This window comes from Podarcis raffonei, chromosome 4 (genome assembly GCF_027172205.1).
Source record: "Podarcis raffonei isolate rPodRaf1 chromosome 4, rPodRaf1.pri, whole genome shotgun sequence".
NCBI lineage: Eukaryota > Metazoa > Chordata > Lepidosauria > Squamata > Lacertidae > Podarcis > Podarcis raffonei.
The window spans coordinates 69,495,494-69,619,869 of NC_070605.1; the positions used below are offsets into that span (position 1 = coordinate 69,495,494).

General features: G+C 40.7%; 2 protein-coding genes across 7 annotated transcripts; both read right to left on the bottom strand.

Moving 5' to 3' along the window:
* Positions 1-6,977: 6,977 nt before the first annotated feature.
* Positions 6,978-39,442, bottom strand: CLCN4 (chloride voltage-gated channel 4). The gene is made up of 13 exons (XM_053387248.1): positions 39,319-39,442; positions 33,153-33,304; positions 32,006-32,105; positions 29,916-30,103; positions 24,920-25,042; positions 24,421-24,627; positions 24,239-24,319; positions 22,443-22,988; positions 18,222-18,408; positions 17,439-17,837; positions 15,012-15,228; positions 8,698-11,834; positions 6,978-8,481 (listed from the first exon to the last, which is right to left on the bottom strand). The coding sequence occupies exons 2-12, from the start codon at positions 33,294-33,296 to the stop codon at positions 11,744-11,746; spliced, it is 2,283 nt and encodes a 760-aa protein (XP_053243223.1). The 5' UTR covers positions 33,297-33,304; positions 39,319-39,442; the 3' UTR covers positions 6,978-8,481; positions 8,698-11,743.
* A 3,074-nt stretch (positions 39,443-42,516) lies between these two features.
* On the bottom strand, positions 42,517-104,928 carry WWC3 (WWC family member 3). 6 transcript variants are annotated; one of them, XM_053387250.1, is made up of 24 exons: positions 104,202-104,928; positions 86,014-86,123; positions 85,180-85,383; positions 80,293-80,369; positions 77,357-77,436; positions 76,864-76,993; positions 74,694-74,843; positions 74,182-74,205; positions 73,427-73,497; positions 70,785-71,027; positions 69,955-70,044; positions 68,361-68,935; positions 61,129-61,249; positions 59,690-59,764; positions 58,528-58,614; positions 57,249-57,441; positions 55,641-55,808; positions 54,370-54,521; positions 50,419-50,579; positions 49,675-49,820; positions 49,165-49,257; positions 48,001-48,231; positions 47,118-47,245; positions 42,517-45,667 (listed from the first exon to the last, which is right to left on the bottom strand). In XM_053387250.1, exons 1-24 carry the CDS (start codon positions 104,456-104,458, stop codon positions 45,601-45,603), a joined length of 3,633 nt encoding a protein of 1,210 aa, XP_053243225.1. In that variant the 5' UTR covers positions 104,459-104,928; the 3' UTR covers positions 42,517-45,600. The 6 variants fall into 6 exon arrangements, with proteins under 6 accessions (XP_053243225.1, XP_053243227.1, XP_053243224.1 ...); XM_053387252.1 differs by having other exon boundaries at positions 49,675-49,824; positions 50,423-50,579; positions 61,201-61,249; positions 104,202-104,927; XM_053387249.1 differs by having other exon boundaries at positions 49,675-49,824; positions 50,423-50,579; positions 104,202-104,926.
* Positions 104,929-124,376: the final 19,448 nt, after the last annotated feature.

The following is a 124,376-nucleotide window of genomic DNA, read 5'->3' on the forward strand; positions in this document are numbered from 1 at the left end:
TCACATACCTCCTCCCTGAGCTAACAAGACCCACCTGGGCTGTGGGCCCTTGCCTGACTCGGCCTGTTGTTTCTTCAGCTTGTAAACCGCCTTGTGTGTATAGAAAGGCAGCATACAAATTAAAAGTGAAATGAAATAAAGTGGCTTTATACGTCAGTGAGATAACCACATAGGTAGTCCTCACCAGTGACTGATTGCCACAACCTGAATGGGTACTCCTGTTCCAGGAAAGTCTTGTCCTAAACACAAGTTTTGCACATATTACAACATCAAATCAAAGCTTCTCCACAGCTTTTCTGGGCAATCTAGAAACACTCAAAAAGTTTTGATGAGAATGCATCCATTGCACATTAAAAGCTACAGAAACAATTAGGTAGCCACTTTCATGTTGTTCTAGGATTTTGGTTCTCTCTGTATCTCTCTCTGCTGTATTTTCCAGACAGGATATGTAGTATAGAAGGCCAGGCCCATTTGTGCTTCTCCTTATTCCTCAAAAGAACCAAAGCACTTTATCCAGCCATCCCATTTCCTCTGTCATGCTCACAGTAAAATGAAGAGACATCATACCCAAAAGTAATTTGTAATTACAACTTCATACTTCAAATGGTTGATAAATGTCATCTACTGTGACAATGTCATCTGCTACAAAATTAATAGTGTGTGCATAATTTGCTAGCATTCTAGGACTGTTATACTGAGTATTTGAATGCCATCTAGTGGTCTCAAATGATGATAGTCTTCTGGTTAGTGGACATCCATGCACATGCTGCAGTTCTCAGTAATGTGCAATATGAATTTTCCATATAAATTAAATGTTCCACCGAGTGTTGCTTTAATTACATATCATCTCAGATAGCGTGTTTTCACTGAGCGTGTTTTATTGCATCTGCATATAAACAGAGTACTAAATTACAAATAGCTGGTCTACCATCTGAAAGTGCCATATTTTCAGCATTATTCAAGCATGAAACTGCTGATTTAGAAGCAATTCTATTCATTTGGAGATTAATAAGGGATGTGGTTTCCTATTGGTGTTAATCAGCTCAACAATGCTGACACCACTGTGGCCATCATCAAATTCTGTTGTTGTGGTTAGTATGCTTATTTTGCGTGCATTTAAACTTCAATTGAATTGTCACACACAATGTTTTTCCTCTTCAGGACATCCATTTACTTACTTACTTATTTATTTCAGAGCTCTTATACCCTGGCAACGCTTAGACTAATCTCAAAACAGCATCAACACTCTCAGGTTTCAAAGGTCTGAACAGATGTAAATATCTTTTCACCTGTTGCATAAATATAGATAATGTTAAGTAGAGCGGGCGTGGGGAGGATTTGGCCCTTAAGATGTTGTTGAATTACAACTCCCATCAACCCCAGCAAACATGATTGATGCCAAAAAATGACAGGAGTTGTAAAGGAGCAGCATCAAGAAGGTCAAGAACTCTTTTGTGATTTTTCATTGGTCCTAGACAACGCATTGGATTATTGCAGCTGAGTTTAACAAAGGTTTGTTTTAATTTGTCCGCAGGGCCAACAGCACTTGGTTAGCTGCAACAACATGTTTGGGCTCCATTGTTGTGGTTTAAAGGTGGCTTGTAGAGGGAAATAAATGGACAACTGTTCCTGGCACAGCTGTGTTTGTATGTAGAGCAACACACTGTGAGTCACTTGTCTTGCTGCTCTCCCACAGGAATGCCATTGTTAGCAGAGAAGGAAGCTGAGTCACCAAAGAAACACTTAAAAGGTTGTTCTGATGGGACTAAATTATGGCACACAGAAGTACTGCCGTTCCCTTGTATTTATTATTGTTCCTATTGAATACAAACAGGAATTAGCAAACCATCCTAAAGCCTGGCCCCCTTCAAAATGGATTTGTATTCGAAACACAATGACCATCGCGTTCCTACTTTCCTGCCACGCTCAAAAATGGAAACTGGGCTTGACTTTGTCTTTGAACTTTACTCACAGAATTAGGCCCTGAGAATTAGGCAACTTTCACTCTGACAGTCACAAAGGGAGATGTTGCATCGCCATGTGCTTCTTTTCTTACGACTCCCTCAGGAGGTTGTGGACTCTCCTTCATTGGAAGTTTTTAGGCAGAGGTTGTATGGTCATCTGTCATGGATGCTTTAGCTGAGATTCCTGGGTTGCAAGGGGTTGGGCTAGATGACCCTCAGGGTCCCTTCCAACTCTATAATACCCTTTGAAAACAGGGAGGGAATCTGAGGAAACACAGAATGCACACCAGCTTTCTTCTTGATGTCCCATTGTTCAGGGGATTTTTTTTCTTTATTTTTTTTTTGCATTGCATGAAGTTTAACCTCTGAAAACAAGTATGGAGGGCAAGCAAGCATTCATACTTGAAAAAGGAGGTATCAGAATAAAAGTCAGTTGCATGTTCGATATAATCTGTGCTTTTAGGGATGGTGCTGCTGCATTGTGCTGTGTTTTCATTTTATTTATCCATCTGAAGATGGGTACAATCGTCCCTTCAACATGTAAACCAAATTTTATTCTTAGATTTTGGTGTTATTGCATCCAACAAACAGATCATTTAAACCAAGGTCCTCAATTTCCTTGGCCATTGATAAACTTGTGCCATGAAAATAAAAGGGCTACAGCAGTGATGGGGAACCTGTGGAGCTTCAGGTGTTGCTGAACTACAATTCCCATCAACCTTAGCCGGCATAGCTAATGGCCAGGGATGATGGGAGATGTAGTTCAGCAATATCTGGAGGGCCACAGGTGAGTCATCATTGGACTATAACCAGAAGGCCACCAAAAGGGCTCTTTCATTGATTTTTTAAGAAGAGTTTGGATTTGATATCCCGCTTTATCACTACCCAAAGGAGCCTCAAAGCGGCTAACATTCTCCTTTCCCTTCCTCCCCCACAACAAACACTCTGTGAGGTGAGTGGGGCTGAGAGACTTCAGAGAAGTGTGACTAGCCCAAGGTCACCCAGCAGCTGCATGTGGAGGAGTGGGGAATCGAACCCGGTTCACCAGATTACGAGTCCACCACTCTTAACCACTACATTTCAAAGCAATAGTCTATACTTTTGAGGCCTAGAACTAGGTTGCTATTTTCTACATAGATAAAGATAAACGGAAAGAAGTAATACAAACGTCCAAACTGTTTCCTTGGTTTCTGGAAGGAAATGGAAGGAAGATGAGAGCTTCTGGGTTGCTGGCAGCAATAAGTGTCACTATACGTTCCAGCTTCTTTAAGTTTGCTGCACATTATTAACCAAAGTCAGGAAAAGAAATCAGAGTAAAAGGGGGAAAAAACAATCATGATTGTGTCATGCCAGCTGCCTGGAGTTTGCTTTATGGAAACGGTAAACTTCAGGTTAGGAAGACACGCAAGTATTCTGGTTGCTTGGTTACACAGACAGGCTGTTGTTTGTTTTGAATGCTCAGACTACCTATCCTACATGCTTTTTCAGGGAAAAACAATTAAGAATGAGGAACTGTCAAAGGAAAGGCTCGCCAATTAAAAAATCTTCATCTAGTCACTATACTGTGTCAATTTTGCCTGTGGAGGTGGCTTGGGTAAAACCAAGCTCCATGTGAAAAACTCAAGTTACCTTGTCAGAGAAAATGCTAGCTGAAGAATTTTGTGTGGTATGGTAAGTTTCCCACATGCAAAAGCATATTGGTTTTGAATATTATAATGGTGCCTGCCTGCCCACCCAGTCCCATAAGACTCCTGCAAAGAATTTTGCTGGCTACAGTTCTACTCATTGTATGCAATCCTGCCCACACTTACCTTGGAGTAAGTCCCATTGACTATAGTGGAATTTACTTCTGAGAAATGAGACATGGAATTGTGCTGACAGAATTAGAGTTCTCAGGAGAGAAATGCCATTTTAGTCATGGGACATACTGAAAACGATCAGCCATTTTGTTATCTTGCATGGACCTAAGCCTCAGAAAGGCCTTCTCCCTTCATTTTTTTTAAAAAACTAGCTTTTTGAACAATATAAATAAAAAGGTCATCTCCCCTTCCTCTGGCTTTCTTTTGTAAACCACATGGATTTGTCACCTAAGTGAAAGAGCCTGGGAGAGGGGAACACCCTTTTCCTGTGGCTGAGCTCAGAATTATGAAATACCAACATGTTCAACCCAAACCCCTCACTAACTTAAATTATTTGAACTCGCTGCATTCCATGGCAGTTTGTTCCACCCACTAATTCTCACCGCCTTGTCCCTGAATGCATTACTTAAGTACTCAGAAATCACTTCAAGTGATGTCACAACCTCAGAATTCGGGTATCATGGCCTTCCCAATTAGCACGCTGACCCATATTGGCAAGTCTTTGTGGAATGATATATTCATAACAGGAACACTGCGAAGCATCAAACAGCCAAGAAAACATGAATTATTTCTCTGGTCATATTGCATTCCCACCCACTCTTCTCCCCAGATATCTCACCCTGCTGTAAGAATTTAATATCCCCATTTTGATGCACTATGGGGGACACATTCCTCATAATGGAACTCACCAGCAAACAATGTAAATATGAAAACCGGTGGGGGGGAGGAGGTGTTGCTTGATGGTGGGTGATGGCAATACATATTTGACAGAAGCAAGTGATTCCCGGCACTTAGAAGAATTGATTGTAACCTATTTAGCAGTCTGGAGAAAGAGTACTTAGCTGCTTCTCTCTCACTTTTTCTCTCTCTCCTGAGCTTTCAGCCAACTCTGCTTGGATTAAGACAGGCTACTTAATCTTTAAAATATGTGTTTCCATAACAAAGGACAGATCATGCATAAATTCTTCATATGGCCGTGCAAGCCAGAGATGGAGAGCAGGGCCTATTAGAAACACACACACCCAGGGTGCTGTGTGTGCTAACATTGTTTTGTTCTTTCTGAAAAGCAGCCTGTTGACAGGGCTGCCACAAAAAGCTGCCCCATTAACCACTTCTGGCCTGGGAAGAACTAACAGCAGTGTTATTTCTCTCTCCTTCCTTCCTTCCTTCCTTCCTTCCTTCCTTCCTTCCGCCTTTAGTCATGGCTAGGAAGCAGTAGTAGTGCTGGGTGGTGCAGGGGAGAATGAGTAGGGAAGGAAGAAAGAGTGGGCTAAAAATAAAAATGAAAAGGGTATTTTGCCTTCTATTTAGAGTTGTTCTAATCTCTGTTTGCTAACGCCATCCAAAATGCAGATCTAGTGATTGTATGCTTCTGAGGGATAGTCTAACCATAGGAAGCAAATGATTTATGTTAATAATTCTGCGCCATCAGAGGTTACACTTTGAACTGGATTAGTCCCCTGGCTGAATGATTAACCACTTCCTGTTCTGAAGAGAAATAAATGAGGCTGTGCTAGAATTTAGATGAGAATCCTCATTGCTCTACTTTCAGAGTGGAAAGAGGCAACAGAGTCGTACATGAAAGGGATAGAAAGGTGAGAAGTATGGGGGGGAGGACAGAAGAGTCATAGAATTGTAGAGTTGGAAGGGACCACCAGGGTCATCTAGTCCAACTGCCTGCAAGGCAGGAAGCTTTCACCCAATATGAGGCTTGAACCCACAACTCTCACATTAAGAGTCTCATGCTCTACCAAGCTGAGCTGAAGAGCACTTTGTTCCAGAGTAAATGGGTAAGGATACGGCAGCTTTTTGTCTCTTTTACTGCTCTAGAACCGGGCTTGACTGGATACCCCGAGTGGCCATAGTATATTGAAAGGAACTAACAACGCAATTTAGATCTAGGTTTTTCTCCTAGTGGAATTTTAGAAGCTATTGCTCATGGGCTCAGAGGCACTGTTCAGTCCAGGAGCCTCAGGTTCAGGTAGGAAAGGCATTCATCTTTTCACCTGCCAATGACATGTGGCATCTTTTGCTCATAGTGAACTTTTGAAGCAGGACAATGTGATGAAATGTCTCATCCAGCACAGACCGTAAGACTCGTTGTTATTAATCCTTAACTATTTTAAATTGTTTTTGGCATGCCAGGCCAAAATTCTTACATTCTAAGGAACTTAGTACTTACATTCTAAGGAAACGTCTCGGATAAATTTTACTTTGCTTTCCTCTCATTATAAAGAACTCTCAAGTGCAGGCAGCAAAACTAAGAAATGAGGCCACACCCTAATGATTTCCCCCCACACACACACTCATATTGTTTTGCTGGAAAATGACAGTCTTATTTAAAACATTTTTAATTATTATTTTTGCTTACAAATGGTGTGATGCTTAATATCTCTTGGGGTACATTTCACCACAAAGCCAGATTGAGGCAGGATTTTTTTCCATGCTGATTTTCACAATTTCTTCTATTAAAAATATTACTTTTATTATGCTGTTATTCTAATAAATAAGTTAGAGTAATACATTATTTATTCCTATGTTTTTTGTCACTTCATAGGAAAGTAAAATCTTATGCTTTATCAGTTAGGTACATCCAAAACATGCATAGCACAAAACTGCGTACCAACCATTCATCAATCATTATCAAATGTTTATTCACCCGTTTGATCTGACATAATCTCATTTCCATGTATTAAAAATCATGTAATGTACTGCATTGGCATAAATTAAATACACTTTTCCTGATCAATCTCAAAATTAAGTCAACCGTGCTCAGTGACAACACAATTTTTGATCTTCAGAATCAATTAAATAACAAGGGAGTTGGATCAATATATTATTGAGTCCTTCCAGTAATTATTGAACTCTGCTGTGCAATAATATACAGACAGAAAAATAACACTAGCTGATAATTGTGGAAATATTTGCTTAGCCAGCAAATATTCATTGACCAACATGGCTAATGTTGACAACCTTTAAATCACTTTTATCTGCATGCAAAAATAAGGGCAGTGAGAGCACAGGCCAGAGTCACATGTTATTGCAGACTTCCATTCTTTGCCTGTGACCAGGTGGGGAAATTCCCCAAATACTGTAATAAGTCCTTTGACACACAAGGCTCTGGATTGTTAAGGGGCTGGATATTTTTTTTAAAAAGGCTTTCATCTGTCTCTGGGTAATTTGATTAGACACATATTATCAACTGATAGATTAATTTCAACTGGATTTTTCTCCACATAACTCTCCACTGTGAATTTTTCCCCCCAAATGAAATTCGTGGGCAGAAAACTTCATAGTGGCGCTATGTCAAGCAAACATGTTTGATTTCTGTATCCGATGACAAAATTAGCAATTGATGCGCACAGATACCAAGGATCTTAATGTACTGTTATCTGACCATGTGATAATATAGCACTGTGGTTTTCAGATTCTCGGAACGTTTTCTACCTTGTACTGTCTGACAAAAAAAGCATTGCATATTTGCCACACAACTTTGATACATTACAAAAGCTTCTAGGCCAGATTTGGGGGATTCAGGAGTTCATCAGCCCCCAACAATCCTTTGTAGTGTGCAATTTGTAAAAGATGAGCAGTGGTTGGCCAGCTACCTACCAGGAGAGCCTGTCTGTTATTATTGATCTTCAGTTTCCCCTTATTCCCTTCCTTACCTGCGAAACAGGATTGAAAACTACTTGATGGCTGCAATCATATTTAACATTTGACAGCCTTTGAATGCAGCGGCATTTTTAATCTTACAGGGTTAACTATGAGATAATGTTCAATGGTAATTTGTATTTAACAATTGTCCATTTACAAATCATATTTGACATTTCTCAGTGTCAAAAAAGCCAAAAAATCTCTGGTATTTATATTCAACTTCTGAAGATAAGAAAATTCAGACATGAAAATGTCATACTATTATGAATGGCATAAGTGAAAGGAAAAAAGGCAAATTTAAAATACTTACAAATATTAATTTCACTTGGTGGATGCAGATTTTTTAAATAAGGTCTCAGCATCTGCAAAAAAGGGACGATCTTTGTGCTTAAAGATGGAAAATGTTATTTGCTTCTAGATACAATTTATTTTCTTACTCCCTAACGTATAAAGTAGATTACACGTACATCCCGAATTAAAATTTACTTTCCTCCCTATATTTCAAGGACAGGAAACCTGTAAAGAGGATAAATAGTTTTCAATAGCCAGAACACAAATTACAGATAAAGTCACAGAGGAAGTAGATCATTTGCCTCTCTATTCAAAATTTAGTTGCTGAGTAGTAAAAATACAAGAATTCCAAAATAAAGTGGCATTAATTTGTGTTCCCTTTTTAAGATGCTGCATTTTATTGCTATTAGTAATTTTGTGCAAGCCACTTTATTATTTTATTTTTAAAAGAGCAACCCATAAATGAAATGAAATAATATTTATGCACACCTGGTATAACATGAGGCAATTTCAACAGTTAATATATATTAACCAAGAGACATAAAATGTATCTACATAAAAATGTACACCTTTTTGTTAATAAGCACGTACCAAATTCCTCTGTGTGGACCTCTTGCGAGTACATGCAAGTTTTACCTGCACATGTAAACTAGCAAATAGACATTTCAGTGAGTCCTTTTCTCCTGTGTTTGGAATTCAGAAATGCAAAACTATGTTCCGAGAATGGGCATTTCATTGAGTTGGGCTCCCTAAAGTCCAGAGCTGCCCTGTTGATTTGGATGCCCCACAAAAAGCTGCATTTGTAAAACAACCGCTGTATTTTATTTTATGTGGAATCAAACTGACTAGGGAAACGTTTTGAGCTTGAATGGGGAGTGGGTGACAGAAGGTACCTTCTAGGATTTAATCACAGTGAATTATCAAACTGAATGACAAAGAGCTGCTCTGAAACAGGTCAAGATGCCTCGCAAAGTTACAGAGAAAAACTGAATCTTGTGGCCCGTGCACACCCTTAATACTCAAATAAATAGTGTTACGGTGCTTGTAGTAATTTAATTGTGAGCTAGAAAACTGAGATTTTTCAAGCGACCCACATCATCACCACTGCCTTGACTATTATATCATACCTCACTCTTGAAAGCTACTTTGAAACAATGTGCTTATCAGATCGCCCTGAGCATCAGATTTCCTCTTCCTATACTTAATGTCTGGGGCTGTTCCACAATATGATATTATTTAATTATCCGTATTTGGTTCCATGCGCTGTTGAGAATGATCGGTTTGGCTTTTGGAAAACTTAACTTTGAGTGTGTGTGTTTTTATACAATTTATGGCCCATGGCTAACTTGGCTACCTAATAAAGGCTTGGACTTCAGTTTTAAAATGGTTGCATTGTGGCTTGCCCAGCCAGTCGCATTAAAATATGAAGATAGCTAGGTCACATTCCCTCAACCCACATTTGCAGGCCCATTTGTCTGTTGTGGAAAGGCATAATTTTCAGAGGAGTTAGGCATTCCCACCCCCACCCCCCATAATAGTGTGTCACACTTGAGAAATTTATTACTATCTTTGGGTGCCATTTTTGTTCCACCCCACTCCCAAGCTGATGAAAAACTATGGACTGACCACTTTGGCCCAAGTCTTGTTTCATACTTCTAGAGCATGGTTCTTGTGACTGCCATGCACTGATGTTTCTTAAATGCCACCTCCATGCTGTTATAAGCAATTTAATCTCCAGGTCATGAACGTTGCAGTAAGGTAATTGTTAGGCATAGCCCACAGCATACCCACAAATGCAGTAGATGCCGTATAAATGCATTGTTCAACCATCCACAAACAATTGAAACCAAAGTACTCATTTATGTTGATGAAATTACAGGCCAAGGAGTCCACATTTACCAATTTGCAAAGCTATCCTGTAGTGTCACTACTTCCCCAAGTTTGTGGAGTTCTGAAAGACATTTTTTGTGTCTCACATTCTTCTAGTACAAGGCTATCCAACATGGTGATCTCCTGGTGTCATAGACTACAACTCCCATCATCCCTTACCACTGGCTGTGCTGGCTGGAGCTGATAGGAGTCGTAATCCTGCAACATCTGAAAGGCACCATTTTGCTACCTCTGTTCCAGTAGTAAACAATATCAGCCAAAGAAGCCATAATAAAACGAGAACTGAATATCACGAAACATGTTTCTACCTTTCTTTAAAGAGATAAAACTTTCCCTATGACTCTTGTGCCCAAGAAGATGCGGAGATTATCTCTGCTGTAACAAATATCCCAGGTGTCAGAACCTTTAAGTCTGCGCAAAGAACTCCCAACTGGAGGAAGAAGAAATTAGCTAGAACTGGTACAGCAGTGCATTCATTATACAGAAAACATGGTTTACAAAGTATTTTACACTGCAAAAAATTACTGTGGCATAAACCCAAAAATGATGCAATATTTGCATAGAGAAGTAATAAATATTAACAACTTTGCTGTGCATTAGGAAGGATTAAAAAAATCCTATTGATAAAAATACTGAAGCTCATTTCCAATTATCTTTCATGACTGAGTGATGTGGCTATGGTTCAACTTTTACATGTCATGAGCCTGAAAAAACTGTGATTAAAATCTCCAGGATGTAGTCAATTGCAGATTTTACCACTGTGGAAACAGTGGCCCAGTTTGCATGGTTTAGCATTACATAAATAAACTCATGCACTCTCCTCCCTTCCTCCTGCATAGCCAAGATGAGGGCTTGGGCAGTGTTTAGTTCTGCTTACATAAAAGTCCTTGCTTGCAGTTGCATATGAATCAGAGGTCATGGTTTGTTTTCTTCAAAAGCAACTTCTGGTTAATGTAAAAGCCATGTTGCTTTAAAACTGACCAAAGTTACTTGCAAATCATGATCTCTGGTTCATGCAAACTGGGATTCTGTAAGAGAAGGAGAAACATGACCCAAGTCGTATTCTTCCTCATTCCAGCCTGCGCATGCAGTGTTAAACCAAAGTTTAGCATTACATGCAAATGCAGCCAATGAGAAGAAATATTCACCATGTAAAAATGACAGTCAGAAGTCACATCATGGCAATTTCATCACCTCAAAAATGAACGTGAGAATTTAAGTTGGATAAAACTTAGTAAACGAAGCCAGTTTTACAATGCTGAAAGTCAACTGAAGCACAGCTTTAAATCTACTTTGTCTATCTACAAAAATAGGCAAAAGCAATACATTTCTTCATAAAATTATACATTTCCTGAAAATACTTTAGCATAATCCATTAACAAATAAGTGCTAAACTTAGGAGAGAAAAACATGTCTAGCACACAGCTGTTTTGAACACAACGTTTTTGCATTTGTCTTAATACTGTATTTCTAAATATGCTTGCTATTTTTCTACATCACCCTATCGAGTTGGTGGCATTCCTCCATGCTTCCCATTCCTTGTCAACACAAACCATTTCACACCTATGCATGCACCAACCAAGCAGTTATAAGTACCTTGGTTGCTACTTATATGTAATTCTGTAGGATCAAACCTCTTGGTGACTTCCTCCCCACCCTCCCCTCCCACAAACTATATCACAGCACTCACATTTTGACTCAAGGCTGATCACGTAGTAGAGTTTCTCTCCCCCCTATCAGAGTTTACGTGCAAAGGGGATAGGGAAAACAACTAGGTGATGATGGCTCCTGAGGAAACTACCATGGAAGGGAAGAATTGGAAACTCACCATGGGAGTAAACGTTCCCATGACAAGAGTAGCGTTTAGCCCAAGCCCATCTGCAGGTGCATAGCATTTCCAAACTCTAACGTTGCATTCGCTCCCCCCGTCAGCATTTTCCTTTGGTTCTGCCCTGGATATGATTCCATCTTATTTAAATCTCATTTTAACAAAACGAAACAAACCAAAAATGAAGTACTGTACAAAATCCACATCTATTAGTCCAGTAAAGTTCCATTGAAAGCCTGTCCTCTGGGATCAGCCTAGTTAAACATGATGGATTCAGGGTCCTGATTAGCCATTTGAGCCATATGCCTTAACACGTCCTTTTTTGTTATGATGCCCAGAAGCCTCCTAGAGAAGAGAAGGAAAGAAACAGAAAAGGTCATTAATCATGAGTCTGTCTCATCTGCTTCTCACATTCTGCTGAAGGCAGAACTTCACTACAAAGAAACAGAGCAATTTTTTAAAAACCAGAAAATTGGAATATTAAAAGTTTTTGATTCCCGCTAATGAATACACAGGTTGCTGAAGAAAACTCACAATACAATACAAGACAAGACAATACAAGACACATAACCATGCTTTTACTCTGGGTTTTTCCCACCACATTTGGCAAAATGATAAATCTGCCGTAGTTCCTCTAGCTGCATTCCTGAATGTATGCTAGGTAAGGCTGATCCTTGGGCAAGTAAGAACTTATGCCACTTGACATCATCTCTCAAACCTCTTTCTGGAATAGTTTCTGGCCTGTAGGCCATGGCAAGCTGAGCTCAGCCTAAGCCAGACCACAAGGAGATGGATGCATACAAGAATCTCAAATGACTTGCAGTCTGAGGCCTTTGAACTGTGACCTGAACCAACTATCGATGGGCATCTTAAATGAAAGATTTCTTGAAGGCAACTGGATTTTATCCCCCACAACCCCCTGAAAAAAAACTGATGCAATCTCTCAAGGATTATTCCATTTCACTGTTCGTACACAACCACATACGAGTGTATTCATGTTTCAGCTGTAGGCTGCCATGTCAGTTGCAGAAATGTAAACAGCACAATAGCTTGTAGGCAATAACAAAACAGCAGAATCATTCCATAGAGTCATTCAGAAACTTACTCCAACAGGAAAAATATTTTAAATCAATGTTGATTTATAAACAGTTTACTGCTGGAAATAGTATTTCCTTGTAGGTTAACTGCCAAATTTCGAACGTAGATCAAATTGTCAATTTTTAGACAACCTACCAATAATCAACAAAGGAAAGTTAAAGATTTCTAACTTTCTATTCAAGAAGACAGGGGGAAATGTATTAAGAAATATCTCCCACCAATACTGCGACTTGGATACAACGGTCAGCTTTCATACACAGTATCTGGGAAATGGCTCTCAAAAAAATCACAGTGCCTTGTTTAACAGGATACGGCAATAATAGCTCTCTGAATTTACTGACACATTTGGTCATATGTGCACCATATATTTAAAGCACATTTATAGCAATTTAGCACAGGGAATTTTCCCCAAAGGATCCTGGGAACTGCAGTTTTTTGGGGTGGGTGGGTGCGTTTTAAATTTTGAGAGTATTTGACTTCTCCACCTGTCTGGAAAGCAGACAAGAGTTTGGTTCTTGATAAGTTGACACAATGGCAGTTTTAAGGCAAAAATCCAGTGAACTCCTCAAGAAGCAGAGAGTTTCCATTGTATCAGAAAAGTATGAGCTGTTGGGTTTAGAAGTCACTCTTCAATACCACCTTGCCTTCTACTTCAACTGTGAAATGAGCACTCAAAGCACCCAACCTTGAAAATGTTCTTTATAGCCAGGTACATCAGTTGTTCCACCACTGGAGCTTGGCCTGCGTCGTGACTTCAGACTGTTTAGAATCCAATTTGAGCTTCTGAGGGACATACTCTGCATTCCTCGCAAGGTCACGGTTTCACTCGAGTTAGCTTCTGTCTCTTATTTTTAATTCCTCACCTTCCTGTAGGCTCCTAAGTCATGTGCACTTTCCCTTCGTGGAAAAACAAACCTCCGCTGCTTAATTCCCTTCATTTGTCATTCAGTTCAGGATTTTCATAAGCACTTTAGGCGCAGTTAAATCTAGCTAGAAGCTCAACACACAAGCAAAACATTTGCTAACAATGACATTCTGCTGGCACTCCTCCCCAGCAGCAAAATATTTGGCAGTCATGCTGTCTATAGCCACAGTTTAATTACATGCATTATGAATGCTGCTCTCGTCAGGAGAGAGAGGGGTGCACGACTATGAGCTTAAAGGAAAAATATTTTCAAAGGGAACTAGTGATAAAGAATCTTTGGTAACCTGTCAGGCCCAAATTTTTACATTACCAGCACCTGCCCTTGCCTGTTCTCCCTTCCAAGAACATGCAAGTGGAAACCTCCATGCTAATACCTGTTCACATAGGAGGCCCCACTTAAAATGTTTTATCTCACTCAAATAAAGAAAAATGGAAGTTGCAATGGCACAGGAGTCCCAGTTCACATGTTATCAGAAGTCTGTGGTGCAGAAGCTGGGCTGTCCACCCATTTCTCTATCTCACAAGGGCTGCCGATGCTGAAAATATTACAGACTGGAAGGTCTCTTGCACTCTGAATCTGGTTCTAACACCACTGGCTCCCAATATGTTTCTGAGCACAATTCAAAGTGTTGGTGCTGACCTTTAAAGCCCTAAATGGCCTCAGCCCAGTATACTGTACCTGAAGGAGTGTCTCCACCCCCATCATTCAGCCCAGACACTGAGGTCCAGCTTCGAAGGCCTTCTGGCAGTTCCCTCCCTGCGAGAAGTGAGGTTACAGGGAACCAGGCAGAGGGCCTTCTCGGTAGTGGCGCCTGCCCTGTGGAATGCCCTCCCAGCAGATGTCAAGGCAATAAACAACTATCTGACTTTAAGAAGACATCTGAGGGCAGACCTGTTTAGGGTGTTTTTTAATGTTTGATGTTTTATTGTGTTTTTAATATTCTGTTGGGATTCATCCAGAGGCCCAGCCAGATGGGGAGGCCCAGCCAGATGGGCAGGGTATAAGTAATTTATCATCATCATTATTATGTTCACCTTCCATATGGATTAATTAACTGTTCCATAATTATTATTTTTTAGAAAGTATCATTGTATTACAATTATAGCAGGTCACAGGTTGTTCTTGTTTTCATTCCCAAATAAATGTATTCACCTCTGCATCCCTCCATATCCCCAACCTTTGTTTCTAGAAGTAGGTTCGGAAACAAGTGACATTTGTTTCAGACAGTTGCTCCTAATTTTCCTTCAGCTTCTTAGCCTGAAGACTCACCCAGGCCATCCATTATTTTTCAGAAACAAACAATAATTTTCTAGTCATAAATAGCAATGATCAAGCAAGGTTGTCTAAAGTAGTTCTCTACTACATTATATTTATGTGGACAGCTTACAAAAATCTAACGTATCCAATGAGCAGGGCAAAATAGCTCCGACTTATTATGCCAGCATCTTAGCTACAGACCCTGTTTTGCCTGCTCAGTTACATATATCCAGCCACTTACCCACTGCGTGTGACAAGACACTGCCTGAGTCCAAGCTTCCGGAAAATGTCTACCACTGTTTCCATGGGCGTGTGGTCTGTGACAGTAAAGGGGCTCAGATTGAGAATACGCCGGAGCTTCAGGGGGTGAGGGCTGTTTGCCGGGACTTCTGGAGGCTCTTCAGTGAAATAGATAATGGAATTGCTGACTACACCATCCTGCCGCTGCCTTGCATTTTCTGCGTAACAGATAGATAAGGAAAAATACACTTAAAATGAATGCAACATCCATTCTCACTTCCTGGTTTGGGCAAACCATTGTTTGCCATGATGTTCAAACTGAGCAAATGGTAGTTCAAAAACCGAACTGAAAACCCATTTCAAACTATGGCTTCCTATTCTAGTTTAGAGTCAAACTATATCCCCCAATTTAGGTAAAACAGCAATCTAAAGTTTACCTGAACAAGGAAGTAAGGCGATGGGGAGGAATCAGAATGCATGGAGGTTGGGTCTATTTAAATCATGACTCTTTAATAACGATTTTTTAAAAGTGTACAGGACCTAAAGTGATTACTTAGGTGTGCCTGAGTTAGTTTAATGCCTACGTTGTGGCAACAGTCCATATTTGACTTTCAAAAATAGTTCTCTTAAACCAGGCATGTCCAAAGTCTGACTTGGGGCCTAATCCCGCCTGCCAGTCGTTTTAATCTGGGGTAAAATCATAAAACAAACTCAACAACCTCAATCCTAAAAAAAGGTTAACAACTTTGGTCGGCCCTTCATCAAATGAAGCCCTCTTTGAAAAAAGTTTGGACACCACAGTCTTAAACAAATGGCATCCCTAAGTACCTATATTGCAGTATATATTATATACTATATATTCTAATAATGGCTACTACTGTTTCCTTCCCACTCTAATGTTTGCATAGAAATCCTCTGAACAATTATTGCGGAAGGATGCACTGAGAGAGGCTAATGCCCTTTACCCTCTCTCTCTCCTTTCCCTTCTATTTCCTGTGTGCATGCTAAAAGCTCAAGGACACGGAAAGCCATCTAAAAATATCCTGTGTTCAAACAGAAATCCTAACTAGAGCCAACAATTTTTCCTCTTGATTGATTTGAGTTGCGGCTGATCTTAAGAAGGGGCCTTTATTACAAGTGTGTGTTTGTATCTATACACACTTCTTTTCCATCAATCATGGAGCACAAATGTGACTCTAACTTTTAAACTCCAGAAACTCAGGTTTTCCATTGCAATTCAGTTGCATTCTGTTAAAGGACCCCTGGACAGTTAAATACAGTCCAAGGCGACTATGGGGTACAGCGCTCATCACTTTCAGGCCAAGTGAGCCGGGGTTTGTTCACAGACAGCTTTCCAGGTCAAGTGGCAGCAGGACTAAGCCATTTCTGGTGCACAGAAACGCCGTTTGCCTCCTGTAGCATCAATGGGCTTAAAACTGCCAAATCTAAAGCTTTATCACCTTCCAATTTATTGCAGTTCAGATAAACATTAACTTTTGTACTGTCTTTGTATGATACCCTTTATTGAAATTGCAATGTGCTTCCTGTCACCTACACCAATTCCCCGCCCCCCCGCACATACATTTCCCAAAGCTCAAATATAATCTTGTCAAAACCAGTTTATCAGACTTAAAACTTGGATAAGGTATGGGCCTGAAGATGGAAAGAGAGGTAGAGAGAAATGAAGCATATGTAAACTCTCTTCAAACAGTATATTCCCGTAATGCAGCTTTTGCCAATCTTTTCTGATGGGAGTTGCAGTTCAAAACATTGGAAGGACACCAGACTGGCAAAGTACAGAAGTAATAACAGAGGGAAAACTATGCTATGTTGCTAACCCTGAAGGAATCGATAGACATCCTCTGTCCACTAGCACAATGACTCTTGTGCTAGCCGATGGATGAGTTGCGGAATGAGAAATCCAACACAACAGTTGTCCTAGCAGAAACTCATAGTGAAAGAGATTACGCAATTTACTGTGCAATGGCATTAAAAGCAACTTGATTATGCATTCTCCTGCAGAACACATTTGCCACTGCATTGGATACAACCCCAACTATACTCTTTAAAGCAGAGCTTCAAAAGGCAACATAGGTCCTACTCAGTCATTCAACCCATACATGATTCCAACGGCATGACAGTGGAGCAGGAATGCACTCACTTAGCTCTGTTGCCTCCATCACTTTCCACACATTGGTGAGGAGCCTGCTCTGCAAGGGGTGAAGGCAGCAGGGCCAGGCAACAGCGGCCTCCATGCTCTCCCTACCTAGTAAATCACTGAGATGACATGCCAAGCTTAGGTCTTTTAAGACCTGATCCCTCATCCCTACACAACTCTCTTACTCCTCTCCTCTGTTCTTCTTCTATGTCATCTATAACCATCTATAACAGTAAGAATATCTCTAGACGATACAGACTCGTTACTTACTTATGGCGAGAATCAACTCCCGCCTCTGTGCAAAGCCTATAAGGCGTTCAGAGTCTTTAGAAACCACCACTGGAAAGCCATTGTAGTCCGTCTCCTTGATTAACGTCTCCACATCTTCCACCGTCATGCTGTCTTGGGTCAGGACGGAGAGAGGCGGCTCTCCGCGCCTAGGCCTCATGACATCAGTGGCCAGTGTTCTGTGGGTGAACTCATCCTTCACATCCAGAAACGGATAGCCGTTCAAATGTATGTGTGCCTCGTAGATCCCTTCTTTGCCAAAGGCATCAGCTACCCATTTGCTAGTGACAGCTGCAGCCATCAAGGGTACTATGTACTCCAATCCTCCTGTTAACTCAAACATGATCACGACAAGAGAGACTGTCATTCTGGTGACTCCGCCTGTTGAGAGAGAGAGGACCTTTGGTAATGGAAACAATTTGCAACATACATGGGTACCTTTAGCAGTATATCAGTATAACCTACGAATCCTAAATCAGAAGCACCATTTTTTTTTTAATATAAAGTTTATTTAAAAAAAACCAGGCATGATAGAGGTTAAAACTATTTTCTATAAAGTAGCATTTCATCAGTAAATAAATCCATGGATGTATTTCTTAAAACTTAAAAAAAGGTCCCAGCAATGAATCTCCGTTGTGGGGATTCGAACCACCAACTTTCTGATCGGCAAGCCCAAGAAGCTTGGCGGTTTAGACCACAGTGCCATCCGCGTCCCTATTTAAATACCACATTACATACAACCAAGAGAAAAGTCACATATTGTACCTAAACAAGCTGCAGCTCCCACCATGGCGTAAAGTCCTGGGGTGACACAGTCAGCTCCTGGCCTGCACCAGTTCCGGAAGATGATCCAGTCATGGTGATGATAGGCCAACTGCTCCACTCCGATGCCAACTATTCTTCCAGCGATAGCTCCCACAGCCATACTAGGTATGAAGAGTCCTGAAGGGATCTCAAATAACATAAGCAGAAGTGAAAAGTCAGATTCTCAAAAGGTCAGCTTGACTACATATAATGAAGACGATTTTAAAGTAATACATAACTTGCGAACACATCTCATGCCAAATTTTAATCCACAATCTTTCTGTGGATTAAACCTGTTAAGTTTGTTATATACCACACTTAAAAAAGGATATCTAAGCAGGTGGGTTGCAATGTAAGCTTTCAAAACTAGAGTCTCCTTCTTCACATGTGGCAAAATATAAATCTAGCCACAAGGTAGGGTCACATCGACAAGGCAATGTTACCAGAATGACAAGGGAAATCAGCCATACTTTACCAGCTCCCTCTGACATAAATGATACATACAGATCTTAATTTTGTCAGAGCTCAACAGCACTGAGAGGGCCACAGGTAGAGGCGACTTCCTTGTGGAACGCCCTCCCTTCAGATGTCAAGGAGATAAAGAATTATACAACTTTTAGAAGACATCTGAAGGCAGCCCTGTATCGGGAGGTTTTTAATGCTTTATGTTTTTATTATGTTTTTAGATATGCTGTAATCCACCCAGAGTGGCTGGGGAAACCCAGGCAGATGGGCAGGGTATAAATAATAAAAATTATTATTATCACAGCCCTTGGGTTTTAAATTTTTTCTTTCTTACTCTTTTATGATACCCATATATGACTGGATTTATCCAACTTCAAGAGTAGTGCCTAAGATTGTCGTAAAAGCATTTCAGCTTTGCCTAATTTCATTTATGAATTTATTCCAAGTTTAGATATTTTACATTTTCTTTTCTTTTTTTTCATACAGCTCAAAACATGCATGCCTTTCCCTCCTCTTCCTCCTCTTCCGTCAGAATCTGATAACGATTCAAGCATGGTGAGCAAGAAAAGAATTATATCTGTTTAAAACATCTGAAAATGAGCCCCTGTCATTTTGGCATACTTTACAACTTTATTACCGCCCTTTTCTGTATAATTTAGATTGGATTTGAATTACATGTCAAACACAGCATAAAAATGTTTAACAAGGAGCCTGCCTTTTCACAGGTGAAATCAGGCGGTTCATTCCTGCATCCCTGCTTGTCAAGAGCTTTGTGAATTACGCCTTTCCGTGCCTGGCGTGCAATCAAGTCACCAGTCAGAATAGCAGGCAGAAGGTGAAATGAAAACATCAGTCACTCTACTTGCTCGCTCCATCCTGGCAAGATATACATTGCATATTTCATAATAAAGCTATTTCTCAAGCCAAGGCAAGTGTTTAATGCTAAACAATTTCATTACACACACACACACACACACACACACACACACACACAAAGTCCGAATCCCAGTACCAGGTTATTAAAGTCCAGTTAGTACTACAGAGATGAAGTGAGAGAAGCAAGCCCTGTTGAATTCAACAAGGTTTGCTGCCCTGTAAGCAGGATTTGCAGCCTTAGATGTCTTCAGTGCGTAGGCTGACAATGTTAGTCTTCCTGAAGACACGGTGGGAGAAGAAACAAAATCTGAATCGGATTTCTCCTTTCACATTTTCAGTGAAATGCAATGTACAAAGTGGGAACTAGCACACTTTCCATGAAATAAGATGTCCCTGTACAGTGGTACCTCCAGTTATGAACTTAATTAGTTACGGAGGTCCGTTTGTAACCCGAAACCGTTCTTAACATGAGGCACGCTTTCGCTAATGGCGCACCGGCATGCAACTTCCGCTGGCATCCCGGGGCAAAGTTTGCAACCAGGAGCATCTACTTCCGGGTTAGTGGAGTTCGTAACCTAAAGCATTCATAAGGAAGACGGTACATAACATGAGGTTCCACTGTAATTGGAGCAAGCACAGATCATGAACTCAGATTTTGTGCGAGTCTATTCTCCATGCCAGAATTACAAAATTAGGGGATTATTTAATAAATTACTTTATTTCTACTTCGCTTCCCTCTGTTTCCTTGTAATATGTGAAACCATTTTAATTAGCAGTAGTAAAGGACTAAGTTATGAGGCACCTTAGTAACTAACAAGGGCTGAGCAGCTGGATCTCTTTCCTATAAGGAATATACTGCAACATTTTGTTGCAGTGCCCACCTCGTATACAATAACAACCTTACCATTGTTAATAAACGTGACTAACAACAAATTAACAGAGCATTTATTTATTATTATTATTATTATTATTATTATATAACCCACCCTTTAACACATAGGTTCTGAGGTTGGTATACAACATTACATTAAGATACCACATAGCAGTATAAAACCATAAAATATCTAAACTGAGAAGCCATTGTGTGTCTCTTGATGCTGAATGCTAAGTTCAGCATACAAGTATACGGCATGCAAGTTTTTGCTGACATAGATATAGCTAGCTCACTCTAAGTTATGTTCCCAAAGCTAATTTAACCTTTTCATGCTACATGACATGCATATCTTTTCCAACAGTTAAGCTCATATTGAATTCCCAATCTTTTGTGTGTGGAAGTTTTCATCTGTAAAAATTCCTCACCACACCTAGCCAGAAAAACAGGAGGTCTTAATTCAGTATTAATATAAAGGTGATTTTTACAAATAAAGAAAACAATAAAAGACGAGCAGAGGAGAACATATAGCAGGTTTTCGTTTAATAAGGTCCATTTCCAGTTCATGGCCATGGAATGAATTTTTTGAAATTATACCAGAAAAGTATAGAATGGAAAAATCACTTCAGAAAAAGATTCTCCCCCATGTAGTGTTTTTGAGGGTGAAGAGAGGATCTGGGGTGCTGACATTCTTACTTTGGGTCTGGGTCTGGTGGGCCAGAACAAAAACAGAGAGAGGCAACTATGCTGAGCCAAACAACCATACTACGCAACTGGTTTTTGTGTGTTCTTCAAGTTATGTCTAATAATTGCCCTGCAAACCTATCCAAGCTAATATGTGAGTTTTGTTTGAAAGCAAGCTTGTGGGATGCACACAAAACGAACTCTTAACAACACACACACAAAAACTGGAAGGTCTTGGCACAAGAATCCACAATCGGTCAAATCAAAAAGTTGCCACAATCAGATCATAAAGGGACCTCATGTGCTGTCAGCAGTTTAGGCATTCGGAACAACTCTGTCCAATTGCACATTCTCCCCAGCCTTTGGACACCGTCCAAAACAAAATTAAAATACTTCCAGTGTAGTTTTTGCCAATGGCATGACAAGTTGATTAGGCTGCCATTTAACATTGGTCAGCTAATGCAACAACTTTACTTCCTGTCAGCAGCCCATAAGTTCTTATTTCAATCCAGGGATTTCAGAAAAGCTTAAGGAGTCTAGAGAAGGGGGAAGCTGAGCCTTGCCAGAATGCTGCCATGTCAAAAATTCCTTCAACACAATAAATGGGGAGGTGCCAAGTTGCTCATGTTACACTATTTGTGAATTGGGCTTATACAGTTTATCCCCTTGCATCAGTTAAGGGATGCACAAAAGAGGATGGGGGGAAGGGGAATGTATGTCTCGATGTGCCTCCAGAGGGAAGTACGTCTCACACTTGACATCCAATTGATTTGACTACCCAGAATGCAATGGTTTCTAAGCTCTATTCTCTGAACTAAAATGAACTGTGCAAAAGAAAACAATGGTTTCAAAGTGAACATGCAGCATCTTAGTGCACACTGCCAAAACAGTGGGGGCTTCGCTCCTGCACTGCTGGGAGTTAAGCCATGGTCTGTCTTAGCATTACAGTCATACCTCGGGTTAAATATGCTTTGAGTTGAGCGCATTCGAGTTGCGCTCCTCAGCAACCCGGAAGTAACGGAGCACGTTACTTCCGGGTTTCGCCACTTACGCATGCGCAGACGCTAAAAATGACGTCACGCGCATGCGCAGAAGCGGTGAAAAGCGATGCGCGCGTGCGCAGACGCGCCATCGCTAGTTACATTTACCTCTAGATGCGAACGAGGCTCCGGAACGGATCCCATTCATATCTAGAGGTACCACTGTACATCTAAACCACTTTAAAAAATAAAAATAAAAATTGGAAACCATATTGCCACAAAATTGACACAGACACTGCAACTTACCTTCATACCAAAGGTAAATATTGTGATGATGATTTTAAAAACCAGAGCCAGGGCGAGTTGCCACATAGCCATGTACACTCCAATCCCAGCCGGTCTGTCAGGAATATCGTCCACAGGCCTCGTCATATTGGGGTCATTTATGTAGTCGCAGAGCTGCGAGGACTCCAGAGCGCCGCAGTCATTGAACAGTTCTGAGATGAGCTCGCTGGTGCTCCTGCGAGTGTACGGATTGGGGAAAGCAATGATGGCAGTGATGGCAGTCACCACGATGACCTCTAAGACCGGGTACTTTCCAAGCTTGGTGGTTTTGCGCCTCCTGCACCAGGCAATGTTGCATCGGATGAAAAGCGTCCCCCACAAACCTCCAAAAACTCCCAGCAGAATGAAGGGGAAAAGTTCGGCCATGTACCAAGGCGTGTGATACTCCACATAAAACAGAACCAGGCGGCTGTTTCCGAATGGATTGATGGATCTCAAGGTAAAAGCAGCAACGAGGGCAGCAAAAAAGGATCTCCAGAGAGTCTTCAGTGGAAAATAATAACTCACCTGAGAGAAAATAGAATCAATCAATAACAACCAGAGTGTTTCCCATTGGAAATCAGCATTAAGTTACACAGTGCATTTTAAAACATGCCCATATCCATTGCTTTCAAAGGTACAGTCGTACCTTGGAAGTCGAACGGAATCCATTCCAGAAGTCCGTTCAACTTCCAAAACCAAAACACGACTTCTGATTGGCTGCAGAAAGCTCCTGCAGCCAATTGGAAGCCACAGAAGCCCTGTCAGATGCTCAGCTTCCAAAAATAGTTTGTAAACCAGAACAGTCACTTCTGGGTTTGTGATGTTCGGGAGCCAAAATGTTTGGGAACTAAACTGTTCAACTTCCAAGGTATAACCGTATTCGCCTGAGATTTGTGAGGGAAAGGGTGCACTGTCTCTCACACAAAGCTGTAAAAAGATCCCACCCACCCCCACCCAGACTCTGGGAGAGGACAACAGAAAAACTGTGCTGTATTAATTTTGCGATATCCATGTATATTTATGCAAATACATTGCAGAGGGGAATCAGCTCTTTCCCAGACTTTGGGATGGTGCTGGGGAAAAGAAAGGGAACCAGCAGTGGCAGCTGCACCAGAGTAGCAGTGGCAGCCTAGGTAAAGGGACCCCTGACCATTAGGTCCAGTCGTGGACAACTCTGGGGTTGTGGCGCTCATTTCACTTTACTGGCCGAGGGAGCCGGCGTACAGCTTCCGGGTCATGTGGCCAGCATGACTAAGCCACTTCTGGCAAACCAGAGCAGCGCACGGAAACACCGTTTACCTTCCCGCTGGAGCGGTACCTATTTATCTACTTGCACTTTGACGTGCTTTCAAACTGCTAGGTTGGCAGGAGCAGGGACCGAGCAACGGCAGCTCACCCCATCACGGGGATTCGAACCACTGACCTTCTGATCGGCAAGCCCTAGGCTCTGTGGTTTAGACCACAGCACCTACCCATCTGCTAAATAGGAAACTGGGAGGGTCACTACTCACAAGTTTCTGAGAGTTTTTTAGCAGACCGCTAGTCCCCTCACAGAGCTATTAATTCCCTGAGCACTTCAACAACCAACCAATCTCCCTTCCTAGGAAATTATAAGAACTGTAGCTCTGTGCAAGGAATAAGGTCCTCCTTACAACTCAGTGCATCCTTAACAAGCCACAGTTCCCAGGCCCCTGGTACAGATGTGGCCTGAGTGTGGCCTGCATAGAATCTTCAGGAAACCTGTGGGTTTCTGCATAGCCCAAGTTGCTTCTTACCTCTTCTAGGCTAAAAAGGACACCACCGATTGGTGCTCCAAAGGCAACAGAGACACCGGCAGCAGCGGCGGCTGAAAGCACCTAAGCACGGAAATAATGACACACACGCAAGTTAAAGAGTCTGTGGAAAATACACATAAGTTTACGAGGTGAGGCGAGGAAACTGCAAAGCCCGACGTTACCTCTCGTCTCTTTCCCTCGTTCTTGCTGTACTTGGAGAAGAGGCTGCTGAAAAAGTTGCCACAGCAACAAGCCACGTGCACCAGCGGCCCTTCTTTGCCAAGGCTGAGTCCGGAAGACACCACCAGAACCAGAGTTACTGTTTTGATTAAGAGGGTCCACTTGCCCAGGTAGCCCCTTATAATGAAACCACTCAAGATGGTCTTTATCTGGAAGGCAGGAAGAACAAAAGTGGTTGGCAGCTCTAGATTTTGCGAAGCCGATGCAAATTTTGAAGAGGTGTTGTTGTTTTTAAGACTTGTGAAAGCTAAGTCTCTAAAAATACAAATCAGATGCTACTTTAACGCCAAAAGGTTTCTTCATTTTCACTCCCGATTCCATCTCCTTTAGCAGATCCCCCCACGTCTTTTTCAAACCTTCACTCTAAACCACCCTCAAATTATTCCCACCCCCCGTTTTGAAATGCCTGTCAATCCAGAATGAAAGCAAAAAAAAACTTACCTCTGGAATTCCAGAGCCGCAGGCGTAGGGAGCAAAAACCCGGACAAGGGAGACAGCCAGGAAAGCAAATAATAGAGCCCACAAAATGTAAAGAAAATAATTTAGAATGTAAGCGCTTGCACCCTAGAGGGAGGAAAGAGAGAGAGAAAGAAACCAAGAACAAACAACTGTTAAACCAATCCAACAAGTACTATGTTTCTGCTAGTTGCTATATAAATAAGAGACGCTTTGGGGCTAGGTTTCTTCCCTGAATTTAATGACAGGGCTATTGCAGCAAAGAAAGCCCACCACTTATGCAAGGTTACATTCTGGGGATCACGCCTGAAGCCAAAATCACATATAGTCAAAACACACTAGGTGCAATGGCAGGTGGGATTGCCAAAGGATGCACGCCTCCTTTTTATTTTATTTTTTATTTTTTTGCCAAGCACGTAAAACTGAATGTATGCAAGCTAAATGCACATAAGTTGAGGGCTTACTGTATTTATTACATTGTCACCGATCTCCTCCAAAGGCAGCAGCCAACGGCTGGCCAGAAAGCAAGGCTCTGCCGTCCTGGAGGGGCCATGAATTGGCTCACTTGAAAAACCCTTTTGGGTGGGAAAACCGGCCCCAAGATCCCTCCGGTTGAGGGGAATGCTCTTTGAGGGGCAAGCAAACATGCGTACCCAGGCTAGTGTGAATGGCGGTCAAGAGCGAGGGGCCACAACCATCACCCACTGGGAAAGCGCTCAGCGGCCATTATTACATAGTCACTGAGTTCCTCCAAATAACCCGTTTATTCAGCCACCACCCCAATTTGCTTGCACATAGCTTAGGCAGTCTGTACTAATCATTCCTTCTGATTTGTTTATGGGGTGGTTGTATGACAATGAGCATTCATTCCGATTTGCTTGTGGGGTGTTTATACATCTCCCTATTGATAATTCGTGCACCCCACACTTTTCAATGCAATTTCCCATCACTTTCCTAGCTGCAAAAAGTCTGTTTGGTTTTTTCTGTGCTGGAGTGACACCTCAATTTGCAGTTGCACTTGTATCCCTCCAGCCACATAGCGACAGGCTGGAGACGCCCAGTGTTTCTCCAACAGTACAAATATCTGCTTCTTGACTGCAGTTCTGCACACACTTAAGCAGGAGCCAGCACTGTAGAACTCAGGGAGATCTACATCGGGGTTAAGTTGTCACAGAATTGGGCTACGTGTTATCTGTGCGGCACCCACAGTAAAGCAATTCATACAGAAAATGCAGCTGGGGGTAGGAAACACTAAACTCTTTATAAATACAGTACAGTGCATGGCAGCCACAACTATACTGCAAACCATATTTAAACAGATGCTAAACCACTGTGGGAGCTGGCGCGACATTTGGAAAATATTCATTAACTGCCCAAGAGAAAAATTGCTCAACACATGTAGAAAAGGGTCTGCCCCATAATCCCTAAAAAGGAAGGGTTATGCAGGACAAATGAACACAGATACAGGCTGTCAGGAGGGAAACTTGAATTGTCACCCATTCCCTCCCCACACAGTCAGTAGTGTTTTCCTTTTTTAAGATAATGTATAGATGGAAGTATATGTAAGTCTTACTGGCAAGAAGCGAAGGTTATGCTAAGAGCCACAGTTTAGTGGGAGAGCATTTGCCTTGAGGGCAGAAGCTCTCTGGTTCAATCGCTGCCCATACGGACTGGGAAAGACTCCGACCTGAAATCCCATACACCGGCTGCCCTTCAGTGTAGTACTTAGCAAAATGGACCGACCAACTGGGTAGCTCAACTGGTTAGAGCATGGTGGTGATAATGCCAAGGTTGCAGATTTGATCCCCACATTGGACAGCTGCATATTCCTAAATTGCAATTCTGTCATGCTATTCTATGAATGTTCCCAGCTCAGGATATGGCAGTTTCCTGTGGTCCGTACACCGGATAAGGGAGGATTCAGCTAACAGCTAATCTAATAGCTGGGTCCTTAACCCCTTGTTAAATCACATGTAATCAATGTGAAGATCCTTGTACATGACTAAGAATGGCATTTCACCATAGGATGGCTCCAAATGCTTTACTGCTGCAAAAGCTAAAAAGGGATTACCACTCAGCAGGCGTGGGTCCGCCACACCTCCCACTAGTCCCTTTGTCTTACCTATTTGCACAGAACAATTATTAATTGGGTGGCTCTTCTCACCAATTTTGACAGCTGGATTTGCTTATCCCCAGCTAAAGAAAATATTAATGGCATCTCTGTTTTGACACTTACTGAAGCAGTGAGTAATCCTTATTGCCACAGCTGAAGAGCATTTGTTTAAATTTCCCCATGAACGTCTTCCCATAGAGCTTTAAACAAGTGCCAGCTATGGCAATAATCATTATTCCTTTACAGGATGGGGTTTGTTTGCAAATCAAGGTCCATACCAGTGTGAATAGCCTTGGAGTTAAGAGAGGCTGCTCTTGAAAATTTGGTTCTCAAAATACTTGGAAGAGAACCTCTTTGTCCTCTCGATGTAGCTAAACTGTTGCTGGGCTTGGTTCCTACCACTCCCACCCTTTAAATCACAGATATAAAAACTGAAAAGATATATTTTAGAGAAGGATAGGAAGGCTGCCTGTTTTCGACAAACCTAAATCTGGTGGAACTGGTTTGAGAATATGCATTCTCTGCTCTGGAAATGAATGTTTTGTGGTATGGAGACTGTGTGTACCCAGATCTCTCATGCTCAAAATGTTACATATGTCTTCAGCCTAAGTCCCACGGAGATAAAAGACCTATGTTTCCAACCATGCTTTGAGACTCAGCTTTTCCCATAAGTATTTGAATGCCCCTAAAGTACTTTCATTTCCCTTCATGTCAAAATCAAACCATGGGTGTTACTAGGTTCAACCTTCCTCCAAGGAACTTACAGCAGAATTTTGGCCTCAACCCCGTGAGGTGTATGTTGAGAGGCAATGGCTTGACTTGGCCAAAAAGAAAACCATGCTTTAGGGTTACATCATGCATTAGCTTTAGGGCTGTGTATTCCCAACCCCCTTCTCTGGTATGGCAGCGAGAAGACCTCAAGCTTCTACTTCCATTTTTAATTAACTGAATTTTTGTGTCCGTACCCTAAGTTTTGGTTAGCCTGTGGTTTACTGAAACAAGCAAAGACCGCTCACAGTTTTGGGGGGGAAAGCACTCAATTTCAATTAGTAAAGAACAAAAGCAAAAGTTTACAGTCTTTTCACAGCCAGTCCAGGTAAGGGAGAGGGGGTACACAAACCATTGTTTACTGTTGTCCTAACACAGCCGGTTTAGTTGCCCAATGGCTGAGCCCAATACTATACCGTCTCTCGTATTTAGTAACTACAGGACAAATCTGTGACATAATAGTAATGGGGCAGTTGATTTACAGGTGACGTAGCTTCTGGCACCCATTCACCTCCCAAGGACAGTTTTGATACCGAAACTGGCACAAAATTGGTCTTGGACTATCAAAGCAGCAGGCTGCACTGGACCAATGTTGCAAGCAAGAGTGGGGAACCTGTGTTTCTGGTCTGCATCTCCGAGTATGACCACTGGCAGTTCAGACTTGGGCTGAAAGGAGAGTCTGACAACTTTTGGAGAGTCACATGTTTCCCATCCCTGCCTTAGTGTTTTGTGGGCTTACATGGGCATAGCCAGGGTTTTTGTTAGGCGGCAGAACTGACCTGATTGGTCAGTTAATTAAGTATTTCTATTGTTTTACCTGATGGGGGGGCAACTGATCCCCTGCCCCCTCCTTGGCTACATCCATGTGGGCTTAGTGAGTACCTTTATGCAGAAGGAAAAACAGAAGGAACACAGGATACAGTGGCTGTCTGATTTGCTTCAATATTTTTATACACCAGGCATCTGCTATAGAGGTTCTCTCTCTCTCTCTCTCTCTCTCTCTCTCTCTCTCTCTCACACACACACACACACACACACACACACACACACACTAATTAAGACAATTCTGACAGGTGTCAGAATTCATAACTGCAGTGTGACAAACAGCTCTGAAGCCACGAAAAGGCACAAAACCTCAGGGTAAAATGGTGTTGCAAACATATCCATCTATATCCATGTCTTCAATCTGTCAAATTCCATTAGCTATGACAAGCAGAATTCATCAGGCGCAGATAAGGAAGAGTCTGAAAATATTACATCCGAGACACTGCCCTTTAAGGATTGCCTACATAAAGCTAATAATTTTCCATTCTTAGTGCAAACGTTTCATAAAAGTGACAGGAGGATATAAAGTTTGTACAACAGCAATTAGAAAGGGAGGCGGCCATATTTCAGTGGTGGAGAGCACACATGCTCTTCATGCAAAGGGTTCCAAGGTCAATCCCTGGTGCTTTCAGGTAGGCTGGGAAAGGCTGCCATTCAAATCCCCGGAGAGTCTCTTTTGGTCAGCACAGGACATGCTAAGCTAAATGGACTAATAGACAAAGGCAGCTTTCTATGTTCCTGTGATTCCGCCAAGCATTAGACATGTACATATATGAACGAGGAGAGTGATTCCAATAATGCTCTTAAGCACCCTGTAACTCCATTCTCATGAGAACCAGCATCGTGCCATAGCTATAGTGCTGGAATCCTGTATTAGGTAATTGAATTAGTTGAATTACAACTTTAATCTATGTGGAATATGATTATTATTTTGGTTGCAGATGAAAGATGGCATCGTTTCAGCTGCTGTGCTTAGGAGCAAAACTTTGCACACGTTCAAGTCATAGAAGCAGGTGCAGTGAGTGGCACACTCCCTCTCCAGTGAATTTCAGGTAATTTGCAGGCTCCATATTGTTTTGAACTAACTTGCCTTGGTCCTAATTAGATAAGACTTCAATGACAAAGCACACCTTCTTTCTCCTTCCTTCAGCAAACCAATAATCTCTCCAGGGCTCCTTTCAAGTTTAGCAGAACACATTTTAATGAGAGTTCCTTGCTAAAATATTAACTGCGCAGGGAAGAACAGTGAAAATTATATGAAAGGTGTAGACATACCTCGGACTGGTTAACTAGAAGTTCAGACCACTTTTGCCACTGCGGACATTTGTCCCGGTCCTCAAAAGAAGTTTCGTTAAATGTCCAGCAACACTGCTCATGGCTGTACCAGAATGCGGATAAACAGACACCTTCTTTCAGATCTGTCATCCAGTCCACCGCCAAATCGATAACTCCAGCTAATGTGCCTGGCAAGGGGGGGGCGGGGGGAACAGACATTAATACACGAAGTATATGTCTAAGGAAAAAACCCAGACATCTGAATGTACGAGAAATGAATGTGGTTCTCACAGAAAACCCATAAATATGAATCAATCCATAAACAGGTGGCATTCACAGTCAACTCTATGTTGAATCACCACCCTGCGGTGACCAAAATAAGAGTTTATCTCACTCTCTGACTGTATATGTAATTTATGACTCCCTATCCACAAAGTTGTCTCAGGGCTGCGGGGCCATTTCAAGAACACGTGTCCTTAAAACGCACATTAGGGGGTTGAGAGAGACCTGGGAAAACAGAAGATAAAGGGAAGTTCTCTTTTACCTTCCTGTAGAGTTTACTGTGCAATGTTTCCTTTTAAGTGCCATCTGCTTTTCTTGGCTCGGCACAGAGAATTTCTAAACAACAGGCTCCCCTAATCGCACACAAGCAAGCTCGTTCGGCCAGACAAGAGTGTGTTTGCAGCACAAGTAAATATGTTCTTGTCTAGACTGCTCCATGTGCCAATAAAATCAATGGGGTCGAAACCGAGGTCAAAACTGGTGGTGGGGCTACTGTGCAGGTCTCATGCCAGGATCAGGCCACCAGATGAACAAGCAAGCATCTTGTGTGCTTATTAGTCTCAATACCGTCACTTAAAATAGGAAAATATTTTTTAAAAAAGATTTAAGGGACGTCACTTACATTGTGAAGACCAGGAGGTATAATTTACCTACACTATACAACTAAAATGGACAATGGCTTTTTTATTTTATTTTTGCACACATCTTATCATAGCTTTTTCAAATTATATAGCACAACAGCGACATCCAGTGGTAGCTAAAGAATCATGCAGTACTGGGACTGTGTTGCAATAGCTTTATACAGACCAATCCAAAAATTACAAAGCAGCAATTTGCCAAATATGTTCTCCAACACTTGAGTTCAGTTTGCTGGTGCATACAAAGAGATCCAAAACTGTATAGGCTTTTCCGTTCACCATAACACTGAAAACAGTTAAAGTTATGCACTCTTGGATCTGTATGGACACTGGTAATGAAGAGTAAACTTGTTCCATATGTACACCAAAGTTCTGTTCACATGCAAAAGCCCCTCCTGGGCAAACTATTTTAATTCAGGGATTTATTAATTTTTTTATTTTCTTTATATTTTTTCAGTCATCACAGTACTATGAAGATACTGTATACAGCCTATTAACTGATAGTGAGCCAAAACACCAGTTAGTAACAGAGTTGCTAGTAAACTGGCAAATGCCTGAAAATAAAACAGCTATAAAATCACCTGGCTCAGGCGATTTTAAAAAAATAATAATACTTCTAATTCCTCCTAACCATTTATGGCTTCACCTAAAATGTTCCCAGCAATTAAGCCCGGTGATAGTTGAAATCTGTTTGTAAAATCTTATTTGGTCTACATTTGGAACAGAAATCTAAATATTTGGCATTTGAAAAATAAAAGCATAGATAAAGAGGATGCATATAATTCATTCAGGGAGCTACAAGTTTGATTCCACATTTCCAGTGATACAACTTTCCTTTTATTAATGCTATTTTTGTAGCATAAATTTAGTCAAGGCCAAGAAATGGGCATATTAGTGTCAACAAAACACGAGCTTATTAAAGCATTTACATTCACAGGAATATTTTCACAGAGAGCGCCTATTTCTGGTTAATAAAAAAAAAATCTAGGTCAATGTTCAGCATGCGATTTTACACACATATCCCAAAGCATGAAGCATAGCTACATCTTCCCTTCGGCATGCTGAAATGTTAGGGATCGCACGCATAAACTCAATTTATGCAGATGCCCTCATAGAGAAGCTGAGAATGTCTACAATGGTCAACATAGCGTAAGACTTTCTTGAAAATACCTGCCAGCAGTCCTATAAGAAGCATCACAACCCATCCTGACCAGGCATCTAGTAAACTTTTGATGAACTCCCATATTGACTCCTTGCTTTTGTTTGTAATCTGGAAGGGAAAAAATAGTGTTTAGTTGAAAGACATGCAATTTTTATATTGTACAGTTCTGTATAGCCAAGCAGCCCAACAGAAAAACAACAACATGTGTATGCTTTGATCGCATAATATTTGCATTTGTTTACACTGCAAATGTGTATACAGGATTTGCATGGAATACAGTTAAAGCAGAGTTTTGGTTCACATAAATGCATTAACAAGTTAGGATTCCTTGATGAAATTTGGAAACGGATATTTGATAGTCTGTCTTGCTGTAAGGCAAAAGATGCTTATTTTCTTCTAGGTCTTTCCCTTAACAGACAACCACATAATGCAGTACAGTGGTACCTCTGGATGCGAACGGGATCTGTTCCAGAGCCCCGTTTGCATCCTGAGAAGAATGCAACCCGATTCGCTGCTTCTGCACATGCACGTGATGTCATTTTGAGCGTCTGCACATGCACGAGCGGCGAAACCCGGAAGTAATGCATTCCGTTACTTCCAGGTCGCCGCGGAGCATAACCTGAAAACACTCAACTTGAAGTGACTTTAACCCGAGGTATGACTGTATACATTATTTTGGAAGAATAATTTAAGCATTGAGAAAGACAGGGATTGCCAACATGGTACCTCCAGATGTTGCTGAACTCCAACCTCCATCAGTCCCAGCCAACATGGCTAATACTCAGGGATGATGGCTAATATTCAGGGTATAAATAATGAAAATATCACCATCATCAGAGTTGTAGACCAGAAACATTCAGAGAGCACCATGTTGACAATCCCTGCATTAGTCTAAAGATTCATATTCCTCCAGAAGTGGATTTTGAAATGTGACTTGTCTCTGATGGCAAGTTCCTTCAACCTTTTCTCAAAGTATTACTTCAGTCATTTTGATTCCTTTATTTCATAACATTTTATACACGTGATTGTAATAAAATCTCAAAGAGGTTTATGAAAAGGTCAGACCTATCAATTTGGGTGTGTAGGGGTTAATAATCTACCACTTTAGCTATCTGAAATGCTCCCTGCTTTTGAAATATTTCCCCCCCCCCTTACCTTTCTATGCCTGTCTGTGTCACGTGACTTCTCCCTCAACCAATCAATGGTATGAAAGTCTTCATATGTCCCAACATCGGGGAAAGGTTCATCCAAAAAATCCATCAAATTTCCAGACCCATTCATGTTTCCAGCATTAACCATATTAGTACCTGTAAGGAAAATAGAGGGACAAGTTCCATGGCTCAAAATTCAGAAATTTACTCCTCAGGTACCTCTCCTTGCCATTCCCCCCAACCCAGGCAAACAGAGAACATTATAGAATTGAAGAATAGGATTGATCAATACTAGAAAAATAACTTAAAATCTATTTCCTTTGTTACTCCTGGCAATGGCCAAGTCAATGATCCCAGGTGAATCACTGACACACAGTTGGTCTGATCCCAGTTTCTTGTCCAGAGCACAATTTGAAACTCCACCTTGAAGGATCACTCTCCCACTGTACAATAGATTTCAGTTTGTTAAAGACCTAATGAAAGGTGGGTACTGAGCAGACATACCCAACATAATATGAAGGATCCAAAGAATTATGCAACTAGTTCCACATGCTCAGGGGAGACCTGGAATTGTGTTTCTCGCAGAGCAGTTTCCTGTGGCACACAACAAAACCTCTTTTGTAATTGAGGGGGGAAATAGACATTTGTAGCATCACATACAGATGTGAAAAAGTGGGGTGGGGAATCTACTGAGCATGCCTAAAATAGCCCTCTGTATTCTGGCCTTAGCAATATCTTCTTTATAAGCATGTCTCTGCCCTTTGACAACTGATTATTCTGCAGTCCATAGTATCTTCAATCAGTTTCTCACTCCTACAAGTAACTTTGCACACAAGCATTTTACTCACATTAGCAGAAGATTTGTGCACGTGCTCCCCCTTCTCTTCTGCACTCTCTAAAATCACAAGTTGCAAATTTCCATTTCATGGAAGGCAAACGGCAATCTCAATTGAATCTGTTGATTTGATCTTATACTACTTATCCAAGGAGAAAACCATGTGATCAATTGCTTGGCAAACTAGGCCATATATTGATTATTGGAACCGACTTACTGACTAGCATGGGAGACGTGTTTCGCTCACTGGCAAAAAAAAAAAAAAAAAAAGAGCCCACAAGGGTGAATTCCAACAATGTCAATCTGTTCCAGAGGGTTGAAGGATCTACAAGGGCAGGAATGGGGCTGAAAGGAGACTTTTAAAGTATTTTATGTGTTTCATAGTATATTGGGCCAATCTGTAATGAGCATGTTCAAAAAGATGTTTTTATTATTATTCTTAAACAGCTCAGGACCTCAATATCTCAATGACGGCCTCTGCCCATATGAACCAACCCAGACCCTGCAATCATCATCTGAGGCCCTTCTTTGTGTTCCAGAAGTCCAGAGGGGAGCAAAATGGGGACATGCCTTTTCTGAGGTGGCTCCCCAATTGTGGAACGCTCTCCCCAGAGAGGTCCGCCTGACACCTTCATTGCATATCTTTAGGCATCAGGCAAAAACATTCCTCTTCTCCCATGCCTTAATTGTTTAATTAAGGCATGGGAGAAGAGGAATGTTTTTGCCTGGTGCCTAAAGATCTATGGTCTTTTAAACTGGGGGGGGGGGTATTGTTTTTGTTTGTTACTATGTTATATTTTTGTGTTGTAAACCACCCTGTGATCCTTGGGAAGTAGAGAAATTTAATTTTTTAAAAAAAATTCTTAGGGATTATTCAGATTTCACCTTTTTGTGAACAATGACAATGGCCATACCTAGAAGTGATTGTAAGGACTGCTGTTGGTGCTGGTGGGCTCTTGATACCCTCATGCAACCCAATTATTAATAATAATAATTTATTATTTATACCCCATCTGGCTGGGTTTCTACAACATCTAAAAATCTATTTCTAAAATCGTTATTTGGTTGTTGTTTGGTTGACACTGAAATTGAGTACACCCCCAGGCACCTTCTAGCACCTTCTAGCACCTTCTGCGTGGCTAGACTGGACACTTCGTTTCATTTGAGCTCATTATTGCCACTGTTTTCAAAACTAAAGAACCTGTTCATCAGTCTTTACCCGATAAGAAGAATTTGGCTGAAAGAATGAATGTATTTTAGGATTTGGTGCCCTGCAGATGCATTCAACTATACCTCACAGCAGGCCCAGCCACCATAGCTATGCAGGCTGGGGATGATGGGATGGGAGCTGTGGTCTAAAATATATGGAGGGCACCAGTTCTACAAAAGGCTGTGCTAGAGTTTCGAAGAAATCCTGCATATCCAGTCTGGCTGAGCTAGTAGCAACCTGAAAAGTTGGTAAGGTTTCAAAGCTATCAGCTTATAAGCTTCCTGCAAAGTGACGGCCTAGGAACTCAACACCATGCTCACACCCAACTTTCTCAAACTGCAGCTGCAGACACATTCCACACACCCTGGTCAGGAAACCCAAAGATTTCCATTAGCCCGATACCCAATTGTGTTGTAGAACAGGCTTAGAATGAGTTTGAAGTTGTTCTTTACTACTAGCTATCCAAGGATGCCATTTTGGATCAGCTGGAAAAGGGGAGCAAGATCCAGCAAATCCAGTAATTCAGAAGGAAATATCGAAAGGTAAAAATAATACATTCTAAGAACATCTTTAAGCCCTAAGATGTCCACCCAGTTGTGAAAAAAGGCAGCTGTGAAAAAAGGCAAACTGAACGGAACGGAAATAAAACTACCGGTATCATAGCAATATTATACAAATGGACAGTAAGACTACATTTGGAATACAGCGGACAGTTGTGGCCACCTCACTTCAAAAAGGATATTGTAGAGCTGGGCAAGTTTCAGAAAATAACAACCAAAGTTATCAAAAAGCTGGAGCAAATCCACTTTGAAGATAGGTTAAAGCATTCAAGGCTTTTTAGTTTAGAAAAAAAGTAGAGTGAGGGAGGACACAATAGAGGTTGATAAAACTATGTCTGCTGTAGAGAAAGTGGACAGGGATATCTTTTTTTCAGTCTCTCATAATACTAGAACCTGGGGACATCCAAGGTGACAGTGAATGTTAGAAGGCTCCGGCCTGCCAACAGGATTTATTTGCACAGCACATAGTTAAAACCATGGAGTTTTCTCCCACAAAATGTAGTGATGGCCTCTAGCTTGGATGGTTTTAAAAGACGATTAGACAAATTCATGGAGGATATAGCTACTAATCATGATATCTATGTTCTACCTCCACAGTTGAAGGCAACATGCCAGTCAGTGCGGAAGATCTCCTGCTGCACTGAGAATCTGCTTGTGGAGTCCCCACAGGTATCTGGTTAGCCTATCAGAACAGGGTTAGGTACCGGTAAGTCTTTGGTGTGATCCAGCCAGGCTCTTCTTATGTTGGGAAAAAATGGCATTCTAGGAAGATAGGAAATTGCCTTATATCAGACCATCTCCATTTTGTACACACTGTCAGTTGCCTCCAGAATTTCCCTACATGCATATGCTGGGGATTGAACCGAAGCCTTCTGCATGCAAGGATTGTATTCTACCCTTTCTCATACTTCTCCTTTCTTCTAGCGCTTCTGAAGAAGCCCGACCTTCAAAAATATAGAGAGAACTGTTTTCTTATCAAACTTGGTTATGTTTTACAGAACGATCCTATGTGGGATCGTGGCGGAGCAGAGGAGCAGATCCATTGCCACATCCTAGAGCGGTCATGTGGTTGTCCAAGGACACCCTTCTATTCGAGAATCCTCCAGTCCATTTTAGTTCAGACCCCACACCTTTTACACCCGAGGAGCCCAACCCATAAATACAAGTTAAAATCAAAAACACTAAAAGCACAGAAAAAGGGTGTGAGGGTCACCTCAGGAGGCCAAAGGCATGTCTAAAAAACGAAGGCCTGCAGAAACATGAAGGTGCTCTAATATTAAGAGTAGCAGAGGGGGCTTTCTTGATACTTCTATCATCCTCATAAGTGCAAGGAATGACACCCTGAGAGAGGGCTTCTCCTATGGAACGCCAACCCCAGAGAGGTGCATCTAACACCATCATTCATTTTCTGTCATATGCTGAAGATGCATCTGGTTATCCTGGCCTTTGACAGTTAAGAGGTAGTTTTATGGGATGCACATCATCTGGTTTGTTACTTTTACCTATTATGTGCTGCTTCTGTTTGGAATTCTTTTACTTGATTAAAAAATAATAATTATATAAACAGTTTCCCCTGTTGTTTTTAATTGTGTGGTTTTATTGTTGCAACCCACACTTATTCTCACACCTTATGGTGAAGGGCAGGAAAGAAATCTTAGAAATAAATAAGAAAAGATATTTGCTTGCCAACAGAGGTCTGATAAATGGCCCTCTCTCAGAACACTGAGAGAATGTCCTTTCTCATGTCCCCACTGAACATGAGAATGTCCTTTCTCATGTCCCAACTGAACTTGCCTCAGATGTTGGCAGGAAAATTAGCATTGTTTCTGTTGTGCTTTACAAGCATTTATTTAAAACACTTCTGCACTTCTTAACATTATTGAATTTCGAAGAAGTGTACAAAGATAAAATCGAAGGCTAACAAAGAAGGATAGAACAATAGAATTCAATTTCTTCCTTCTCCGCAGTGAACTGACCAAATATACAACCCATCATCAGTGATCAAGGAATGCAAGGCGCTTTATTTGCTATGAATGTGGGAAGACAACTAAGCTAGGTAATAATACACGGTTGAAATAATTCCAGGAGTAGACTGGTACAGAGCAGAAGGGCCTGTTGTGTATACACTACCCAAGTGGCAATACTTTTTAACAGAGGATTTGGAAGGAGTATGGAATGGATGTGGTTATAAGAAGGATCTGTTTCTGCTGTCTAGGCCCAGGCCAGTGTAAGATCTCCTTTTCAGTGTTAAGGAACAAGAAGTGGGTTCTCACTTTTCTGTCAGGGCATTCGGGGTCCAGATGACAGCAATTTGGTTACTGGGCAACGAAAATGGATTCTATGCGCCCTAACTGTGGCCAAGAGACAGGTACTGATGAACTGGAAGAATAAAGATTTGGTTCTGTTTAATCAATGGATCAACAACATGACCACAGTTGCAACATATGAATGGATTGCTGATAGACACAGACTTTGTTTGGATAAACATATTGACATTAAGAATGAGTTTTTATAGCATTTAGTGGGTTATTAATAATCATATGTATCAGGACAAAAATAGTACTTAGAATAATTATTAATATTAACAAATGACAGCAATTAGGGTATTTGCTAGTGACACAGTACAACATGTGAGGATATTAAATTCCCAAGAGAAGAATTAGAGTGGAAACTCTTCAGTGATAAAAAGCATGCAACACCAAAGAACTGCTTGCATTTTAACCATGAGTCATCCTTTTTTGTTCAGGCAGAGACATATTTCACCATGTCCTGACAGAAACTGAAAACTGTTCCAGTGTTCCATTCTTATACTGCTCTTTTATATTTGACCCTGTCCAACAACTGCCATCACTCTAGTTAATCCATTTCCAAACATCCCCAAATACCTTACTAATATAAAAGGCATAACTCTCACATAAATGGAAAGTGCAAGCCAATTAATGTAGCTACAGGGGAATTGAAAAGAAAAGAGAAATTATATTTCTATATCTCCCTTTCCAGTGTGACAAGGAAGTCATTCAGCTGTAGCAGATAAGCATACCCACCCACTCCCAAAGCATTTCTGTGCGTGGCTTAATACTGGGTGTTAATTCCCCAGAAACAAAAATAACTAGAATTCACAAACAGAATGAAAATTACGCTAGAAATCTGATGAATAACACTTCCCTTAAAAGCACGGGAAAAATTACACTGTAATGCAAATGCTGACATCAATATGCTGTAAAGGCTGCATAGCTGCGTTGGCAATACAATCGCTCCTCTCCCGCCACCCTAATGAAATTGTACCTTGCTCATTTTTAAAAAATAAAAATCTGTTAAAACACTGACAACGGATTGCCTCATTCAGCTTAAAAAACGCCCCATCTGACAACACAGCTCCTGAACTCTCCAGCCGGAAGATCTGGGGAACAAGCAAAACAGCCTTTTGCTGCACCTGCCAGCACAGACCGTGCCATGTTTTTATTTACAAAAACAGGAAACCTGCTCGACAGAGGTTGATTTCAAAACAAAGCCAGAAGGGCAAAAGCCCAGTAAGTCGTGTTAATGGAGGGTGTTCTCCTCTTACCTGCAATGCAACATCGTTTAGTTCAACCCCCAAATTCCAGACACCATCCTTTCTTTCCTGCTATGGCTGCAAAGGCAGTGATGTCATACGGAGGAAGCCGTAGCAGTCACGTGACTGCGTGCTCTCTCTATTGGAGAGCTGATTGAGAGACAGGCAGCAGCCGGCGTCCAATCCTTCAGGATTAAAATCAGCCTGTTGAGAAATTTGCTTCCACCTTCGCAGCTGACACTGCAATTACTTGTGGATTCTTTTAATTTTTTTATTTTGCAGCTATGCTATTAGATGACTATTTCATGCACAGTCTTGTTATGTTCTTATTTTTTGGGGGGGTGTATATATATGTATGTATATATATATATATATATATATATATATATATATATATATATATATATATATATATATGGGGAATGTCGTTGAATTTTTTTATTCTTTTTGAATTAATATTCTGTTTTCAGTGGACAATCTGATACAATCCTAAATAAATTCCACATTTCAATTAATGCAGTTTCTTTTAGTACTTGTGCGTAATACACACACACACATACACTCTAATGCAGTTTCTTTTAGTACTTGTGTATTATATAATAATACACAAGTACTAAAAGAAACTGCATTAGTTGAAGGATTTCTATATTGTATTGCATTCATTTCCTCCTTTTCCCTCAGTGTGCACACAAACACCACACCAGGCTAATATTTTGGAGGCATAGTCTGGGTATGCCTCCCAAGGCCCCTCCCCTTAAATCGAAATTTCCACTCTGAGGAAAGTCTGAAAGGGATTGCAGGCATGCTTGTTTGCAGGGCCAATGGGGTGGGGGTGGAAGGGGCAGGCAGGAGGGCCACTTGGCCTGGGCATCAAGCTCAAAGGTGTCTCAAATTCAGACGTGCTAATGTTTGGGCACTTGGTCGGTTTGGCAATTTACGTGCTTCAAACCGAAATGTAGCATGCGTGCTCAGAGCTGCAAATTTAAGGAGGAAAGAGCTGTGATTAAGTAAAAGGATCTTTCATTTTGCTTAACAGGTAATGATTTTGTCATATTAAAGAGTCGATGTTCATAAATATTAATGAATGAGGGGCTGCCCCCCAGGCTGGCCCACCTACGTCCCCCACCAACCCCCCACTCCTTTTACACCTTGCCAAACCCTCATCCCCTCTCCCTCATTTCTTTTATGCCTCCCCAACCCCCCCTCCCCTTAACTTTGTCAAACCATACCTTACAGCCCTCTGAAACCTCACACCCTTCCCTCAGGCCTTGCTAAAACCACAGGAGCCAACTCCTAGGGGCCAATAGGTCTTCGGCCCCACCAATAAAATATCTGAGGGGGTCAGCCCCCACCCCAAGTTGATGGGCATTGTCATTCAAATGGTGTGTATGTGCTGCATCACATGGTTATGAGGGGTAAGGCTTACTTGCTCCCCCAGTATTTTATTCAAGTTGGCACCCCTGGCCCAAACTATGCCCCACTCCGCTTATAACTTGCCAAACCCCCTTCCCCTTACAGTTTGCAAACCCTGCTTTGCTTCCACTTACCTGCTTGCCCAAACCCGTAAGCTGATAGAAGTCAGGACAGACCGTTGCACCTTTCCAGCAGCCATCCCGTACTGCTGACATTTCTTTCTTCCTTGGCCTCGTGACACTGCTGAGGCCCAATCAGTGGGGTCTGTGCCAGATGAGCAGTGGCAGCACAGCAGGATGGTTGCTGGGGAGCTGCCCTGGCCTGTCTATTCTTCTGCGGCTCACCTGGGCTGTACCCCATCTGTGCTGGTCTTCTGGGCCACTTTCTCACTCATCTGCCTGCTTTGTTATCATGCTACTTTGCATGGATGCCTAATGGCAGCAAAACATCCTTACAATTTTATTATATAGTTAGAAATGTATCGGTTCTCCTAGCAGATGATTAGACCATGGTGAATATGTCCCCTCAGATCAACAGATTATGCAAACCAACCTCTCATCCTTTATTTTGTGCCTTAGTATGTTTCCATCTTAATTACTCGGAACTATTTGCACCAATGCTTACATATTTATTTCCAAGTTTGGCATTCAATAAATGGAATCAGGGGTGAAAACTCCTAGGGGCTGAAACCTTTTTGGCCCCCTCAATGTTCACCCATGCTGTACGTGATGTTATGATGTTGTATGCAACGCCCAGATACAATGCTGTCACGCATGACATCCAGGCATCATGCAGCCATGTGAGCCAGGAACACAGTGGCTCCTTCTCCTTCCGTGAAGAGGAAGGAGGCGGCAGAGGAGGCACCAGCCATGAAAGCCCAGCTGCCATGCAACGCCCGGGTGATGCATCTGGACATCAGACGTGACGCCTGGATGTGGTATCAGCCCCCCATCTCTTTCCCAGATTGGCGCACCTGAATGGAACAAAGTCTGAGTTAGGATGCAATCTTAGTAAGATAAAATGGGATGCCACTGAATGTATCACTCATTATTCACACATTTAAAGTGTATTCTGTTTGCACAGAGGGAGGTGAGAGAGTAAGAGTTTGCAATGATCTTATTGAAGTTCTACTTCAGTTTGGTTATTACATCCATCATGTTACCATTTATTGTTGTTCTAGGTTGCAGTGAGTGAAGAGGAACAACAGAACTTTCAGAACTAATTTCAGGACAAGTTAAATATAGAGTCAATGTGAGTGCATCAACTTCCACTCTTACAACCATGACATGTAAAACTGAGCAGAGTGTAGTGCAACAAATCTGTGCTGTAGTTTCGTTTCAAGGTTATGTAACACAGAATGGAACTGATGGTAATAGTAGTGTGAGCCATTTGCTTTAAACATGGTAAATTCTTCAGCCGCCATCCATCATAAAACAAAGTCTTCCCAATCTTTCCTGTGTGGTGGTGGGGACAGGAACAAAATGAAGATTCGACAAAATTCTATTCTGGAATTCACTACACTGATTCTAGCATTGTTTCTGCAAAAGTGCCAATGTATATGACATTTAGAGGGTAGCACAAGCAATACTCCAGACTCCCACTTCTCATACGAGAGACTGAACAAGTCATCCTACAGAAGACAATACATATTGAAAACCATGATGGGCCATTGATCTGCAAGGAAAAGTCAGCTGGGTGTCACATGATGGGTAGATGGAGCCAGAGCAGGTTTTTAAATTCTTGTTTTAATGATGGTTTAACAATGACCTGTAAAAAATAGATACACAGAGCACTGTGTTTATGGCAAGTTTTTAAAAAATTTATTTTTCAGAATACTTTTCAAATACAAATGACACAATCCATTCAGAAAGTATGACAAACACAAGAAATGAATACTGGAGAGGATATTATGCTTTAACACACTGTAGCAGTATTCATTTTAACAGTCAGAATCTTATCTTCCCTAAAATCTCTGGGCATACTGCATAGCTACCACCACTACAACCCAGCAATATACCTTATCAGGGAACCTCCAAAACGTTTTCTATTTCACATACAGTGCCTTCCATTTACTCCACATAGGCTTAACGTACGCAAACAAAATACAGTAATTTGTCATAATAGATGGCAACAAATTTACACTGCCTGCTCTTTGTCACAAACAAGGAGTATACATCACAGGTGATAGAACACGGTCTTCGTTTGCAGTGTTTATTTGTCTTCACACTGGGGGTAAAATGGGAACGCCTTCTTTGTCTACTGCATTTTTCAAGTGCATTGGGAGCTGCTGAATTGTAACCCAAATTAATTACATGTCAGTTTGTAATATGATGGAACAACTCAAGACCACCTCCTGGTTAAGTGCTGGGAAATACTTAATTCTTCCTAACGACTGAACTAGAGCCGTGATTTTTCCCCCTTTAGGGCTTCTACCCCGGTTACAAACCATTATTCTTGTTCCTTTGGAATTTTGAGCTCATGTTTTCCAGACAAGAGACCCTTTTCCATCTACCAACATACCAAGCAGAGATTCTACAAAGCAACCCGTAATGGTAATGCCAAGCGTTTCTCATTTCCAACTGAAAAGCTTGAAGCATCCATCAAAATATGATCATACAAAATTAACAGATGGAGGCTGCAATCCTTTGTACACTTACCTGGGAGTCAGTCCCACTGTACTCAATGAGTCTTACATCTGAGTCGACATACACAAGATTACACTGTTAATCTTTAATCCAGATTTAATGATTTGCACTACATATGGTTTAAAATCTCTCTCAAAACACAAGACTATGTAAAACAATTTAATGGTTAGGTTCTCGTGAGATTAACACAATGCTTGAGTTCCAAGCTGACTCGTTTTTAGCTTAACAACTTTCTTTGGTATCAGGCTTCCCTAAGGCAATGTTTGATTTTTAACTAACATCAAAGTTTGACTTGACAGTGTCCCATATAAAAATGGTGTTCATTTCTTGAAGTCCCCAAAATATAGGCTCCCATTTTGTGGGACATAATTCTTTGGGTAACTGAAGTTGAATACAATAGCATAATAAAGTCATTTTCATACATTTGCAAGACACAAGAAGTGGCACTCTCGGGAATTTAAGGTGACAGTCCATTGTTAACAAAAACTACAAGTTCTCCTAAAGCCCAAGTGACCGTCTTCAAAGCTACAGAACACAAATGAAAAAAATAATGTTTAACAGGGCAACAAACTGCTTTAGCAGATCTTACAAATTCAGGAGAACAATCTCAGTTTGATGCAAAAGCTTATGCCACTCAACCACTTTAGCAATGGGATAAGAAAAATGTATTAAACTGTACATGTAATATGAGGTCAGAAGAGATTGCTAGTGCTATGGAGGTTAGGAATGCAACTGAAAATGGTTTTACTCAGCAATTTGAATAATTAAAGTGGGGGAGGGAATAGAAATGAACAAAAACAAAGAAAACAAAGAATTAGCACAGATTTGAAATCACACCACAAAATGTACTATCTGGACAGTAGCTTTTTTTGAGGAATATTTCTAATATAGCAGGACAATGCCACATAGTTGAATTTTGCATAGCAGCTCATGTGGAAACCTGAAGAATCGCTGGTGAAGTCTGCAGCATTCATGGAAAGTGATGGGTGAAAAGAGGTAATGTCTGCTAATAGTTCAGAAACTAAAGAAGTTCCAGGCATGTACACAATTAGGCTTTTTTACTACAAAAGTAGACAAAGCCATGAGTGAACCATAGGCAAAACTCACATCACTGTTATGATGCTTCCGCAAACATAAGCTGGTATTTGATCAGGTAATCCACAGCACCTCCTCTGTATGTGGCATTAAAAGCAGTATGGTGTTAAGTTTTTTTGAGTCACACTTTAAGGTATCGTTATAATTAAAGAAAATAAAGTTGTGAATGTAAGATTTATGAGGAAATATAACAAACTGGTAAGTCCCATGATAGCTGGGATAGTTTCCTAAATGAGGTCCTAACCACTTTCTGGAACAGTCAAATAGTAGAAGTGTCCAAATCCTACACTGCTGATTAATATGGAAAACTCACAAGTGCCTTTCCTAAAACAATAGCTAGAGAGACCTGTCACCTTCTTCCTTCCCTCGTTAAACAGAAAAACTAGTTAAAATTATAAGAGACATACTTGACACAACTGAAATGAGAACAATCTAGTAGTGCACAGTAAGAACATGCAGTTTCACCTAGCAATGTTTAATGGCATTTTAACTGAATCTCTTTTTAAAAAGAAAAAAGAAAACATCGCAGGTGATATTTTGATATCAAAACAGTGCCAGAAAAAAACATGATACATTATAAGATGCAGACAGTAAAGCTGATTAAAAAGTGACAAATTTAGAACATAGTATTTTCATTTCAGCTATCAGAAACAAAACCAGCTCAATGGTTCCATTCTACTGTATGACAAATACTGAGTAACAAAATTTCTGTTTTTTAAAAAATACATATTAAAGTAAATATTTTCCTTCAAGGAAAATGAGTTACTATAAATAAATTACAATACAGTGAATTTGCCTGAACTCACGTTGTTTCTGTCTTCCAGCCTTTTAAGTCAAATAAAACAGCATAAAAACAGTACATAACTCTAACAGGATAGTTGATTTTTTTTTTAATATAAAATAAGTTGTCTTCCGAGATGTCAATTTCACAACAAGGAAAAACCAAGCCTTGCTGCAGTCACTATTATAATATATATAGATGTATATATTTATATATGTTTTTGTTTACTTTATTATTATTTTTTTACAAAATGTGTATATTAATAGTCTTTGCACAACGATTTTAAAAAATAAACTTAACTAGTTTAATAACTTCATTTTAAACAGGCAGATAAATACTTCATGTTTACAAAGCAACATGTTAAACATCATCAGCCGGCAGAGGAGGTATGTTGATCCTTGGCCTTGTGAAGAATGCTATTTTCTCCCTGCAATTGGTAAGGGAAAATATTACACAGATATTTAAGCATCTACTTTTGCTGCTTGTGAGTTCCATATTAGAGCAGATTTAAGCACCACTTTTAAAACTGGGCATTTCAAGAAACTAAAGCAAAGTAGTATAACAAATAACACCCAAGTTCAAATTGTTTAACTGAATACTTCTGAACTACAAATCCTTTTGGCAGTTTACGTTTTGTGCTGCTAAAATGACAACTAAATATTTCCACACTTGTTCATCCTTCCACAGCACCTCCATGAGAGTAATATTTTTAATTTTGATCTACGTTCTCATGTGAAAGGAAACTTTAATATACTTCCATAAATGTAATAAATCAACTGTTTATTTCAGCATGTACATTTTAGTCACCTGTAACATGTTTATTATACATGAATGAAAAGGCAAAGCTACAACTGAAAAATGGCTAAATCTGTAAATGTGACTTCAGTGTTTAAGAGCGGGTGCATCCCAAATGTTCCACGTATTTTTAATTCTTCCAAGTGCTAGCTCTCAGGATCTCTGTATTAAGGGGACCTATCATAAATTGTCTTAGGTCTACTTCTCACTGAGATGGTAAACCTGTGTCTGGGCTAGATCACTTCAGACTGAAAGTCACTACGAAACAAAAATCTCCACATATGAAGCTGGCATGTTAGGAAGAAGACAAGGCTACGCAATAAGTTGTATACTGCCTTTTCAGGGAGCTAACTCATTCTGTCAGTACCAGGATTTACAACTGCACAACGTAACTCCCCCCCCCCCGGCTGTGCCACCCCGCAAATATGCTCTAGAGGGTTGGGGGAACCCCAAGAACAGGTTTAGGGGCACATAGAGTGGGGCAGGAGGGGGTAAAAGTTCCATTGTGTAAGTGTAGATCTTTGTGCTGTCGGAACACATTAGTTGGCTACCACCCTCAATTCTATTGAGTCCACCTGAAGTTGGAAGTTGTACAGCCCAGACACAGGTTGATCACCGTAATGAGAACTAGGCCTTAATCTGGAGATCCTGCCGATTCTCTGCTTTTATTTGTTAAATATTTAGACCTCACTTTTTCATTTAAACCCCCACCCCCTATACATACTTGATCACCTTCTGGAGACACAGTTCCATGATTCAAAAATATTTTTTGAATATTTTGAATGTACAAAATGCTAAAGAAAACATCCACTTTTAAAGTGTCTGGCTCTAACACACTAAAACTACTTCTATATATTACTGTTATTCTATATATTACTGTTATCCAGAATGCAAGGCAGATATTAGATTTAGTAATCCCACTTGAAATCAAACTGTAGAAATGTTCAGGAATAAGCAGTGCATAGAGAAGAAACAAACACATAACAACTTGACTGAACATTTCAAGGAATCTGACATCCAGTACATTGGAATACATTTGAAAGGAGTGGGGTAAAACCATATTTAGTTTACACTTTACTTACCGGAAGGTCTGAACCTGAATAGGCTCCTTCTGGTTTTGACCACGTAGTTGGTAAACTTCTTTGGATGCCTTTTTAAGCAATTTTTCTGCTGCTTGTTGTTGACGATGTTCAAATTTGGTCTGCCTTGTCTAAAGAGGATGTATATGAAATAAAAAATAAGTTGTAAGAGGAACACGGGGCTTAGGATAAAAGCTCAGTCTTTTTCCTTGGACTGAAGGAAACCTCATTTGGATGACATCTCCCACTTTCTTCAAAGGCAGGGCTAACCATGCTACCTTGTAAGTCTTTGTGTTGAGAAACTTCCCTAACTTCTACACCACCTGCGTGTGAGGAGAAAAATCCTTCCTTGTACATAACAGGAATATACATTTTAAAATTGTTGTTGTTGTTGTTACATCTTACCCATTCTTCTTTAAAAAGTCCCAGAGCAGGTTACAATAATACAATATTAAGTTAAAATGATTTTTAAATCAGTAGAGTGGATTCTAAATATATATACCTCAGGTGTCAATGGCCACTGTAGAGAAGTGTGTATTCAGCATATAGCAGAAGCTATACCATTATGAGATGGGGAGGGAATTCCATAATTTAGGAGCTGCTACAGAGAAAGCCATCTCCCAGGCTGATATTCCCTACACTTCTGAGGGTGGCAGAACTACCAAGGCTACCCTTCCATTAGTAGAAGGGCCTCCCATAAAACTACCTGTCCCAGGCAGAGTAAGATAACCAACCATTACAGTCTGCTCTGTAACAATTTCACTAGGGCAAAGATCACAATTTTTAAAATGTTTAAAAATTGTGAAGCTCAGTTCCTTATATTGGAGCTTTCTGCATAACATAATACCCTTGAATGCAATAATCTGCAGGCCCCAATGTGCCATACCTGCCTCTCCGCTTCCTTCAGCAAGTTTCGAAATCGTTCATCCCGAAGCACCCAATGAGGCAGATCAGTCTGACCTCTAAGCTGGGCATCCTCCAGGCGCTGCCGCAACTCTCTCAAGATAGATAATTCGTCGTTCAACTGCCTCTGCCTTGTTCTGGATGCCTGGAGATCCAGCTCCAGGTCTAGTGACGTCCTCTCCATAAGGTCAGCCAAAGATGATCTACAGGATTGCTGACATATTAAAACAAAAATGTAATAATAAGTCTCCAATGCAAGCAAGCCTGGGCCTCTCCTCCAACCACAAGATATTGTGCATTCTCCTGAAATGAACCAAAATATTAGGAAGCAATTTGGACCAGTTTAATTGACACAGACATTGCCCCAAAGGGATGACTTCAAACCATGGTTTGAATTTGTGTGGGCATCCTTTTGAAGGAGAAATTCCATCTTCTCATGGTCCACTTTAATCATATTTTGGAGTTATGTCAGCACTGAGAGGAACACGGCTATAGCTAACCTCCTATCCAATGTTATTTAAAACTATGGTTTGAGCTGTGTTTACAAACTATGTTTTTATGAGATTAATCCTGGTTATCTTCCGCTATAATAGTGTTGAAGCCAAATGTAATACTAAGCCATTGTTAAAGCAAAATATGTGATGGAGAAGGGAATTCACATGAGAGGAAACAGATGGGGAGGAGAATACAAACAAGGCAATGTCTTGGTAAACCATGAGCTGCAAGTTGTCATATTACATCTTCACAGTAGTGAACCATAAGAATTCTAAATTTAGTGCTTTAAAAAGCGGCTGATACTTTCTAAAAAGTTAAGAATTGTATTGATCTATGTATTCTTTGCATGTTGGCTTTCCAGTACAGACTTTGTCTAAGCCCCAAGGAAGCTGAGTACAGATTTTTTTAAATCCTGCTGCCAATATTAATCAAGGCTAAATCAGTAAATTCAACAGGAACATATTTAAAATTGATCTAACACTACCAACTATTTTTATAGCTGTCGCTGCAGTGTATGATCATACATGCAACATACATGCCATATCAAACTATTCTTAATAGTATCCCAATGTAGTAAAAAAAACCCCTCAGCTTCCTTCTGTAAAAATGCCTCAGCAATGCAAAGCCCCAAATTTTACAGTCACAACTATACCTGCTTATAACGCAGCGTACGTCTTTCCAAAGTATTTCGGATAAATGGAGACTTTCTTGGCAGAGTAGAACTGTCACTGTCACTACGATATAGCTGATAGAAAAAAAGATACAAAATGGAAATTGATACTTTAATCTTTATTCCGGCAACACAAGTGAGACTTATCCATGTCAGTTCAGGAGAAAAATAATAATCAGCCAACCAGTCAGACTTAAGTGCTGCCTTTGAGCCCGTCCACTGGGGGCCTTAGGTCTTTTTATTTTCACCACCTCCCCTCACCAAAACCCATAGCAATGTTATCTAAAAGGTGCATTTAAGAAAATACAGACATTAAGACATACATTACCATACTCTCAAACAAAAGAATATGGGAACTGAACCTGACAGCACATAAAAAGCAGTTATTGGTCCAGGTTCAAATGCAAGAGCAAATGCTATAGCATTTACAATAATGTTCAATTTTTAAAGTCACAGTTCCAGACTGCTTGTTTAATAACAATTACTACTCACTCGGCAAACATATTGACTTCGTGCACCAGGTGAGAATGTCTGTGAGCGAACGATGGTACTACTACGAACAAAAGCAGACCCACGGGATCGACGGCCAGTTCTGTTTTTATGAAGCAAAGCTGTTTCTTCTGTGTTGGTCTCCTTATCTACCTAAAATAAGAATCGAAATTTCAAGTGTTGCAAAGGCTTATTTTTTCATTCAGCTTATCATACAAGCATTTCCAGTGCTGTATTATTTTTAACACTCGACTGGAAGCCGCCCAGAGTGGCTGGGGAAACTCAGCCAGATGGGCACAATATAAATTATTATTATTATTATTATTATTATTATTATTATTATTATTATTCCAGAGCACGCTAGAGTATAGCTATTTATGGTCCAGCACCATTATAAAAATGGCTTGAGCGTAATGAGTTCCATTATAACAAGTTGCAAATCTTCAGCCAAAACTAAAATAATAATAATAATAATCTATAAATACAACACAGAATCATAAAATTTTTTAACAGATTATCTGTGGCAGTAACGTGCAGGCCAGAACTACCCCAAGAGATCAGGTTAGTTAAAAGGTCTGAACAAACAGGAATATTTACAGGCTTATAAAGCAGCGTCCCATTGTAAGACAAACAAAAGTACTGAAGGTCAAGGGAGAAGAAAATGAGGATGTATCTTGGAAAGATATCACTGACCTAGCCCAGTTAAGGATTAGCAAAAACTGGAGCAGAAAGTGCAATTATTTCTACTTGCCTTTAGAGGTGGAGGCGAGACTTTTTTAGAAGTACACTGCTCTGTTTGAGGTGCAAGCATATGACTGTGTAATGATTCACTGCAGTAAGACTCTGGGTGAGGACTAGTCTGCATACAATTACTACATCCACTGTCAACTGATTCTGCTTGCCAACTTCTGCAGGGGAAAAAATACATCAAGCAATGAAATTTGGTTCCAGTAATTAATTTCACACTGCCCTTTTGCATGTTTAATACAGTGCAAATACTTCCAGAAAACTAGCCCCACATGGCCACTGCTGCTGCTGTTCTATTTTCTTATGAATCTGTGAACACCAGTCCCCCCCAAAAAATTAATGTGAGACACAAGATCAGCAACAATAATATTTAAAAGCTACTTCGGGATGCTCTAGACGCAGTGTAAGTGATTATGTTATGATTCTAGAAGAAGTGTTACATATTTCGGTACCCATTACTGATCCTATCAAGGTTTTGAATTCTTGTAAATTAAATGCCCCCCTTCATGGATCACTGCCTTGCCGTGGCGAAGGGGCTTGAAGAACTCAGAGAAGCTATGAACTACGCCGAGCAGGGCACACAAGATGAACAGGTCATAGTGGAGAGTTTTGACCAAACGTGATCCACCTGGAGGAGGAACCGGCAAGCCACTCCAGTATCCTTGCCAAGAAAACTCCATGGACAAAGACAACAGGCATATAAAAGTTATGACGCTGGAAGATGAGCCCCTCAGGTCGGAAGGCGTCCAACATGCTACTGGGGAAGAGCGGAGGGCAAGTACAAGTAGATCCAGAGCTGATGAAGCGGCTGGGCCAAAGCCGAAAGGACGCTCAGTTGCGGATATGCCTGGAAGCGAAAGGAAAGTCCAATGCTGTAAAGGAAAATATTGCATAGGAACCTGGAATGTAAGAACCATGAACCTGGGTAAGTTGGAGGTGGTCAAAAATGAGATGGCAAGAATAAATATTGACATCCTGGGCATCAGTGAACTAAAATGGACGGGAATGGGCGAATTCAGTTCGGATGACCATCACATCTACTACTGTGGGCAAGAAACCCGTAAAAGAAATGGAGTGGCCCTCATAGTCAACAAAAGAGTGGCGAAAGCTGTACTGGGATGCAATCTCAAAAATGATAGAATGATCTCGATACGAATCCAAGGCAAACCTTTTAACATCACAGTAATCCAAGTTTATGCACCAACCACTGGTGCTGAAGAAACTGAAATAGACCAGTTCTATGAAGACTTACAAGACCTTATAGAAGTGACACCAAAGAAGGATGTTCTTCTCATTATAGGGGATTGGAATGCTAAAGTAGGGAATCAAGAGATAAAAGGAACAACTGGCAAGTTTGGCCTTGGAGATCAAAACGAAGCAGGGCAAAGGCTAATAGAATTCTGTCAAGAGAACAAGCTGGTCATCACAAACACGCTTTTCCAACAACACAAGAGACGACTCTACACATGGACATCACCAGATGGGCAGTATCGAAATCAGATTGATTATATTCTCTGCAGCCAAAGATGGAGAAGCTCTATACAGTCAGCAAAAACAAGACCTGGAGCTGACTGTGGCTCAGATCATCAGCTTCTTATAGCAAAATTCAAGCTTAAACTGAAGAAAGTAGGAAAAACCACTGGGCCGGTAAGATACAATCTAAGTCAAATCCCTTATGAATACACAGTGGAAGTGACGAACAGGTTTAAGGATTTAGATTTGGTGGACAGAGTGCCTGAAGAACTATGGATGGAGGCTCGTAACATTGTACAGGAGGCAGCAACGAAAACCATCCCAATGAAAAGGAAATGCAAGAAAGCAAAGTGGCTGTCCAACGAGGCCTTACAAATAGCGGAGGAGAGAAGGCAAGCAAAATGCGAGGGAGATAGTGAAAGATACAGGAAATTGAATGCAGATTTCCAAAGAATAGCAAGGAGAGACAAGAAGGCCTTCTTAAACGAGCAATGCAAACAAATAGAGGAAAACAACAGAATAGGAAGAACCAGAGATCTGTTCAAGAAAATTGGAGATATGAAAGGAACATTTCATACAAAGATTACCATAATAAAGGACAAAAGTGGTAGGGACCTAACAGAAGCAGAAGACATCAAGAAGAGGTGGCAAGAATACACAGAGGAATTATACCAGAAAGATATGGATGTCTCGTACACCCCAGGTAGTGTGGTTGCTGACCTTGAGCCAGACATCCTGGAAAGTGAAGTCAAATGGGCCTTAGAAAGCACTGCAAATAACAAGGCCAGTGGAAGTGATGGTATTCCAGCTGAACTATTTAAAATTTTAAAAGATGATGCTGTTAAGGTGCTACACTCAATATGCCAGCAAATTTGGAAAACTCAGCAGTGGCCAGAAGATTGGAGAAGATCAGTCTACATCCCAATCCCAAAGAAGGGCAGTGCCAAAGAATGCTCCAACTACCGCACAATTGCACTCATTTCACACGCTAGCAAGGTTATGCTTAAAATTCTACAAGGAAGGCTCAAACAGTATGTGGATCGAGAACTCCCAGAAGTGCAAGCTGGATTTAGAAGAGGCAGAGGAACCAGAGACCAAATTGCAAACATGCGCTGGATTATGGAGAAAGCTAGAGAGTTCCAGAAAGACATCTACTTCTGCTTCATTGACTATGCAAAAGCCTTTGACTGTGTCGACCACAGCAAACTATGGCAAGTTCTTAAAGAAATGGGAGTGCCTGATCACCTCATCTGTCTCCTGAGAAATCTCTATGTGGGACAAGAAGCTACAGTTAGAACTGGATATGGAACAACTGATTGGTTCAAAATTGGGAAAGGCGTACGACAAGGCTGTATTTTGTCTCCCTGCTTATTTAATTTATACGCAGAATACATCATGCGAAAGGCTGGGCTGGATGAATCCCAAGCTGGAATTAAGATTGCCGGAAGAAATATCAACAACCTCAGATATGCAGATGACACAACCTTGATGGCAGAAAGTGAGGAGGAATTAAAGAACCTTTTAATGAGGGTGAAAGAGGAGAGCGCAAAATATGGTCTGAGGCTCAACATCAAAAAAACGAAGATCATGGCCACTGGTCCCATCACCTCCTGGCAAATAGAAGGGGAAGAAATGGAGGCAGTGAGAGATTTTACTTTCTTGGGCTCCATGATCACTGCAGATGGTGACAGCAGCCACGAAATTAAAAGACGCCTGCTTCTTGGGAGAAGGGCAATGACAGGCCTAGACAGCATCTTGAGAAGTAGAGACGTCACCTTGCCAACAAAGGTCCGTATAGTTAAAGCCATGGTTTTCCCAGTAGTGATGTATGGAAGTGAGAGCTGGACCATAAAGAAGGCTGATCGCCGAAGAATTGATGCTTTTGAATTATGGTGCTGGAGAAGACTCTTGAGAGTCCCATGGACTGCAAGAAGATCAAACGCATCCATTCTTAATGAAATCAGCCCTGAGTGCTCACTGGAAGGACAGATCATGAAGCTGAGGCTCCAGTACTTTGGCCACCTCATGAGAAGAGAAGACTCCCTGGAGAAGACACTGATGCTGGGAAAGATGGAGGGCACAAGGAGAAGGGGGCGACAGAGGATGAGATGGTTGGATAGTGTTCTCGAAGCCACAAACATGAGTCTGACCAAACTGCGGGAGGTAGTGGAGGACAGAGGTGCCTGGCGTGCTCTGGTCCATGGGGTCACGAAGAGTCGGACACGACTAAACGACTAAACAACAACAACAAATTAAATGCCATTAAATGCCAAGTTCTGCATACTCAAATCTGAACTAAGAAATATGAAATTGGGTTATGTATGCTCCAATATCATAAAACAGCTAATGCTTACATCTAATAGCTAACGATTACAGATATATGCTGTATAAGATTCGATACATTTAATATCTCAACAGAATCACACATAAATTATTTTAAAAACTTAAGTTCTGTCTTAACCCTTTTGAAAAAGTTACCTCTCTGACACAGCTTCTAGCTGGTCTTCCTTTTGCTCCATCTCTAGAATTTCCTCTTCTGTGTACTCCAGTTTTACTCTCTCCTCTGCTAATTCTCTCTCCACAGCTTCCAGTTGAGCTGTGGTCCTAGCTAAAAGGGCAGTCACAGCATCCTAGAATGGAAATTGAACTTAGAATCAAATGAGAGTCATTTTCTTAGCAGAAAAACTGAAGTCAGCCTTTCGAAGGAACAACAATAATGACTAAGTTCAAACAAAAGCACAAAGTAGTTTTGGTTGGAAATTTCTCTAAAACCAGAGTAGCATTCTGGCTGAATTCAGAATTTTGACATGCTTTCAACCATTTAAATTAGAACTTAAGTACTGTGGTGTGAAGTAGCTCAAATTTTTCACAATAATCCAAACATGGCTAGATAGTTGAATATGGAAAAACACGAGCATGTTTACACATGTGTGCAGTTGTGGTGTGTAATCTATAGATCAATTAAAATGACATACCGTATTTTTTGCTCTATAAGACTCACTTTTTTTCTCCTAAAAAGTAAAGGGAAATGTGTGTGCGTCTTATGGAGCGAATGCAGGCTGCGCGGCTATCCCAGAAGCCAGAACAGCAAGAGGGATCGCTGCTTTCGCTGCGCGGCAATCCCTCTTGCTGTTCTGGCTTCTAAGATTCAGAATATTTTTTTTCTTCTTTTCCTCCTCCAAAAACTAGGTGCGTCTTGTGGTCTGGTGCGTCTTATAGAGCGAAAAATACGGTAATTCTATTGATGAGAATAAGCTCAAATGCAAGTATCTCTCAGCAGATCCAGGTATATCACTGTTTCTGTTTATTGCTATTGTGGTTTCAACCATCATGGCCATAGCAATCACATCATCAGCATCATCTACACTGCTACAGTATTGAAGAAGCACTGACTAAAATATGCCTTTATATGAAAATATACCAAAATACTACTACCTCTACTATTAATATACTACATACAAAAAGGTTAAAAAAGAATAAGACAAAATATAAATTACAATACAAATGGTTGAGAGACCTAATACATTTAAAAGCATCCATATGAATTTTAAATGGTATCACCCAATTAAATCATTGCAAATTAACCCTATTTAGCCTCAGAAAATTTCTCCTCTGAATTCAGGCATATGCTATATGCATTTTGCTCACCCTTAACTTTCAGTATCAAATGTTATAAGAACATCTTTTGTATCACACACAAGGAAACATACAAGAGAAACATGTTCAGAAAAGCTCAGATACAGCCATACCATTTTCATTGTAGCTTTGTTTTCGAAAATCTGAGAAGCATTTTCTTCACATTTTGGTCTGTCTTTTGTCTGCTCACAGTCTGAACCAGTGAATATCTGGATGGGGTACCAGTGAAGTTGCATCTCATTGGAGCTCTCATAGTCAGCTAGGCTAATCTGAGCAATGCCCTGGGAAGACATTGAAGCAAAATGAGTCAATACTCATACAACTAGAGAAAACATTTGCTGTCTACAAGGCTACGTCTTACTATAATACAAAACACTGAAGAAGCAGCTGTGGACCTTTAGTAGGGCATTCTGCAAAGATGCCTTAATTTTTATTTTTATTTGAATACACAGCCTGGATAACTCAGTTGTTTAGAGTAATAACGCCAAGGTTGCATGTTTGATCCCTGTATGGGATAGCTTCATATTCCTGTACTGCAGAGGGTTGGACTAGATCAGGCATGGCCAAACTTGGCCCTCCAGCTGATTTGGGACTACAATTCCCATTATCCCTGCCCACTGGCCCTGCCAGCTAGGGATGATGGGAGTTGTAGTCCCAAAATAGCTGGAGGGCCAAGTTTGGCCATGCCTGGACTAGATGATCCTCAGGGTCCCTTCCAACTCTACAACTCTATGCATCTATGTCCCTTTGCATACAATATACTCTGATATGTTCTAAGAGAGAACAGGAATGTCCTAAAATGAGGATACTGTGTTCATGACCTGTGAAAGGCTTGGGGCTTCACATATTGAGAGAAGGTTTAAGTAAATATACTTGCTATTGTTTGGTAGGCTGTCTCCCAAGCATGTGGGAGAAAAAAGGAGGGAGAGGGAAATAGTTTCACTAACATCTACTTCTAAACTGAATGTTTCCTGTCAGTAAACCAGCAGGGGGCTCTTTCTTAATGCAAAGTTTAGTGTTAGGCCTAAAAAAGACCAGTGAAGTATTGTAATATTTCAGGGAGGAACACCTTAAAAACCAGAAATGTAACCATGCAATCCTGCAGCCACTAGCTCACTCCAGACTGTAAGCCAAACCACGGTTAAGGCAACTTAAATGTTGTTAGACATGATGTTTGAACTGATAAATATTCATGTATGGGGAAAAAGAGGAGCAATTCTGTATTTCCAACAACAGAGCTGAATCAGTTTAAGAAACAGTAATACAATGTGGAACTTTTATTAGCCAGTGGTATGACTATAAACCAGATTTTGTTTTAACAGGCTGAGTATTGTAAATGAACATCCATCATAGCCTAAACCAATGACATCAACAAAAAGGGAATTATCTTGATGATTAGATTAAATCTGAGACACAGGGATATGAGAAAACTGAAACTACTTTTTTCATTTACAATAGTTCGGTTTTCATGTAAAGCTAAGGCAAACTATGGCTTAGAATGAACAATTAAGTGTTCTGGTGCACATTTAGAAAACTGTGTCCAGTTCACTTCTCCCTCAGTCCTACTGCTGTGAGAATAAACCACAAGCCCAGGTGAAGTTTCCAGCAGCACACTTGCTCATTCAACGAAGCCATAGTTTGTTAGGCTTAGTGTTATGCGGGAACCAGACCAAACTCATAACACCTGATTATTATTTTTTTACAAAAAAGGCACCCCTTACCAACAATTCTTCTTGCTGGTGATGGCCAACTGAACAGATATAAAGCTGTAGTGATTTCAGCTTCAAAATATTTGAATGTACAGGAATCTGGAAGACTTCATTCAACACTAAGGGAGTTTGGAATTCCAAAGCTCTGGAGCAGTAAGTGGTTGATGTGCCCGACTCAAGAGATGCTAAGTATATCCTCACATGTCTGAGAACAGGCAAAATAAAAATAAAAGTCATAGCAGGTAAACAGAAGCAGTAAGATATCATTTTAACTTGCTAAATAAAATTGGACGAAACATAATTTTCATTTTTGCATCCCTGATCGCTATACTATTAGTAGGTTAAATTACAACACACTGAAAAACTCTGTAAACCTGTGCATGTGTTACAGCAAGTATCTCAAATTTGTCGAATATCTACATGTGAATACTAAAATGAATTTTATGAAGGTTCAAAAGCATAGACTTCTTAAGCATTCACAAGGGAATGCTGGTGAATAATCTATAGATATACATCAGCATTTCCCAGTTTCCCTGTGTTTGTGAACATTTATCTGGGACTGTCATTGCTTATCAAATATCCTTAACACTGCAAGGCCTGCACCAGTGAGTGTGCCCTCGGCATGGTGCCACAAATGGGCAACTGCACCATCCTGGCACAATCTCCTGCCTGTGGCCAACGCAGCTGCCCCCACATCAGATTCCCAGTACAGTGTGACTGCTTGCAGCCACCATCAGTCACTAACCTCAGTCTCCCCATCCCCACAAATATTTTATCCAGCGGCAACATTTATTATGAAATCCTAGCTGGTTCTTGTCTCTGTTCTGCAGTGGGTGGGTGCCATTTTAGATTCACCAAGGTGAAACTCTGGCATCCCCTAACAGATGCCTGGCCATGCCAATCCCTGATTCCGCCCCCTCTACCGATTCATTGTGACATAAACATAAACTTGTAATTTGATTAATAATATCAGTGTGTTTTACTTTTTGAGTCTGTATATTTTACTGCTTTGCAGTGTTCCTTATTTCTTTCTTTTTTTCTTTCTTTTTTCTTTTTATCATGTTGTGAGAGCTGCTTTGGCTGCTCCATAATGGGACAAAATGGTAGTTTATAAATGTCTTTAATTAAAAATAAATATATTAACATTATTTTTCGTAAGTTTTCTGGAGTTCATCGTGAAGTAAATGGATCACTTTCTATTTTAAACCCCAAGTAAGACAGATGCGTTGTATTCTGATGCTTGAAGGAATGGAAAGCAAGAAATCAGGCCAATGTAGGTATTTCAGCTTACATTTTACAGCCTTCTTTCACAGCAAAGCCTGTGAAGTTCTTGAGCTGCAACACATGGACCAGAAGACACTCAGTCGCACTGTCATGCCTGAAAAAGAAGTTCTCAATTAATTGGTGACCCAATGTGTGGTCTATAGGATACAAAGACAAAACATGTAGAATCACACATGTAGCACAAATGGCTATTTTTATCTTCCAGAAACCCTGGAAGCTTCTTCTTCTTTTAAATAAAATAAAATACAGAAATGATAATAAAAACATACTATATGACTGTATCATAGTGAATTACTGACAGAACCATACTTAGTAATAAAAACTAAGGAAGGTGACAAAAAACACAACATTCCATTCCGTTATCACATCCCAGAGCACATACAACAAAGACATGAAGATCAAGAAAATATTGCTCACATCTTACCATAAATAAAATTGCACATAGGTCTCTTGAAACTTGAAATTCTAGTCAGTTATGAATAAAACCCAACTCTCAATAAACTTATTAGGTGCATGTCCTTATTGGGATATCTTAAGGACTGCCTGATCCCTTATCTTGTGACCCAAACACTGAGATCTCAGGAGTATTCTGTTGGTGGTTCCCCATGGCTCAGATACACAGTTTGGAAATGCTAGAAGCTGTGGGCCCAAGCCTGTAGAACTCTTTCCCAAATGTGATTACATTGGCACCACCCTAACTGAACTTCAGGCACATAATTAAGGCTTTCTTGTTCCAGAAGGTTGGGGGGGGATTGTTTTGTTTTATTGTTTTCATTTTGTGCGTAGTTTGTTTTTATGTATACCGCTTAGAAATGGCGATGGCCTTCCTTTTCAACATCACAATGTATCACTATGTAGCGGTGTTTAGCTAGTGATACATCGCAATGTTGAAAAGCTGGTATCGCCCAACCCTAGTAGAGAAGAACTGGAATACCACACCTTACCAAACATGATCTGGTAATTTTCTCCTCACTTTTGGAGTATTCTCTCTTTGAAATGATGATCTGCCGCAGCTTAGCTGTGCTCCAAAAGTTCAAAATTATTTAACCATTAAGGACGCTGCACACATGGCATACACTTGAATTTTAACAATGAATATTGACCAGAGAAAAGAAAAGAAAAGAAAAGAAAAGAAAAGAAAAGAAAGGAAAAGAAAAGAAAAGACTTACAGAAATCCAACTTGCATTTTGGGCTCTTCATTGCTGACAGCATCACTGTAAAGTGATTCTTCAATATCCTCATTCCTATGTGATAAGAGAAAAAGCAATTTAAAAACTAGCAGTAGAGCTGTATTTTCATTACCACAAATGGCCTGAGCTATTCTGTATGAACAATGCACACTTTACCTACTGCTTATTAAACTTCGTTATTTAGATTATGAACTTCCATCAAAAGTAAGATTTACATTTCAAATGTATTATCAAACTCTATGGGAACCACTGTATGTTAACAAGAGATGGCTACAAGCATACATCTTGTGGTATATTGCCGAAATATACCATAAAAAATTCACCTTAAAAAATAATGAACTATAATTTTATTCTCAGGCATGCAAACCTGGACAGTTTTTTAACCATCACCAAATTTCTAGCTGCCTGGCATATTTTGAGCCCTTCAGAAAAGGGGCTTTAGTTGAATGGTATAGCCCATGTTTTACATGAAGAATGTACCAGATTCAATTCTTGACAATTCCAAGTAGGGCTGGGAAAGGCCTCCAAGTAAACACAGTCACTCCCTACTCATGAGTAACACGCGAATAGCCAAAGCAGATAAAGGCACCAACATTTACCAGTTATTGAAACAAGTATCATAGACAGATACTACAACTAACAGAGAGGCCTTTGTTTTAAAAGGGTGATTCAAAAACAGGTGGGTGTTTAAAACCTGTTTTAAAATCTGCAGCAAAGAGGCCTTGCACACCTCTGAAGGAGGGTGTTCTGTCCTCTGGGAGCCACCACTGAAAAGGCCCTGCTACTCGTGCCTGACAAATGAACTGCCTTCACAGGCAGGCATACGAGGCATGAATCTATGCCCAAGCAAGTTCATATGAGTACATGTGGTTCTTCAAATAACTGTTTAGTGCTTTAAAGGCTAAAACTGGCACTTTGAATTGGACCTTGAAACACAACAGGAACCAGGGGAACTAGTGAAGAATGGTGCAATATGATGTGATTGTCTTATCCTCCTTCCCATGGAGCAACCTAGCTGAAGCGTTGTGTAATAGTTGAGTATATCATCCATGTTATTCAAATTAAAAAGCATTTATTTATTTATTTGATTTATTCCCCTCACCCCTTCCCTCCCAAACATATCTTAACTAGCTTGGGGGGGGGGAGTTTGCAAGACCCTAAACTGTTATGAAGGAAGGAAGGAAGGAAGGAAGGAAGGAAGGAAGGAAGGAAGGAAGGAAGGAAGGAAAGAGCACAATAGTAATCAAGCAGCCAGAGAACCAGGTAAAAAAATCTACCTAACTAAAATGTTTTAAAGAATTAGCCATTAGTCAGTAGTGTATATATAAATAAGACTTTTTACCAAGTGTTTTTTGTTGCTTTTTAAGGGAAGGATGTTAAGCACAGTTCCAATTTACAACACATTTATACAACCTGACCTTTTGCTTAAAGCTTCAAACACGCCACTGTCACTAGCCAGTGAATAATTGGACAGACATGCTGAGACTCGCCTGGCTCTCCTCTCTGACCTTCTAGCACTATCTTCACGTAGGGTCACAGCTACAACATGGGAAAACAGCAAAGACAAGGTTCATTCATACATGATTATTATTATTATTTTGAAGAAGCAAAACTCAATCCATACAAATGTTTTATATATCACTAAGGCACCGTGGTTTATTCAAGTTTTAAGAAAGTGCCCTTAAGAAACAGAAGGCACTTCTTGGCCTGAACTAACACAAGTTAACACTGGAGTCTCATTCATTTTAGCTGATCATTAAATACATTCTCATTTATGTCTAGATGGTGTCACTTACTTCTTCTGTGACGAGGCAAAGACAATACTGTTCATGCAGTTTATTGAAAAAATGAGCAGACAGTTAAGAGACAATGTTGCGAAAACCAGAAGAATATGTTCCATTTTCACTGGTGTAATTCACTGATATTTACTGTGGCCTTCAAGCCATACCATGACTATGCATGTGCTATAGATCAACTTGCTTCAAACAAGATTCAAGCAATCTAATATTACATGTCTTCCTGTTATCAAGCTAATCATAAATTAAACAGGTTATTTAGATACTTGCATAGTGCAGGGTTTATTTTGAAGGTTCTGTGAATATAAATCATACCGTAATTGCTACATACGTTCATGCTTACTAATGGAACCTATAAACCATGGGTTAGATCCAGATTAAGTAAATTGGATTTAGTTCCTACTGAAATAAGAGAGATTTAAGGCAAGTCGTGACTAATTTATCCCATTGGTTTTCATGAAAGCTAAGTGCAAGTAACTTAAGGTAGTAATTGACCTAGTATATACTTTCAAGTCCAAAATAGACTTTTAAAAATAAATAAAGCGGGGGGAGGGGAATAAGATTGGAGCAAAAGCAAACAAATACACAGTTACACTTCATTTTTACTTGGAATTCAACGTATATGAACAGCAATACCATAACAGCTTTGCAGACATAAAGGACTATCAGCAATTATACGTGCACAACAGGCAGGATACATGAGGAGTTGATTTTTCAAATGGAAACTACGAAAATGTTCACTTGAGACAGGATACATACAAATAGAGACAGTTTATTTTTCTCAAAAGTCAGAAAAGTAGGAAAGCAGCTCAAAAGGTGGGCATTTGTTTTATGCAGTTGTTTAGTACACTTATGCCACGCCTTCCTTCAACTTTGACCCTCAAGGTAGATCTGTAGGGTTGCCAGGTGGTCACCATTTTGGGGATTGACCAAACCTGCTTAGTTTCAGCAAGGTAGTTGCAACATGTGCCCTCAAGACTATGCCCTCAGTAAAAAGTAGAAGCTCCAGTACCATTCTTGAATTTTATATACATGCAAAGGTGTTCCAAATAGTGCCTTGAGATGTATATAACTGACTACACGTAGCTTGGCTTGTATCTGTGCTGATAACTATATTAATATATTCATATAAGATACACATGAGATTTAGACATCAGAGTCCTAGGTGAGATTACTAGTTTATGGGCTGTAAATAAACTACCACTAAGCAACTAGTCTATGAGGCTAGTTGGTATACGTCAGCTATGTGTGGCAAGAGAATATACTATGCATTTAATGTATGTATTTACTCAATTGTGTGCAGCACAAGTATGTGCAATCTTAGTGGACCAAGGGAAACCTGCCCTGCAATATTTCATTTAAAACAGTTGCAAGGAGGAGTAGAATGCAGCACCCAAGGAATCAAGGGGGAAGTATCAACAAATCAAAACAATAAATGTCCTTTGCTGTATCTTTTATTATTTTCCCAGTAAGTGTTACCTTTATGTCCCACCACATGATCCTAGTAGACTAACAAGCCCTAGTAATTTCTCTTATGCTTGCAATACTTTACAATTAATCTACACTATTAAGGTTAGCAGCATTTTTTAACCTGGAAACACAATCCCCCTTTTGATCAGTTTCCTGGTGAACTGCCTTGACAATGGAGAACATTATGTTGCATGGACTCACTCCAACCCACCAGAGGAAAGAACAAATCTGATTTTTCCAATCTTTGCAAAGCTCAAAGGAACTGAGGAGAGCTTCACTACCTGAATTTATCTTTCCTATATGGTAATAAAGTTCTGCAAATTTATATAATTTTTACAGAATTGTAATGAAAATTGAAGAAGTGCCTGTGTAGTCACAAAAAGCTGACAGACTAAAAGACTCTTTCACTGACTACTGTACCTTGGAGATCACCAAAAAGAAAAAAGAAAAAGGTATACTGTGCTATATAACAGTAAAAAAATAATAAAGAATCAAGATGCAATATGAAAATGTTGCAAACATGTTATAAATGTTTCAGTTGAAGTTATTTTGCCTGATGCTTTCAAATGAATTAACAAGACAATGCCACTAAAATTAAAGTAGGTGCCACCTATCAGCATGCCTTTTACTAAGTATTAGCAGAAACACAGCTTGACCAAAAAAAAAAAGGGCACAAGATTTGAAATATCATGCAGCAGGCAGACAAAACCTCTGAAATTTAGCATATTATAAAAAGGTAAAGGTAAAGTCTGACAGTTAAGTCCAGTCACAGACAACTCTGGGGTTGCGGCACTCATCTCGCTTTACTGGCCGAGAGAGCCGATGTTTGTCCACAGACTGTTTTTCCGGGTCATGTGGCCAGCATGACTAAGCCGCTTCTGGCGAACCAGAGCAGCACACGGAAACGCCATTTACCTTCCCGCCAGAGCGGTATTTATCTACTTGCACTTTGATGTGCTTTTGAACTGCTAGGTGGGCAGGAGCTGAGACCGAGCAACGGGAGCTCACCCCGGAGCAGCGATTCGAACTGCCGACCTTCTGATCGTCAAGCCCTAGAGGCTCAGCACCACCCGCGTCCCTTAGCATATTATAGTATATAGTAATTATAGTATATAGTATATAGTATATAGTAATAGGAACTTAATTTGACAGTTCAGTGATCTGAAGTCCTTGTATAAAGATATACCCACAACCAGTTGTGACATGTCATATAGAGTAATTTGGTTTAATTATCATGAAGCCTGAGACATTAGTTAGTGGACAGAAAAACTACCATCAAGTTAAGTAATTTTAGTTACTAAAACTGTAGAAAGAGATTCACCAAGCAGTAAGAATGTGTGGTTACTTTAATAGCTTTTAAAGTATTGCTATTTTTGGGGTTTAAAATACTTTTTGATGGCAGTTTTTTAAAAATCCTTCCAAAAATAAGGAAATAGTAAATCCTCACCCACAGTTTACCAGACATGTTGAAGACAGCAATTTAAGCTGCAAACACGGAACATTATTACAGTAGTCAATAGTGGCTATTAAATAGAAAATAATTCAGTTAATACTGCAGCAACATGAATGGGCTATAATGGTTACAGATATGAATTTTTGGGGATGAAATCAAGGAGCGCATATTCCACCCTCCCAACATGCACGCAATACAGAACAAAAACAAACAAACAAACAACACACAAACACACACACTGGGCTTTACAGGCAGGAAGAAAAAAACCCACCACAAGAAGAAATTCTAAGTTCACTTACAGCAAATTTTTCTGTTGTGCCACGTGAGAAACAAAATACAAGAATAATTTAAGTAAATAGTGAAATCAGTTGGACAAACCTGTAATTTTTGTTAAAAATGAACCATTATTTAAGAACAAACTGAAACTGTGATTCAAGAAAATAGCCGGCATTGGGGTGGGAAGTTTAAATTCAATAATGCTTTCCAAAGCTTGTTATTTGGATCTTAACAGTCCAGGGTAAAAACAATACCAAAACAAACAAACAAACAAACAAGCCTATGGCTTATGCTCTTTACCTTATCAAATGCAGCCTTTTTGCACAGCAAGGTGTCAATACCAGATGCTTTAGGGGCCGCATAAATCTGTGCTGGAGTAAGATTCCTAACTTTGCTTGGCCTGCAGAGAGTGAACTCCTGGTATAAACTAAACCTTACTTGGCTAGGCCACGTAGCAGCGATAAAAATGTCCCTTTTGTTGCACTTCCTCTTCCTGACATTTCCATCCATTGTTGGCAAAAAACTTTGAATGGTAGTAAAAAATCCAAAGTGAACTGAACAACACTTTACTAGTATAAAAAGAGGGGTCCTGGGAGCCCTTAATCTCAAACTGCACTATGAAACATGCCAAGTTAAACAATTTGTTCATACAAATAATAAAGGGGGATTAGGCAGTTATTAAATTAGATCACTACTGGCAGCACCATATAAAGGTAAAAAGGTAAAGGGGACCCCTGACCATTAGGTCCAGGCGTGACTCTGGGGTTGCGGCACTCATCTTACTTTATTGGCCAAGGGAGCCGGCGTACAGCTTCCGGGTCATGTGGCCAGCATGACTAAGCCGCTTCTGGCGAACCAGAGCAGTGCACAGAAACGCTGTTTACCTTCCCGCTGGAGCGGTACCTGTTTATCTACTTGCACTTTGACGTGCTTTCAAACTGCTAGGTTGGCAGGAGCAGGGACTGAGCAACGGGATCTCACACCGTTGCGGGGATTCGCACCGCCGACCTTCTGATCGGCAAGTGCTAGGCTCTGTGGTTTAACCCACAGCGCCACCCGCGTCCGGGCAGCATCATATAGGTCTTTCTTTTTTGGGGGTAGGGGGAATGCTACAGGAAGGCTGTGGCAAACAGAGAACCCTTTTTTTGTGGGCAAAGCTTGGGGGGGGGAAATGGCTACATATTTCAGTAACTCCACTCTTACCTTTCCTAGACTAGCCCCAGGTGTGGACAAGTGCGGGCAGCATAGGAAATAGAAACCAAAGGGGAATACAGGATATGAGGGGCTTTTTTGGAAAATGGACATATATTGTCCAAGAGCAGTTTATGGCCAAATTAAGTGCAATACAAGCTAATTGGCTGCAGCAAATGCAAGTTTAAACATTTGACCAAAACCAGATAAGGCTGGAGGAAGTCCCCAGAAGCCTGACATTCTTTGAATGCATCTGTGTCAATAGAGAGACTAATTTGACTGGACAACCTTCAGAATGTATGTCACTATTTATGCTGAAGAATTGGTAGCCTAGTGTAGATCATAGCTCTAGCAGAAAGCTAAAGCATAAGAATTGAGAACTGAGGGGAGCAAAATAGGAAGATACTTTATAGCTAAATGGAGCCACCTTATTAACACTAGTGGCTTGACAAGGTGGAATAGTCAAGCCACCAAAAAACATTATGGAAGAATTCACTACCATGGTATATCTGGTTTTGAATTTCATGATTTATGGATGGATACTGGTTCAGGAAAGAGGACTATATGCTGACTATATGCTCTGGCCTGACTATATGCATGTTAGACATGCGCCAAGTTGTATTGTTAATCCTTAATTTGCCGTTTTCGATTGGAATGATACTATGTAGATGTGTATGTACGTTTAACTGAGAACTCTGTAAACAATGATAATTGAGGGGATTCCAACGTATACAAAGTACCGTATGTTTCGCTCTATAGGACGCACTTTTTCCCCTCCAAAAATTAAGGGGAAATGTGTGTGCGTCCTATAGAGCGAATGCAGGCTGCGTGGCTAAGCCCAAAGCCAGAACAGGGAGACAGAGCGCTGCGGAGCGCTCCATCTCGCTGTTCTAGCTTGGGGATGGCTGCGCGCAAAGCCTCTGCAGGGCAGCGGGGTGCCTTCACCCAGCTGTCCTGCAGAGGCTAGAAAGGCTGTTCCCAAGCCAGAACAGCGAGAAGGATAGGTCCGTCTCGCTGCTCTAGCTTGGGGACGGCTGCGCGCACAGCCTCTCCAGGGCAGCGGGGCGCTGCGCTCCAAAGGCTTCAGGGATCTTTGAGGCTGGCGGTGGGGGAAAGCAGCGCTTCCCCCCACCGCCAGCCCCACAAGCTCTGGTGAATGTATCTTGAACGCACCTTGTTTTAGAGGGGGAGAACAAGAAAATTTTTTTTTTTACCCTGTTCTCACACCTATGGTCCAGTGCGTCCTATAGAGCGAAAAATATGGGGTACATGGGGGGAAATGGTAACTGAAAAAAATAATAAGATAAAATAGAACTAGAAAATAGGATTGCGTGTTTAAAGTGGACCACAAAAGGATGAATCAGGATGATAGTTCACCAGCGTGTGTGAAATGTTTTTACTATGAGATGCAGCAGCGAAGATCATAGAAGAGGCAATAACCTGGATGTGCACAGAAGACTTGGAATCAAAGATGGCTATCACAAGAATGCAGACTTGGAACTGAGGAGTAGAATCTACATGTATTCCAAGTGTACTCATGTGGAAATATTAGGCTCTGCATTTATTACATACAATTTTATTCAGCTCTAGAAATAATGCAATATTGAAAAGAATATAGGGAAGACCTACAACAGGCAAGACTTGATGAGATTTTAGAAAGTATTCAGTTGAATGCACTTTAAAACTGTGCGTATTGAATAAACTGGTAAGCAAAGTTTCCACTTGCAGAAAGGTTTCTAATTGAACACTATTATAAAAAAGTCCAACTTTTGTGGTAATACCAACATGCAAAGAAATACTGTGCGAGACTTGCATGTGTGATCCTGCCCTCAACCCTGGTTTACCCCTTCAGTCAAACACAGGTTTAATTTTATTTGGATTTGGGCTGCTATTCACTTTGCTGTGAAGACGAAAGACCCTAATTACATGAAAAACACTTTGAAAAACCATTATTTCAAGATCTGAAAGACAAGGCTTGACAGAAGTTTTTCAAGGATGACTTTGATAGGTATTCTGCGTCATGGCCAGTCCCCTTGTGGTCCTCTCTTCCAGTACATGAATCCGGAAGATTTAAAACTGTCAAATTCATAACAAGGCACCATGGAGTAAAAAAAATTGCTGCTTTGAAGACCAAGCAACAACAATTTGCCTTCCTCCAAACATATTACCGTAATTCCATGTTAATTAACAAGTTTTATAGCAGGAACACTAACTGATCAGATTTCACTAATGCTTTTTTCCATATTCATAGAGAAAAACACAAATTAGTTACAGCAAAATAAAGGGCAGTTTTGAGATTGCTGTATAAATATATTCACAAACCACCTAGGCAACTTAATTAGTTTCATTAATTCCTGCCACTGCAGTTATTTAAACTTACGAAACTCACTTATGGCATAAGCATATCATGCATTTTAGGGTTTTGAGAACCAACCAAACAAAAGGTTGAAAGCCAAAAACTTACCTCCAGAGGTTGGAACATTTGTCAGCTGCAGTCCTGCTTCTCGAAGTCCTTCACTGCCTGTAGAATATTCAAGAGCCTTGGATGAAACAGTTTCTTGTGCTTTGTCTTCACCCAAAATAGAGGCCTGAGCTCTGAGCATTTCTAAGGCACCTGTTCCCATCATTTCCTCATATCCTTCTGACCGCTGGGCCAATGGAGAATCCCGAGAAGGAGGTAGGAAGGGGGTATCCAGGGGGGAACTTGGTGGCGACAGTGAGGACAGAGAAGACCGTGAGGACAGAGATGCTAAAGATAAAGGGGTGTCCAATGATCTCCTTTGCTTACTGCAGCTAGAATGTCCAATAGTTTCAATATACTGTACATCTTTACTGTGAGAATCAACAGGAACTGGGTCATATCGCATAAGCTGCCCATACTCTGTAGCACTGTCCGATTTCTCATATTGAGGAACACCATAGATGTCTGTGAAGCTGACAGAACTGAGAGAGCCCCTGCTGGACGCCAAAGATCCACGGCTGGATGCCAATGACCCCCGACTACTTCCAGATGATATTGTTAGTGTGCTGGCAGACAAGCTAGAAGACAAAAATGCATTTGTAAATATCTGCACAAATGCTAAACACAATGGGTTGGTTCAGACAGCCCTTGGCACACAAGCTCCTTTGTTCCTGGCCTCCCACACCTCTCTTTCGTAGCAAGCCATCCTTTGCCATTACATCTGCAATAGCAGCCTATGGTTTGTGTTTAAGCCCTCCCCACCACCCCCATATACATTGTTCCTGCTTGAAATGCTAGTTGCATGGCAAGTGCAAACCAAGCGTCCCAATTTAAATAGAATGACAAAGTTCAGTAGTTCCAAGCTGAAAGAAGTAGAGTGCCTTGGAGTAGGATTGAACATATAAGCCTGAAGTTTGATTTTACATGCAAACTGAGTCAATGAAATCTGTATCGTTTTCTCAGCTTTATTTTCAACTGTATTCGTTTCTTCACTTTCTGTTACTCTCAGATTGGTTTCTTAACAGGATCTCTGTTATAAAAAGTTACCAGTACTTCAAATATCTGTCATCAATTTCCCACAAGAAATTCAGTCTTTTTAAGTTTCAAAGTCTGTAACTAAGTAAAGTCTGGTCCAAAATTAAATGCCTGTATTTCTTAATAAATGCTTACAATATGCTTACAAAATATTATTGCTTTTGATTTAATTAACTGGCAAATGAAAAATATTAATCAGTTACATATAATCATCAGTCATTGTCGTCTTCTAATCAAATATACAGCTAACCCTCAAGATTTAGGAAATTGGCCAACAGCCTACCAAGTTTGTATCATTACTATGTCGATCCGTATTTGTATTCTGAAACTTAAAGAGTGCTTTCTGGATTTTAGGAGTTAAAAATAAAATCATATTCCTAATCTACTGAAATTGCCTTGAAGCAATATGCTAGCAATATATAGCTAAAAGTAAAGGTAACCTGTTCAGTCTCATTTAGAGTATGAAACTATGAGACTATATCTAGGTCAATTTTACTTTTTTGGAAAGCCAACTGTCATGATTTGCCATAAACACAAGAATCAATTTCTCTGAAGAACTAACCTCTTCAACTGCGAGCATAAATAGGATGTTAAACGAGTTGCTTCTTCCAACTGCATGAGCAGACAGTTCTTCTTTTCTTGTAACAGTATCCTATAATAGAATAAACTAGTATTCTTACTTTGCAACAACAGAAAAATAAAAAAACAACGTTCTATTTAGTGACAGATAAAATATTAGCTTGACAAAATACTAGCAAGCAAGCAAACAAACAATAACTGCAACTGGTATTACTCACGTAGTATTTACCTCTATAGTTGAATTAAAGGTAAAGGGACCCCTGACCATTAGGTCCAGTCATGACCGACTCTGGGGTTGCGTGCTCATCTCGCTCTATAGGCCGAGGGAGCTGGCGTTTGTCCGCAGACAGCTTCCGGGTCATGTGGGCAGCATGACTAAGCCGCTTTTGGCGAACCAGAGCAGCACACGGAAACGCCGTTTACCTTCCCGCTGGAGTGGAACCTATTTATCTACTTGCACTTTGACATGCTTTTGAACAGCTAGGTTGGCAGGAGCAGGGACCGAGCAATGGGAGCTCACCCCGTCACGGGGATTCGAACCGCCAACCTTCTGATCGGCAAGTCCTAGCCTCTGTGGTTTAACCCACAGCGCCACCCGCGTCCCTGCATAGTTGAATTAGACTGGTACTATGTCAGTTAGTTAAACCAGCTCTGGAAACTTAAGAAAATGTGGCATAGCAAATAAGAGCTAAGTAGGATTTGTTAAGAAGTACAAGTATCCACTATTTTAGTATAGCCTCCTAACTTCATTACTATCCCAATGTGTCTGTTATATACCCCATAGCATCTAACAAAATAATTAAATCCTTAAACCTTTCGGCTGCACCATGAGAAGAAGTGGCCCGAGCCTGCTGGATTTCATCCTCCAACCTCCTCTTTTCCTCCTCTAAACGATCCATGTCTTCCGGGGACCTCTGCTGCTGGCTTATGACCTGCAGTTCTTGTAGGAGAGCTTCTTTCTCTTTGATGAGCTGAAGATGGTCTCTGTCCGCTTCTACCATCCCTGGCCAAGACTCATGATCATGCAGAGCCAACTGTTGCTGGATACTGAAAACCCTTCATTACAAAGGACCACCAAGAAATTACTAACTTACAGAAGAAGAAAAAGCAAGGAAAATCTCTACAGTACAGTTATGAAAGTCCTTAAAATATACACCACACATGTATCATCTGCTATCATAAGCTTCTGGAAAACCCAGGATAAGCTTGAAGAATACTGTTCCATATACTTGTATGCATTATGTGCTACTGGTTAAAAAGCACTCTCATAACTTTACTACTGCTGGATCATCTATATCAATCCTTCCAAAGCAGCTTCAAAAATATGCATTACTGCAAATTCCACTTCTTTGCAGTAGGCTCTTTGTCTTTTAATACCGTACATGTTCATAAAAATATTCTTACTTACTTTGGAATCTTCTGAAAAAATGTTATTATTTTGACAGAAAGAAATGTAAAATCAGGGGAAATGTTTGCATCTATCATCCACAAAAATATTTGTTACGCATCCCATGAAAAAGATTTGCAAACATGAATTTGTACTATCATGGTGCAGGGAAAAAAAGAGGGAAAACACCGATATTGAATTTCTATTATCCTGAGTGACATTTTCCATTAAGAAAGTTGTCTGAAGACTAACTACATCCCAAAATGGAAAATGAAACGTAACACAATTTGGAACTCAAAACAAAAAACAGTAAAATTTAGTTTCAAGACTACCACCTCAGTTAAATACATCAGGACTTCATTCAAATTAATAATATTTGCTGTAATAAATAAATAAATGCATTTGTTTAGAACTGCTAAAATGACCATGGGACAGAACACCTAAGAAAACACACACTGTCCAAACAGCTTACTATCTACTACAGAAAAAAATCTTTATCCTTGGTATACTAAATGATTAAGTCTATTATTTTAGATTCCTTGACATTGCTTACAGTAAAGGACCTGGTGGAACACTCTGTCACAAGAGACTAGGGCCCTGCGGGACTTGACATCTTTCCGCAGGGCCTGCAAGACAGAGCTGTTCCGCCAGGCCTTTGGCCAGGGCACAGCCTGACTCCCTCCCTCGGCAATCTTCGCGGAGCTCTGGCCCAATGGTGGCCAGTGGCTTGAATTTAATTAATTTTATAATGAATGATTTTAGAGTGTTGTTTGTGTTGTATTTTTGTATTGTTTTATTGTTGTTAGCCGCCCTGAGCCCAGCTTCGGCTGGGGAGGGCGGGATATAAATAAAATTTATTATTTATTATTATGCATGAATTCTTAGCATGGTGTCTAATGAAAAAGCACACACACACAAATTTCTATTTTGTGGAAGAATTTTCTCAACTCCAATGGTGACACATATACTTTGCTTTCTCATCACTTTGGATAAACAGGAGCCTGACAAAAGTATTTTTAATGTACTGCAACATGTTAATTTAGTAGCTTGTAGATTTAAACCAAACGCAGCACATTCCTACACCCACACTGTGTAGCTGCAATAGATGTTTCATTAGCAAAGTGAGGTTGAACACAGAAATATTTTGTGGAGACAAAAGCCGTACAGAAATGCCAGCAAGCTAAGGGGAAGGAATGCATGATAAATGAAGAATGTGACCACAGAGATAACTGGTAGAAGCAAATGTGCTCTGAGTTCTTACCTAAACATGGTTTTAAATACAATTACTATATATTTGATACAAAAAGCTACAGCTTTTCTGAAAAGGAGAGATTTATGTACTAATTCCGATTATTATTTTATTGCATGCCTACAATAAATGATCTTGGTCCAATTTTTAGAGGTGTTTCCCACTTTTACATGGAGTTTCCTGTGATCTCCTACTCAAGCAACTAACTGGCTCCACATCTATTTCAGCAGCAGGTGATGTCAAGACAATTCCTTTTGTTCTGTGTTAGTTTACCGTGCTAAATCATTAAAAAAAAAGTGCAGTGCTTCTCTGATTTGCCAATCCTTGATGGGAAACACTAATTACACATTTCATTAAACAACTATTCTTATACTTAGGCACAAAATTGCAGACACAAACTTTTAGATGTGACTTACATCTATATTCAATGGGTGTGAAACTACTAGTCATAATATTCAAGGCCCATTTGACATCCTGCCCCACTCTAGATGCTCCCTCTTATCTAGCTGACATGACCAGACCTAGAGGTCAACTAAATGACCTGGCATTTAGTGTTGGAAATCAGGCATGTTAAGTGACCTTTGAACTAAATGAGGTTTATAATGAGGTTTATAAGCTAACAAATATCGGTTAATGAGCAACCTTTAACCAAACTTAATAATTACAGATGTGTGAATGTAACCCAGCAACATAATGTTAAGCCATGGTTTAATAAACCATAGTTTAGTTTCCTGTGAGAGCCAGACTACTGATTCATTTCAGAATTGAGCTCCAGCTGGTTAGCATTGGTGATCAACATTGCAGGTTATGCATACTTACTTCTTTCTGGCCTCTTCATATTGCCAGCTCAATTTTATTTTGTCAGCACGTCTTTTGTCATCAAATCCAAACTTTTGAAAGGCAAGAAAAATGACAAAATTAGCATTGCATTAGAAAATGGTAACACTGCGAGGAGAAATGTAACTTCAACATCAACACCTAACGAGGAGTGCTTACTGGGATAGGGCAGTGGCAAAGTCAGGGCTGCACAGCAGCGCCAATGGAACCAATTCAACACTCTTGCATGGCACCCAACCTTAACATTGTCACCCTGCACCGATAAGCAAAACAGCACTGACTCACTGTACCAGCCACTTCTGTCCCAAATCGAGTCCAAAACTGTTTTCAAGCTATTATCATTTTGTTCATGATACAGTATCTTGGATCCCAAGTATAAATGGCTATAGTTATTTACTATATCTAATCTAGGACCCTGAATTCATGCTAAACTATGTTTAAAATACCATATAAACTTTTAGAATGACATTTTCTTTATAATATCGAAACTCAGAGTGCAAATCTATGCCAATGTACATTGGTTCTCAATACCTCATTCTCACTAATTTCAATTAAATTAATGACTACACAGGCAACTGTTAAGACTTCATATTTAACTTCTTTGTTTGAGGCTCTAGACCTTTCTCAAGTAAAGATTGTTTCTGTGATTGATTCAAAATTCTATGAGCACAAATGGAATTTAATTCTTACGTAATATGATTGCTTCTTAAATCAAGCAATTCAGTCATTATACATACCATGCTGGAGATAGTTGCCCATTCCTGCAACAAAGAAAAAATAATAGACAGAAAATATACTTTGGAACAAACACAGAAAAATGGTAGAAATTACATATGCTTTGTAGAGTGAAAAAATGTATACAATAATGCAAATCTCAACCAGAAAAATAGATTCTAGTTTAATGCCTTAATGAAATGCAATATGTTATGAGATTTCTTCAATTCAGTTGGATTTGCTAAACAGTCTCACTAACCTATAAAGTAGAAATCAACAGTATAGTTTAGAACAGTGCCACATTATTATATTATATTATATCATATTATATTATATTATTAACCTTATTCAACCCCATTCTTTTGCTTCAATTAAAGGTAAAAAGCCCATAATGCAATTATATGCATTGTGTGTTTTGATTAAATCCTCTTTTGAACTGAATTGGGAAAATATATTTAACCGCTGTCACTATGCAGTACAACAAAAGTTACTGATTTTTCATAGCAAACATAGTTAAATAAAAATATTTGCATACCTCTCCAATGATATCAGTTTGAGAACAAGCATCAGAGTAGTGTTGAGGTAAACTGGAGTCACTAAGTGGGCTAGAATTATGATGAAGATCCTGCAGAGATTCTGTAATACAACAGCTATTCCTGAATCCATCTGTCAGCTTGGCCAGACTCTTAAAAAAAGAACATTAAGGAAAGCATCTTATAAAAGAATCTATTTGTAGTTTAATCATCCTTTTTAAAACAAGTCACTAATAGCCCATGGATTTCTGTTACTAGTTTATGACAGAAAAGACCATCATATAGAATGGAATCAGGACTTGCATAGAAAGCTTTTTTTAAATGAGCTTATCTATACAAAAATATAAGTTTAACGTGATGCATATAGCAACAGGAAAACATTGTAAAATGCATGTAGTCTAGACAGACTTAAAAAATAGCTAGTATTAAGTAGTCCTCAAGACTGTGTACATGAGGAGCTTTAATTCTGTTGAGTAATATATAAGGGACAATTTTTTAATGCTGGAAATATCTATAAATATCTGTGCTACTTTACATAACTCAGATCTTAGCTTGAAGCAGCTGCCATCCAGGAGGGCAGATCAGAATGGCAGGCGGTAGTGTTCAACAGATACCTCAGTAGAACTATTTGTTGGAAAAGCCAACATTTTCTTTCAGTATCTCCTAGGAAAAGCATTTCAGCCTCCCCCAAATGGTCTGACAATTGGGAAGGTGTTTTCATACTGTAAGTTAAGTTTCATTTTTAGTGGGGAGTTATCTGACTAAGTATTTCTCCCCTCCCATTATGTTCTGACACCTTGTCACGTTAAGCAAACAGAAGTGATTATTCATTAAACAATTATGTCAGTTAATCCAAAGATGATTTCACTGGAAAACCAGTCTAAGCAGCTAGTGAAAGGCTCCCAACACAATATAAATCCAGCATTTAGCAAAGTATCACTTACAGTTCAGTTTAGCTACATCCATTTATTGCAACTCTCTAGCTACTCTTTTTTTTTTTTTACTATAACAATATAATATTTCCAAAATAAAATCTCATACACTAACAATTTGAGTATATAGAGGACTTGATTCCTGACAGGCCACAAAAACAAATTCTCAAGCAATTTGAATTCTTCTTTAAAGTTTCCTTATAAAAATGATATTTTTTCACATCAATAACATTGTTTTAGTCACCATACCCTATTTAGGCCTGACTAACTCTTCCTGTCCTTTTACCTATATATGGACCAACTGTCAACAAATTTTCCATCAGCTAAGTTTTCCAACACCTACACAAAAATGAGTCATGCTCATCTAATCCAAGACCATCAACTAAAAAGGGGATGTTAAGGTGAGTATTTCCTTCTTCTGGAAATAACCCCATCCCTGGCCATTTAAATTGTCTCTGAAGGCAACCTTGAGTGTTTTAATGGAGCATAGATACATAAATAAATGACTTCCCATTGTGTCAAGTGATACCAGGTGTGATTGTTGCAAAATATAGGGCTGAGAAAAGCCAAGGGTGCATTTTGGGATTCTACTAAAAGTCTGGGCACCTGAAAGCCTGTAGCCTTTCCTCCTGGATGTTTTTTGCTTTATTATAACTGGACCTTGTCAGGCTGTGAGGAGCATGTGTGATCTCAATATTGGTTTGTTACCCCCCACCCCCCAATTTAATTTCTATATACAATGGTACCTCGGGTTACATACGCTTCAGTTTACAGACTCCGCTAACCCAGAAAAAGTACCTCAGGTTAAGAACTTTGCTTCAGGATGAGAACAGAAATCATGCTCTGGCGGCGCAGCAACAGCAGGAGGCCCCATTAGCTAAAGTGGTGCTTCAGGTTAAGAACAGTTTCAGGTTAAGTACGGACCTCTGGAACGAATTAAGTGCTTAACCCGAGGTACCACTGTACAATACAAACACTGAAGAGCAAGAGTCAGTTGAAGAGGAAACACTGATGTGATTAATCTTACATTACATTACATTACAAGGAAATGGAACAAACTATGGACCTTTCATATTTCAAAGCATGGTAAATCCTTAAATGGTAAAAATGAGAAACACATTTCCACAAAATACGTTACTGACCAACTATGTATGCACGAAGTAGTGTTCTGACTTGGTATAAATTCCCAGTCTTGTATAAGACAACAAATGTCATTATTAAGTAACTGACAGTTTCTTACCTGCATCAAGTCTTGCCTCTCTCTCTCACCCATACAAATAGCCTTCCTGATGCTTCGAAGCTCATTCATTATTGCTTGGGCTTCATCCAATTTGTAATTCATATGGGCATTTGACATCTTACGGTCAATCCTGTTATACAAACAAGTAGCAGAAAAGTTACCCATTTCTGGTAATATACAAACTGAAATCAATCTTAATGCTCAAGGCGGGGGGAGGGAGGACTGGCCTTCTAGATAAAGGCCAGAGAACAGAGAGTACAGGTGTCAAGTAAAGGGAGGGTTCCTACAGGGAACAATTCAGGAGGAGGAGCTTCCCAAATTAAACACTGTGTGTTCATTGTAACATTCTCACAGGAAATGTTACAATTATTAGGAGAATTGTTGGTAAGCACAAACATCAGCAAAGTGCTATTATGAACAATATTCATAACTTTACTATCTACACCAGCAAGAATTAGGGCAAAACACCCCATCCTGCTTCATTTGAACTCACTCTTGTAATGTCTCTACGCCTCTCTCTTTGTACTGTAGTTCTTGCTTCATCTGCGTTAATTCCCGCTTCAACCTAGAAAGCTGGAGACCAAAAAAAAAAGTTAAGAGCATAGTATGCACTGGAAACATACTACTACTGCTGCAATTGTTCCCTTCATGGTACTTTCTCCATTTCACTGGTTACAGTGGGTTTCTAAATCCTAGTTTATTGGGATACCATTAATCAGAACTTCTGGTCCAGAAGTAATGGCTAATTGTAGTTTCCTAGTTTCCTTCTTCACTTTCACAAGGGTAAGAGAAAAGCAAGTGAACACAGCTCATGCACATCCTAGCTTACAGCACAATCCTAACCAGGTGCAGTAAGTCCTACTGAATATAATGGTGTTTACTCCTAGGGAAGTGGGGTTAAGATTACCACCTTATTAAGGCAGGAATTGATTTTAGAAAGGTAGCCATATACCAACCAAATATTCCAGGTTGTTCAAGCATAAAGAAAAGTAACTGAGGACGAGAACTATGCATGTCGTTTTATCTATGTCTCTGTGTCTTCAGTTCTTTGTTTTACTATATTCATAATCATGCTGTAAAAATGTTCCATGTACTTGACTTAATAGTTCCTTTAGTAGTTTATTTGTGGACAAAATCATTCACCAAATGCCACTGAAACAGTGCATCCAAGTTACGCAGGCAATATAATGGCTCCATGCCCTCTGTTCTTGTGGCTCCCAAATCAAATTTAAACTTTATTTGTGACTTTTGTACTAATGTTTAATTAGGGTTTTCTAATCCCTAATTATAACATACATTCAGAAGGGGGGAGAGAGAGAGAGTAGGAAGATTCAATCCTGCAGGAAAGGCACTTGCAAAGGATTGCCTGCACCCAGGACAACTGAATGAGCTGAGTGAATGGAGAATTCAATTCTGCAGGGTGCTGTTTTGCAAATGCATTCCTGATGGGGTCTGCAGCCTTCCCACCAGATGTCACAACCCCTCTAAGCAGCCCAACCCAGGGCTGTCTTGACCCAACTCAGGTCAAGCCTTGATCTGTCTGAATCAGACCAATTTGGTTTGGGGTTCAGGTTATGGCTAAATCCAGTGCACAGTCCTAGCTACTAAGCTGCAGTGATACCATGTTTGGTCAAAGTAGGAAAGCAAATAACAGACAACTTGTCAAGTATGGAGCAAATGGGGAGGGCCAGGGCAAGTCACTATTTTTTGGTATAACTGATTTAACAGAATTGGCAAGATAATTGGAGAAGCTATGGTCTATTACATTGTGCTAAAGAAATTTCTACCTCTATAACTATGTGTTTATTTTGCTATAATTTTACCACTATAAATAGTAAAGAACTTAGGAAAACACCAGCTGATCTCAGGAAGACTTCTTAAAAAGTTAACTTTTTCTATGTATGCACACAGAACAAATACCCCTGATTAAGTTTTGTTTTTAGGACTGGTCACATAAAAAATAGCTAACTCAAATGCATCCACCCTTTAAAAAGATATATTTCATTATCTAGAGTGTTTGGAAAGTTGATAACCTTTCTCTCAATATAGGTCAATGAAAAGAACTTGCAATTTAGGAACATGTTTGTAGTGCTTAACATTGCTTTGGAATAGCTATGATATATCATGTCAGTTTCAATCTATATTTTATTGCTTACTGTAAAGAGTTACATGCAGCCTAAAGTATAAGCTCAGATACAATATACTACCTCCATTACTCAACTCAGCCCAAAATGGGAGCATATCATATTGTTAATGGCAGCCAGAACATCTTCCATTTTGCTCCATTCCCAATGCCCCTAGGGGAGTGATGGCCAAACCTGGCCCTTCAGATGTTTTGGGACTACAACTCCCATCATCGCTAGCTAACAGGACCCGTGGTCAGGGATGATGGGAACTGTAGTCCCAAAACAGCTGGAGGGCCAAGCTTGGCCATCACTGCCCTAGGGTATTACAACTCAATAAGGAGCATGCAAAGCTGCCTCATACGAAATCAGGCCATTGCTCAATTCAGCAATTCTACTGCTGGCTGGCAGCAGCTCTCCCATGTTTCAGACCGAAATAGGGATTTCTTTCTGCACAAAAGCATGCACTCTGTCACTGAGCCATTGCCACTCCCTACCCTACCAATGAAGGTATCTGACTTTAATATACCGTATTTTTCGCCCTATAGGACGCACTTTTTCCCCTCCAAAAATGAAGGGGAAATGTGTGTGCGTCCTATGGGGCGAATGCAGGCTTTCGCTGAAGCATGGAGAGCGAGAGGGGTTGGTGCGCAACAACCCCTCTCGCTCTCCAGGCTTTGCGCAGCTCTCCGCAAGCCGTGGGAGCCTGGCGCTAGGCTCCCACGGCTTGCGGAGAGTTGCCTGCATGCCGAAGCCTGGGCGCGCTGAGCTCAGCGCGCCCAGGCTTCAAACTTCACGCAGCTCTCCACAAGCCATGGGAGCCCGGCACTGGGCTCCCACGGCTTGCGGAGAGCTGCCTGTTCTGGGGGCTGGGGGAAGCTCGGGCTTCCCCCGCCCCAGCCCCGTGCCTGGGGGGGAAATAATTTTTCCCCTTTATTTCCCCCCCCCCCCAAAAAACTAGGTGCGCCTTATGGGCCGCCTATGGGGCAAAAAATATGGTACATGTTCTGCAATTAAGTAATTCACAGTGGCAGCTAACAAACATATCTCTCAATAAACATGATCTGCAAAATTTAGATAGAATTTGTGGTGTGATGATTCTGGTTTTTTTTTTAAAGAGAGCATATAACCTTTAAAAACAATAAAGAGTTTGGGTAGTTGCAGGGAACTGGAGTCAAGTTTTCCACTAGAATTACTTCACTAAGGCAAAGCTGAAATGCAAAAACACAAAGAAAGCTTATAGAGTGAAGAAGAAGAGGTGACACTGATTATTTTCAGCATGAAGTATTAGAAAAGGGTTACTCACTCTGTCACGCCTACTTGCTATTTCTGCTTTAATCTGACATGGGTCGTATTTGGTATTGGTTGAAAATCCAGAGAATGCTGAACAAACAGAAAATGTCTTAATTTTCAAAACACTAGAAGTAGTTCATTAAGTGCATTGTAAATGCTAGTCTAACTAAATGTTTAACATCCAGATCTTAAGCTTCACTTGTTCCACTTACTCCTCTGTAGCTAAAGTGGAAACAAGTTGTCTACCTGAAGACATCAATCAGTTCAACTAATACCAATGCATACCATAAATCAGGACAAGCAGTCTTATAGTCTATCCTACAAAGAAATGGAGAGTTTAAAACACATAATTTTTTAACTTATATGTGGGGGACGGGACCTGTATTTATTTTGAGTTATGCAAAAAACAGTTTAGAGGAAACAGATTTATTTATTTTTGCATTTAATGAAACCTAGTGAATTACCATTAACCATTTAACAAAATTCCCTTCAACAAGTTTTGTATTGCTTTCAAGATCAACGCTTTCAAATACATTCTCTTTACCTGCCCCAAAATAATCTGCTTAATTGAATGCTAGGGACATGGATGAAAAAAATATAAAATTGTTTCTTTTGTGGTCATAGTTCTTATTGTCTGCTGGATACAAAAGTACTAACCTAAAACATCCTATATACAGTAAATACAGGACATTGTATATACAATGTATATACATGACATTTAATAATGGATGTTGACTGCCAACACAAAACATACCATAGGCATATGGTAATATCCCCTTTTGATTCATATTCTTCCTCTGGTAATACAGATTAAATAAAATGAATTATGTCTTGTACATTGTTATGCATATGTACGTAGTTTTTCCACCGTATTTTAATACTGTGTCTAAGGCACTAGTCGATCCTCAGAGTCCCCCTCTACAATTCTATGATAGTCTGACAGTAAATTACATTCTGCTTGCATTAAATTCATATTTTGGTAATATATAGTAGTTTTTGTGTATGCACTTTTGTAATGAGCAGAATTCATCACAGGCATACTAGAATGTGGTCATTAGCCACAACCCACCTTAGGGATTCGTGAGGAGTGCTGTGTTACTTTAAAAAAAAAAAAAATCCACATTGAAAGCACTCTGGAAAAACTTCATAAAGTACAGTATATGACTAGCTTTTCAATTCTGTTTTGTACACGGCTCAGCTTTATTTGTGCTATACAGTTTCGTTTTTATTCTGTGTATAGGAAATTTTACATGGCGTGTTTGTTTTTATGTAAGCTGTGTTAAGAGATTTTGTTATACTGAGTGGTATAAATTGAATTAGTTTCTGATGAGTGGTTCAGCACTATCAGATAGAACTTATGGATTCTACTCACAAAGAAGAATTCCACTTGAACAATGGAACCAACCCTTCCCTGTCCCCTGCAACATCCTCTCAAAATCTACTCCAAAAGGTTAGGAAATCCATTGGAGCCATTTTGGAGTGGGGGGGAGGAGTGGAATGTTGCTTGTATGTTGCTGGATCCAACATTCTGAGTTTAGAGGACACAGTACTTGTAATTTTATCATATGAAGGCATTTAACGTGTGTTGGAATATATTTTTAGGAAACACCATACAGTCATACCTCGGGTTGCGAACGTGATCCGTGCGGGAGGCACGTTCGCAACCCACAGCGCTGTGTCTGTGCATACGCTTGACGCAATTCGGCGCATGCGCGTGACATCATTTTGTGCGTCTGCGCGTGCGCCGAAACCCAGAAGTACCCCGTTCCAGTACTTCCAGGTTCGGCGTGGTCCGTAACCCGAAAACACGCAACACGCAGTGTTCGCAACCTGAGGTATGACTGTATTCTTTTATTGCAAAAGGTTTTAAATGATTTTGATACTGTACTTTCACATTGTTGGCACCTTATCACATAGGACAAGTAGGCAATGCAAATAGTAGTAGTAGTAGTAATAACAATAATAATAATAATAATACACATAGCAGCTTTACTACATGAATATTAAGGGAAGAAGTCACTTTGTAATGAAATCCATCTTCTAAATAGCCATATGAACTGCCCCTGGATTAACACTAAACCTGGGCTCACCCAAACAAACTAGGGAGCATAGTTACACATGCCAGTTAAAGAAATGGGCCAAGGAAACTATTTTATCTCATTGATATCTGCACATATAATTTGGATTATATGCATTATGACTGTTCTACCTGAAAAACCTTCGTTGCTAGATGAACTGTAATACTTCTGTTCCTGCAAAATCAAACACTGAGGCAAGTGTATGCCATTTGTTTTTCATAGTACAAATTATAAATTTAATTTAAAGATTTAGAATGATTAATATGTATCTCCGCTATGAGATACAGCTAAGAGCAGGAAGGACTGTCGCTGTCCCACCTAACAAAACAACCAATACAGTTGTTATAGTATGTATGAAAGAGGAAAGTATTTTAAATGCTTTTAAGATTCTATCCAATGCCATTTGGCATATTGGTAAAAGGTAAATAGCAAGCTTTTCACAACTACTGTATTCCAGTGCAAATAGTAGAATTTAATCTTTAGAAATAAAATTAATGCAAGCCTATATTGCATTCAATGGTACACGGTTCTGAAAAAAGCATGTGTATGTTAAACAGCTTATTAAAATAACATTCAGTCAAGGAAAATCACCTTCTCTATTAGCATTTTCAGAAGTGAGAAGTAAATTAGCATTTTACACATATTTTAAGAAAAAAGCAAGGAAGCTGTTTCTGTTTAAACCTTTCTGTTACAAGCAATGTATTTTTCTAGGCTCAGGAATCAAATTAATTAAGAAAAATACAGGCCTTGGTTCTCTAATATTTATGCCAAGCAAACATTAAAATATGTATTTGTAAGCTTCAATAGCTAAAGAAAATCAAGCTTTTTGAAATTTCTGTCAGTTTTGAAAACTACGGAATTTTTTTTTTATAAAAACAGAATGACTCATACTGTAAAGCATCAATTACAACTAAATTGTTTTTCCTGATTCTATTTCTGACATGCTTGGTGCCATGTACACAAGAGATGTGTAGTGCACGAAGTTTTAAACCTTTGTTAAAGAATTATAGAAGTTTTGTTAGATTTTTCAAAAGGTGTGTGCCATGAGTGATAATTTAAAATGAAAATAATACTGATCACTGAGCTGCTTTAAATGTGTGGGATTTTCTCTTTTAATTTTCACCAAGCAGAATACTCATACCCTGCACAGCCATCACACATACAAAAGGACCCTCTGGATCACATCCCTACTGTGAAACTTGAATTCCTGACCTTTTAGATTCTGGATAAAATGCTGTTTGCCAGCACATTTGAAGTTTTAACTTGTAATGTAAGTTTTCTCTTTATTAAATACTCTGATGCCCTAATTCACAGATACACAAGTGGGAGATCAAAACATACTACAGTGGTACCTCGGGTTACATGCGCTTCAGGTTACATACGCTTCAAGTTACAGACTCCGCTAACCCAGAAATAGTACCTCGGGTTAAGAACTTTGCTTCAGGATGAGAACAGAAATCGTGCTCCGGTGGCACGGTGACAGCAGGAGGCCCCATTAGCTAAAGTAGTGCTTCAGGTTAAGAACAGTTTCAGGTTAAGAACGGACCTCCGGAACGAATAAAGTACTTAACCCGAGGTACCACTGTAGTTGGTTTTTAGCTTAACAACAGCACTCACCCAACAGAGCACTACCTGATATTTTAAATCCCTAGAGTTTAGAGAAAAAGTTGCAATGCCGTATTTGGAGGGCTGGTATTAAACCAAATATAAACAGAAAGCCACACTGAAGATATAAACAATTCGTTGTGCATATATTCCCTGCCTCAACAATATATAAATCAAGCTTTTCATGCCACACAAAGTTGCATGATGCAAATTTATCACTGGATTGGAACTGGAGCAAGTTAGTTGCACTTAGTGCCTATTGAATCAATGATAGTTAAGTTAGGTATTGCTAACTTTCCACATTATTTCATGGAACCTAACATGACTTGACTGCTTTTGATCCAAACCATTCATAATTTAAATAGCGCCATCATATTCTGAATTCCACAGACAGGATGAATAAATAACAGCATTATATCATGGTTCTCAAATTTTCCACATGTAAGATGGTTTCTTAATAAAGCTCAGAAACTTCAACTTAGATTGCAAAGTGTAAAACTGGCTTGACTAAGACAGCTTTCAGAAAATAATAAATCAATGAATTATTAAAGGCATTACTAATAAAAGCAAATGTTCCCAATAGTAGCCTTCTAAAGCAGCTTTTCTTTTTTAAAAAAACAAAAAACCTGCTAGATATCGTTCCATATATCTGTACACAGAATCGAGTTAGGCCCTTAATTTTTGAAGATTCTGAATGGAAACAAAATTATTAGTTTCCTGTTACAATTTTTTGTTGTATTTTTACTTTTGGATCCTGCCCTTCCCTGCAAAATACAGGGGTCAGCAAACTTTTTACCCATGGTAGGCAACCTAAGGCCCGGGGGCCGAATCCGGCCCAGTCGCCTTCTAAATCCGGCCTGCGGATGGTCTGGGAATCAGCATGTTTTTACATGAGTAGAATGTGTCCTTTTATTTAAAACGCATCTCTGGGTTATTTGTGGGGCCTGCCTGGTGTTTTTACACAAGTACAATGTGTGCTTTTATTTAAAATGCATCTCTGGGTTATTTGTGGGGCATAGGAATTCGTTCATTATTTTTTTCAAAATATAGTCCTGCCCCCCACAAGGTCTGAGGGACAGTGGACCGGCCCCTGGCTGAAAAAGTTTGCTGACCCCTGGTTAAGAACATACAATAATACAAATATAAACCACAAAACATTTAAAGTATCACTCAAAACATTCAAATATGAACCATTTGGAGATTAAAGGTAAACTTACAGCTGGCATAAGAGCGACTGTCATCCTCACACATTTTATGCAGCTGCTGATATTCTTCTTGTGCTAGCTCAAAACGCTGCTGCTTAATTTGGTAGATTTCTTTTTTGGCATTAAGTGCTTCCTGGGCAACAATTAAATATTCCTTCAACATGCGCTCCTGCTCTCTTCTCCACTGCTCTCTTGGGTCCTCAATCTGTGTGAGTTCTGACGAGGGGGAAAAAGGTGTTCAGATTTGTAAAGTGGCAAAATACATGATCATCATACTAACACACCAATTTGCAACCTACAAAACTGGCAGGCCTCCACATCTATACTGACTTCTAATTTGAAGACAGTTATTTCTAAAATATGTAGTCTAGCCTTCAACTGCCTGATTTGGATGCAACAAAAAACCACCGTTTAGCATTATGTGCATGAGCCTCTTCCTTGCACCTTCTCTAGCAAGTCTGCAAGAGGTCAGAAACATCCACTCTTGTTTTCAAATAACCTCAGAAGAAATGAATTATACTGAGCCATGAAAAGAGATCCAAGCAGTTGTGTTTATAAAGGTTGTCCATCTTATTTCACTGTCACACCTCCATCAAATGCAGCTACCTTATATCTCAGAAACTTTACATCAAATTACACAAAGATAACCTGAGTTCATGGGAGCCATTAACATATTTCATGTTGTCAGAACTGTTTCATTATGTTTTAGCCTTACCCAATACAGTGCTCCTAAATACATTTCTATAGAAATTACTTATGTGCATTAATTTAGGCTTATGGGTGCATTAAAAAATTTAACTGCATTAGTTCCAAGACATTTTTTTTAAAAAAAATCCTTTTACTTACGATTGATATGGTCCATGTAATAAACACCAATCTGTTGATCGTAAACAGTTTCCCATCCTAAAGGCAGTTCATCGCCAACACAGTCAGCAAATGTCAATGGCTTTGTAATCCTATAAATAGCATGAAAAATGGAAATGGGTTAAAAGTGAAGCGTTCAGCTAAGTGACACTACAGTTGCCTATAGAAGTTATAATTTGGGGAAAGCCTTAGAGAGCAAGGATGGGGAACCTGTGCATCTCCTGTTGATGTTGGAATCCAGGTTTCATCAGTCACAACCAACTTGGCCAAAAGATGAGACTAATGGGAGATGTTGTCCAGCAACATCAGGAAAGCCACAGGTTCCCCATTCCTGCACCAAGACTTTGAACATTGAAGCTAGTACTGGTTGGATGAAGCACGTACTATTTCAAGAGGTGGATATTGGAAGATATCTTGTAGAACAAGAGAGGCAAGATTTTCTTTTTGCATTCTAAGCTTAACAGTTTAATTATTGTGGTATGTAGCCCTACAGGTTTTTCCTCTAACAAAAAGGACTGTATTGAAATTCATTGCTATTACAAATTGAGCCTAGTATATGGTTTGTTTTTTGTTTTTGTTTTAGAAATATCAATGCACAAGAAAGTGAGTTTGTTTTCTTCTAAAATCTAGAAGTGAAACATTTACTGACATTAAAGATTTTTTTATAACAAATGCAGTCATTTGTAAAATACCCTAATTTCACATCATCAAAACCTACAACATACATCAACTTGAGCCTTTACATGCAGTTATATTTGTAACAATGGCTGTGGACAGATATGATTTATCAACATTGTTCAAGCATTTTCACATCATACATTTTTGCAGAAAATGCTTGCAAGTTTTAGTTTCAAGATAAAAGAAGACATATCTAACAACTAGAAACTTTTTACTTTCCTAGTAAAAAACAGAAAGAACATTTCCAATTGCATATTTTCATATTTAAAATTGACTCACATACATTTAAAATTGACTCACATACATTGTCAAAGGCTTGGGGAGAATTAGCAAGCATCCCTTCCACCCTGACAATTACAACAAAGGTAGGAATATTGGTTTATTTGTCATGATACAAGTTTCTGTTGCTCTACATCAGGGATGGGGGAACCAGTAACCTGCCACATGCTGGATGCTCACAGGTTCCCCATTCCTGCTCTAAACAATGATTTAAGCTCTTCCTTTCTAAGTGAGAAATCTTTCCTGAACCTACTGTCCACAAGAAAGAATTACAGCGTTTCAAAGTTCCTGTGTTATGGTAACTGATTTTACAGTATTTTGTTTTCAACTTCCCAATCATGTTTTCCCACTAACTCGGGAGTGTCTGGGATTCACCATTACTCACGGCTGCAAGGAATACTGCCTAATTCTACCCCAGATATGTGGGGTGTCTGTGTATTGTTTGGTTCAGAGTCAGACTTCAAAGAAACCCAATAGGTCTCTTAGGGCTTTGCCAGGTCTCCACTATGGACTAGATTTCTGCTCTTGTATTATTTGGCAAGTCACTCACTACATCTCTACCCTACTCAATACTTTACTGACTGATCTGATAAGACACTTTCCTGTTTCCACTCTCTTTCCTTTCTCCAGTCAGCTGTCTGTTCACTGTGTTCATATTAATTTTCAAACCATGATTTCAGGTTAATTTTTTAAAAAAATAATTAAAGTTAACTACAGCTTGTTAATTTGGGTGATAAGCTGTGGTTAGGCAAAAACAGGAGCAAAAGCACCCAAACCAACCTCTGCAGAGGAGGACAGGGGACAATGAGATCAGATGAGGCTATAAACTATAAACTATAGTTTAGTACAGGGATGGAAAACCTGTCACCTTCCATAAGTTGCTGGCTACAGCCCCAGTCATCTCTGTCTACTGGCCATGGGGCTGAGGCTAATGAAACTTGAGAGCCCAGTAACACCTGAAGAGTCACAAGTTCTCCGTCCCTGGTTTTGTCCCTGCTTTCGTATCGCATTCAGACACAGCCAGCCTTCACCACACTGCTTGGCATTCCAGCTGAGCAGCAAAAAAAGCCTAAAGGATACTGCAGAATCTGCATGGAAAATCCTTTAACCAAAGACTAGCAACTCAAATCTTATTTTAAATTACCAAGTCAGCAGACTCACCACAAATGCTCGCTCTCATTGAGGGAATAATTGGCCCTGTGCAGAGATGCCATTGTGAGCTAATGAAGCAACCTGCAGCTCTCTCTTGCACACAGATACCCAGACAGACAAAAGATTTGCTACATCAGTTTTCAAAAGTATTTTGAGAAGTGTTTAATTAAGAGGCTCCAACGTGACAAGCGCGTGCAGGCTGTTTATCAATATTATCTCTTGGCAACAGTTTTTGACATGTCTTCACTAATGAAATTCTAACAAATACACAAATGGAACAAAAGAATACACCTATCTTTAAAAAAACAATGTCAGACTGAAGTTGCATCACTATTAACATTTGCTTCTGGAAGAACTAAAAGGCAAAACTTTTCTGTTATTAAGCATAGATTACATACTAGCTCAAATATTTAATAAGCAAATTCCCCAACAGTATTTGTATTTTTATATTATGAATTATTGGTTGCAGCACATTTACTGTCCATATAAAGGTGTGCATAAATCACAATGACAAAATGTTAGGCTTCTGATTATAATGTTAGTCTTTGTCTGACATTTTTGAAATATTCTCTTTTGTGAACTTGGCAGCTACACTATCCGAAGAGGGAAACAAGGAGTAAAGTTATTCACAGAAAGAGCTGCTTACTGTGCTTTTTTTCCAAGTAACATTTCAGTGCTGGAGGCACTATTAGAACTTCCTTCACCTTTGCAACTACAGCCTGTCTGGCAATACATTCCAATACATTCCAGACTTAAGGGGAAAGCCAGAGTCAAGCTATGCCTCTGTTATGGGCACAATATTGTTTTCCAAAGAATCCGGCCAGCTGTTACTACATAAATATGTATTGTTCCACCTGTACACATTATTCCATTTTCCTTCCAAAGTAGGCTCATACAAATGCTAAACACATAATGGAAGCACCTATGGCTTATTGTCTCAATCCTTGCTAATGGCTTGTTATGGATCTCCACTGTTCCCAATCAACACCATCAACTCACAACACCCACCATGTAAGCCACAATGGGGCTTCACATATATATCTAGGCACATTCATGAATAGAACTAGCACACATTTGATGGTCTCCAACTAGCTGCTTTACTGAATGTGCCTACCATAAACCCTGCCAGCTGAAAAAAAAAGCAGCTATTTATGTTGCATGCTGTACGAAATTAACATACGTTCCACTTGACACAAAGCCTATTTTTCTTTCATTTTTAACACAGTTGTAAATGTTCTTGTGTAGGCAAGTATTAAACAAAACTGACAATGTATATCTCTATTAGAATTCCAATTTATGTAAGTAGTGCAGAACAGAACTACTTCAGTATTAAGAACTTTTGACAATGTTGCAGACAATGTTTGAATTCTCTAATGTTTTGGTAACAAGCATCACATACAGTTATTCCACAAATAAAGTTAACTATCTGTGATGAACAACAGGACTATAAATCATCCACTATTTTAAATATAACAATGCACACATCTTAACAGCTTGACTAGTGAGCAACACTAGTTACCTCTTTCTAGATATAAAGTTTCAAGTTTTACTAGCTATAGATGCAAAAAACATATATATTTAAATGTACACTTGCAAACATCTTAACTGTTACCACTCTGGTTTTATTCTGACATTAGCTAAACAATGATTTTTAGTTTATTTTCTGTATACTGAATACATAATCCAACCAAAATTAAATGTTTTAAAGTTCAAAGTTAAAAGAGAAGTTAGGTACATGTTCTTACCTTTCCCACTAAAATCAATAGAACTTCAAAATCTCTAACCTTGGGCAAATTGTGTTCTAGTGCTTAAAATAAATCTATATAATAGTAATCTTAGTTCTGCACCATTAAAAGTTGAATTCTAAAACCTCTATTAACTATGAAAAAGAAGCCTGTCTGCAATTTTTTGTTTCAATAAAATATTCAGCTTCTGCTGCTCAGTCAGCCTGAAAATAGTCACTAGCCTAATAATCTCATACAAGTTAATAATTGTTCCACAGATGAAATGCAGTAGCACTGGGTCCATTTAAAAAAATGTAGGCTAGTAAATCTTGTAATTTGCAGAGCTGACCTGTGGGCTCAAGAATCCCATCCTTTGGAAATCCTAGTGAACCCACTTCTGGCTTCTGAAATGGGGAGCAGGTATTATCTGGGCTCAAAACTTTAATATTGCTTTTTTTTAAAGGCGAAAAAGAAAAAGAAAACGTAATATCAAGTTCATCTACTTTTCTCCATTGGCACCTCATGAGGAAAAAAGGTTTACTTTTCCAGCATTCTACATTATTATTCTTAAATATATGAAAATGTTGTCAGCCACTAGGAGCTACATTCCTCAACGAATTATACCATCACAATTATGTATTTACATTATCATAGAGAACATTGCTGAAAATGAAATCCACTGAAAAACCTAAGCTAGGGAAGAAGAAGAAGAAGAGTTTGGATTTGATATCCCGCTTTATCACTACCCGAAGGAGTCTCAAAGCGGCTAACATTCTCCTTTCCCTTCCTCCCCCACAACAAACACTCTGTGAGGTGAGTGGGGCTGAGAGACTTCAGAGAAGTGTGACTGGCCCAAGGTCACCCAGCAGCTGCATGGGGAGGAGCAGAGACGTGAACCCGGTTCCCCAGATTACGAATCTACCGCTCTTAAGACTCTTAACCTCTAGATTGTAGGTCTGAGCCCCATGTTGGGCAAAAGATTCTTGCTTTGTAGGGAATTGGGCTAGATGACCCTGGTGATCCCTTTGAACCTTACAATTCTATGATTCTATTATTCTAAGTGGTAATACTTCTACAGAGAGGTTATTTTCATAGGATCCAATATTAGCCACAGTTCCATTCTGTTCCCCCACCGCCAGCTCTACTCTCCCCCTCAATCCAAGTATCATTAAGCTTAAAATAGACATTTCCGTTTCCTCTGATTATTTCCCTTGTAGTTTCCAAACTTCAGAAATGTTTAGTCAGTATATCAGCTTCCCATGTTTGTATTGTAAAAAAAGGATCAGTACCAAGAACTCTCTTCAATAGTGATTACCAACAAACAAAATTTGTCCTTAGACATCAGCTGCTTGTTGGCATTTTTCTGAGAGCTATACATTGCCAGAAGAATGATAAATGAAAGAACTTAAATCTCTATAGCATATCCCACATAGAAGTATTTCACAGAGAGTCCTCAACCTACAGAAAACTCCTTCCAGTAACTATGTAAAACTGCCTACCTAACTTATATAGCTCCTCTATAGCAGAAGCCAATGTGGTATAGTGGTTAGGGACCTGGGCGATCCGGGTTCAACTTGCCACTCAATCATGAAGCTCACCTGGTGACCTTGGGCCAGCCGCAGCCTCTTAACCTACCATACAGAATTACTGTAGGGATTAATTAAGGAGTGGGGTAAGCCAGATACTTCTTGAAGAAAAGGGGGGTGGAAGATACAACAACAACACCCCACCCATCTAGCTGGGTTGCCCCAGCCACTCTGGGTGGCTTCCAACACATAAAGATGTCTCAATACAGGGTTGCCTTCAGCCGTCTTCTAAATGTTTTGGAAGACAGAGAAAGGATAGGTCAGAGGTAAAGACAGTGTGATATTAAGATGGTGTGTGCCAATGATAATCATGAACTTCCCAGGCAACCTGACCACATAGTAAGGCATGGCCCTGGGTCCAAGATGCAATAAATAAGCCTTTCTGCTTACCTGCTCAAGAAAGCTGGAGAGGGGCCAGCCAGATGGAGATATCAGTCTCCAACCTGGCATCCAGAGATCTTCACGTGGTCGCAATTGGACCTGCGCCAGACACAAAACGTGCCTTGCACCTGAGGATATTTGAACACTGCAATTTGTATTTCAATTTGAACTAATGAATTTGGTAAACCATTTGATGGGTGGCATCCTAGCTTACTGTGTACCTCTCTAGGAACTGCTAGCTGTAAAGCTCATGCTTTTGTTCAAGCTAGCAATGCTATCAAACAATTGAGGTGGTACAATGTAAGGAAATAATATCTGCACACTAAAATGGCCCTTGCAAAGGTTCCATCACTGTGAGAAGATATGAAACATTTTACGCTAACACAAACATATTTCAGGGATACAATATTTTTTCAGATCTGATACATTTTGTTAAGAATGGCACAGCTACAAAAACCCCTACTAGGGTCATCATTTTGTGACTCATTATACAGAAATCATAAAATTGACAGTTTGACAAGGTAAATTTGCAAGTTTAGAAACATTAAATTTCTTCTTAACCAAAAGGTACAAAAGGCCAGCAAATGAATTAAATACTATGCATAGCAGTTTGCATCAAAGGTTTCATCAAGCATTATGTCATGGTCTCTTTCAAATGATAGCAATAATATTCCAAGTTTCCGTACCAAGACAAATGCATGCAAAAAAATATCCACTGAGCACACCACATCCAAAATATAGTCAAGTACTCCTATTTGCATAATTATTTTCTGGGTGTACTAAAATTGGATGCCAGTCTGGAAATGTTGTAACAGCTGAATTTTTTAACTGGCAACACCCTTATACCAACATGTTTTTATGTCATATCAGCTATAAATCCAGAGACACAGAACATTTAGTTTCAGGATTAAAATCCTTTTGCGAAATTTACCAATCATATATATATATATGTATGTATATGTGTGTGTGTGTGTGTGTGTGTGTGTTCCACTTTACCAGCTTCTCTTAACTATATGCACCTGGGAATGTTAGGGCAGTGCTTTTTTGTCTATAACGATACAGAGTTGGAGAAAGCTGTTCATATCAAAACACCTAATCAATTAATGGAACTGTCGGTATGTAAGCAATTAGAAAAGGATGCTGTGATTACTAAGTCAGCACGGGTTTCTCAAAAACAAGTCATGTCAGACTAATCTTATTTCTTAGTGGATCAGGGGAATGCTGTGGATGTGATGTATCTTAACTTCAGTAAGGCTTTCAACGAAGTCCCTCATGATATTCTTGTGTAAAAGGTAAGGGTAAAAGGACTCCTGACCATTAGGTCCAGTCGTGACTGACTCTGGGGTTGCGGCGCTCATCTCGCTTTATTGGCCGAGGGAGCCGGCGTACAGCTTCCAGGTCATGTGGCCAGCATGACTAAGCCGCTTCTGGCGAACCAGAGCAGCGCACGGAAACGCCGTTTACCTTCCCGCTGGAGTGGTACCTATTTATCTACTTGCACTTTGACGTGCTTTCGAACTGCTATGTTGGCAGGAGCAGGGACCGAGCAACGGGAGCTCACACCGTCGCGGGGATTCGAACCACCGACCTTCTGATTGGCAAGTCCTAGGCTCTGTGGTTTAACCTACAGTGCCACCCGCGTCAGGCAGTGTTATTATTTGGTGCATTTGTAACTGGTTGACTGATCAAACCCAAAGAATGCTCACCAATGGTTCCTTGTCATCCTGGAAAGAAGTGACAAGTGGGTTGCCGCAGGGTTCTGTCCCAGACCCAGTGCTGTTCGACATCACAAGGTCCCTGGCCAAAGCCATGCAGCTATTGTAGATAGATATCCACTAGCCTCTGATTGTCAATAACTTTGGGTTGCTCATAGTTTGCAGCAATTCATTTATCCAGACAGACTTACAAGCATCTGCCATCATCAGAAGTACAAAGCGTCTTATCTGTGCAAGCTATGACTTCTGCTGATGTAGTGAATGCCTGTGATTATGCCTAGCAATAAAAAGCATAGCTCAGGATCAAAATGCCTGCCACAACTATTTAACTATCTCACTAAAAGTACTTTTTCCAGCGTGCAAGTACTCTCTAAGATAGGCGCTGAGGATCTCAAACCTAGGGGACTCTGCTCAGGCCACACACCCTCACCTGCCTGCCCTGCTCCCACCTTTGAATGTTTCTTCCTTGCTGGAATAAGCCATTCAACTGTGGTGCCTCTTGCTTGCTTGGATGAAGAAGAGTTACGTATGTGGGGAGGAGGTGGATGTGTATATATAGAAACCTCTGTGTGAAGGTAAAAGTCACATTCATTGCTCCTCTACTTTTGCTTCTGGTCCCACCCACCACTGGCATGCAGCCTATGAGGCTGAAAAAGGTTCCTCACCACTGCCAAGGCACCAACTGAAGGAGAAATATTTTGATTTGGAAATGGAAACAGTATGTATATAGCTGTCCGATACATGGAAAGTAGTCTGCCATTCTTCCTGAAGGAACTAGAGCAAGCATACCTTTCATTCCACAACTTATAAATGCTGTATTGGACTTTCTTTTACATATAGTATCTTTACCTGAATACCAGAAAGAACAAATCTGTCCTGCTAAAGAAAAATACAGAAAAAGAAAGGCTGGGAAAACCTTCCAATATGGAATAGTGCTGTTTGTTCAATAAAACATTAAAATGAATCTACAGATAAAACACTTGCCTAGACTCTTCTTAATAATATATTCAATTATTAAGCAATTGGTTTTGAAGTTCAAAATTAGCGTAGCGAAAAGCTGTTTCAGTGCAAGTAGAACAAAAAATGGAAATCCTGCCATATTATGAGCACTATGATTTCTCTGATGTATGTGTGTAAAATATATATAGTTGGATTCATTATAAATAGATGGGATTAATGATGGCATCCTAGATAATAAAAAAATAGTGACAAACATGAGACATTTAAAAAATATTTTCATTAATTTTTCTGTCTCCACCAAAAGTAGACAGCACAGAGCTTTTTCAAGTCCAAGAGTGTATTTTAAATATACATTGTATACTTTTATGCATACTTAAAGCTACAAATTTACAATCCTGCATTTTGAAAGGTTTATTCATGGAAAAGCAAAATAAATGCATTTCCATGGGCAGACACATATTTTCCAGACCAGAACTGTAGATGCTCTGTGATTGATTCTCAACTTTAAAACATCCTTCTGCTTAATAATGGCTCATCTTCACTGCAGTTTTCTATACATGAACTTTGTCCATAAGTCTATAAATCCTCTGAAATATTTATAAACTAATTTCAGAGTACAACCTGTAGAGCAAAACCTATATGAAATAATTTTGCAGTCTCCAGGCCTTTTAGTATTTTGCAAAACCCGCAATGTGCTCATTTAGCTTACAAGACATAGGCAAATGAACAGCTTGATGTGAATCTTAACAAAAATAGATTATCAAATATTGAAGCATGTAACCTAAGCATTCAAGTCAAATCAAAGCCTATTTATTTTTTAAATTTGCATTTAATATTCAGACAAGTTTACACAAATCTTTAATGTCTAGCTTGTACATATGCCAAGGCAGAGATACATCTCAGGCTTACGCAATTTCCCTCCCCTCTTGCCAGCACACGGGAAAATTTACTGGATTCTGGTTATATAAATGGCTACATAAGTAGGCCCTACTCAGTTCAGTATGAAAAAGGACAGAGATTCTTGTCTTCAGTCTCTGTCCCACATTAAAATGTTCTACACACAGCAGGAAAGAAAGCTCAGTAGTGTGCCCTGCTGTGTGTACAGCCTGAATGCTAAGAAAACTGTTTCCAAAAACAGTGAAAGAAAAGGAGCATGTACAAAGAGAATTCACCAAGGAGAATGAATCTTTAAAAGAGCTAAAAATGTCATTTTATTTGCTTTTTGAAATCTTGGTACTATTTCAAGATACTATTATTTGTTGTTTTTTGGCCCGGTGGCTAAAAAAGTCTACATAAGTATATTATTTTAAAAAGAAGGAACACGAAGCACAGAAACACATTATTTGATGGTGAAACTGAAGTATGTCTATTGTACTAAATAGTTTTTAAAAATTAAGTTTAAAAGTCATCTAGCTATAGCATTAGAACTCTACTATCTATCTGCAAATGAAATCCTAAATGAAATCCTTAGAACTGGAGAAAACAACTTGAATAATACTGCATACCAGTTTTTGTAAGCTCGCCTATGTTGTAGCAGGATACTCAAGTGAAATTCAGAATGACAGATAAAGTTATTCATATCAAATTAATCACCACTTTCACAACAAGTTCCCTAACCAGTTTCGTGCCTGAATGGCATATGAGAATTTGAGAAGTGTGTCCTAGCACAAAAGGAGTCCAGAATAAGAATGATTTCCATTGCAAAACAGTTTGGATATACAAGAATGACACTTAAAGGGAGCTGGGATTGTGCAAAATATTCTTCATCATCTAATCCACAGCTGTATTAAATTGGCATATATCACCATCTCTTTTCCCATCCTCTTAAGCAGAGATGGGCACACTGGCAGGATCTTCTACGTTTTACTAGAACCCCAGGATAAACTAACCAGAAACAGGTGTAAAAGGGATAAAACAGTATTCTCAGCATTAAGGAACAGGGTGCCTCTAAGCTAAAGTTACCAGATTTTTTTCAATGAATCCGGGGACACTTTTCAACTTCAATAGGAATGATAGGATTTTGTCAGGGGACTGATTTGTAAATCCAGGGACTGTCCCCGGGAAACAGGGACGTCTGGTAACCTTACTCTAAGCACAAACTGAATTCAGAAAATTGTTTTCAATACAGTGGTATCTCTACTTCCGTGCACCTCTTGTGACGTATCCTTTGGGATACGCACGCGGCAAACCCGGAAGTATTTTTCCGGGTTTCGCCACATGCGCATGCGCAGAAGCGCTCTACCACGCTGTGCGTATGTGCAAAAACGCTCTACTGTGCTGCGCGCATGTGCAGAACAGGCACCTCCAGCTGTGGAAACCTTGAAATCCAACCAGAGCTCTGGAACGGATCCTGACTGCAACTGGAGGTACCACTGTACTAGAACTGAGTTCGCAGTCCTGTCAAACATCACTCCACTCCTGGTGCCCTGCATCCTCCAAGTTTTCTTCATCCCAACAACCTCAATTAGGAGAGAAATAAAACTCCTGTTCCATGCACTAGCATACGAGACCAGGGTAGGCTACAAGGTGACCTCCAGATGTGTTGGACTACACTCACATTAGCCCCAATCAGCATTATCAATAGTCAGGGAGGTGCGAGTGGAGATCTGGAAGGTCCACATTGGGTACACCTGTGTTAAGTGGTGCAAGCAGAATGACATTCACTTAGACTCTTCCCCCTCTCTTCCTCCTGCATGCCCCCTAAATACAAAGCATATTTGGGGACAGTGGGGGGCAAATTTGGAAGGAGAGGGAAGAAAAAGTCCTGTTGTACAAGTGAAGTCACTCTGCTTATGCATTTATTTAGTTGAAAACTACGCATATTTTGCCAATTAAAACTATTACTGATTAAGGTTGTTTTTATCATTGAGAGACTTTCACACTTCTGAAGTTTTAAGAGAAGCTTCTGAGGTTTCCAAGCCCATAGCTCTGTACAGCATGTACTTCCACACAGAGAGCTGTATCAGCTACAAATTAAGCAGGTGCTTAAATACAATACTAGTTTCACTAAGCCATCATCTAACATCTTCATTCAGTTTGCAAACAAGGAAGACGGTTCTCATTTTCATCTGAATTTTGGTGCAACCTTCAATTATTTCATGTGTGTTAGCATGCTATCAGTACTTGTGTAATAGTGTGTGTGTTGTGTGTGTGGAATTTCATAGCTCATCCCTGCCAAAAGTGGTCTGAAATTACCATCAATCACCTGATCGGCAGTGACCTCAAATCCTGGTGAGATGTAGATGGAACCCAAGCCATGCCTGCAAAGAAACATTTTTACTTTCAGGCTGCAAAAGAAAATGAGCCGCCTGTTGTCAGGAGCTAAGGGAGCCCATTGCTGTTCTTCACCCCGATTTAGCTCCTGGGTTGGTAGAGTATTTAAATTATGTTAGAAGCAATTTGAAATACTATTTTTAAAAAACACCTTGCAATGCCTTCTATACATCCAAACGAACTTTATATTACGCTTCTCAAATGCTGGTTCCTTATGCCACAGGGCAAACTGCTTTTGAAATCACAAGGATTTTCAGCAAAGCAGTGATATAGCAAGACCTGCTTTTCAAAACAAAATGTCCCACGAAAGATGCTCAAAGTAGCTCTTTGAATCCTTGCCATAGATTTGTTTATTAGAGCTAAACATGGAAAACCTGATTACAAAGTTTGTGTTGAAAAATTAAAATTATTTGAAAATTTGGCTAGTGCCCTTCGTTCATTATTAATACAAAAAGAAACTGCACACATTTTTACTGTTTTGTGAAAAACAAAAGCACAACATTTCATGGGTTTACTTAACATTCCATGCGTATTTCTGGTAAAGTAGTTTTGGCTGATATTCAAGCTCTCCAGTTATGAAAACACAATTCAGTATAGGAAAACACACAGATATTTCTTCTTTCATAGGAATGCATAATACTCACAAACATTCTTTCTTGGAAATGTAGATAAAAGGTTTATGACTAGTTTCTAAATGACAACATACTCAGCTTTCCTTTTTAAAAAATCAAACAAGAACAGATGTAATCTTATTAAACCAAGTGCCTGTTAAAATTTAATCTATAGAAATAATAATGTGACAAATGTATAGTGCCACATAGCATTTTAAAAAGAATTAGGGTCACAAGATCAAGCAATCTACAAAAAGCAGTCTACAGATTAAAGTGATGGGAATGAGTGCTGAAGACCACTCCCTGCAAGGCCGTTTCCACCTGGCCTAGGGGCAGGGGCCCAGACTCAACCTGCCTGGAGGATGCAGACCATTTAGATCCCTTCGAATCTGGATTCAGGCCTCATCATGGGACTGAAACTGCCTTGGTCGTGCTGGTCGATGATCTCTGGTGGGCTAGGGACAAGGGTAAAAGCTGTGTCCTAGTTCTGCTGGATCTCTCAGTGGCCTTTGATACCACTGACCACGACATCCTTCTGGACCGGCTAGAAGAGCTGGGAGCACTGTTATTCAGTGGTTCCATTCCTTCCTCAGGGGGATGAGTGTTCAGACCTCTGGGCTCTCAATTGTGGGGTGCCTCAGGGCTCCGTCATCTCCCCCATGCTTTTTAACATCTATATGAAGCCGCTGGGAGAGATTAACAGGAGGTTTGGGCTGGGTGTTCATCAGTATGTGCATGATACCCAGCTCTACCTCTCTTTTAAATCAGAACCAGTGAAGGCACTGAACGTCTTGTGTGAGTGTCTGGAGGCGACTGGAGAATGGAAGGCGGCTAACAGATTGAGTTTGAATCCTGACAAGACAGAAGTACTGTTTTGGAGGAACAGGGGGCAGGTGGGTGTAGAGGACTCCCTGGTCCTGAATGGGGTAACTGTGCCCCTGAAGGGCCAGGTCCACAGCCTGGGAGTCATTTTGGACTCACAGCTGTACATGGAGGTGTAGATCAGTTCTGTGTCCAGGGCAGCTGTCTACCAGCTCCATCTGGTACACAGGCTGAGACCCTACCTGCCCGCGGACTGTATCACCAGAGTGGTGCATGCTCTAGTTATCTCCCGCTTGGACTACCGCAATGCGCTCTACATGGGGCTACCTTTGAAGGTGACTTGGAAACTGCAATTAATCCAGAATGTGGCAGTGAGACTGGTGACTGGGAGTGGACGCCAAGACCATATAACACTGGTCCTGAGAGATCTGCATTGGCTCCCAGTACATTTCCGGGCACAATTCAAAGTGTTGCTGCTGACCTTTAAAGCCCTAAATGGCCTCGGTCCTGTATACCTAAAGGAGCGTCTCCACCCCCATCGTTCAGCCCGGACACTGAGGTCCAGCTCCGAGGGCCTTCTGGTGGTTCCCTCACTGTGAGAAGTGAGGTTACAAGGAACGAGGCAGAGGGATTTCTCGGTAGTGTTGCCCACCCTTTTGGAACACCCTCCCATCAGATGCCAAGGAAATAAACAACTATTTGACTTTTAGAAGACATCTGAAGGCAACTCTGTATCCGGAAATTTTTAATGCTTAATGTTTTACAATTTCTTATGTGCTGTAAGCTGCCCAGAGTGGCTGGGGAAACCCAGCCGGATGGGCAGAGTATAAAACAACAACAACAACAATGGAGGCAGTGGGTTAACAGGAAAATAACTTAATTATTGAAGTTATTCAGATTTAGTTATAACAACATTTGAAGACCAGTGAGTTGTACCAACAGCTTCAATGAAAAGGAGAGGATAGGTCTGAAGGAGAAGTAAGCACACTGGCACTCTGGAGGCACTCTGGAAGACAGTTCCATGCATAAAACACAGCAAAACCGTCATCTATGAAGAACTTTAGATGGCTTAGGGGAGCAATAGGTGGTCAAGATAAGGGAACAGATGGAGATGTATATGAAAACTAGAGAGATAAAGAAGGCAAGGCCTACATGGTTTTAAAAGCAAGGATAAGAAGCTTGAATAGGATTCAGGAATGGACAGGAAGTCAGTGTAAGGTTTTAAGGAAGGGCATTACAAAGAGGTAGTGAATGATTCTGGCAACAACAGAGGTGAATGCTTTGTCAGCAAGTTGCTGGAAAAGCAGTTGACCCAGGTGAGAGAAGGGAAAACCAGAGGAGGAAATTATGTAGTAATCAAGGAAAGATATGACCAGGGTGAGGACCAGAGGGTTGTTGTTGCTTTTTGTTTGTTTGTTTTTGCTGAATCAAGCAGCAACAGCCATGTTTTTATAACGGGAAACACACCATAGTTTGACAATGGACTAGACGTGGGAAGCACAGGAAGCAGTTTCTGCTACATGCCTGCTCAATATTTCAATGGGTAAGTAAAATGAGCAAAGGAAATAAGAGCTTGGAAAATGACAACAAAGCAGAAATATGTCTAGGTGGAAATATTAAAAGCAGCTGGAGATATGAAACTTGGGGAAGGCCGAGAGCTTGGGGGCAAAGTAGTAGAAGTGTCATCAGCGTGTAGGTGGTACAAAATCACTGGATGTGGGCAGGCCACTCAGGCAGCGCATGCAGCAAGGGCAGCTCACACTTTTCAGCCAGAGGGATGCATTCAAAAACTCAGCCAACCTTGCAAGGGTCATATGGACTCTTTCTCATAATTAAACACAGGTGCACACATGCAACCCCCACTACAGTGATAGGTTGAGAAGAGATATTTCAATGTCTCCTCTCAGCCCTGTGCTACGACAGCGCAATTTCTTAACCGTTGGACTGGGCAGAGTAGAAAGGTTTGAACTTCTCATCTGAGATCTGTGCTGTGATGGAGACTCAGATCACAGACAAGAAACTGTGACTGAACTCACTGGGTTGGCAGAACTCATCAAACTGCTTTATGGCCTGACCCAGCTTGTAGGCACACCACTCCTCATAAATGCAGAGGGAAGTGGAGAGGGCCAGGAACACTTTCCTGAAGAACTCCAATGAAGCAAAAGGAAAGTAAGAGCTTCCCAGTAGGAAAACATTCAGAAGGTGCTCAGGCAGATCAAAAGAGGCCCAACTGAATCACAGAGATGTTGTAAAAAGACATGCAACAAAACAGAATTCCCTGTTTGCCAAGGATGGCAGGGTAGGACAACCCACTCTGAGCTTTCCGTTACTTGATATTAGCTACAGGTGAACTCTCCTTAATTTTTTCATTCCTGACATGCAGTGTGCTAGGAATTGGAATTGAAAAACAATGGCACTTGGGACCACTGCAGCAGCCCTTGCTATTACTTTTATTAAGTTCTGAAATGCAGCACTACTTTAGTCCTTATGTGCTACAGTGAGTATCAAGATGACAGAAAAAGCGGATGGGGGAACTGCCTTCTCTCTGCTCTTCACCAATTTTCCCGTTTAAGATTAAGAATTGGGAAGGGAGGGGAGGGCTAGTGGAGGCTAGGAGTAGGGCAACCAGAACACCTGCCCCCAATCCATGTGTGTTTGTGTCCTGGAATTTTGCCTGTCCATTGAGATGACCTTTTAAAAAATCCAGAAGTTAGTTTACAAAACCAGGCTGGAGCAAATTTTGACAGCACCCCTAATCAGTATGCATCTCAAAAGAAGGCAGGTGAATTGTCTCTGCAAGTATTTCTCAAATAGATCATAAAAAGCATATTATAGCTAGCTTCCTTCTGAAACAAGTCTTTTCCTGACATTTTTTCCCTTCAAATATTTCTTTTCTTTGATCTATCTAGGCAAACATGGTTATAATTAGTTTAGTAGGATCCATAAAAGCATATGATAAAATAGGAACTCTGCCTGCATATACCACAGGAATCATAGTCTTAGCCCTAGCCCACATGCCGTCATGGGAAATCCTGCTGACAGTTAAGGAGTTCTGCCAAAAGATATTGCTTGTTCTATTTTCCTTTTAGCACCAGCATACAATAGTCACAAACAGGAGCAAGATCTTTAAAACAAAATACAAAAAAAAAAAAAAAAGCTTGACAGTACATTAATTCATAAATGCTTTGGCAGCATCTATGTGATCTTCCAAACATGACTATGATTATTTTAATTTTGATTGTGCTGTATTGTTTCTTTGATGTTTGCTGCCCTTGAAGTGTAATAAAACAAACAAATAAATATGAATGAAATTTTTAGCATGTGTGCACAGGGATCAATGTCAAAAGCTATAAAAATAAACTTTGCATTCTTGCATCCACCACAGTCATGATGTTTTCAAAGGCATAGTAAGTAACATGTTTTCTGTAGCACTTCCCATGTGTAAAGCAACTTAATGCAACATTATCTCAATCATGCAATTGTACAAAGTGTTACTATTTTCTAATTTGTAAACATAGGAAAATAAGTGATTACAATTCATCCCAAGTCTTCAGCTGAAATGCAGTTTGAGCTCCAGTCTTCTAGACTCAGTTTCAATGTTTTATCCATTCAACCATGCTGGCTCTAGACAAAAAAAAAGACCTGCAGCTTTTTGACAAGTAAACTCACTACATAAAATCACTGACAACTGTTAAGAGGGTGTGTTTAGCTTCTTTTGTCACTGGTACTAATAGTGCCTAAGTTTAAATACTATTATCAGTTCAATTTCATGCATATTTTATCAGAAGTTAGGCCTACTAATTTCTACAGAATAAACTTTCAAATTACAATGCGTAGGATTTCAGGCTTAGAAATAACATTTTTAAAACTTGTTCAAAGTTTCCTAAAAGTAACATGTTTGTGACCTTTTTGGTTGTTCTTATTAAAGGTACTATGTAACTGTAGACTCGAGTTTTTTCTTATGCACCAACACAACCTTTGCTTTTAATGTTAGAGGTTTGGAAAAGGTTTTTTTTCAGCAAAAGAAGCTGACAGCTTTCTATTATAGAGAGGGAGCCAAAGAACCCTTCTGCTTTTTGATGATTAAAGCTTCATTCAATAAATATACAAAGACACATCAGGATACTGATTGGTCCCAAAACAATTTTAGTAACAATACTTATTAATGTCGGAATACAAGCTGGTATGCCTTAAAAATGCTGCATTTGCCATAACCTCTAAAAGAAACAAAATGTCACAGAACAGAGCCAGAATGAACTGTTGCAATACCGTTGTTTTAGATTTTATGTCCAGGACACAACACCTAAGCATTATTGGGGGCAGGGGGGATTTTCTACTCTTATTAAGTAAAACAACCTAATAACACGTTACCCATGCAAAGCTGAGAGACTGCTAAGTCCTGCCTGCTTACTAATTTACTGTTCAGAACAGAGGCAATCCTTCTCACACAGAAAAAAAAAAGATTTACAGGGGCACCTAGGTCAGAATCCGTTGCTGTTATCAGACAGAGGTATAGGAATTCAAGCCACAATCTGCTAAAACAAGATAGTGAAGGGAGAAGGAAAGAAAACAGCCCTGGCTTCACGGCACTGCGAAGGCGAAAATGCCCCCCGCCCTGCCCCATCTCCTGCGAGTGAGAACAATGAGGCGCGCTCAACACTATTCTCGCCAGCCTCCCCTCCCAAAAAATGACACGGGACAAAATGGAGTTGCGGTGTGATCCCCGGAACCGGGAACGACCATCCCTAAACTTGCAAGGAAGGAAGGCGACTCGGGGAAAGAGCGTGAAAGGGGGGTGGCCCTTGCTCCGAATTAAAATCGCAGGCCCCTCCAGATGCTCTTTCCCTGAGCCTAGACCTTCCCTTCCGACGACCATTTCTGCAGGCCCCGCCGCCTTCAAGCAAGGGCCGTCCCAGGACACGGCGGGGCTGTTGCTAAAGGGAGCCTCCATTCGGAGGGAGGATAAGGGGCCTCCTCGCCCTTCCTGACCTGTCCCGGGGGTCGATCCACGACGTCTGCCGGGTGTTGTGGTCGATATAGAAGACTCGCCCATCATAGTCCCTCGCTTCCTCCCAGCCGGCGGGCAAAGGCAGCTCCGAGTTCTCCCGGCCACGCGGCGCTGCCGGCTGCCCCATCCCTTGCCCCATAGCGGCTGGAGCCTGTTGCTGCGGCGGCGGCGGCGGCGGCGGCTGCTGCGGTGGCTGTTGTTGCTGGCGCCGCCGCCGCCCTCCGCTCAGCCACGGCATGGCCCCGGCGGGCCGGAGCCTGGGCGGCAAGCACTCCCCTTCCAGCAGCTGCTCTGCGGCCGCGGCGCCCGGGCTGCCCTGCGCCGCCTCCAGCACGGACTAGCGAGCGGCCCGGCCTGGTGGGACACAACTGGGGCGGCTCCCCGGGTTGCAGCAGCAGCAGCGACGCCGCCGCGCCGGGCTCTTCATCCTCTCGCTTTCCCGCCTCCACACCCCTGGTCGGGCCCCGGGACGAGCCCTGCCGCCGCCGCCGCCGGCTCCTCTCGCCCGAGGAAGAGCGAGAGCGCCGCCACCGCGAAATTCCCGCCCTTCCTTCCTCCCTCTCGGCCTCCCAGCAGCCCCCGAGAGCGGCCTCCTCCAGCAGCTCAGCCTCGCAGACCCGTCGGCTCCCTGAGCGCCATCCCGCCGGCGCCTGCCCCCGCCATCTTTCTCCGCTCGGGCAGGGAAAAAAAGGAAACCCCAGCGAGCTCCCTCCGCCTCCCGCTCCGCCCCGTCGCCTCTTCTCCGGCGCGGCGGCAGCAGCAGCAGCAGAGCTGCTCCCTCGTGAGGGAGTAAGAGGGGGAACTGGCCTGAGAGGAATGAAAGGACTCCGCTCTGAAATGGGGTCTGAAAGGACGAGAGGAATGAATGCAGCTGAGAGCTGTGTGGGGTTTCTTTTTAAAAGTTAAAACAAAAAATACGCTTAAGGCAAAGTTGGGCAGGTTCTCCCCCCCCCCCGACGTTTGCGCTCAAGAGCACATTGCTTGGAATCATGTTGCCAGGGACACTGGTCGTATATCAGAATGAGATGCAGGTATCCTTGCAAACGAAGGGTGCTGGTATCCTTGCAAACGTGTGAAGAGGCCCACTGATGCCAGGGATGCCAACTTGAAGAAAATGTTGAGGTTGAAGCAATCACATCATTTGAATTAAATAAAAAAATTCCTTCCAGTAACACCTTAGAGACCAACTAAGTTTGTTATTGGCATGAGCTTTCATGTGCATGATATGTATCTGGAAGGAATTTTTTTATTTTGTTTCGACTATGGCAGACCAACACAGCTATCTACCTGTAACTAGAACCATTTGAATGGCAATGACCATTAACTTAGGGGGGCTCAAATCTTTTATTGGGGAGAACCTCAGCCGCTAGGACAGGGGTCAGCAACCTAAGGCCCATAGGTCACAAGCGGCCCATGAGGGTCGTTTAACTGGCCCATGGACCCTCGCTGCCCGCTCGGAAACCCCCACCGCCTGCTCAGTTGGCTCCCATGCACCGAACTAAACCACTGCGGAGCACAGCGGGGGACCGCCTTCCGCAATGCTGGCTGGCTTCCCATTGGCTGCAGGAAGCTCCTGCAGCCAATGGGAAGCTGCACACACCTCTGCGCTGGAAGGAGCGCCAGAAATAGCGTTTGTGCATGCATACGCGCACTGCAGTGTCTGTGGGACTGTGAACTGGCCCAAGCCACAAAAACTTTGCCGATCCCTGCTCTAGTCGTTGGCTCCTACGCCTGATGCTGAGGCTCAAGGCACACTTTATGCATAGCCCTGTACAGTACGCATCTAGTTGGAAACAAGTGCTCTTCCTGTGGACATGTTCCCTTTTAACAATACTGCATGGAATTGCAGCCCAACATGCACAAGCAGGGAGGCAGAACCTGGCACCCTCCAGGAGATTCCCAACACACACACACACACAACATGATTCATGGGGGGGGGGTCTGTGGCCTAACAACATCTGGAGAAGAAGCACAATCTCCCCATCGCTCAGCCAAAGTGAAGGACAAGAAGAAATGAAGAGCCAAGCTGAGTCTGGCTGAAGTACCAGTCTCTTCCAGCATCCTGTTCTCATAGTGGTTGAACAAATGCCTATGGGAAGCCTGCAATAGTCCTTCATGGGCGTAGCTGGGGAGGGGCAGCTGCCCCCTAAGTCAATCAAAATCAATACAATCAATACAAATCTGAGGTTCTGTCCCTCCTAACAAAAGCCTACCCCCCTCATAAAAATCCTGTCCAAGTCCATATGGTACTCTGTCCACTTGCAGTTCACAGAAACTGGTATTCAGGACCCTATTCCCAGCATTAAGAATGGAAAGCGTAATGCCGGTGGACAACAAAAGAGATTTAAAGACGCTTTCAAGGCAAATCTTTTAAAAATGCAGTATGTATAAACACAGATAACTGGGAAACACTGGCCTGTGAACACTCCAATTAGAGAATAGCCTCTAGCAAACATGTCATGGACTTTGAAGAAGCCCAAACTCAGGACAAAAGGGAGAAATGAGCTAAGAGGAAGGCACATTTGGCAAACGCTCACCGTGATCAACTCCCGCCCGAAAAACTGTCCCCACTGTGGAAGGATCCATGTCACTTTTGGACACACCATTAAGACCATATTCATGGGAGACAATCTTACTTGGCAACAAGTGTTCACATAAGAAGCAGAGGCGTAGCAGGGTCAAGTGGTACCCAGTGCAGGAAAGCTTGCCCAGAGTTGCTGAGCTTTTTTTAGGAACGGTCCCCCAAAGTTGTGTGGCTTGCGGCGTGGGATCTATGGGGGTGCGAGCGTCAAGGACACGGGTCAAAGAACCGCCACGGCGGTGCAAGCACCACCAACGAGGGTGAGGGAGCCGCCATGAGGATGCAAGCCCCACGGATGGGTGAGAGAGCTGGTGCGGGGATACGAAAGCTGCCATGGGGGTGTGAGCACCGCTGATGGGTGTGAGCACTGCCAATGGGGTTGCAAGTGCCACCGCGCCGATACGAATGGTGAGGATTTTGTCACACACACCCTTAGGGATGACACCTGGGGTGGCCCACCCACCCCCACCCCCACCCCCCTTGCGACACCCCTGCAAAGATTCAGAAGGATACCTGCTTCCAACAGTGGAGGTGGAATATAGCCATCATGACTAGTAGCCACTGACCACCATGGGGGCGTATAGGTATTGTTACTATGCTGCATATTTTTATGTTTTTATATTGTAAACCTCCCTGTGATCCTCAGATGAAGGGCATTATAGACATTTAATAAACAATCATTATTATCTTCCATTAACTTATTCTACACACACACGTACAATTGATATAAGCTTTTTCACAATGGTCTATATTGCAGTTATCTCTGACTTTGCAAACTTGCATGCCAATACTAACTATATTTACTCAGAAGTGAGTTCAGTGCAATTTACTCCCAAGTAAGTATACACAGCATTGTAGCCTTGGAAATGGCAAAGAAGCCAGCACCCTTAGTAATTATATTAAGAAGACAGAGGGAGGCTGATTTCATCCAAAGTAGGGTTTGAGGTGGACCTTGTGGGTTTCATTTAAAACAAAAAAACAAAAAACCCTCTACCTTTTCTCTCATAATTAGAGCATTGGTTTCCAGGTTCTTTACCCTGGTCTTTAACCACAGTGTTGTCTGTGGAAAAAAGTATGGCTGAGTCATAGCTGATCTGAGGTTGCAGAAACCACAAAATAGAACCACAGTATAACTACAGTATATGTGAAGAGTATTTGTCAGTGAGAAAAAACAGTCACGCTGTTCATCCCCTGCATATCTCATGTAGATTTTCTCCGCCTGCACAAAACATGCAAATCATATTTGATTACTGAAATGTCTAGTCTGCCCCAACTTGAAGATGAGAGCAACAATAAATACATACATATACAGTAGTACCTCCGGTTGTGAACGGGATCTGTTCCGGAGCTCTGGTCGGATCCCGAGGTTTCTGCAACCGGAGGGACCACTTCTGCGCATGCGGCAAAAACCCATAAATATACTTCCGGGTTTGCTGCTTACGTATCCCAAAGTTTACGTAACTGAGGGATACGTAAGCGGAGATATGACTGTATATGTATGTGTGTGTGTGTGTGTACACACACACACACACTGGAGAGCTGGTGTGTTGTGGTTAGAGTGTCCGACTACGATGTGGGAGACCATGGTTCAAACCCCCAGTCAGTCGTAAAGACTACTGGGTGACCTAACCTACTTCAGAGGGTTGTTGTTGGAATAAAATGGAGAAAGGGAGAGCCTTGGTGGAAAGGTGTGGTTAAACACTATAGAAATAAATAAGCCATTTGTACGTATGTAGGGCAGGGGGTAAGCAACATTTTTATCCCTGGGGCCACATGTGGTGGTGGGTGGTGACTTGGGGGTAGCAGAGTCATGTGTATAAGCACATGCACACACATATGCAAACACACAACCATCCCCATCCACACATTCACAGACACTGACTAGGGAATCATGGAATAATTTTGTTGGCATCCATCTGTTTCAAGAGACAAGGGAAGAGTGCACCTTCGGGAATAAAGTCAAACCATTGGAGAGTTACAGCACTTGCTGTGGCTGTAGGGACTGATCGAGAAGAAGAAGAAGAAGAAGAAGAAGAAGAAGAAGAAGAAGAAGAAGAAGAGTAGGTTTGGATTTGGTATCCCGTTTTATCACTACGCAAAGGAGTCTCAAAGCGGCTAACATTCTCCTTTCCCTTCCTCCCCCACAACGAACACTCTATGAGGTGAGTGGGGCTGAGAGACTTCAAAGAAGTGTGACTAGCCCAAGGTCACCCAGCAGCTGCATGTGGAGGAGCGGGGAAGTGAACCCGGTTCCCCAGATTACGAATCTACCGCTCTTAACCACTACACCACACTGGAGGCATCTGGTTGTCCTCTTCTGGTCATTGCTATGGATAGATGGTCTGACAGTCTGTCTCCAGGCGCTGCAATCGTCTGCAAGGGATTCCCACACAGCAGGGTTCATGCTGCCAGTCTTCATGTCATATTTGCAGGATGGAAGGATGTGCAGATTGGAAATTCCCTCCAGCCCTGTAGCACAATAGCATCAGACTGCTGAAGTGGGGCCTGGGTGAGCAAGAAGCTACCAAACTTGAACAGTACCCTGTGGAGAAGGGAAGGGGGTTAACCGTCCCTCAGAATGTGCAGCCCTGGTCCTATTTTCACTCCTTCCAATATACTTTTAAGGGCCAAGGCAGACATGACATTAATTGCATAAATACAGTTAAGGTGCACATTTTTGGGGTGTATACATAGCAGCTTGGGACGGGTTAGACAATAGAAGGAAAAGTTAATTCTTTCTGTCCCTGCCATGGTCTTGACAAAAATTGCCTCTCTGAGGTGGCTATGCTATATGAGCTTCCAATGAGAACTTCACTTGAAATGCAAATAAATTTGGAGAGCATAATTTTGCTGGATTCCTCTTAGTTGTTGGGCCCCATCTCTGGGGCCCCGAGGGTATGGAGGATCTGCCTCTCTGCAAGTGGAAAGGAAGATCTGCCCTCAGATGCGTCTCTGTAGCAGTGGGGGAAAGGTCTGTGGCCATTGCTGCCTCACCATCAGAAATATTATTTTGTGGTGCACATTCCTTATTTGTAATTGTAACCTTATTTATAATTTAGTTTTCATGTTATAAATCTGTTTTGTTTGTTTTTTAAGAGATGGAACATTTAAAAACAACCAAAGTTTAATTTGACGTCTTCACTATAAGGATTGAATATTTTGGAGTAATTTATAGACCATAGCCATTTCCTAGTGGAGTCTGCGAAGAAATTGCAGAAGAGATAACCAAGCTAACCAGGAACTTGATCCTCCCTTTTGTGTCACGTCGAGTCTTGAATATATATGATAATGAGTACGGTAAATCTTTCTTTTAAATGCAGGGGCATATGAACATTTTCCGATTTAGTTGACTGATTGAGCCTCATCTAAATACTAGTAGTTTATTTAACTTCCCTTGGCAAAAAATACAGATTAGAATTTCCTAATTAATGAAATTACCTCTTTGGGAAAATGGGTCCACCACTGACCATTTTAAAAATTAAATAAGGAAATTACAACCTGTGAGTTGAGGCTATTGTTGCATGTTCAGAAGGAATGATAGCTTCCTTAATTTAAATTTCATATAAATTCCTATCATGTGAAGAAATGTCAGATACTAATTTATGTGTCATGTTCTGAAGAAAAAAATATTGACTCAGGCTTATTAGCAGATGAATGAGACAGCATTTGGTACTGACTCATAGTCATATATCTTGTATACACGACAAGCATTTGGCCTGATAAGGATTGTTAAGACACAGCCTGATGAAATGGCAATTAGTGCAATTCCTAACACTATTAGGAGCATGGAACACATTCTGAAGATACCCAACACGGCCATACAATACCATTTTCTGAACAGCCAGGATGCTCTTATGGGCAGTGGTTTACACTGAGTGTAGGAGAGAGGTAAGCAATTTTCACTCCTTGTGCCAGTAAGCCTTGTGTTGCTTTGGGCTTATAGGTCCAGGAGACGGCTAGTTACCAGCTTTGGTTAATAAGAAAGTTATGGCTGTTCTTGGACCAAGATAGCTTTGCCACTGCGATCTTAGCACAGGTAACTCCAAGACTGGACCATTGCTCTCTGTGTAAGGCTTTCCTTTGGCTGAGCTCAGAAACAGCAGCTAGTGCAAAATGCAGCAGCTAAGTTGTTGACTGGATCATCCCATTGACCCTATAGAACACTTCTGATGAGGCGGTTGCCAATATGCTACTGCACACAGTTCAAGCTTTTAAAGCCTTAAACACCTTGGGACCAGATTATCTAAGCAGCACCTTGCCTCATATATCCTTGCCCATCAACAGCACTCCTCAGATGGATCACTGGCACTGCTGAGAGTACCACATGCCCTAGAGGTGCACTTATTTTGTACTAGAAACCAGACTTTTAGTGTTGTGGCTCAAGCCCCCTGGAATAAGTGGGCAGCTGAAATTATACAAGCACCAAGCACCTTGATGTTTAGGTGACTGTTTAAGACTTTGAATGCTTTGTCTGAAGTGTGACCCCATTAATTTATGGAATATTAATATTAAATGTTTTATTGCCTGTAGAGTTTTTAGAAATTATTTTATTGCTTGTTAAAGAGTTTGTACCTTCTGTGTTTTAGCACATGTCATCTTACTGCACAAGCACTTTGATAGTCTCTGGCTGTGAAGTGGTTTAGAAATCTGCAAAATAAATAAATAATAAATATTATGGGTTTTAATTAGACTGTACTTAAATGCAGCTGACAAAGACCTCTGAATTTACAGTTGTACCTTGGTTGTCAAACACCTTGGTACTCAGACGTTTTGGCTCCCGAATGCCGAAAACCTGGAAGTGAGTCGAATGGACTCCTGGAACATATTAAGTTTGACAACCGAGGTATTACTGTATACTTTCTGTAAAGGAAAGTAACACAACAGAATAATGTGGCTGGAAAATAGAACAACTCAAGCAATAGCGTTAAAGTATATTTCGAGGCATTTCTTTGTTGAGCAGGTGAAATGTAATGGAAAATGGAAAAAGTTTCCTCCATATGCAATGCTTGCTTTGAGATGAAGTTAGAAATGTCAGTCCTCCTAAACCAATTGCAAACTAGCTGATCGGTCATTATTAACCCAAGTGCCACCAGGACAAAAACTTTTGCATCAGTGATTTATCAAGACACTTGAGTTGTATCCAACTTTTTGCAGAAAATTTTGAGGGTGCACAACAGACTGGAGAGTAGAGGGAAGCTCTGTTGTGCAAGTGGAAGTCTGTTGCATAAGCAGAATGGCAGCATTAGAGAGAACCTCCTGTCAGTTTTCATATAACACCTGTGTTTCCTCCATATGTGGTTTTATTCCCTTTTTCCTTTCTCTCAAGGATTGCTTAAGACATATCGCTTTCCTGATAAGATGTTTTCACACCCTATTTCACTCCCATAGAATAAAGAATGTATGTTTTACATCAGGCATTGTTCCAGACTTAAGCTTGTCATGGCATGTCAAGTCACATCGCTGCAATATCTATTTATCCAGATTCCCAAAACATAACTATGTCAGTCCTGTATGTGGATAAACCAGTCTAGTCAGTAAACTTCTGCCACAGCTCTTCAAGAAATTGGGAGTGTAAAAATTTGGCATTCATGCACTTCTTGTTTGTGTTCTTCCATCTCTCAGCTTTAAAGGGGGGGGGAGAGTGCTAACCCAAGTAGAGATTTTTTTCTTTCTTTCTTTTTCTTAAGTGTAACATGAATAGAACAGAATTGATTGAGTTAATCTGCAGACTATATCAAGACAAAACAAAGTAATTTTGCTTTAAAATCACATAAAAAGTTTACAAAGACAAAAAATAGGTGTTTACTGAAACAAAATTAAAAGAAGGGTCAGAATGAACATGCTAGAATCGCCACAGCTGTGAAACAAAATGGACCCCAAATATGAATCCTTACATACCATACTTTTGAATATTGATACATTTTACATTTGTGAATGAAAATTTTAAAATTCATTGATGGCAGTTTTCTTTTTAATTTCAAAATAATTAAGATATTTTATTTTCTCAAGAAAAGGTTTGGGGTTTTTTTAACCAAAGGTTTTTTTTTAATCATTAACCAAAATCAATATTGGCACTCCAACTCCATATGATCTTTTAGCTTTCAAAATTTGCTGCCATTAAATGGAAACACATTGAACATTTATGCAAGTAGCAGGATGCGCAATCAGAATTCAGATTAGCAAATTCAAAACCACTCATTATGGCAGTGAAATATAGTACAGCGGAACCTCTTTTTAAGAACAGTCCTGTTTATGAACGATTTGGTTTACGAACTCCACAAAACCGGAAATAGTGTCCCGGTTTGAGAACTTTACCTTGGTCTAAGAATGGAATCTGAATGGTGGAAGGGCACTGGTGGCGGGAGGCCTCATTAGGGAAAGTGCGCCTCAGTTTAAGAATGGTTTCAGTTTAAGAACGGACTTCCAGAACAGATTAAGTTTGTAAACCGAGGTACCACTGTACTGTATTTCAGTCAAAACAGGATATTCCTTGCTTCTTCTTGGATTCTTGCGTGCATTGCAACCACCCTCCAGTGGCCATGATGGTTCATTACATACCAAATTTTCCCATTAAAGAGATCCTAAATTTATTATCCAAAGTGCAGAAGAAATATAATTGAAAGTAGTGCCTGGAGAATCTCAGGTGCTTCTGGGTGCCATCAGCAGTAAAAAAAACCAAAAACCCAACACAGACATTTCAATGACGCTACTAATTGTTTTTTTAAACTCTTTGGATTGCCACTGACCCCATTCATTTCTAATTAGCCATCTCTATTTCCCTTTGAGGAGAATGAGAGTGTAGATGGCCAAAAATGGAAAGGAGAAGAAGTCCTAGCAAAGGAAAAACGGACACAAAAACTTATGGAATATGCAGAAATGGCGAAAACTAACCGGAAGAAAAACAAATCAAGATAACAATCCTATTTATAAAAGAATGGAAATGGTTTATTGAATATTTACAGATGAATTCTAAACAGATAAAAACATTGGCAGGATTATTGTAATAACCTGCAGTTTCATAAGAGTATATATTTAAAGAAGATGAATAAATGAACAAATTTGGATACGGAGAAGATATTTAAAATAAATTTAAGGAACTGCAGAAAGCAGGGAAAGGAAGTCAAGTTCTGAAATGTCAAAATGCTTGTCAAATCAGTAAAAAGTATAAATAAAAATTTAAAAAGAGAATATAGATGCCTACAATGTTTTTCTCCTGAAATGAGTGCATCTTTTATGCACTCATAAAAGATGAGGCTTTTATGGGTATGTTCGTAGCAAAAGGAAGAACAAAGAAACAGTGGGGTCACTCAGAGGAGAAGATGGTGAAATGCAAACAGGGGACACAGAAAGGGCTGAACTCCTCAATGCCTTCTTTGCCTCAGTCTTCTCCGATAAAGAAAACAATGCCCGACCTGAAGAATTTGGAGCAAATGATTCAGCAGAGGAAACACAGCCCAGAATAACTAAGGAGATTGTACAAGAATACTTGGCTAGTTTAGATGTATTCAAGTCTCCAGGGCCAGATGAATTGCATCCAAGAGTATTAAAAGAACTGGCAGATGTGATCTCAGAACCACTGGCAGTCATCTTTGAGAATTCCTGGAGAACAGGCGAAGTCCCGGCAGACTGAAGGAGGGCAAATGTTGTCCCTATTTTCAAAAAGGGGAAAAGAGAGGACCCAAATAATTACCGCCCAGTCAGTCTGACATCAATACCAGGGAAGATTCTGGAGCAGATCATTAAGCAAACAGTCTGTGAGCACCTAGAAAGGAATGCTGTGATCACCAATAGTCAGCATGGATTTCTGAAAAATAAGTCATGTCAGACTAACCTGATCTCGTTTTTTGACTGAATTACAAGCCTGGTAGATGAAGGGAACGCAATGGATGTAGCCTACCTTGATTTCAGCAAGGCATTTGACAAGGTGCCCCATGATATTCTTGTAAAGAAGCTGGTAAAATGTGGTCGTGACTATGCTACCACTCAGTGGATTTGTAACTGGCTGACTGACCGAACCCAAAGGGTGCTCATCAATGGTTCCTCTTCATCCTGGAGAAGAGTGACTAGTGGGGTGCCACAGGGTTCTGTCTTGGGCCCGGTCTTATTCAACATCTTTATCAACGACTTGGATGATGGACTCAAGGGCATCCTGATCAAATTTGCAGATGACACCAAACTGGGAGGGGTGGCTAACACCCCAGAGGACAGGATCACACTTCAAAACGACCTTGACAGATTAGAGAACTGGGCAAAAACAAACAAGATGAATTTTAACAGGGAGAAATGTAAAGTATTGCACTTGGGCAAAAAAAATGAGAGGCACAAATACAAGATGGGTGACACCTGGCTTGAGAGCAGTACATGTGAAAAGGATCTAGGAGTCTTGGTTGACCACAAACTTGACATTAGCCAACAGTGTGACGCGGCAGCTAAAAAAGCCAATGCAATTCTGGGCTGCATCAATAGGAGCATAGCATCTAGATCAAGGGAAGTAATAGTGCCACTGTATTCTGCTCTGGTCAGACCTCACCTGGAGTACTGTGTCCAGTTCTGGGCACCACAGTTCAAGAAGGACACTGACAAACTGGAACGTGTCCAGAGGAGGGCAACCAAAATGGTCAAAGGCCTGGAAACGATGCCTTATGAGGAACGGCTAAGGGAGCTGGGCATGTTTAGCCTGGAGAAGAGGAGGTTAAGGGGTGATATGATAGCCGTGTTCAAATATATAAAAGGATGTCACATAGAGGAGGGAGAAAGGTTGTTTTCTGCTGCTCCAGAGAAGCGGACACGGAGCAATGGATCCAAACTACAAGAAAGAAGATTCCACCTAAACATTAGGAAGAACTTCCTGACAGTAAGAGCTGTTTGACAGTGGAATTTGCTGCCAAGGAGTGTGGTGGAGTCTCCTTCTTTGGAGGTCTTTAAGCAGAGGCTTGACAACCATATGTCAGGAGTGCTCTGATGGTGTTTCCTGCTTGGCAGGGGGTTGGACTCGATGGCCCTTGTGGTCTCTTCCAACTCTATGATTCTATGATTCTATGATTCTATGATTCTACAGTAGAGCATGGGCTTGCATTTCCTGTAGCTGTACACTGAATTAAAAACTGGCATCAAAAGTGGGTTCCTATGTGCTTTTTATGACCTCCAGTCACATGCATGAGCCCTTCTTGGCCTCTGCCCACTGTCCCCACTGTCTTGCCTCCGCTGGCTCTCTGGAGCAGTGGTGCTGACTGGGCTGCGGCCTCTGGCTCCGTTGCAGCAATGACGCCTATGTCATGCCATGTGATGTCACATACTTGATGCATTGGGTGGCCCAGCCAGGCACCCACAGTGGAGATTTTGGGGGTTCTGAAGCGCCCCCCCGCCCCGCCCCCAGAGATGGCGCCTATGCACCCATTGATTCTAGTCCTTCCCTCTGGAGCAAAAGAGAACAAGACTACAGTGGTACCTCTGGTTACGTACTTAATTCGTTCCAGAGTTCCGTTCTTAACCTGAAACTGTTCTTAACCTGAAGCACCACTTTAGCTAATGGGGCCTCCTGTTGCTGCCGTGCCGCCGGAGCATGATTTCTGTTCTCATCCTGAAGCAAAGTTCTTAACCCGAGGTAATATTTCTGGGTTAGCGGAGTCTGTAACCTGAAGCGTATGTAACCCGAGGTACCACTGTATTCCATCTTCTGCAGGAAAGCCTGCCAGATATTGGAAAACTGTTATCTTGTTTCTTCATAATCTTCTCTTTTCTTCTCACGTTCCATTAGAGGGTGAGAGAATGTGGGGGGGGGGAGAAGAAAAATGAACATATAAATTATTTGAAATGAATTTGTGTCACTGGCACAATTCAATGCATTTAGAAAAATGTTAATGTTTTTGACAGAGCTAATTTGTTTTCTTTTTCTAAAGGTTTGACGTTTTGCCCTCATTTATATATCTCTAAAGGCGATGAAACTCAGGGAACCTCATATATTGAAAAACACACAAACCTCAGGGAGTCGGGTAGTAAAGTTGCCACGGCAGGTTTCAGCATTTGGCAGCAAGTTTTCTCTGATCAAATCACAGATGTGTCAAAAACTGATTCCATGATAAGAAAATATTTTCTTTCTACATTAGATATTTCAAGGCATGGTCTCTTACTACAAGCATGCTACGTGGATGAATTAGATTAGTAGCAAGTAAATTTCCTGAAGTCTTAATTTTATAGGGAGTATCATTTTACTTAACATATAACAAATTGACATATTCTTTCCCCTCCTTTACTACTGCCCTTTGGGTAGGTTTTCTTTAAAATATCTTATTGGCATTTTATTGAACATCTGGTAACGATTTTTCTTGAGAAAGGTTCAGAAAGCCTTAATAATAAAATTGTGCTTTGTGAATTATACTTGCTCAAATAATAGTTTGCTATAGAATAGCTTTTTAGTGTTTACCATTACCATTGTAAACATAACAATTTAGGGCAAATTAAAAGGGAAAATATTATAGTGACCAAATATGTGCTTTGTCTCAAATCACTTTTAGAAATGGTTGGGATTAAAAATATATGCACACACAGAGTTGTCAGGTGGACAAGAGTGCTTAAAAAAACACACAAAAAACTTGGCCAAAAATAATCTAGCTCAAAATATAGTAATGGATCAGACATCACCATATCTGCATGTATTACCCTCGCTATTCTCTAAAATAGCTCAAATATTCACATCAAAACACACAGAGAACAAGTGCTCGAGCATGTGACAAAATTAAATGTTTGTGGTTATGATTTCAAAGGGGTGTACTGAATTATAACAGTATGATTCAGGGAGGAGAACTTGGCTGGTTTGGGAAAATAATATAGGAGTTTTTGAATTTTCATGATGGCTTGGTTTTACATGAAGGTGCTGCCACTGACATACAAAGCTCTAAAGAGCTTGGGGCCCAAAATACTTGATGAAGAACCATATTTTTCGCTCTATAAGACGCACCAGACCATAAGACGCACCTAGTTTTTGGAGGAGGAACACAAGAAAAAAAATATTCTGAATCTCAGAAGTCAGAACAGCAAGAGGGATCGCTGCGCAGTGAAAGCAGCAATCCCTCTTGCTGTTCTGGCTTCTGGGATAGCTGCGCAGCCTGCATTCACTCCATAAGACGCACACGCATTTCCCCTTACTTTTTAGGAGGGAAAAAGTGAGTCTTATAGAGCAAAAAATACGGTACCTTGTCAGTAGGTGCCAGCCTGGCCACTGAGTTCCTTGGAAGGGGTCCTTCTCAGGATACCACTGTTGGGTGGTCCAATTGTGGCACAGTCTCTCTGCATCAGGAATCATGTATTGTCCATTTCCAATGGGGTGTTTCATGTTTGGGAGGAGGGACTAGGGAGTTACATAGTAAATTCATTTGTGTTTCCTCATTGCATTCAATATCTCAACATTTATCATGCTTCCCATCTGAGAGTACAGAAGTAGGGGAATCAGTTACTTACATTTTAGCTCTAATGAACAGAATGGAATCCTGTAACAATATTCCCATGTTAGGGACAGCATCAAGATATAGTATGATTTCCCAGGCTCTTCCTACTCTAACGGGAGGAATCCTAACACTTTCAAATTTAAATTCTGCAGCTTTAATATGCAGCATGTATTTCCCTTATCTAAACTTCTTAATTTCATTTTGACATCTCTTACTCAGTAGACACATACACACAGATTTAAGAATTAAAAATATATCTATGCATTTGCTTTACTACTTGACATAGTTACTTGATATAGACCCAAGAATGCAACACATGCCTTGTCTGTTCCTTGAACATCCACCCTGAAGCTATATGATATCTGCTCTTTACTGAGAGCCCATTCTAATTTGTTTGTGGGTAGGTGATATGACAGTGAGCATTCATCCTGACTTGCTTGCATGGAAGCTATGCATCTTCCTGTCAATCAATAGTTTATCCTATGCTTTTTAGTGCATTTCCCCAGTGCATTTCCTAACCAGAAAAGGGCCTTTCAAAAGCATGTTGGGTTCTTTCCCCCCCACAGGAGTGCGTTAATTTCACAAGACTAAATTTCTGATAGGCAACTGAATCCATCTCCCAAAATGCAACCTTAACTGAGCACAATTCCAATGAGTCAAAGCGAATACATGTTTGTTGAGAAATAACTTTATCAGACGGAGTCAACATTCACAGCAAGACAAATCCTCCAAACGTTTTTACAGCAAATTGTAATAATAGTCATTTAAAAATAGACAGCAGTAGCTACCTTAACTCTCCTCTAGTTCATATATTATATTTGTGAGTGAGATGATTCTCTAGGACAATTCTTTACAGACATTTGTGAATTTGTCACCCATTAGATTAGTTTGGGAGGTGGATACTCTTCTACATGGCTATAATTCTATTTGATCTCACAAGACACCTCTGAGCGATTACACAAAGTCCACCTATGAGCAGCAGGATACCTGACATAAAGCCTAGATAAATTGCACTTCCATTTCTTTGTGTTGTCGGGTGCGAGGGCAGGTGAAAAGGAGTAGGGAAGGCAATGCTTTTATTTGCTGATATGGAGTGGACATTCCAGCTAATGGGAACAAAGACACAAATACTGGAGAACACATAAAAGAGGCCTCCAGTTATAAATAGCAATTTAACCTGCTTTTCGGTAAGACCTGGGCAAAAAATATTCCATGGAGTTAGAAAGGAAAAAAACAGCCCAAAAAACGCAAGGAACGAGGCAACGACCATCAGGATTTGGCCCAGCTTCATTTCTAAAGGGAAGAATTTCTCATTAAATGCAAAATCATGACAACAAACTACGCTATATTCATCAGCCCCTATCAAATTAGGAGGAAAGCAGATCTTCCATATTCCCACGTGGGCGATACCAGCCTTATACATTGCAGTCTTATCAATATACCACAACCTCCAGTCTGTGTGCTTCATTGTAAGCAATGACAGAACGCAGCCAGCACATCCTGTTGAAAATCCAATAAGTTGCAGGGAGTACGAAGCCTCAACTGGCATTTCCAGGTTGAGAAACTTTACCCAAATGAAGAATTATCCTGAAAGACATTTGATTAGCACTTTTATTTCATTTATGAGGGCTGCTATTTCTAGCACTCACCTTCCCAATCCACAGCGTTCCTTTCAGTTGTTTCTAGCAGCATAACAACAACAACAATAACAACAACAACAATTATTTATTATTTATACCCCACCCATTCAGCTGGGTTTCAACAGCCACTCAGGGCAGCTCCCAATAGAATATTAAAAACATGATAAAACATCAAACATTAAAAACATCCCTAAATAGGGCTGCCTTCAGATGTCTTCTAAAAGTCAGGCAGTTGTTTATTTCCTTGACATCTGATGGGAGGGCGTTCCACAGGGCGGGTGCCACTACCGAGAAGGCCCTCTGCCTGGTTCCCTGTAACCTTGCAGGGAGGGAACAACCAGAAGGCTCTTGGAGCTGGACCTCAGTGTCTGGGCAGAACGATGGGGGTGGAGACGCTCCTTCAGGTATACTGGGCTGAGGCCGTTTAGGGCTTTAAAAGTCAGCACCAACACTTTGAATTGTGCTCAGAAATGTACTGGGAACCACTGCAGGTCTTTCAGGACCGGTGTTATATGGTCTCAGCGGCCACTCCAGGCCCATAATCAGAATTATGAAAATCTTAACTCCCATAAAATGCACAGTGTTGGATTCCTTCACTTCAACCAGTTATTAGGCATCATGCTACACAACAGAGAGGTTCTGCTGATGCCTAGGAATGTCACATTATACGTTTTTTTCGACATGGAATTCTCCTCACTGGAAGCATATGGGAGGTTAAATCTTAAGAATGAATCTGTGGAGAGGACATGTAAGATTTGCTTCATCTTAGAGGGGAGGTTGCAAAATGTGGATTGTGTCGGGATTTAATCACATGACACCACTCTCTGGTCTACATTAATATGGTGAATAGAGAAGGAATGAAAACATCATCATGAAATAATGAGATATAATCTGCTTTAAAACATACCATGTGCCATTCAACTTCACTTCTCTTTGCATTCAGGCTATGCTTCACTCTGCTATGATTTCTACATCTACTTGTCCTTGTCAGATAAAGTCTTGGAGCTTTTGGCTGCAAAGTAAATAATAGATAGTATTTGAATTGGAAGAAATTATCAACTGTTTGCAGCAAGAGGAGTGTAGGGGTGGCTAGAACTAATGAGAAACAGAGCAAATTTTGCAGTCTGTTAGCTGTTTGGCCAAAAGAACAACAACCAATTTGCAGGTAATGGCCTGGTGCACCAGATTTTAACCAGTTCTCAGCTTGCCACATTAGCTAGCATGGATTCCTAGCCTCTCAAAAAAGTATCTAGCCCTGTAGATTCAAATCTACGTGGCAAAATATGCAGACGTTATTCCGCCCAATTGTCAAGAGCCAATGAAAGAAGAGAAATCACAGCTATGATTAACATTGATGCAGAAACAGAGATATCCATAGAGACAGGAAAAGATATAAGATTCAATTGTCTGGGATGGAATTTCCTGGTTCTTTTTTCTGGTGTTCCTTCCTCACCAACTAACTTGCTGGAGCAGAAGTCAAAACTGCCCATGGAAAACAATGTCACAATCCATGGCTTTAGGCTGCCTGACATTGAGCAGTGGGACGTCCACCCAGAAATAAAAGATAGCAGCAAAAAAAAAGGGAACCTAAGCTCTTCCTAACTTACATCTTATTTCATTGGGAGAAAGGTTTCAGGATGGTTGGTTCTTTGATTTTGCTTTTTGAGGTTGTTAAACTTCTATAAATTGCCCTGTTACCAAAGCCAACAGGCTATTCTCCCCATACTGTACATTGCAAGTGTTATAACTAAGAGTGCTTACAACAGCTCAAACTTCAAAATGGCAGGTTGGAGGCAAGGCCAAGGCTGGCTTGGATTAGAAAATTCCTCAGGGGCTTCAATAATCTCTCAACTAAATGTCATTTGGAAATTACCTGAAGTAAGCTCTTTAAGGTTAGTTTGGTTTCTTGGAGTCAGGTTGGTTAATAGCTCACATGATCAGGATGTTAGACTCATAGAAGCCCCTCCAAATACTAAGATTCCCAATTCCAGAATTTTAGTTTGTGGTTAAACTGTCCTCAAAGCAAATACTGTAAGCATTCGGTTGTGTATTAAAATAAAAAGGGAAACGGCACATTTAAAACAGCGGTATACCTCTAAACATGTTACAGCTTCTACCTGGTTAATCTTTTGACAAAAGTTGACGTTTTGAAAAAACGGGCTCTTCAATAAAGCAATTAGTTACAGAGCTCTCAAAACCAGGAACTACACTGAAGAACTGTAGTCTGCAGACTGTAAGGTCTAAAATAAAAACAGAAGATTCTCAACCTATTGTGACTGTGTAGCTACAGATGCTGTTCCTTATTGGCTGTTCTTTTCATTCTACAACTGCAGGTTCTTAAGAGTTCTGTCAATGAATTATCAGACTCCTTTTCAGATTATTTGGAAGGAATCTTTCTATATTTGTTTCACTTCATAAATATAGTAGGTTCATTTTAACTGTTCAAAATCTTAGACAAACTTTGTTTTGTTTTCAAATTCAGACATTTATGATGAGCAGTATTAATCAACACCTTAGAACTTTTAAGGTTCAAAGCACAAACTACTGATTTTGACAAATATCTGTGAGAGAAGCTATTTTTATTTCTAATGTACCTGTAATAATAATAATAATAATAATAATAATAATAATAATAATAATAAAAAATAAAAAAAAAATTATACCCCGCCCATCTGGCTGGGCTTCCCCGCCACTCTGGGCAGCTTCCAAAAAAATATTAAAATACTGTAATGCATCAAACATTAAAAGCTTCCCTAAACAGGGCTGCCTTCAGATGTCTTCTAGAAGTCTGGTAGTTGTTCTCTTTGACATCTGGTGGGAGGGCGTTCTACAGGGAGGGCGCCACTACCAAGAAGGCCCTCTGCCTGGTTCCCTGTAACTTGGCTTCTCGCAATGAGGGAACTGCCAGAAGGCCCTCGGTGCTGGACCTCAGTGTCCGGGTAGAACGATGGGGGTGGAGACGCTCCTTCAGATATACTGGACCAAGGCCGTTTAGGGCTTTAAAGATCAGCACCAACACTTTGAATTGTGCTCGGAAACGTACTGGGAGCCAATGTAGGTCTTTCAAGACCGGTGTTATGTGGTCCCGGCGGCCGCTCCCAGTCACCAGTCTAGCTGCCGCATTCTGGATTAGTTGTAGTTTCCGGGTCACCTTCAAAGGTAGCCCCACGTATAGCGCTTTGCAGTAGTCCAAGCGGGAGATAACCAGAGCATGCACCACTCTGGCGAGGCAGTCCACAGGCAGGTAGGGTCTCAGCCTGCGTACCAGATGGAGTTGGTAAACAGCTGCCCTGGACACAGATTTGACCTGTGCCTCAATGGACAGCTGTGAGTCCAAAATGACTCCCAGGCTGCGCACCTGGTCCTTCAGGGGCACAGTTACCCCATTCAGGACCAGGAAATCCTCCACATCTGCCCGCCTCCTGTCTCCCAAAAACAGTACTTCTGTCTTGTCAGGATTCAACCTCAATCTGTTAGCCGCCATCCAACCTCCAACCGCCTCCAGGCACTCATTATTGTAATAATAACAGATTGGAGAGGAGGCCGGTAATAATTTAAAATAAACCTAGCAGTTTCACCTTTTGTGTTTTTCATTCCCCCCCCCCCCGCAAGACACCTGTTTTGGAAAATGGAACTTAGCAGTTTGGGGGAGAGGAGTGCAAGTAGGGAGGCATGCCTAGGGCACAAAATAGAATGGCCAGCACATGGCAAACAAACACAAAAAGGAAAAACATCAATGGGGTACATGCCAGCTGGGTAAGCACAGCTTCTACTGAGAGTTCCTCACCCAAGCTGAGAAGGGCTCCTGTGCTCTTCTGTGCAACACTGTCCGTCTTCTGTGACATTGAGGCACATGCCAGAGGCACTGATGACAGAGAAGTAGCTGGTGAGTAGTTGCTTGACCGAGAGGGAGAAGACAGCAGAACAGGGGGCTCCTGCAGCTCCTCCCAAACACACTCCCACCATCCAACTATACATTCAAGTTCCTGAGATGGCTTCTGCAGGTTCAGGTGAGTCAAATCTATGCACGGTATTGACATGCACAGGGGAGAGAAAAAGTTTAAAGATTCTGTCCCATGACTAGCAGGGCTGGGCGATATATCGTCCATATCATAATTCCGGTTTCATCATATTTGACCTGGCATCATATTTGACCTGGCAATATATTGCGAATCATAAACATGCCTTGTGGCATAGTGAGGAAGGTTTAATCCTTAAACTTACGTGAAATACATTCCTCAGCTATAATCTAGCATGCCAGGAATAAAGCAGGAATTGAGCCACAAGAAGACTGAGCTGCTGGCCACAGCAGCAACTGCTCTGCAGAATTCTTAGGTCAGTTACAGTCCAGTTAGAATCCTGACAACAAGACATATCATAACTCCAGGGTACTGGTCCTTTGGAACATCAGGAAAGTGGGAAACTGGAGGAAACTCAGTTCCCTTCTTTCCCAACGCAGAGTGTCTATTCCAGGACACTCTCAGTTAAAAC

Bases quoted from the DNA above. Each gene is read 5' to 3' on its own strand.
- CLCN4 (XM_053387248.1), bottom strand. From the start codon at position 33,296: ATGGTTAATGCTGGAAACATGAATGGGTCTGGAAATTTGATGGATTTT. The intron at 17,838-18,221 runs GTACAATATGTG...CTCTCTCAACAG, and splicing joins GGGAGCTGCAGCTTGTTTAG to GCGGAGTCACCAGAATGACA. The intron at 11,835-15,011 runs GTAAGTGGCTGG...TCTCTTCTCTAG, and splicing joins TGTCTTGTCACACGCAGTGG to GAGGCTTCTGGGCATCATAA.
- WWC3 (XM_053387250.1), bottom strand. From the start codon at position 104,458: ATGCCGTGGCTGAGCGGAGGGCGGCGGCGGCGCCAGCAACAACAGCCA. The intron at 76,994-77,356 runs GTGAGTTCAAAT...TTTGTATAACAG, and splicing joins GGCGTAGAGACATTACAAGA to GATTGACCGTAAGATGTCAA. The intron at 73,498-74,181 runs GTATGTATAATG...GCCTTTCAAAAG, and splicing joins GGGCAACTATCTCCAGCATG to TTTGGATTTGATGACAAAAG.